Below are 144,179 nucleotides of genomic sequence, written 5' to 3'. Positions count from 1 at the left end.
CTCGGAGGCAACTTTGCGATAATAGCTCCGACTTGAAAGGATTCAGGAAGATCAATTTTTATGGCTTTTATTTTATTTACAATAAGTTGTAGTTCTTGAATTTGGGCAAGCAGTGGTAGATTGTCTACTATCGTGAAGTCAAAATACCTGGTAGTTAGAAATTTCTGTGTACCTTCCTCTTTAGCTTTGTATTTGTATTCCAGCGCGCTCCAAATTTCTTTTGCTGATGTGGTCCCCGTATAATTTTGGTCAACAATGGGACTGCGGTTAACTTGTTGCCATTAAGAATGACAGCTACATTGGGAAAAACTCCGACCGATTTAATTCCATTAGAAGTGACCGTTAGTAATTTCGTCGGCCATGTCACGAACACCCATGGTATCTTACATGTCGACCTGTGTAACATCCTGGATTTTCACTGTTTTGGATTTTCAAAAATCCATTAATTTTTAATTTTTATTTTTATTTAATTAACCTAAATATTACTTAATAACCATTAGCACTCAATGTCAGTTTATACAGGGTGTACCAGTGAAGAACCGCACAAGTCCGGTTAATCATGTAATGTCCCGTCCAACCAGAACAGTGTACTGAGGCGTCCTCGTAGGATTTGTCGCAGGACCGTTCGTTTAAACTACTCATGGTTTGGTGCCATAACTAAATTAAGTTAGGATTAGCCTATTAGAGTAGACCAGTCGGGTTGGGCCCAGTGCGGGCCGTCAAGCCAAATGGCCATTTACACTTGGCGGCTCGTGCGGGCTATACCGCGACATGGGAAGGTCGAAAATTATAAAAATTGAGGGGAGCATAGATCTCACCGGGCTTGGGGACCATCGTGGACCACAGACCCAGTGGACAGTGGAATCTCGCACTTGCCAGATGCGCCCACCAATACCAAAATTGGAATCTGGCACGTGAAATAAAATCGAAATGTAAGACATTTCAGCCATCGATTTCTTCTACATTTACGGTGAAGGTCTAATGTATTTTTCTACGCCTATGTACAAACTTTGAGACCCGATCGTGGAACGGTGACCTTTGATCGCAAATCGGACCCGCACAATCAAACCTCATATCCGATCGTTCCCAAATTTTGCATAGCCCCTCATCGGGCCATGGAGCACCTATCCTATAAGTTTCATGGTCGGAGGGCCACCAAAACTGCCCCGGTTATCCAAACAAGCTCTAGACCGCTCGTTGGTGGACCACTAGTTCCAAAACTATAGAATAATGTCCGTCTCATTGAGCTTGACGTCCATCGCGGGAATCGGACCTGGGTAGTATCCAGAACCGCTCAACTTGAGTTGAAGGACAAGTGCATGAGAAGTGCAAATACCTTAAAAGAAGAAGCTAGAACTTAAGTGAATTGGGTCGTCCACTCTTATGCGAAGTTGAGAGTTTTGGATCGTCGATTTGTGACCAAACTTCACACATAGAGTAAGGATATTTTCCTGCTCATATCCGTATATCCGCAGCCCCGATCGACCATCAGTGACCGTTGAACAGATTTCTAATCATATCTGTCGATTGGCGCATCCAAATGGCGGGCCGATCGTATCCATACGTAGATCACCATTAGGGCTAACTATCCTACGGTGTATATTGACTTGTACACCCCACGGTGGGCCCTAGAGCTTAGAAAGACCCTCTCATAGGTCTAAGATAGTAAAAATCCAACACTTGGGGCCATTGTCACCAAATCGGCATTATAAAAGGGCCTCATTTGGGGCACCCCTCTCTTATACGAATTTGCCCTAAGGAACAAAGGGAGAGAGGAGAGAAAAAGGAGGAGAAAGAGAGAGGAAGAAGAAAGGAAAAGAGTATGTGGTAGGAGGTGGGGCCCAAGGAAGCTCAAACTTGCAAACTCTCTACCCATTCTCCAAGAAAACCTCCACCAAACCCACCCATGCCAAGAAGAGGAGGTAAGAATGGTATATTTCCCTTCAATAGAGCAACTTAATGTAGATATATAGGCATTAATGTTGTCCTCTTGATTTTGATTTAGGGAATGGTGGTTTTACCCAAATCCCCAAACCCTAAGATCTCAAAGAATGGAAATCTTCTCTTAAGGTGCGGACTATTACTCTTAGGTGACTTAGCACCAATTTTAATACGAGATTAATGATTTTGATTGCTTGGATGTATTTTTTGAAAGCCTAGGAAATCCTAGGAATTGTATGTTGGTTGATATGATATGGATTTATATATTTTGACTCTCCCTGTCATGATGTCGTTTATGTTTCTCACATGATTTGATGTATGGATGATCATATGCTCATGCCGTGTTGATTTTTATATGTTGTTGCTTCATATTTCGTATGATTTCATTACTCTTGTGTATATGATTCCTCAACATGGAGGAAGTGTTAACTTCCTCAATAACCCACACCACACACATACACTTTATTTATAATATTAATGATTTGCTTGTAGGAAAATTTGAATTGTATGTTGAGTAACATGAGATCAAGGTGTTGAATATGCTTGATGGGGCATTGGTAGTTGGCATGCTATAAGTCACTATTTCTACCCTTGGGTTGGTCAGAAACATGAGGAGAGCGAAGTTGGTTCCGTTGGTAGGACCACCTTGAGGCTAAACCCATGGGTTTGGGCGGGTACGTGTGGGCGGCAGTAGTTAGGCTATATGGGTCGCTTGTACCCGATGTCGTTCCGCCACATACTTGCCTGGAGCTCATGCGGTTTAGTCCACCGGCTGACCCACCTAGTTGTTAACCTTGTTTGCTCACATATGTATGGAAACCGAAACACCCCACCACCGTTGTAGCCCATCAATACCGGATGGAATATTGATCCACGGTCTCGTGAGCCGGGCATGGTAGAATGGGACACTATGTCCGAGCTATCGGCCTACGCTCGGGGTGACGCGCCTCCCCGTAGTGATCACGAGCGACCCCACATTCAGCACCCCCATGTGCTTGAAGTCGGGATGGGGAAACCCGATGGGGTCAAGGATCGCGGTCTCGGCCTCACACATTGGGGGTCTTGGCCTCGCAACTAGTTCAGGCATTTGATACGTGGGGTGTATCGATTCCCCATTCTGGATGAATGGACTTAACTAAGAACCCGGTTAACATCATCATTGCATGGCATTAGCTAGGTTGGCGACTCGGCAGTCGAGGTCGCACTGAGGGAGTGTTGGCATTGGCGATCGTTAGATGTTGTCGCATGAGGGAGCGTTGTGGTGAGGGCATACATCATATCATCCTGCATCCATGCACATTAACAAGACTAGATAGATGTTTATGATTGATTGCTTTTCATTAAATTCTTATTATAATTGATGCTTGTTGCAACTTAAGGCTAATAGCACCCACTAAGTTGATCACTCACTCCCACTCTGGGACGGTGTTTTAAAACACCAACTAGACCCGTTCATAGATGCAGGTGATACAGATTTCATGGAGCCTGGCGATGCGAACCTCGAGGAGGAGGACGAGTTCCCTTACTTCCAGTTGATGAGCAGGACCCCGTCGGATCAGTAGATGGGTCGTTGGATCGCTGCGCAGAGGGCTCAGCTTTATTCCTTTTTGACATATTATTCTTTTGTGATTTTGTTGGGTGACACCATGTGTGACCCTTTATATTTTTCTTGGTCATGTATATGTGTGTATATATATATATGCATGCTAGTTCTCTTTCATTTCAGTCGACAGGTGCATTTTTGCTTCATGTTCCAAGAACTCCAGGCTGCGCATTTAAACATAGATTAATCGATGTCTTTTGCTTCAGGCAGAGGTTAGAGAGTTGGGTCCAGGATGTATAAGATCTTTAAAGCAGTTAACAGGAATTTCAGTTTGTCCTGTCATCTAGTAAAATTTGAACCATCGAATTGGTCTAATTGGATCAAATCTTGGTTCATCAGTTTGACTGATGCAACACTTTTAGTGTCCATGGAATCACGTTTTAAGATTGTTGGGAATTTATAATTGGATACATCGAAAATATAAAAATAAATCAAAAATAAACTATTTCACTAGGCTGAATCACGTATAAAATACACTATCCTTAAAGCGTGATTCGCCTCCTTATCAATTGCTGATGGGTTACAAGGGAATTGCTTCTAGGATAAGATAAGCCTTAATCTAGATCCAGTGTGCAGCAATCACAATACGTCTACTATGGAACAGTTGTAACGTAGCAGATCTCTTCTGGCAGACTCAGACGGTAGAGATTTTCAGAGTATTCTATAAGGGAGATTTGGATTGGGTTGTATCTAATTTATTGGGAGAATTGGTGTGTTGAGGTGATGAAATCGGACTGGAATGGTCCAGTTTATATAGGCATCAGGTAGTGGACCGTTGCTAGACTATTATCAATGGTTTAGAATATTTGGATTACGTTTTTGACTGTTGATCATTAACTCCAGCCGTTTCTGGTCGTCGAATCAAAGGATCTGACCGTTGGATCATCATGGTCCATCTGTTTTTGGACTGTTTGGCTTTCAAGGCAAAGAGTTGTTTTCAGAAACTGTTGAACGTTTCGGATTTATGATCCAACCGTTCTCAGTATTCTATAAACTCAGACCATTTCAGACCCCACTGCACACAGGCACAAACCAGACCCATTGCATCGTCTCGCACTGTCGCTCCACTCTGCGACACGATGCGCACGTGCGAAGTGCAAAGTGCGCCATCTAGCGGCACTACAACCACACTGCCTCACTGCCCATGCCCACGCCAGTGCCCGAGCTCGAGCCCAAGCGCGTTCGCACGTGTGTGTTCCAGTGCTACGCACTAGAACACGGAACCCGAGTATCACCTCCTCCAAAAAACTCTAGGTAAGAATACTCTTCACAACATCTCATATAAACCATAAAAAGATTTCAACCATTTCCGATGTGGGACGAAGTGCACACTGCACTTTTTTAATTCAAAATTTTCAAAAAGCGTTTTGGGGGGAAAATCTTGAAATATTGAAAAATTTAAATTTTCAATTTTTTTAATTTGAAAAACCATTGATTTTCAACAATTGCCTTCTTGGACCTTTCACTAAGTCTAATCCACTGTTTGTAGGCTGCCTTGAAAAATCATAGAGATTGGATGATCTAAAATGACCTGTCAGTGGTAAGAAAAATGGATGGACATGATCTTTTGTAGAATATAGGTCTAGTCGCAGATGTGTTGGGTCACCTGATTGCTAAGAATTTTTTCACAGTGATGGAAGAAGTGTGAACTGAACGTAATGGATGGTCCATGTAGATGATGTGAATGACAAGTCCAAACTACGATCATTTGCATGGAGAGGTCTCAGGGGACTAGATCGTTTCTGATCCATTGATTTATGCATCAACAATGAAAAATGGTAAATTTTATATTTCAATGTGTTTTCCAAAAAGTCTTTTAATACGCTACCACATTAATTTAAGCAATTATCATTAGAGTACCTTCAACAAGATTGGTGGCCAAGGTTGGCCCTACAAGCAAATGGGTTGGGAGCTTAGGTGGGCCCACCATAATATTTATGTGAAATACACCCTATCTTAGGCTCAGGGCTCAAAACTCAGCTCCATTTGTAATTAAGGTGGACCACATAATTGGAAACAATGTATTAGGCAATACTTACCTTCCAAACTATTTCCCAAGGTGTGGCCCACCCGAATCACAGATGGTTATGATTTTTGGGCACATGCCTAGATTTTGGCGTGGAATATAATGGTTGGAGTGAATTAATTTCTTATAATCATAATGGTGGGCTCTATAAAAATTAAGGGTGGATGTTTTTCTCCCAATTGTTTCCTTAGGCGTGGCTCACCTAAATCATAGGTAAGCCTGATCTTTAGTCCTTGACCCTAACATAGGACACATCTAATGGTTGAAGTGGATTTCACGTACCTATCACAGTGGGCCCAGTAAAAAATCAAGGGTGAATGTCTCTCTCCTAACTGTTCCAAAAATAAAAATAAGAGAATAAAGATTTACACTAATATATTTAAAAAAAATAATGGGACACAGACCCTTGATTTTTAATAGGGCCACCATGATGTCTATGTAAGATCTACTCTAACCATTAGATGTGTAATACTATGTTAGGGCTGGGGCTAAAAATCAAGTTGACATGTGATTTGGTGAGCCACACCAAAGAAACAATTGGGAGAGAGATGCCCATGCTTGATTTTTACAGGGCATATAGTGATAATTATATGAAATCCACTCCAACCATTACATGACATACAAAAATTTAGGCCCAGGGCCCAAAAATTAGGCTCATCCAGGATTCATCTAGGCCACATCAAGGGAGACATTTTGGAGAGTGAATGTTGCCCTATACATTGTTTCTAATCATGTTGTTTACGTAAATCATGAATGGGGCTGGTTTTGGTCCCTACATCTAACATGGAGTAACTCACCTATTGATCGGGGTGGATTTCACAAAAACATCACGGTGGGGCCTATCAAAGCTGCTAACATCTTTCTTACAGCTAACCTCTTTCTTGCATCCTCCAACCTAAACCACTCTTGATAATTACTTAAATTAACGAGGTAGCTTATTGAAAATATTTTCAAAAAAGTATAGTAAGGTAAATTCTATATGAAATAGATAGTTTTTTAGTAAACTTCTCTTTATCTCTCAAACTTTCATGGTATCTTATATATGTTGTCAGACTTAAAGCCTTCAACATTCTGGTGCTGCTCAACCGGTCGAGAGCCTGGCTCGACTGGTCGAGTGGGCCGCTCGATTAGTCGAGGCATGCTCGACTCAAAGTCTAGCGAGATCAAGTTTTGGGTGTCCGGGATGCTCGACCGGTCAAGGGGGTCTCTTGACCAGTCGAGGCCTCGGCTCGACTAGTCGAGGTTACACAGATTCGGGTCTGGATCTTGTGCGGACTGCGGAAATTTGAGGCGGTTTCGCAAGGATGCGAAAGTGAAGTTTCCTAAACTATAAATAGGGGTCTCTAGGGCTATTCTAAGGTATTCTAAAGACTTCCTAAAAGTATTTTAAAGGGTTCTAGGGTTATCAAAGGGTGTAGCAAGGATGAGATTCGAGGTTGTTCGAATCGGGTAAGTCCTCTCTCTTTGTAATTGATGCTTTCATAGTGGAATTCTGTCGCTTTGTGCCGTGGTTTTTTCTTGTAAGGGTTTTCCACATTAAATCTGCATGTTCTCTTGTGTGTTTGGTGCCATTGGATTGCTATCCTAGATCTAGATCTGTGTGATTCCGCAAGTACAAATCCCCAACAAGTGGTATCAAAGCAATCGTTGGGGCACAGATCTGAATATGCACGATTAGTAATAATGGGAAACGAGAAGTTTGATATTGAGAAGTACTCAGGGAAAAATAATTTTGAGTTATGGAAGGTTAAGATGATTAGCCTGTTAACCAAGCAAGGCGAGATTAAGGCTCTTGAGGAGCAGAAATCTACCATGAAAGATGATGAATGGGAAAACCTTGATAGTAATGTTTTAGCCTCTATCCGTTTATGTCTCACGGATGAGGTTCTCTATAATGTTTGGAGGGAGAAAACTACGGCTAGTTTGTAGGCGAAGTTAGAGAATATCTATGCAAAGAAGTCCTCTGAAAATTGCCTACGCTTAAAGCTACAGTATTATACCTTCAAGATGGCAGATGGTGGAGATTTAAAAGCACATCTCAGCAACTTTAATAAATTGATATGCAAATTATTGGATATGGAGGAAGTGGTCAAAGATGAGGAACAGACATGTATATTGTTGAATTCTCTTCCTGCATCATATAAGTCTTTCAGAGACATGATGTGCACTGCAAATAAACCATAAGTGTTGACACCCTTATCTCAGCCCTTCAAGGGAAGGCTATGAGAAAGCTAAACGGCGACATGGGGGCATCTTCCAATGCACAATTTATAAGGGGTAGGAATTTTGAACAAGGTACAGGTTCCTCAGGTTCTAGATCCAAATTCAAGGGCAAGGGCAAAGGAAAGGTAAAGTACTGGAATTGTGGAAAGAAAGGACATGTGAAGAAGGATTGTGAAAATCCTAAATCGAAGAGAGAAGATTCCGAGACTTCATATAGGGAGGCTAATGCTGCCACATCTGATGGATCGAGTAAATGTGATGGTAATGTTTTGTCTGTGTCTACGATCAGACGGCCATACGATGATCGTAAGGGCGAGTGGATTCTAGACACAGGGGCATCTTTTCACATGACTCCTCATCGGAGTTGGTTCACCAGCTACAGGGAGTGCGATGGTGGACAGGTATTTATGGGCAATGATATTGCCTGTAATGTTATGGCTGTTGGTTTGGTGTGCATCAAGATGTTTGACGGGGTGGAGCGTACCTTGACTGATGTCAGGCACGTTCCTGATTTGAAGCAGAATTTGATTTTTCTTGGTGTACATAAGGCAAAAGGATGCAAGTACATAGGTATTGATGGTGCTCTTAAGGTATCTAAGGGGGCATGGGTAATCATGAAAGCGCAACACTCGGTAACTTGTATAGCTTGATCGAGAGCACTTCAAAAGGTGGAGCTGCAGTGGATGTAGTAGATTCCACCTCTGCATGTGTGTGGCATGCTGGGCATGGCCACATGAGTGGGTAGGGCAGGAAGGCTGAGACGCACGTACATAAATACAGAGCAGGTGGAGCAACTACCTGTGAGAAGAATCACATAGTATGATCGCAGGATATCGACAAGGTACATAAATTACTCCGATATCACAGGAGATTCATCTTCTATTCAGATGGCTCTAGGTGAGCCTGGTGCTGAGAAGTGAAAGGTGACTATGGGCGATGTGATAGATTCCTTGTACCAAACCGACATATGGGAGCGGTTAGAGCTTCTAGTGGGCCAGAGACGGTTAGATGTAGGTGGATCTTTAGGAGAATACAGTATGGATACAGGGCGAGGTTGGTAGCGAAGGGTTATGCTTAGAGAGAAGGGATCGACTTCTCAAAGATATTCGCACCGACGGTATAGCAGGTGTCTATTAGATCCATGATTGGCGCTGGTTGGCTAATGTGATCTTAAGTTGGAAGGATGGATGTGGAGTCTACACTTCTACAAGGGAAAGTAAAGAGCTGATCTACATGAAGCAACCAGAGCAATTCAAAGTTAAAGGGGCTAAGAAAAAAGTTTATAGGAGGTTGTGCTACGACCTGTCGCCTAGGCAATGGTTTGATTCCTTCATGGTGGGTCAGTTACTGTATGTTGATGACATGTAGATCGCCAATTATGACATGTTTGAAATCAATGCACTAAAGACTCGGTTAAGTAGGACATTCAGGATGAAGGATCGGGGGGCTGCAAAGATGGTTCTCGGCGTTGAGACTGAAAGAGGAGTAGGCTTTGGTTATCTCAGGTAGAATACCTTGGGTAGGTATTGATCAAGGAGGTGATGGACCATGTAAAGCCGGAGAGCGTCCCCTATGCGTCTCTCCTCAAGTTTTCCTTAGGACATGTCCCAAAACAGATGAGGAAAAGCAGGATATCTCATGAGCCTTATTCGAATGCGGTTGGCAGTGTATGCCATGGTCTGGATTAGACCGGTTATTTCACAGGCTATCAGTGTTGTGAGCAAGTACCCCAGCAAGCAATATTGGGTAGCAGTGAGATGATAAGAAGACTATGTCTTTACTTTTGGGAAGACAGGAATAAAGTTGGTTGGGTATGCAGATTCAAATTCGGCAGACATGCTCACCAAGATCGTTCCTTAAGAGAAGTTCAAGTTCTGTGCAACTTCTTTGGGCTTGGCGATGACATAAAAGAATGACGGAGTGTGCACGAGAAGCTATGATGTGATGCAGAGATAAGAGAAGAGGTCAAGAAGCTACACGGTTGAATGTTGAAGACTTGGTGGAGATTGTTGTTAGACTTAAAGCCTTCAACATTCTGGCGCTGCTCGACTGGTCGAGAGCCTGACTCGACCAGTCAAGTGGGCCGCTCGACTAGTCGAGGCATGCTCGACTCAAAGTCCAACGAGCTCATGTTTTGGGTATCTGGGATGCTCGACCAGTCTCGACTAGTCGAGGTTACGCAGATTCGAGTCCAGATCTTGTGCGGACTACGGAAATCTGAGGCGGTTTCGCAAGGGTGCGAAAGTGAAGTTTCCTAAACTATAAATAGGGGTCCCTAGGGCTATTCCAAGGTATTCTAAAGGCTTCCTAAAGGTATTCTAAAGGGTTCTAGGGTTATAAAAGGGTGTAGCAAGGGTGAGATTCGAGGTTGTTTGAATTGGGTAAGTCTTCTCTCTTTGTAATTGATGCTTTCATAGTGGAATTCCGTCGTTTTGTGCCGTGGTTTTTTCTCGCAAGGGTTTTCCACATTAAATCTATGTGTTCTCTTGTATGCTTAGTGCCATTGGATTGCTATCATATATCTAGATCTGTGTGATTCCGCAGGTACAAATCCCCAACAATATAAAAATGAGAAAGCATTTTATAAATGTAGGGAGATTTCATACCAGCTGTGATAGTTATATTATTTAAAGTATCTTGGTTTCACTTTAATAGCATATCTTCCTCCCATGCTTTATTTTTAATAAATATCATCCGATGTATCTACTAGATTATTATAACTGTAGATAAGTATACGACTGTATGGGCAGTGGTACATAAACATATTTTTGTTGCTAATATTCCATATAAATACCATTACCTCTTTTAACGAAAGATATCACAACTTTTTAAAATTTAATCCCTAATTCTATCATCGTTCTTTTCTTTTGAAATTGAATAGATAGAGCTTTGTTCATCTACAGTGGGTTAGGGCCCATTGAGATAATGGACTATGTCAGAAAGATATGCTCCTATTGGCCAACTGATCATTATGGTATGGCCACATTATTGTAGCTCTTCTTTTCTAACACAAGTGAGAAACTGGTAGGAAAGAAAGCATCCTTAGGTGATTCATGTGTACGGTGTTTTGTTTGAACATAATTTCATTATACTCTAATAATCTGTTGCAATGTTTGTTTTTAGAAATGATACATGTCGCGTCACTATTTTGGCCATCTACATTGCATGGTACATTGTGAATAAAGACCGTACACCTGATGGACCTGCAATGGATGGCACATGGGTAAAATGTAAGGATTACCTTACTCATAAGTGGTAAAATATAAAGGGATTTTACTGCAAGTATACTTACTGTTTCAAGGGAGTGCCATAATAGCATGGCTTTTCAAAATATTAGAGGGCATTGTTTGCCTTTTTCTTGGATAAAAATGCCCATAATTATATTTTTTAATTTTCTATGCACTTGTACGTTTTTTTTTTGTTTTTATTTTTTTATTTTTTTATTTTTTTATTACTCTTTAATAGAAAAAGAACTGGATTTGTTGGGAAAGAAAATGAGAGGAAATTAAATGGAAAAATTATAATATCCCACTTTTGAAAGATAGCTTTTTTTTTAATTATTATTATTATTAAGATTTCGCTTAGATATGTCTTTTGCTTAGAAATAGATAGAAGTGAAGAAAAGAAATTAAAAAAAAAAAACTCAACTTTTTAAAAAATGTATTCTTCTTTTTTCTAGAAAGATTATGTTCAGATGGGTTTGCTTAAGAAGAAACTAATATTAAAAAAATGAGTGATAAAAAACTACACTTTTAAAAGATGGATTCTTTTTCTTTCTTCAAAAGATTAGGCTTACATTGGTCTTTTGCCAAGAGCTAAACTATGGGCCAACATTTGAAAAGTCAAAGTATGTTCAAATGATATGATTTTAAAGTCATTCCAACGTTTGTCAAATTATATTTCCAATGAGCCCAAGATCACCTCGATTCAACCTGTAACGAGAAAGTTATAGCATTTTCATGGAATCGCGTAGTGCATTACTAAAACCCCAATTGTCACTTTGGGCCTTTTTGAGAGGTCAAATGGTCTCTAAATGAGATGATTCCAAAGTTATTTAAAAGATAATCAAATTATATTTCTAACAAGTATAAGTTCACCCTTATCTGACTTGTAACAAGTGAGTTATGATTGTTTCTATGAGAGCATGCGATGCATAGTCCAAATTGCAATATGGGCATTGTCCAAATTATGAGTAGGAGTTTGGGCCCACTTTTGAAAGGTCAAATAATTTCCAAATGAGTTAATTATAAATTCATTTGAAAGTTTATTAAATTATCTTTTCAATTAATGAGCATATGATCACTCAAATCTGACATATAATGAGAGAGTTATGATTGTTTTTATGGGACCGAACAATGCATTGTTCAAAGCGCAATAGAAGTTTTATCCAAATTATAATATGAACATTGGACCCACTTTTTATAGGTCAAACAATCTCCAAATGAGTTTATTCCCAAGTCATTCGAAAGTTCAAATTGCATTTTGAAATTTGGGCCCACTTTTGATAAGTCAAACAGCCTTCAAACGTACTGACTCAAAAGTCATTTGAAAGTTCGTCAAATTATCTTTTAAATGAGTATAAGATCACTCCGATTCGACCTGTAACGAGGGAGTTGTGACCATTTTTATGGGACTGCGCCATGATGAAAAAAGATTTATTGTAATTTTCTACGATCATGATTCGGACGATCACGGAAAATTGCGAGTGTTGTTTTTCTACTATAGTGTAGTCCCACAAAAACGGTCACAACTTCCTTGTTATAGGTTAGATCAGGGTAATTTTATACTTGTTCAAAAGATAACTTGACAAACTTTCAAGCGGCTTTAGAATCATTTCATTTGAATACGATTTTACCTTTCGAAAGTGCGTCTAAAATTTAAATTATAATTTGGATAAAATAACAATCACAATTTGGACAACATATCTCATGATCCTACGAAAATAATCACAACTCCCTTGTTATATGTCGAATCGGGGTGATTTATGCTCATTGGAAAGATAATTCGACAAACTTTCAAATGGTTTTATAATCACCTCATTTGGACACCATTCGGCCTTCCAAAAGTAGACCCAAAGTCCGGACTATAATTTAAATAAAAAAACAATCACAATTTGGATACTATATTGCGCGGTCCCATGAAAATGGTATTAATTCTCTCATTACATGTCGGATCAAGTGATCTTATGCTTGCTCGAAAGATAATTCAACAAACTTTTAAATGACTTTAGAATTAGCTCATTTAGAGACCACTTGACATTACAAAAATAGCTCAAAAGTTCAAATCATAATTTATACAACACCTTGATCATGGTTTGAACTATGCATGACGTGGACTCATGGGAATAATCATAACTCCCTTGTTACTAGTTGGATCGGGGTGATCTTCTATTTGTTGAAAAGGTAATTCGATGATCTTTCAAATAACTTTAAAACCATTTCATTTAGAGATAATTTATTATTTCAAAAGTGGACCCAAAACAGTGATCGTGGTTTGAACAATGCATCATGTGATCCCACTAAAACACTCATAACTCTTTCGTTATAGGTCGGATCGTGGCAATATTGAGTTCATTGAAAAGATAATTTTACAAACTTCTAAATAGCTTTAGAACCTTCTCATTTTGATACCTTTTAACCTTTCAAAAGTTTGCCCAAAGTCCATCTCATGGCAAAAGACTAGTCTAAGCCTAATTTTTTTAATGAAAGAAGAATAACCTATTTTTTAAAAATAAAGTTTTTTACATATGTCCTCTCCTTATATCAGTTTTTTCCTAAGCAAGCCAGTTTAAGGATAATCTTTATAAAAAAAGAAAAGAAAAGAAGAACCTATGTTCTAAAAGTAATTTTTATTATTATTTTTTTTATCATCTCTCTTTTTTCCTTATATCTGTTTCTAAGCAAAAGACCCATCTAAACAAAATCCAAAAAAATGAAAAAGAATATATCTTTTAAAAGTATAATATTTATACTTTTTTCATCTAAGTTCCTCTCACTTACTCCCAAATAAGCTTAGTTTAACATAATAGGTAAAAAGAAGAAGAACCCATTTCCTAAGGTGAGAGTTTCTGCTAGATAGTAATGACTAAAAAAAGGTAAAGGTGCATAAAAATTTGAAAAAAAATGTGATTATGGGAATTTTCTTCAGAGAAAAATGCCAAATAGTACCTAGAAATTTAGAAAAATAATGTTTTAAAAGGTGATGCTTTGTCAGTGCTTCTACGAAACAGTAGGTGTACTTCGGGTAAAAAACCAAACACAAAAATAATTAACACTTGCAACTCTTAGTGAGAAGTGAGAGAAACTGGTGGCTAGGATTGTACAATTAGTTATTATTATTTTTTTAATATGGGCCATGACATGCTTGATCCACCATGTGTTTACACCTGACCTATCACAACCAGATCCAATAAGTAGGATGTCGCTATGTGTCAACACATTTGTACAAAGGTTTAAAAAAAATGTTTTGACAGAGTATGGAAGAGAGATCATGAGGATCTTAAATAGATCTCTATAGAAGACACATGTCACACCAAGAAGGCGTACATACAAGAAAAATCCTAACAACAATCATCCTCTTGATGAGTAAGCAAGTATAGGCTATATATACGCAAAGCGCTCAAAAAGCATGCAAAACATAGTGCAAGGCGAAGGTGGTGATATTTAATGATACATGGTTGGATTTAATTGGCCACATATAACTGTATACTCTTAAGTAATGCGCTAAGATAGAAGCATACTAAGCCAAGGCTGCTAAGAGGAGAAAGCTGTCTAAAAACAGAAACACAATGACACATGACAACGTAATGGTTAATTGGTCCTATCTTAAGATAGAAGCATACTAGGCCAAGGCCGCTAACTGATCTGAACATTGATCCGGAAAGCCAATGAACCATACGCAAGGCCACTCCTAACCCAAGTCTATAAAAGTAGCACAAAATAAAAGGATATAAAAGTAGCATAAAATAAAAAACTCTAGACCCTCGCCAATCTAATCAAATAATTACTTTTTTTTAGCTTAATACTGCTTATCAAACTTTTGGCCTCATAAAGATGCTGATCTTATCTTAGTAGTTAGTTTAGCCTCTTTACTTCTATCCAACACCACACTGCTGTAAGTTTGGATCGATTATCATAGCTTACTTTTGTTCACCAGTTCCGTCCAACACATCGCTATAGCAAGTTGGATTTAATTTAATTAATATCCACGACCCCATTATCGAAGCTCCCAAATCTCCATTCTTACTCAGCGATTCCTTGGTCACAATTTGCTGACCAAATCACAATCATTTTATGATTGTCCAAGTTTTAACGATCGTCTTATAACTATTCAAGTCTATAAGACTGCCATCGTCCATAGTCTTCTCATCCGCTTGAACTACCCAGTAGTTTATTTTGCTATATTTTATTTTTCTACTAATTATATTACATATACATTTATATTAATAAAATTAGCACTTAACCTTTAATTTCTCGTTCTCTTTTTTTTTTTAATAATTACTTTGTCGATAAACATTGCCATTTGCCAAGCTATCACCGTTGTGTTAGAAGTCATTGTATTCAAGGTAAAAATAACTCATCCAAAGGACTAACTCTCCCTTTCATAAATTATCTATTTCTTGTCAATTGTAGCTAAATAGTCAGGCCAATCTTAACGTATCTAGTCTTAATTCGACTATTTCAATGCTTGGACAAGGTGTTCTATTCGAATCAAGTCAAATACGATTCCGAAATGTCCGACATATATATACTCATACACACATAATAATAATAAAGGCCATTCACTACACATGTGGTCATGTGTATGAATTGAATACCAACAACACCATGTCCCTTCCCTATTGGACCATGAAAGGTGGCTCTATCATATCATTTCCCTTTTTTAATTAAAAAGAGCCGATTCTAAGATAGTGGTGTGAACACGTAATGCATCTTCTACTTTTGTACAGAGGTTTGCCCAATCCATCTCAACATGTTCACAGGTTAGACTTTAGCTTTTGAATCCTTATCCTCTCACAATTTGATACGTCAGACTTTATGATGTAGAGTGGGTCGCGGACAGTTTCATGGCCAAGATGGATCAGAAAAGGTCCGGTCGACGACAGAAGTGATCCGGACCGTCGGACCTTAGATTGGGCGTATCTCACAATCCAGAATGAGTTATCGGGCATAAAATATATGATTTTGGGGTAGAACGAGCTACTTTAGCCAACCAACGTCGCTATGCCGGGTTACGCAGCCCAGAATTGTAAAAACCCCCTGGATCGACAGTCGTTTCCCTGTTTTAATTTCGTTTTTACTATAAATAATAAGTTTGATTATAACTCTTCATCCATCGGGCTTTAGGAGTTGCGCCCAATGTGAAAAGAGCTTAGAATAATTAGGAGAACGGTTTGGTGAAGCCAAATAGGACACTTACTATTTTTGGCCGAAAACCTGGCACACTAGTAGACATCACGACCGTCTATAAATAGTAAGTTTACTATTTATAGTAAGTCATGGATTCTAGGAGTTTTAGTTGTAGTTTGATTCTGATTTCTTTCACATTGCTTGGTATCCCTATTTAAAGGGATGTGAACTTGTTTTTAGAAATCAATTAATCAATTTTGAATTTATTAGAATTTATTTCTATTTTCTGCTTTCTTTCCTCGTGGATTCGAGAAGTCTCTGTGAGGAGTTCAGAGAAGCTCCGTGGATTCGGAGTAGTTATCCTCATCACGTTCATCCCTACGTCACTTTACCCTTTGAATTTATATCACCTCACTCTAATCCAAACCATTTATTTAATAAGTCTCAACTTGTATATATAGTGGATATATAACACATAAAATATTATAAATTCCATTATTTCAACCATTTGAAATTTAGCACTTCTGATTTGAAGTGGACGGTCACCAAAACCTTTGAAATATTCAATCTACAAGAATTTCCACCATCCCCATCTAATGGAATCCCTATCATATAAAGCCGTTTGGGTCATTAAAAAAAAGAAGAAAAAAAGATCAAAACTAATTCGAATGATAAAGTGCCAACGTATCATATTTCAATAAGTGCAAATCCCTTTAGTCTTGACAAGTCTATCACTTTAACAAAGAGATCATCAGCATAAATCATTTTCGATATTATCTTCAAGAAGGATTTTATGCTGAGTGCTCTTAATTAAAAGCTTCAAAAATCTTTAGAATTATTTTATTTCATGCATTAGACATCTACAGAACGCCGTGCTTCATGTCTTGGATTTTTGGGACTTAAAAGAGGAAAACAATAAGATAATTCCTTTGAGCTTCTGTTGGACCTAAATGCAAATCAGGTGCATTGCCCCATGTTCTTGGCACGTCTCCAAAATGATCCCAAACCCAGGTAGGACACACCACAAAAGCATTATAAAATCGTGATGGAAACCTCTAAATTCATCTGGCGTAGCTCATTTGAGTTATGGGTTGGCCTGATTTTCTTTTTTGAGGATGTACCATCATGCATGCGAGGCATGTTTGGTGAATGATTTGGAATGGCATTTAATAGATAAGACGTTGAGTCCTACATAAAATCCTGGGCCGTGTATTCCAAGGGAAAAGAAAAAAAAAGGTGGTGATGTTTTTACTTTATAATATGTGTGGTCCAAGGGAAAATAAAAAATAGTAATTATTTCTATGAGCATAATTAAAATATAAATTTTATTTTTAAGAATTTTGTTTGTGTGGTTAGTGAAAATTTTATATTTGCGAAATAATGTTTTAGTATATATTTTATATACGCAACATTTGGTTGTGAAAAAGTACAATGATTACTTTGTAAAATCTTCTCTTTCCTTTGTTATCCAAAATTTCAAACTAATACATAAATGGAAAATCCTTCTTAATCTTTTTTTTCTTTTGTTTTTTTGGAGTTAGCTTGTTAATACACACACCACTATCAGTACGCACTCCATTGTTACTCACCCCAGCTAGGGAATCAATAACATGACCTTAGTGTTGAAACAAGGTTATCTTTATGACTAGTGTAGAATTGGTAATATTTAAACTGGCCCTTTATAAATCTACCAGGGCATACCTCTCAATGGCGTGGCTTACTTGAATTTATTTATTTATTTTAACATATCCTGGGCTCAAAAAATTTGGGTTCATTTAGTGGCAGTTTGAATGGCACAAAAACTTCTTGATTGGCCCCACATAGCTCAGCTTCAATAACTTAAAGTTTCATCTTATGTGCTCACCTCCAGGACTTACCCAGAGACAAACGGTCCTGTAAAGGGCTCCGTGGGGCCCACCAGACCTGGATGAAGGGAAAATAAATATATTAGCTTGATCTAAAACTTTTGCAGCCTCAAGACATTTTCTGTAGGTGTTCAACCCCCACCGCTTTCTATGGTGTGGTCTACTTAAGACTTAGATCTACATCCTTTTTGGGTTCATCCTAAAATGATCTTTCAAAAACGATGGACGGCATGGATAGAACAAAAACATCACAGTGGGCCCCACAAATCCCCTGACCCGACCGTCCATCTCCAGCTAGTTCCTGGTGGGGGTAGTACCCGATCCGCGTACTGATCATTTCTCTTATCGGATTCCTTTAAAAGGCAAGGTAGGAGTGATGTTTGCTCACATGGAGGACCATAGATTGGGGATCTAAACTATTATTTTGCAAGTTCCCCTCCATGAATGTATTACTTGAAATTGTTCAACGTTGAGTAAGAACCATTTGACTAATGCTCGTAATTGATGATTAAGGAGAAAAAGTGATAATTGTTCATATTCAATGAAAATAAATCCAACTCAATGTGAGGCCCATCAGATGAGTGGCATTGATCAATCAAACTATTGTATCGAATTCATAGAATCTTTCAAGATAAACGATTGAGGCCGGATTTGCTATAAAGCTAGGTAGGTTAAACTTACCTGCAATGTGATGTGTGGGGCCCACCGTGATGTGAATGGCATCTAATATGGTAATCTTGTGCACCTCATCATGTTTTCCTAGGCACCCAAAAATCAGGCACTTCCAAAAACTCATTGGGTCCCACCACAGGGAACAGTTGGGATGGGGACAACCATCACTCTTAAAATCCTCTCTAACTTTTCTACATCCTCTCCATTGACAAGATGCTTCCCACTAGGATGAATGAACACCCCAAAATCAAGGACATCCCAAAATTTAGGTGGGCCATACCATGTGGTTTTAGATATTTTAGGCCTGATTTTAAATGGTGTGGCCCACCTGAGTTTTGGATTGATCTGATTGCGCTGTAAAGCTACTGCAAATTAAATGTCTTGACCTTTTGGTGTTCACAGAGAAGAGAAGCAATGTTAAGATGCGTCTGATTGCAGTAGATATCATGAAATATCAAGACATTTCATGATGTTTGGTACAACCAAACGCATCCTTAACAACTCCAGAGGGAACATGCATGATGATACCATGCACCTAACTATTATTGAATGAGGATTTATAGGGTGCTAATGTATTAGGTGTAGTGTCTTGGTGCACCAATATTCACAGGTGGGGCCCACAGTTTTGTAATCCAAACCGTTGATCTGATGGGCTGCACTATAGATCCCGGAAGTTCCAAACATCTCCTAGTTTTGAAGTCCCACCTTTGATCACTGGCCTGTAGATGGTTAGGAAATGCATCAACCATTTTGAGAAAAAAGGCTTACCGTTCGATGTAAAACTCACCCAAGGAGTAAAATGGTCTAATATCAGGACAAAAGATCCGTCAGGACCAGATGGATGGCTCAGATCTTGCAAATGTGTCACATATTGACACTTGCGCTTGCTTGCGGGCTTCAATTTGGACCATCCATTTGCTCTCGGACCCAATCAGATATATATATATATATATATATATATATATATATATATATATCGGCTAGATCACTGCACGGTAGGCTGATGATTTGACTGTCCATTTTCTGTGGAATCCATCAGATAAATGGTTCAGATTTGAACGTATGATCCTGTCCATTCATTCTGGGACCTATCAGACAAATGGTCTAGATCATCGAATCTTGTGCTCGCAATTGGACCGTCCATTCACCATGGCGCCTATCAGACATAGATCACTAAACCATAGGCCTGTCCTTTCGTTATGGAACCAATTAGATAGACGGTCTAGATGGGCTAATGATTTGGGACTGTCTATTCATTGTGGGACCCGGTTACAAGCCCGATGGGTAACTTGAATAGGGCGCGGATTGGGTCCTATCTCCACCAGGACCAAGCTAGAGACGGATAATCCTCTCAGGGGCTCTGTGGGGCCCACCGTGATGTATATGTATCATCTACGCCGTCCATCCACTTTGACTGATCATTTAAGGGCATCATGCCAAAAGGGAGGCAGTTTGAATACTCAAGTGGACCACACCACAGGAAGTAGTGGGAATTGAAAGCTTACGGTTAAAAACTTCCAGTGGGGCACAGAATTTTTGGATCATATTTATTTTTTTCCCTTCATACAGGTCTACGTGACCTTATGAACAGGTTGGATGGCAAATAAACATCACAGTATGCCCACCCTAGGAAGTTTTCAATGGTAGGAATTCAAATCTCACTACTTCCTGTGGTGTGGTCAACTTGAGAATTTAATCTAGTTTCTTTTTATACTCATTAACTGAAATGATCTGTAAAAATAGATGAACAGCATGGATAAATCATACACATCACGGTGGGCCCCACAGATCCCGTCACAGGACTATCCGTCTCTAGCTAGGCATGGTTGGGGACTTCGGGTAGTACCCAATCCACGCCCAATAAGGTGCAGAGACCTGAACTTGAATCCCTTGGTCAGATATGGCTGTTGACAGCCCTAACTCCACCATATGTAACAAAACAATCAATCAGCTGGGCCCCATTGAGAATGGACCACCTATAAAAATCAACCCAAGTGAACTATCCACTTGCCAATCATGTCTTAAAAGACTTGGTGGCTCGGACAGACTTGTCCGGTCATGAGTCAGGTCAGGACTTAGTCGAGTATGAGGTGACTCATGGAGTCGAACCGTATCGGTCCCACCTAGTCAGATCCAACCGAAGCCAGATCAGTGAGAGTCTGCACCATGGACCATTTTGATGGGCGGTCAGGATGAACAGTTTCTATCACGTTGGGTGGGACCTATTTAGGCTGGAGCACCTAGGAAGTATGATAATCATGTATGCTTCGTGCTGAAAGAATCTCTCAGATTGGAAGATCCTGTATATTATGCGTCTTTGGCCTTTTGTTTTTTGGTTGAATATTGTGGATTGTTGTTGCATTTTGTTTCTTAATAATTAGGATTTTACTTCCACTTGAGAGATTTTATTGTGCATGGGCCATTCAAAGTAGGCCCAAGTACCACACCAGCAGCTTGGATGATTGAACCATGGGTCCCCCATTTGCACAAACTGCAAATCTGAGCTCTTGGACCCAAGCATTGCTTATCACTTAAAAATAATAGCATACAATATATAAAAGCATAGTTTACATGGATTTTACCAGAAAATTCCTAAAGGAATTAGATTTTACTAAATATTAATCCAGAAAGTAATATTCCCTAAGGGCCTGTTTGGGAGCGTGGATTTGGAACCCCATGCCCCAGGATTGGAAACCCCCTGGATTAGCAATCCTCCAGGTGTATTTGGCACCCTGGAGTGTGAATCAACTTTAATTCAAACATACCTATGCATGGTATATTCACAGGGGTTTGAATTTAATTACTAAATCAACTTTAATATCCCTAATTAGTGAGATATATAATTTTTGACACTATGATTGTGATAAACCCGCTGAAATATATGTTTTGCCTGAAAATGATGGACTGCAAGTAGAAGATCATGTCTGAGTGACTAACCAACGATTTTTAATCGCAGATTAATATGGACAATGTTTGGATGGTGTTGATCATCAATTGTGGGCCATGTGCTCAATAGAATGATAGTGTACAGTGACACACATTTTACACCTGCAACAATTGAAATGATTTCAAGTATAATCTAAGCTCTCATCGTGGATTGCAAACCCCCTCACAATGGGGATTAGAAACCCCCTGGATTTGAAACCCCCATTTACTTTATGCTGCCAAACAAGCAAGGGGATTTGAAACCCCCTCCAATCCACGGTGACAAACAACCCTTAGTAGTGTTTTAAGAGGTGAAACTATATTGCCATCCTCTGAATTTTCTTTTAAACAAAGTGGAAAATTGAAAGTTATGAGACCAAATGGTATGTGTTTCTGACGCAGGGGAGGACGTGAGGTCGAGCACCGTCTTCCTCAAGAGGATAACTATTCCGAATCCACGGAACTTCTCTAGACTCCTCACAGAGACTTCTCGAATCCACGAGGAAAGAAAGCATAAAATAGAAATAAATTCTAATAAATTCGAAATTGATTGATGAATTATTAAAATCGAGTTCACAACCCTTTAAATAAGGGTATCAAGCAATGGGAAAGAAATCATAATCAAACTACAACTCAAACTCCTAGAATCCGCAACTTACTATAAATAGTAAACTTACTATTTATAGACGGTCGTGATGTCTACTAGTGCGCAAGGTTTTCGGCCAAAAATAGTAAGTGTCCTATTTGGCTTCACCAAACCGTTCCCCTAATTATTCTAAGCTCTTTTCACGTTGGGCGCAACTCCTAAAGCCCAACGGATGAAGAGTTATAATCAAACTAAAACTTACTATTTATAGTAAAAACGAAATTAAAACAGGGAAACGACCGTCAATCAAGGAGTTTTTCGCAATTCCGGGCGGCGCAACCCTGCGTAGCGGGGTTGGTTGGCTAAAGTAGCTCGTTCTACCCCAAAATCATATATTTTACGTCAGCTAACTCATTCCGGATTGCGAGATACGCCCGATCTAAGGTCCGATGGTCCGGATCACTTCTGTCGTCGACCGGGCCTTTTCTAATCCATCTTGGCCATGAAACTGTCCGCGACCCGCTCTACATCAGTCCCCTCCACTTCAAAAGAACTCGTCCTCGAGTTCGCATCATGCGCTGGTTCATGATACTCGAACAAGTCCGCGACGTTGAAAGTCCGTGAGATCGCCATGTCATCTGGAAGATCAACAACATAAGCATTGTCATTGATCTTTCGGATGATTGGTACCGGTCCAATCTTTTTATTCTTCAACTTGTTGTACGTTCCGGTCGGAAATCGTTCTTTGCACAGATGGACCATTACTTGGTCACCCACCTCGAATACTTTTTGTCGCCGATGCTTGTCGGCTTGCTCCTTGTATTTTTCCTTCGAGGCATGTAACTTGGTTTGTACTTCCGCATGAATGCCCATGATCTTGTCAGCCATATGTTCCGCTGCAATGCTCATGCCTGGGAGCTTGGGCAGAGGGACCAAGTCTAGTGTGTGGCGAGGGACTCGTCCATAAATAACTTGGAACGGGGATTTTCCCGTCGAGCGGTTCACCATGTTATTGAATGCAAACTCCGCTTGAGACAAAGCCAAATCCCACTGCTTAGGTTTTTCTCCTGAAATACATCGAAGGAGGTTTCCCAACGTGCGATTCACAACCTCAGTTTGACCGTCAGTCTGTGGGTGGTGCTGCTGAACTGAAGTCGTGTATCGAATCGAGTCCACAAAGTCCGCCAAAAGTGGCTTATGAACTTCGTGTCACGGTCAGAAGTAATAGTCTTAGGAACCCCATGTAGCCGCACAATTTCTCTGAAGAATAGATTCGCCACGTGTGTTGCATCGAGAGTCTTCTTGCATGGAATAAAGTGTGCCATCTTGGAGAAACGATCTACTACCACGAACACCGAATCCATACCGCGTTGTGTTCGTGGGAGACCAAGCACGAAGTCCATAGATAAATCCTCCCAAGGGCCGTCAGGCACGGGTAACGGAGTGTAAAGGCCTGTATTATGAGATTGCCCCTTAGAGGTCTGACAAATATAACAACGTTGGACTGTCTTTCCCACATCACGTACCAATTGTGGCCAGTAATACCGCTCTTCCACAAGAGCTCGCGTCTTGTCTCGCCCAAGGTGTCCACTGAGGCCACCTACATGTAGCTAGTGGATTATCTGTTCCCTTAGCGAACTGTTTGGGATGCACAATCGATTTCCCTTGAAAAGGAACCCGTCTTGCATATGTAAGTCATCGGGGTGACCTTCTTGGCATCTAACCCATGCGTCCTTGAAGTTGTCGTCATCGGCATATATGTCTTTGAGGCGCTCGAACCCGACAACCTCATTGCTCATGGTGACTAACAAAGTTGCGCGGCGACTCAGTGCATCAGCTACCTTGTTCTGTTGCCCTGACTTATGTTTTAGTACGAACGTGAATTCCTGCAAAAACGAGATCCACCTAGCATGCACACGGTTAATGTTAGCTTGACTATTAACGAATTTGAGAGCTTGATGGTCCGTGTAAAGTATGAATTCCCTTTGAATCAAATAATGTCGCCAGTGCCGCAGTGCCTGGACCACCGCGTATAACTCGATCTCATATGTAGACCACTTCTTACGTGCATCGCTAAGTTTCTCGCTGTAGAAGGCTACCGGCTTACCTTCTTGAGACAAAACTCCCTCAATTCCGACATATGAGGCATCACATTCGACTTCAAACAGTTTGTCGAAGTTGGGAAGTACAAGAACTGGGGTCGTGGATAGTCTGCACTTGATTTCGGCAAAGCTCCTGTCGGCTTCGTTCATCGCCCTTTCTTCATGCAATCTGTGATTGGTGACACAATGGTACTGAAATTTTTCACGAACCGACGATAGAATGTCGCCAGTCCATGAAAACTTCGCACTTCGTGAATATTTGTAGGAACCGGCCATTCTCTGATTGCCTTCACCTTTTCCTCATCCACCCGAATGCCCGTGGATGTGACGACAAAACCCAGAAACAATAGGCTATCAGTCATGAAGCTGCACTTTTTTAAATTGAGGTACAGTTTATTTTTAGTGAGCACTTGAAGGACCTTCTTGAGGTGTTCCATATGGGTGGTTTCGTCTTGACTATATATCAAAATATCATCGAAGTAAACCACAACGAACCGCCCAATGAAAGGTTTCAGAACTTGGTTCATCAATCTCATAAATGTGCTAGGCGCATTCGAAAGCCCGAAGGGCATGACCATCCATTCGTATAATCCTTCCTTGGTTTTAAAGGCTGTTTTCCACTCATCACCCGACCGTATTCGAATCTGATGGTAGCCGCTCCTTAAGTCCAATTTAGAGAATATTTTTGCACCCTCTAGCATGTCCAGCATATCGTCCAACCGTGGTATAGGAAACCTGTATTTTATGGTGATTTTGTTGATGGCTCGGCTGTCAACACACATGCGCCAACTCCCATCTTTTTTTGGAGTTAATAGAGCTGGTACAGCACATGGACTCATGCTCTCCGAATAAGACCCTTACGGATCAACTCCTCTACTTGTCCCTGCAGAATCTCGCACTCATTCGGACTCATTCGATAATGGGGACGATTCAGTAAACTGGACCCAGGGACAAAGTCGATATGGTGTTGGATATCCCGCATGGGGGGTAACCCATCGGGAAGGTCATCGGGCCAGATTTCTTTGAATTCATGTAGCAGGGGCCTTAGTATTTCAGGGATGTTGGTAGGCTCGAGTTCTTCCCCTTTTACAATTAATGCATAAGTCTGTCCTGTTTCCTTTGATTCTTCCACGAAGTCCCGTATGGTTAAGAGAAAACGGCCCTCCACTTTAGAAGTTTCAGGTGGTCCCTCTGGATCCATAGGGGCCAATATGGTCTTTCGGCCGTCCTTGACGAAGATATATATATTATCTCGCCCTTTATGAGTGGCATCACGGTCAGATTGTCAGGGCCGACCGAGTAGTATGTGACATGCTTCCATGTCGACCACATCGCATACTACTTCATCCTTATAATGTTTGCCAATTGAAAAGGATATGGTGCACCGTTCAGTTACCTTTGTTTCGCTGACCTTCTTGATCCAACCGATTGTATATGGAGAGGGATGACGCCCCATTTTCAATTGTAATTTTTCCACCATGACCTTGGAGACGATGTTCTCGCTACTCCCACTATCAATGATCACGTCGTAAACCTTTCGATTCACCGTACACCTAGTGCGGAAGATGTTGTGCCGCTGTGGATGCACTTCTTTTCTTGGCGCATATAATAGTCGCCTCACAACAAGCGACTCGCCGTGATCTTGCTGAATCCAACCTGAATCATCTGCCTCGTCCTCAGTGGTATGCTCCTGTTCTTCAATATCTGGATCTTCATAAGCGTTATCAGCACTACCATCATTGATGGCGAGGTTTGCCACTTTTCGCTGGGGACAAGTATTTGATAGGTGGCCCGGTTGGCCACAACGATAGCAGTTATCGGGCCTTGGCCGAGCATAGGGGTTCGGGATTCTACTTGGACCAGCAGCAGTCGATACGCCCCTTTGGGGTCTAGCTTGCCCACTTCCCTGATCTCGGTTCTCAAACGTAGGAGGTTGAGTGCGTGCTCCTACGGGCTCCTTCCCCTTAGGCTGTGCAGTTCCCTGGGGCAGCCCTGCCACAGGAATCCTTGCAGTAGGATAGGTCCGTGTGTTAGGACGTTCAAGTTGCACTTCTGCACGAGTAGCCAACTTGATCGCATCATTCATCGTCCAGACGGACTGCATCTGGACCCGATCCTGGATAGCCATACGCAATCCACCGTTGAATCGGGCGACTTGCTGCGATTCAGTCTCGACCAAATCGTTACGCGCCGCCAGGCGGTAAAATTCTTCTGCGTATTCTCTCACCGACCGACTACCCCGTCAACAATTTTGGTATTGTTGGAATAATACCTGATCGTAATCGCTAGGGAGGAATCGAGCACGTAGTAGCTGCTTCATCCGCTGCCAGGTGCGGATTGGTGCTTTCGTCTGCCTAGTTCGCACGAGTTGCAGTTGTTCCCACCAAGCTAAAGCTCCTCCTTTCAACTTGTAGGCCACAAGCTTGACCTTCTTTACTTCAGGGATGTCCATATAGTCAAAAAATCGCTCAACTTCAGAAAGCCAATCGAGGAAATCCTCAATGTGTAATTGGCCATTGAAGCTAGGAATATCAACTCTCATCTTGAATTCTCGATCCGTTCGATCTACTCAATCGCCGCCATGTCTGGGGTGTTGGAAGAGTATGTCGTCGATTTCCTCCTCACTGGAGCCCCCTTCCTCAGGAATGACCCTTGGATGCACTGTCGGTACTATCCTGCGATCAGGGCGATTAATTGGGGGTGGAGGATTGACACCAGGAACACGGAGTTGCCTTAGGTTTTCCACCAAGAGATCCGCTATGCGGTCGATGGAAGCCTGCAGCCCTTGCATGGCTTGCTGATTCTCTCGTTGCGCTACTTCGAAAGCTGCCGCCGTTAAAGGTAAATTCCCTGTAGCACCGCCCATGGGATTGTTGCTCGACCCGTCGTTAGAAGCCATCAATCCGAGGAGAAACCTCGCTTTGATACCAAACTGACGCAGGGGAGGACGTGAGGTCGAGCACCGTCTTCCTCAAGAGGATAACTATTCCGAATCCACGGAACTTCTCTGGACTCCTCACAGAGACTTCTCGAATCCACGAGGAAAGAAAGCAGAAAATAGAAATAAATTCTAATAAATTCGAAATTGATTGATGAATTATTAAAATCGAGTTCACAACCCTTTAAATAAGGGTATCAAGCAATAGGAAAGAAATCATAATCAAACTACAACTCAAACTCCTAGAATCCGCGACTTACTATAAATAGTAAACTTACTATTTATAGACGGTCGTGATGTCTACTAGTGCGCAAGGTTTTCGGCCAAAAATAGTAAGTGTCCTATTTGGCTTCACCAAACCGTTCCCCTAATTATTCTAAGCTCTTTTCACGTTGGGCGCAACTCCTAAAGCCCAACGGATGAAGAGTTATAATCAAACTAAAACTTACTATTTATAGTAAAAACGAAATTAAAACAGGGAAACGACCGTCAATCAAGGGGTTTTTCGCAATTCCGGGTGGCGCAACCCGGCGTAGCGGGTTGGTTGGCTAAAGTAGCTCGTTCTACCCCAAAATCATATATTTTACGTCAGCTAACTCATTCCGGATTGCGAGATACGCCCGATCTAAGGTCCGATGGTCCGGATCACTTCTGTCGTCGACCGGGCCTTTTCTGATCCATCTTGGCCATGAAACTGTCCGCGACCCGCTCTACATCAGTTTCACATCCAAACCGTCCAATAAATGCACACCAATATTATTATTAGACGAACAAAAAACATTACAGATCCATCATAAAGTGGGCTATTCTATTTTTTTTTTAAAAAAAAAGAGTACACCATTCAAACAATCCGAATTCAAGTGTAACCCATATGATGAAATGATTGACCTGAAGTTTTGATCGCATTATCACCATCGTGTAGTGCATATGTTTAACACGGTTAGATGTTATACACATACCACGTGGGTCCCACAAGTCATGAGCTTCACTACATTTTACATGAAAATAAAATATAAATGAAGGCATTTTTGTAATTTTGTCCCTCAAAAATCGCCTCCATTTCTAAGCCCAGAGGCCATATCAAGTTGACTCGAATCCATGGGAGAAAAAAATCAATCAAGTCATGACTCAATCAAAAGCTTGAGATTTATTTTTATTTTTTTTTAAATGATAAAACATGAAAACTTGATTCAAGGCGGCAGAACTAGAAATCATTTATATATCATGTATATTTTTTAATATTAAATAATACCGGGAAAACTTAGAAACGCTCGCATGTGTTTTTGAGAAACTCGCCCGAGTTTTCGAGACTGGGTTATGAATTGAGTTGAGGTTTCATGTTCCGAAGAATTCATTATTTCACATGCATGCTCGCGTGTAGACGCATATTCATACATGTCTTGTATCAATGGGTAATATCCCAACATTAAAAAATTATTGGAAAGACAAAAACAACTCTATATCTGGTAAAGGCATTGTCAAATAACATCATTGTGATAAGTTTTTGTCATATAACATCATCATGAGTGGAGAATAAAATCAGTTTGTCTCCAATTAATTAATCCTACTTATTACAATCCAAACACTATAATAATAAATGTCAAAGTCCTGATTGAGAGAGAGAGAGAGAGAGAGAGAGAGAGAGAGAGAGAGAGAGAGGCGATGTGGGTGTGAGCAGAAAGATGACCTTACTCCTAACCATGGTTTGAAGAAATGTTAGAGGAAGTGAACCAAAGAGTCCAAAAAACATCTCCCTAGGCTCACCTCCATGGTTTGATTGGATATCACTAGGATAAAGGAGGGGAAGCTTAAGGAGGGAATGAAAGAAAATTTTCCTATGGATGGATAGAACTCCAAAACCATCATGGAGTTCTAATGTTAGAGAGAGAGAGAGAGAGAGAGAGAGAGAGAGAGAGAGAGAGCTAAAGTGCTAAAAACAAACATTTGCTCTCCTTTTATATGTGTATTAATCAAGGCTAAAACTCCCAAAGCTTAGCCATCATGAGTGTGTACAAAAACTAATAAGAAATGGGTTTAGTTGGAAATATCTTCCCTTTGCCTAAGGAAAGATGTGGGAGTCACACCAATATAACATGAGTGTGTTAGGTGAGGTTGGTGAATTGATTAAAGAGCACATGTGGGTCACAAAAGGTCATGAGTTATTAACCACATGTTGGGCTAGCGTTAGGACTAGAACATACCATGCCCTAGTTTTTGCCACAAACACCCCTACCTTTGGAGGTGCTTGGCTAGAGTTGGAGGGGGTGGGCCATTCAAATGGCCCAGGTTAGAAGTGAGTTTTACTTATTTTCAAGCCCATGTTAGGATATTGTTCTTTGATTTAGCCCTTCCAAGGCTAAAGTTAGGTTTCTTTGGAACTTAGGTCATGTGATATGGCTAAGTTGGTCACAGGTGTAGGTTTTCGTTTTCTTTTTTCTTTTGAAGAAACCCCACAAACATGAGGGTTGATGCTGTATAGCCCGGCTTGAGCTAAAATGCAAGAGAACTACCCATTTTGCTAATGCATGCACTAATGGAATTTGGAGGACTCTCCTCCAAATTTAGAGGTTGGGTTTAGCCCCTAGGAGCTAAAGTTGGAGGGAAGACCCTTGGGTCTACTCGTGTGTGTGTGTGCATGAAAGAGAGAGAGAGAGAGAGAGAGAGAGAGAGAGAGAGAGAGAGAGACCACCATGGTTAGGCCGAGGGTTGTTCTGGTGCAGCTGGAGTGAAGAGATTTGGAATGTGCCTGTGATGGATCGAAGACATGTTCATACCTGTTTTATAGTAAAACACACTGTCAAAGATATCAGTACCATTGTTTTTAAAAGAGCTATAGTTATCAACATATATTATTTAAAAGCCATTTTGATAGAATAAGTGCATCTACTTGCATGCTCCACATTACTATCTACATTTTTTCACCATTTCTCAGCTGTGGTTCATCTACACTAACCATGGTATACATGGAATCATTTCCCCCATTGCAGTTGGAACAATTCCCATAATTGCACTTTTTAGATGATCTTCACTGTCTAAACAGTACCCATCAGATGGATAGTTATAAAAAAGAAAGCCAACATCCAATGGTTGTCTATTGTTTAGACGGTTCGGATCAACTTACATCTGTATAGATAGAGAGATTAAGCATCATGAGATTATGATGACAAAAGCAAGGACATGATGATGTATGGATGGTGACCCTTCAAACGAACACATGGCATGGTCAAGGCAATTGAGATCGTCCGTATTGTGGACCCACCATGGATGGAGCATAATCAAAACATTGCACTGAGAAGATAATGCCAAATGAGATTTCCCTTCAAATTTGGACCACTCACTATTTTACTCTTAAGCATACATTTGATAGTGATTACTTACTTAGTATTACTTGATTAATCTAATTTTAGAGACCTGCTCCATCCACGATGGGACCCACAACTTGGATGGCCTAGATAACCGTTCATCAGTGCCACATGAAAGAGGATGAATTGTCACCATTTCTTAAATGGTGCAAAACCAACACTAGAAAAAAAGAAGAAGACAGAATTTGTTTTTAAAAGTAACTTTTACATATTACTACCTCACTAATTTCATATTTACATTCTAGTACCTAATTAAATAAACTTTTCAGTAAGCTACCTCCCGTCCCTTAATTTTCTCTTCCTTCCGTTAGACAAGTAACATTTTTTCCCTAAATCATGCCGAAAATGCCCCATGTATAAAATCACGACAGAACCCTCTTCTTTTGTAAATATACATGAAATGATTGCTTTGAGAAGTTATTCTCATCTTAGTAGATAGGTAGAGATCATCTCACGGCCACCTATTTATTAAAAAAGACATGTCATTTCATATAGTAGATCTGAAGGCCCATCTATTCTAAATGCTTATATATGAATTAGTTGCCAAGCACTCTGGATGTTGCACACATGTAATGTATCAGGACTGTTCATCTAGTGTACTTTTATTATATAAACGTTGATCATTGTAGGAACTCTTGTTGACTTTTCGTATGTAATCTTCAACTGATCTTTGATTGGTGGGTAGGGCTGGCAGATGAAAGGTCGATCTGGATCTCTTACATGTGCACTATGTACGTAGATATAATTAGAGGTGGGCATCGAGTCGAGTTAGACTGGATTGGGTCTAACTTGACTTGATCTGATTTTTCAAGAATCCGACCCGAACTTGATCCAATCTGGGACCGAGTCCAGCAGGGCTGACTCGATCCGATCCGATCCGAATCCTTACTGGTCTAACCCGAACCGAGTCCGACTCGGTCTAGGAAACCGAATCGAGTCGAATTGAGTTGAGTCTAGGGAGAGAGGGAGAGAGGAGGAGAGAGAAGGAAATATGGGAAACCGGGAGAGAAAGAAGGAGAGAAAGAAGGAGAGGAGGGAAATCGGGAGAGAAAGAAGGAGAGATGGGTGGGTGTGGCGCCTCCTTCGGGTAAAGAAAGAGAAGTTAGGGTTCGTTTGGATTTCAGATCGGATCGGTTCGGATTGACCACAATCCAATGTACGCTCAGATTTGAGTGGTCATACTCAATCCACACTGATCCAAGGCTTCGGTTCGGTTCGGATCGGGTCGAATTCTGCTCACCTCTAGATATAATGAATGCTTGATCACTAATTCAAATAAATATCAATAGCATTAGATCTCCTTTCTTTACGGTATTATGAAAAGTATTGGTATACTCACTCATATGAGATGGTGGATCCCTGACTGTGGGGCCCACCTTGATGTATGTGCTATATATCTAAGCAGTCCATATGTTTTTCCAGATCATTTTAGGGCATAAGCCGAAAATTTAAGCAGATCCAAATATGATATGGACCACGCCACAAGAAATAGTGGTCATTGAACGCCCACCGTTAAAAATTTCTTAGGGCCCATAGTAATGTTTATTTGCCATCCAACGTGTTGATAAGGTTACATGGACCTAGATGAAGGGAAAACATAACTATCAGCTCGTTCCAAAACTTTTGTAGCCCATAGAAAATTTCTAATGATCAATCACCACTATTTCCTGTGGTGTGGTCCACCTGAGATTTGGATCATTTTGAGTTTTGGGCCCATTTCATAAAATGGTCTAACAAAACAGATGAATGGCATTGATATAAAATACATACATCAAGGTAAGCCCCACTGTCAGGAATCCATGGAACCCGCGTCCTGCATAAAGTGAGCCCTCACACCCAACAAACCATGTCTATTCTATCTAGTGGGCCATGCCATTGAAAACCATGCACAACCACCCAAAAACCTTAAAATGCACGTAATGGCCCACATGATGGCTGGAAAGGCGTGATTCATGGCTATCCCACTTCACTAGTAGGGCGATCAAGTTGGACTGTACACACCGTTTTATGTGCAATGGTAGTTTTTGTCATTTACAAAAATAACAAGTCATTAAATAAAGAAGGGCATTTTGTCATTTATGAGAAAGAAAAGCACCTAACTTAAAAAAAATAAAAAAAGTAGTGCAGTGAAGATAAAAATAATGGCATTTTTGTCATGATATTTTGTGTGAAATTAGACTGATTAGTAAAATTTTATGAAATTTCCTGATACTTGGTGCAACCAAAAGCAGCCTCAATGAAAAGCTTATTTAATTAGGTACCAGGATGTAAATATCAAATTAATGGGGGAGTAATATATTAAATTCCTTTTATATATATATAAAAGAAAGAAAAAAAAAAAGGGCGGGGAAGAAATCCATGCAGACGTTAACAGCGAAAATAAAAGAAAAGAAAAGAGTAGTGTAGAAGAGAAGCAAACCTGCTTGTGAAGGAGGGGTTGGTGGTAGAGACACAGGCCCACCATAGTGTTGTGGGAATGCCGTTGAATTCACGGCTGAGTATGGAAAGACATGCTGGTATTGTAGGCCGTACCCGTTACTGTAATGTCCTGGCCCATTACCATGGCCCACCTGGAAATATGGGTAGAATGCAGTGTTGCCTGTTACCACACCAGCTGCCCCTCCGTACATTGGATACTGGGTGTGGGACCCTCCCCCTCCTCCGTACACATTGTAATAACTCTGCATCAAACCATCTTCCCTTGTTAATCTTCCCACTTTTCTACTCCGCTCTACTCTTTCTTTCATACACATGCATGCTTGTATGTATACATATGTCCCCTAATTACACGCCTGTAGGAGCTGTACACATTCACCTTGGCACGTGCCATAATGTGAGGTTTGTATTAGATCTGAGCTTTCCATCAGGTGGGTTATCTTGTTTAGATCTTCTGGCATTAAAAATAGCCCATTTTACTCCTCAGGATCCTCAGACGGAGGATCAAAACAAATGAATGGCTAAAAACCCGTCAAATTATTGTTGTAAACCTAAACTGTGGAATTGTCTAATTTTTTACGTATATTATCTAAGCATTATTGTAAATATTATGGAAAGCTCAGATCTCAAACATGTGCTTTATATTTGTACTTGTGCCGGCGTGTGAATGTGTGCTGCTCCACACGCATGTGGTATTAGCAAAACACGGTGCATTTTTACTGTCTTTCATGTGAGTTTGTAACTGTTTATTAGAGCTTCATGAACACGAGCATATCTGCATGGCCGAATGTCCTAGTTTGGTATGTGTGTGCCGAGACAAGTGTGCCAATCTCCAAACAGTGAAATCTTAACCATTTGATTTTGCATGTTGGATCTGGACAGTGACCATTGCTTTTTAACCATCCAGTTGATGGTAACCAATTGACCTGTTAGGATCATCCGATCACTTCGAATTCGGAGTAGGTTGCATCCACAAATAGCAATCAAGATTTGGACGGTCTGGATTGACGCACATATGACATATTTATGGTGGGTGGTTGCCACCGTTTAATAAACGGGTGGAAAGGTGTTACACCGGATGTCCGTAGAACGTTCAAGGGCCAGAGTTAGTGGTGATCGTTCATCACCATGTCTTAAGTTGTGGTTGGTCATTCACCGTACACAAACGTACATGTAAGGAAATTTGACTGTCCAAATCATGGGCCCACCGTCTATGGAGCATATAAGCTACGTGACATTGATCGAACGATCTTAACCATCTGATTTGGGTGATCGTATTTGGACCCTTGACCAATTTATTTTCAGCCGTTAATTTGGTCATACCATTGGATGGTTAGAATTGCATGATGAGTGTGATATTCTTTCTATGCTCCAACTACAACGAGCTCAACGGTTGAGATTGGCATGCACCCTTTCATGAAATACAAATTTCAACGACGCGGATTTCCTGCAAAATTCTTGCGCAAGGATGCTGGTTGGAGCCCACCGAGATGTTTGTGAGAAATCCACCCCGTACATCCGTTTTTCTAGATCATTTTAGGACGTCCAACCAAGATGTATCGAAACACTCAAGTGGGCCACACGAGAGAAAACAGTGTTCACTCGGTAAACACCGTTGAAGCATTCTTTATGCCGTAAAAGTATTGTATCAGGCTATATTTTTGCGATATTTTTGGTGTTTTCACTTCATCCCATTGGGAATGACCTTATAAACGGTTTGGATAGCATATAAACATCTAGGTGGAGCTCAATAAAGTTTCAACTGTAAGAATTTCTTTCACCAATTTACCCTCCCGTGTCACCCACTTGAGTTGGTCCCACGTCCTAAATTGACCTCTCAAAACGGATTGACGGAATGGATTTCTCACGTACATTGCAGTGAGCCCCACCCAGCATCCTTGCGCAGGAACTTCTTGCGAAAGGCTTTCGCAGGAGTTTGGTCTTTTATCATAAGTGACTTTCCTGTCGTAGGAAGCGCGTGAGGCCCACCACACCATGACGCGTGTCTGACATACACAGACGCGGATTGGTTACTACCCCGCCTGTCCGGATCTCGGCACACGCAGGGCTCCGAAGGGCCGCCGTGATGTACGGGTTTTATCCACACCGTCAAACATTTTGCTGTATCATTTTAAGATTATAGGACCGAAAAAAGCCCGATCCAAGGCTTAAGTGGACCACGCAATGGGAAATAAACGGCTACCGTTGAAAACTTCGGGCAAGGAAAGTTTCAACGGTGGCCGTCATTATCACGGCTGCTTCCTGTGGTGTGGTCCACTTGAGCCTTAGATCTGCCTCTCTTTTTTTTTCCCTGTTCATTCTCTAAAATGATATAGCAAAATGAATGTACGGTGTTGATAAAACCCATACGTCACGGTGGGACCCTCAAAGACTGTGCCGAGCTCCGGACAGGCGTGGAAAGTACCCGATCTGCGTCCGGAAGCCAATTAAGCCGATTGTATACTGAGTAAACTCCGTGGGGTGGGGCCGCCATGATTTATGTCTTTTATCCACGCCGTCCATCCGTCTTACCAGATCATTTTAATGTATTAGATCAAAATTAAAGCATATCCAAACCTCAAGTGGACCACATCACAGGAAACGACATGAATTGAAGGCTTACCGTTGAAAACTTTTTAAGGGCCACAAAAGTTTTGGATCAAGATGATATTTGTTTTTTCCCTTCCTTCCTATCTGTGTGATCTTATTAGCTGGTTGGATGACAAATAAACATCACCGTCGACCCTACGAAGGTTTCTTCAGTGGACATCAGTATTCTCACTGCTTACTGTTGTGTGGTCCACTTGAGCTTTGGATATGATTCGATTTTGGGATCATGCTATAAAATGATCTTAAAAAACAGATGTACGGAGTGGATAAGACACATACATTCATGCTGGGCCCCACAGAGTTTACTCAGTAATGAGTACACAATCCTCTTCCATCCGACATCCACTCCGTCCAATGTAGCACCACTTCATGTTCACCGTACATGACAAAAATGAAGACCCGTCCAAAACTCAGGTGGGCTGGACCACGGTAACAATGTAAAACCACACCCCAATCCTCCAAATTCAATCGGTGTAGCCCACTGAATTTGGGATAAGGCTGGTTTCTGAGATGGGGTTCATCTGATGAACGGCTTAGATGGTATATAAACGACATGGTGGCCCACGAAGACTTCTACGGTGGTCATACCCGTCCACACTGTTTTATGTGGTGTGGCTCACCTGAGTTTTGTATCAGCCTGATTTTTGGCACAGGACCTAACATGAAGTTTTGCAACTGATGGAAAAGAGTGGATCCTAAACACACATCACGGTGGGCCCACAGTGGTACCTAGGTCACTTAAGAAGGCTCCATTAATGTGTTTTTGGTCGGTCACGAAGAAATAGTAACATGACAGCTCAAAAGGAATTGATATCTAACCGACCTTCACTGATTTGCTTAGACCCATATCTCATTTTGGGCATCCAAACGGTACACCTTTGCGCTATTTTAAATCCCAAAAATAGAAAATTGGGTGTAAGCGATTCATTAGGGTGGATCTTAGATAGTGAATCCCTAACATCAAAGAGAAAATATTTAATACTCTGGCAGAGTGTGACGAATGATGCATAGGCACTTAGGAATTGCAAAAGTGGCATGCAAGTAAGCCAAACCAAACCGTCCAAATTATAATTCCCAGTTCATCTTTATCACAAACCAAAACTTACTATTATTTGATTATGTAAGACTGTCAGAACGGTGGATATTAAATGGTTAAAAGCTTAAAATAATGAAAATATCCAATGGTCTTATTTCAAAAAACAAGTGTCCACGAATCAAAGGTCAGGATTTCTCAACACTGTGTGACTTAGCTGGGACAGTGGTTTCCACAATTTGGTCGGTTTTGATTTGAATTAATGTTTGCTTGCCACGTGTACAAATTTCAAGTGCCTGCGTATCAAGATCTATACGATAACTTAATGAGCCCGAGTATATAATACAAACCGTAGGATATGTGTAATCCGGAGAATATTGAGAGTACCTGAGGATTTAAACAGAAAAAAAAAAGAAGAAAGAAAAGCCATTAGAATGTGTGTGTATACGTACGCCAAAAAGCAACGAGATGCATGCATGAATGCCCGCAATTGGTGGCTAATGCTCTCGTTTTTTGCCATCTGTGCACATGGATGTACATGATGTCCATGCAGACACGAGCGACCATGCATGTGAGGCAGATGTGCGTGTCAGATAGCAAGTACGTGCACTTGTCTACACATGTGGGGACAAGCATCTCCATCCAAGGGATAGATGGGACACGTGCATGTATGATTGCAGCATGGCCAGGTGTGTTGTGGATACTCACATGCACTTTTAAGGAGGAAATGCAGGTGGACTGGCAAGGCACGTGCCAGTTGCTATATAGAAAGGCATGAAAAGCTTACCCATATACATTATAAGGAATGCCTGGTTGGATGGCATAATGAGGGAAGGTGGCAGCTGAAGGAAAAGCTGATCCCACTCCACCTTGATGCCCTGTATTATAGGAATTCATCACCCTCAAGTTCCTGGCCCCTCCTATTATTAAAAAATATATATATATATAAATGAAAAACAAATAAAATAACTGAGTTATGCAGCCAAATCAAAAGTGTTGAATGCTCAATCAAATACTACTTAGGTTGGATTAAGTTAAGTTGGATTAAACCTAGTAGAGTTTAGTTAAGGTTTTGATAATTTACATTACCCACTACTATAGGTCTTGATCTAACCTTATATATGTTTAATCCTAAGTGATGATATCATGAAATGTTCACATTCTAGATTCTATACAACACATAGTGAGAAATGTTTGTATGAAAATTAATATAAAACATTGAAAAGAAATATTTTTAATTGCTCATATTCAAATCTAAGATTCAAGTGTCAGGATCAACAACATAAGCATGATTATGATGCCATAACTTCTATGTGGTAGTATGTGGTAGTAATGAAATTAGCAAACCAACTCATGATCCTATATTGGGGCACACTAGCAAGCGAGTGGGGCGGATCTTTGCACAAGGTGATTCTCATTGTCGACTAAATATAGAGGTCCCATGCATACGGTAAATTGGAAGTTATATGCCTAGTGGGCCATAACTTACTGTCCAACTAGTTGGACCTTCGACTTTCTCATTGTACACTAACACCTTGTTCCCAAGTACAATTATACATGTAGATATATTATTCAAAAGGGGTCTGGGGGTTGAATTGGGTTGCCAAAGGCCTCAATTCAACCCAACTCAGATAGTGGGAGCGACGATTTCGAACACAAGCCCAACCCAAACTCAACCTGACTTGACCTGGCCTTTTCTTTTAACTTTTTTTTATTATTATTATTTTAGCGAACCTCAGACCCCTCTGGTCGAGTGAGTATGATTGCGTGTTAAAAGTTCCAGTTCAAGCTGAGCCCACCCATACTAAGAGGTCCATAACATAAGATTACTTTATGTTTTAATCTAATTTCAAATCAAAACTTTATCATTCTTTGTTTAATTCACAAGTACTAACAATTAGGAATGACAAACATTCGAAACCTAAGTTCTTCCATCTATTAATAAAACAAAGGCTTGGATTTTGAGATCATTGGCTCTATTTTTTATACATTCCTGGCCCTGTATTGGTGATGTCTCCAGTTAAGTTGGATGGTACACCCAAAAATGATAATGAAAATAATACCAACCTAACTTGGTTTTCCTTCTTATTTCTCTTAATTGGGGTTTACAGAAACTAACTATTACTTCATTTTATTTCATTTTCTTGCATTAGAGGAACTATTTTTTTGCTAATCCCACATTAATGTTTTTTGATATACCATAAAATCATGCATAAGTTTCATATAATGAGGTAGGTTAAATACATATGTATGTTAACAAAAGGATGTTAATCACATAAAAATTATACAAACCACTATTTAAACCCACCTATATTGACAAGCACACCATTAGTCTCCACTTTTAGTAACATAATAATACAAAGTGTACCCTTAATTTCAAAAGTAGAAAAGAAAAAGGTGTGACTTCAATCAAGGTGGGTTTAGATATCAATTGCTAGATCTAATGCTTGGTAAAGAGACACTGTAAAAACTTTCATAATACAGTTCATTTATCTAATAAAATAAAACCTAAAATTGAATAAAGATCAAATAAATAAATGTAAGAAAAGGTATAACCATGTTTGGGTGTTGAAGGTCTGGATCTCTGAACACCTAGAGAGGCAAGGTTGCAATTAGTCCTCCTTCCATCAATAACAGGAGATGCATCCACACAAGCTTTCGTGGCGGCCTCCGGATCGCGAAAAGTTACCTAAAATGAAAGTACAAAGTAATAAAAAAAATTAAATTTTGAATAATTATTGATAAGAATGTTAAAATAAAATGAAATAAGTATATCCTGATACTTTTATATATATAATTGTAGATCTTGATTCTTTTTGAGAAATACCCACATCTAGATATTGAAAAAAAATTAAAAATTCTTAGATTTTTTTATATCAAGATCGAGTAAAAACATAGGTTTGGTAATACTAATACCCAAATAAATAAAACCCTAAAAGGAAAAAACATATATGTATTTATCTATGTACATAGAAGAAATATATGTAAATTGTTATAATTATATATAAAAGTTAGAAAAGAAGAACTTACAACTCCATAGCCTCTAGATCTTGAAAATATTTTTAAAAAATATATATTTTTTTTTAAAATAACAAAGATAGAGAAAGATAGGTATAGTTGATCAATTCCAAAATAAATAAATAAATAACTCTAAAAAAAATAAAAATACATACATATATGGTCGATAGGAAAAGAAGGGAGAGAGGACTTACAAAACCATAGCCTTTGGATTTTCCAGTGTTCTTGTCAGTGATCACAACAGCCTCCAAAATCTCACCAAACTGCTCAAAGTATTTCCTCATGGTTTCTCTTTGAGTCTCCCAAGCTAGACCCCCAACAAACACCTTTGTGTATGTGGTGTCTCCAAACTGCCCTGCCAAATTAGCTGGAGTCATCTCTTCCCTTCTAAAAACCTCCTATTTCTCTTCTTCCTTTATCTCCTCCTCCTCTTCCTCCAAAGTTAGAAGCTCTTGAACAAATGCCTAGGTACTATGTGTGGTGAGAGAAAGAAAACCCCACTAGATTTAGAGGATCTCCTCTAAGTTTAGAGGTGTGTTAGGAAGGGATTCAAGATCAGCCAGCTGGGTTCGGAAAGAAGGACGAGAAAAGGTAAGAAAAGGAAAGGCCTTTGGACCCTACATTTTCATGTATTATATACTCCTTGCGTTATTATTATTATTATTATTAATTATGATGATAGTCACCAATCCGACCATTGAATATAAAAAATGTAGGAAAATGATATGGTGGAGCTTGGAACTACCACAATATAGTAGATCCATCTTTCTGTAGTAAACATGCCACGTTCATGTTTTCAATCTGAACGGTCCAAATAATCAATCTAGCTACAGATGATCTGTATTTTGAAAATCACACCAATAATACCAGTAAGTAGTTCTATTTTGAGATGTTGACTTGAAGCGTATTTATCAGATGGATAGGATCATCTGATCCGTGTATATTTGTAATTGTTTGATATCTATTGTATGACCGATTAGATGAAAGGTTCTGATTTATAGGTCAACCTTCCACGTGTACTCTGTATAGAGTGATGTACCATACTCGGTTCCACCAGCTCCACCGTATCATCCGCCTAAAACGGCATCTACGGGATAGGTTGAGTTACAGGAATAAGCTTGGAAGATGGAGAAATTACAAAAGTGCCTGGGTAACAGTTGGAGAAATATCAACGGCGGGAGAGTGGCAAAAACGGTACGGGAGTTTGTTAGGGCGGGACTGTAATCGCGGGAACGTTAATTTCTTGAAGTTAAAAAGTGTATTATTGTGTAAATTAAGAGAAATGATCTTGTTCTTCCAGAGCACTATAAGTTATAGTGCTCCTGGTTGCATCGGTTCAGATGGAAAGTACAATCGATTGATCTGAACTGTCCATTAAGTTTTAGAACAAATTTCATGGCCCACCATTCAGAAATTGCAATGATCAGATGACCCAGTCCATTGTTGATTTAGACTTATTTTTATAGCCATTCTTCTTTCCCATGCAATGGATGGGATGGTTACGATTAACTAAGAAGTGTGATTTTTCACAATCACAAGTATTCCATGATGGACCAAATGGTTGATTGGACTTTTTTTAGAAATGATCTTAACCGTCAGTATCAAAGGCCATTGATCGAATGGTTAATATTTGTCAAACCGTGTGATGTTTGCAGGGTATCCGTACCCAATGCAACCAGGAGCACTAAAACTTATAGCGCTACGAGAGCACTGAGCATTTCTCAAAAAATATTATTGATGGTTCGCCAGCCCCACACGTACCTTTGCACTCCCACGTGTGCCAACCTGGTTGGTGTGTGGGACATCAGAGAGGTGAATAAGATGGACAGTGATGATGGTGTCCCAGAAAAGTCGGTCCAGTCCACTTATAAGGTGGGCCACCCCTATACAAAAACCATGGACAGTTTATAATGACCTGACAGTGGTCCACATGACTGGGCTGGCTTGTTCTTGCCCTAGGTCATCTTCAACGTGGGGCCCACCTCATGCTCAGCTCAGATTTCCCATGCACGTATCAGGTTCGCATGCGTGCTGCGTGTGGAAATTGAGTGGGACCTTTTTTTATTGTTGATGTTCTAGTGGTTGTGGCAATAATAAAATAGGTATTTTGATTTGATACCCCACATATAAAAACACGTACCAGTTGCACCATACAACGTCAGCGACTTATCACCCTCTCTGTTGCATGCATGTAGATCTGGACCGTCCAAAACGTGGGCCTAGTGTGGATGGAGCGTGGGCCAAAAAATCACATTGATTCGAACGATGCTAAGGGTCTAACTGGTGACCATCAAACGAATTGTTCATAAAATGGTTACCGGTCCAAATTTAAATGGAAAAATCAGATGGTTTACACCGTCCATTCCGAGAAATTTTCTGGATACGTACTTATCCACTTCAGGCTTACAATCTGGATGCCACGTGTACGGTGGATCAGCTCCACCTACGTTTGGTGCAAACGGCCTCACATCGCCGGGACCCACTTACTCTTTTGGACTGCGTACTGAGTAACTCAGTACGCTAGAGTGTACTGAGACCGTCCATCCGTTTTATCAGCTAATTTTAGGGCATTAGCCCATGATTGAAGCATATTCAAAGCTCAGGTGGGCCACATGCGTCCACCGTTGAAACAATTGTAGGGACCACAGTAATGTTTATTTGTCATCTAACCTGTTCATAAGTTCACATGTCTAGACGAAGGAAAAACATAAGTTTCAGCTCGATCTCTTGTGGAGCACAAGATGTTTTCAACGGTAGGTTTTCAATTCCCAATATTTCCTGTGGTGTGGTCCACCTGAGCTTTGGATATGCTTTAATTTTGAGCTCGTCACCTAAAATGAGCTCAAAAAATGGATGGACGGCTTTGATAAGATACATACATCACTGTGGGCCCCACAGAGTTTACTCGCTACGCAATCCGGCTCCTGGGATTAGATGTCCAAAATCCAAATAAATCAGCAATTTTGTTTTTCTTTTCTCTTGATGATGAAAGCCGCATCTTAAAATAGATTTAAAATGGATTGGGGAATAAGAAAAACTTAAATACTCTGGCAGAGAGTGAAGTTGATAGGCGTGCACTAAAAAATTGGATGGAACTTCAATTACTGAACTGTGGGCTTCACTTTAGATTAACCTTAAACAGAAATTATTGTGAAACAACATTCTAAGTAGCAGGTCTGCTGGCATCGAATGGACGGTGAGAATGAGCATAGATGAAGGTCTGGATTCAACAAGGATATGCATTAAATCAATGTTAGATCATCTGATAATGTGATTATGACCTAGATATAGGTGGACCAACGGTTTGATTTGAGTTAATCTATGTGAAATTAATGTTTCTCAATGCATGCGTATGAACATAACGCTCTTCCAGAGTATCAAACTAGTAATAAGTTCGGTGTTGCCCCTATCGGGACCGTGGCGGCAGTTTGGTGGGAATGTTGACATCTTTGGCGCAACCAGGGTATTTTTGTCATTTTCACATGTAGGGGTGGTTCAGTCATTTGCTAAAGGTCAAAATAGTCTTTTGAAAAAGTTAGGGTAAGGTTTAAGCCTTTCCGGCGTGTTTCCATAGACGGTAAATTAATGCTAATTGCACTCGCTCGTGTGTACTTTAATTGTACACTCGCCCACACGTGTGGAAATATCACATGTGTGTAAGATCAGTATGGCCCATCTATCCATATTTACTGTTTAGATTAACCTTGTCAAATTTCAGACAAATACGATCATCATGTGGGGCCCAGTTCTACACTTAATGTGAACCATCGGTTTCATTCTCTTGATCGTTCCTCTGTTTTGGATGGTTGTGGTCCACATCTTATTTATATGGGCTTGATTTTTTATATGAAGAATCTGCGTTCTTGAGATCAACTGGCGAACGGCTTGGATCTCTCACACCTATCCTTCTTTTCCAAGTGTGAGGCGAGTGCAATGAAAGGCCGATTTACGCGATTAGGGATGATGATGCCACGCCAAACCGACGTGGCTCGTTTAGCGCGAGATCAGGGCCGTTCATCGTGTGGGACCCGTTACGATTGAAGAAAATTAGACAGCGTTAAAGTCCACTCATCCAAAGGGGTACAGTTGTAAGTGGAATATATGCACATGTAGCCAGCTAATGGGTGACTGGCCAGGCTTCTGGGACAAGGAAATTTCATCGTGGCGTCCACTTAATAAATGGCCCAGATCTCACACACGTAAGGTAAGTTGGCACGTATAACAAGTCTCCTCTTGAATCTGGCTTGCGTGAGTCGTCTTGGCATTTATCGAAAGAGCAGGGAACTGTTTTGGATAATCATTACAAGAAACCTTTCCCTTTCTGAATTGTCTCCTCAAGAAATTGGGCGGCTTAAGCCTCACCATCAAATGTGGGGCCCAAAAATGAAAGGTCAGGATCATGCTGACGTCACTTGATGGACCCATCAACCGCCTATCATAGCATATATTATTATAGGGGTATGTAGGCCTGGACACCAACCACGCGACATCGAAAGCTTGGCTCCGATTAGTATGAAAAAGTTCAGCTTGAATTGATTCAGATGGAAGTTCAAGCCAAATCAATCTTCGGATTCGAGCTCTTTTAAAAAACCAAACCAATCTCAAATAGCTTAAACCAGGATAGAACCAGCTTGGTCCGGTTTTATTCTTCGTAGATTATATGCACCGTTTCCTATGGTGTGATCCACTTGAGCTTTAGATATATATGATTTAATTTTGTAGGCGGCGTCTTAAAATGATAGATAAAGAGGGATGGATGGCATGAATAATACATATGCATGACTACGTAGATGATACATATACACGTGCATAACACATATACATGATGACGTGGATAATGCATTCCTATGGTTTGGTCCATTTGGGATTTGGATATGATTCAGTTTTTGATCAAGTCTTAAATGATATGTAAAAATAAATGGACAAGATGGATAATATATATACATGACGGTGGGCCCACAAAGTTTACCTAGTATGGTGAAGAGAGATTCAAGTTGACTAGTTATGATTTTGAGGAGAATGGGACAAGCACAAGGGCTAAGGTGAGACTGGGTTTGCAAGGTCTTTTGTTTTTTTTAAACCCGCACTGCGATGTTTCTTTCATGTATGACTTCTATGACTGGGAACTTCGATACTTATATATACTTGTGTTTTAAGTCGTGACTTTTTGTTCGTTATTATTCTCCTATGTAGGATATTAAATTTTATGTTATTTTTTAGTATCGTTATATATATATATATATATATAAAATGTATGCTACTTATTTATCAAAAAACAAAAAAGGAACAAACCAAACCAAGCTCAAACAATAGGGATAGGCTCGAAGCTTAGTTGGTGTAAAGCTCAAGAAGGGGGTATCACATAAACAAGTCAAACTAAACTTCGGTCAAACTTAGTTCAGCTTAGCTCGTATACATGGGCCCAAACCTAGCCTAATTAGTTATTAGGCTTTAAACCTGGAGTAGTGTGGAGGGAATATAAGACTCGAACAAGTCACATGAGACTCGTCCTAGTCAACCAAACTCAGTCAAACATGATCCAATTCTAGACCCCAGTCACCTTTGGCTCTGGCAAGTCATGAATCGACTCAGGACCGACACATTCGCTTCTCCATTTTCCTAGTGAGGACCATCTTCATCCACCATACACAAATGCGCCATGTGGACTAATGTGGCTCTTGTGGATAAGATCCAGATCATTCATTAGACTGTCCATCACTGTGTCCTATTGTAGAAGTAAAAGAAAATCAAGCTAGTTCAATTATCAAGCGAGCGACACATACATGTTGAATGTGGAATATTAGTCATTGTTCTATTCACATGTGTCAGACCTGATAAATAGACCTACTGATGCTATTCAATTAAACACGCTATTACACATGTTAACGAATAACATGTATTTAGTCATACGTGTGCCATTAGGATAGTACTGGCTTGTCATAGTCATACTCAATTCGAGTTTGATTGAACATTTGCAACTCTAGGCACCAAATTAGTCATAAGATCACGCTTATGACTCCAGGCACCAAATCAATCATTGGATCAGACCTCTAAAGGTTTACATGATTGTCCAACCACAACTGTTATAGCGATCAAGTGATTTAGAAGGGGAGGGTTAATCCTTTTAAATAACTCTTTTTTCCTTGAATGATGGACTTTTCTTTCAATAGTAATTGTAGGCCTTGTGTCTCTTAATAATTAAGTAATTGATAAAAAGAATTAAAAACCAAGGGCAAAATCGTCAATTTTATTTATTTACGATTGAAGCCCAATACAAGTAGAGAGAAAATAAAAATAAATAAATAATTAATTAAAAGAATAAATACCCGTGATCGCTTGTAAGGGATAAATAATCACAATGGATGGTGAGCAGGATGTGATCGGAGTATGATCTTCCAAGTAAGGACTTGCTTGATTGGGTATCCAATGACGACAGGTCATGGATATTTATGCTACTTCTAAGTGAACTCTAGAGATGGTGTTCGACAATAGTGATTTAAGCTATCCTAAATTCCGGACGTTTTGCAATGGGGCTAGATAGAAGTGGAGGATTCTAAAGCTAAACTAAGATAAGCAATATTATGTTGGGTAGAAAGATTATGTTTGGCGAGGGCCCCAAGCTCTTCATCATGTGCTACTTATATAGCTTGGGAGGTGGCAACCCTTGATAGGTTTCCGTGCTGGTTTGGGATCCTTAAAGGTTATTGATTCAAACTCTTTTCAGATCTCCTTACCAACATGGCTACAGAGATCCATGAATGCTACAAGATCAGTCTAGCTGGATGTTGATTCCTCTTCGTTTTCTTTGATTTCCTTCCATATTGAAAGGAGTCGACTTCTCGCAATTCCATAATCACCATGAAAACATTTATTGTCTTTGGCAAGTCCTTCCATTTGGTAGGATCGTATGAGACAGCGTTGCCCAGCAAATTTGTATTGCGATTGTATCCCTATTTCGATGGGTCTTTATAATAAGCTTGTCGAGTGTGTTGCTTCAACTACATGTGCGACTCCTGTAAAAGCTACGTGTCCCTTGTCACGGTGTTTTTCTATCGACATTCATATAACTCTAAGTGGTTCTATTTTTTACATGCATGTGACGTGTTATTAAACTATATGTTAATCCGAAAGATATCCTTGAAGTGCGAATAAGATACCGTTCATTGTTACATAGGTCAGTGCTTTATTAGTTCGCATGAATACACCAAGACAATTATAAACACCTACCAGATATTTGGGCCAAAGAATATAAACATTCACAGTGAAAATCGACCTATGAACGTCAAGGATCCTACAAACGTGTGCCAGAGGGTGCATTTTTGTTGGGAGCTTGAAGATGGGCCCATCTCATATTAGCTTTCCCATTTCGTCGATATTCTAACGTGAGCATGGTTCACACCCAAATGGAATCGAGTGCTTGACTCTGCGAGCTATTTGATTGGAATTATTTTTTGAAATTTTGATTTGTGTAGCGGCTATGCAGCAGAATTCAATATATCATATGGTAATGCGCACGATAAGATTGTAAACCTCCATGCACACATTAAAAACTTATATTTATCCACGAATGTACTCAGGAGGTACAATGGTTCGGTGATCCAGAGCATTGATATGTATAGGATACAGGGGACTTTTTTCGGAGACCGTCCATCTTGGTGTAGTACAATAGAACAATGGTCTGGATCACTCGGCCAACCCGAGTATCCTGTGCATATGATCGGACCGTGGATGATCCTACATCGGAGAGATGGTAAGTTATATCTTATACAGCCTTCACATCCCGTCCGTTAAACTAATGGGTCCCTTCTCAAATGGACCATGCTCCAAATATCAACCCGGTTAAAAGATCTGATCTATCAAATTTTAGGCCTTTATCCTAAGAATCTACACCATTCCATATCCTCGATTGCGGATGATATAATTCCGCGTTATTAAAACCCTGACGACGGTCCATCAAAAATAGGACGTTTATGACTGGTATTGATGGCTATATCAAGTGTGTGATTTAAGCAATTTCCTATGTCAGATCATCATCGCCACGTACGGTGGTCCCTTGGGATAGGGTGGCCCACCCTCCCATTGGCTACTGTCATACAGCTCACATGAAAGGATCTCCAGCCGAGCACGACTTGGCTGCGACCCAGGAAACACCGATGTGGGTGTGACCCTGACCGTAGGGCCCACCTCGGTGCATGAATTGTATATCCACGCTGCCCATCTGTTTTTTCTAGATTATTTTAGGACTTCCGCACAAAAAATGGAGATAAAAATTTCTTGTGCACCACACCACAAGAAACCGTGGTTATTGACCATTAAAAATATTATGGGCCACAAAAGTTATAGATCAAACTAATATTTGTTTCTCCCTTTCATCCATGTCTGTTTGACTTTATCAACAGGTTGGATGGTCAAAAAACATTGCAGTGGACCCTAAAAAGTTTTTAATGGTGGACGTTCAAGGAATACTGTTTCCTGTGGTGTGGTCAATCTAAAATTTTTATAATCATTATGTCTGGGATTACGCCCCAAAATAATCTGAAAAAACATATGGACAAAGTTGATATAAAGTGTATTTATCGAGTTGGGCCCTATGGTTAGGGCCACACCCACATTACTGGTTCCGCGGTCGCGGCCACGTTGCGCTCTGTCCAGCCTGGCGGCAGGCTATGAGGGACGCGGATTTCCTGCGAAAGCCTTTCGCAGGAAGTTCCTGCGCTGGGAACTCAGGTGGGGCCCACTGTGATGTTTTTCAGGAATCCCCTCCCTCCATCCGTTTTGTGAGCTCATTTTAACAGAAAAGACCAAAATTGAGCAGGATCCAAGACTCAAGTAGGCCGTACTAAAGGAAAAGGTGTTTTGGGAAATTCCTACCGTTGAAACTTCCCTGGGTTCGACGGTGATGTTTACATGCCATCCATACCGTTAATAATGTCATTCCTATTGGGATGAACTGAAAACACAAATATTAGCATGATTCAAAACTTCTATTGGCCCACGAATATTTCAACTGTGGACGTTCAATTACCCCGTTTTCGGCCCACTTGAGTATTGGATACGGGTCATTTTTGGCCTCGTACGCTAAAAAACACTCAAAAAAAGGATGGACGGGGAGGATTTCTCACAAACATCACAGTGGACCCCACGTGGATTCCCAGCGCAGGAACTTCCTGCGAAAGGCTTTCGCAGGAAATCCGCGTCCGGCTATGAGGTGGGCTTCGCACATATGGCCCCAAAGCAAACTCTGCGAGAGTAAGTTGGATGATATACTAGCACTTGCATTTGTGCACATCTCATGCCCATAACTCAAACTAAATTGTCCAAATTATGGAACCCTATGTGAATAGGTTATACAGCAATAACATAATATTAATTGTGTTGTATTCTTTTTTTTCCTTTTCTTTTTCTTTTTGTAGTGGAAGAGCTAATTAAGAAATGACACATGTCATTGTACAAAAAATAAATAGTGTGTGTAAGATCTGTGATATATTTGGAGCACAAAATCAGTGAGGATATTTGGAGCGTATTTTGTGGAAATGATAACTAGCGTTGGTTGGGTAATACAGGTTATTCGAAGATAGAACGTAGTCCAACATTCGAAGACGGAACACGGTTAAGAAGCAGTTACCAGGACAGGTGTCAAGAATGGAAAGAAGAATCTAAAAGGCCACGGTGGTACTGATGCAGTTGCTATAACTGTTAGGGTTGAAAGTCGGGCGGGTTCAACCCGACCGACCCATGACCGACCCCGACATTGGGATGGGCTCGGGCAGGATTTATTGGGTTTGGTCTCGGGCTTGGGTTATATAAACACCGACCTAATAAAACTTGGGTTGGGCTTGGGTTGAGGTCTTGAGTTGCCCTACCCAATCCGAACCCGATCGATATATAATTGAGTGTGGATCGTCTGTGTTGAAGGCATGGGAAATTCCAGTGCCGTTGGGTCTTATAAGTCCACATTATTTCCGATGACCCAAGCTAACAAGATATGCCGAATTTCTCTCTCCCGAATAGATTGCGTGTTACACAACATGACTTTTAAAGGAGTGGTTGTCCTATATTTTAGCTTGTTTATTTAGAAAATATGAAGTTCTTTATGATAAATAATTACATATATAATTAATAAAATCAAAGGTACAAAAAATAAGATGTGTATAGAAATATAATAGACTGATGTAATAACGAAAATATTAACACGTATCCGCCCAACCAACCCAACCAACCCGGCCGAGACCACTTGAGTTGGGCTTGGGTTGAGAATTCCCAACCCGAAGTTGGGGTTGGGTTGGGTTAGGGTTGAGGTATAGGAACCTTGGGTTGGGCTAGGATTGAGCACCAACCTGCCCAACTTTCGGCCCTAATAACTGTTGGACATATGAAGATGCATACAAATGGTTATTTTCAAGAAGTCTATAAATAGCGAAGAAAGATGCATCCAGATGGTTATTTTTAAGAAGTTTATAAATAGCGAAGAAAGATGCATCCAACCCAATAAAACAAACTAATTAAATCAAATCTATCCCGGCATAGTTTTATCAATCGTCCTTTATGTTTCTTAGCATAATTTGTTTTTTACTTTCCCTAGCATAACCAATGGCCTAATTCTACATTAGGAGTAACAGTGATTTAGTAGTTGTACTCCTTAGCAGTAATCCAAGTCTACGCTCATACGAGCGGTTCTTCTTTAAGAAAGGTGGTTTGTAATTATTTTCCACAATCGAATGTAAGTGTTTTTTTTATCCGTAAGTCTAAAAATCCTTCATACGAAAGGCGAGGTGCAACCCATTTTTTTAGGACGAACCCTACCCTTCGATAATTGCCTAATTATCTTAAATAGTTTACAAGTGACTTAATAGGGAGCCGATCTCCTCATATCTCGGTCATATACGATTGAGTTTGATGTATCAACCTATCTTGACGCTTGGGTTCAAAGTTGTTCGGTTAGAATTGAGCCACACAGTCAGTTTTGGAATCCCCGCACATATCATACGTGACCGAATTTGAAACTAAGAGGCAACAATTTTTGACATGCCCGGTGAGACACCTGATTTGGTACACATATCGATGTGACATTATTTTAAGTAATTAATCCAACTATGAAAATATGAGTCGAAGGGTTATCCAAAACTCTTCTGGGGCTAATGAGCCCACAACACCTTCCTCACCACCTTCACTTGGAGACATACAAGTGCATCCAACACCTAAACTCATGGGTTCACCACCAAACCTAATGCTCAATCCTCTAAATCAAGATGGGGCATCCTCATCTTAGAGCGAACCTCTTGGGGTGATATCAGGTGGGCTTCGTGATATGCAAATGGGGATTCAACATACTGTGGAGCAAGGGAGGACTCAAGCAAAGCAATCGTAAATTCAAGCTGACACCTTCAACAAGAGGATGGCCAACTAGACTGAGAACTTAAACCGAATAGTGGCTATCCTTGTCGATAAGACACCTAATTCACCTCAGTAAAATGTTGATGCTAGTTTCTTTTGGAAACTTGGTGCCAATACCGCTAATACCTTACCCACAACGAAATACGCATCCTACTTCAATGTAGGATATGCGAAATGTTCCTCCGCCTACAGAATTCAAGCGACCTAAGCTAGAGGTCAAAAACTCCATTCCTGAAATTAGAAATCATGGAATGCCTGGGGTTTATCATTTCCCTAGGAATTCACCTTACAACAAGGGACAATACCTGGTAGGTCTAGATCCATCACCAATGGTTGAACCTCAACATCTATATCGTGATTAGGTTGTGCAATTGGTCCACAAAGTGGCAGGCCAAGTTCTCAGCCGCGCCACTACCCCAATATACCACAAGCCTTATCCTGAATAGATCGATGGGTAGTATCCGTTGCTTAGGAATTATCGACCAAACTTTGTGCTTTTTACAGGTGACATTAGTCAATCGACCATAGAGCACATATGTCGATTTACTATGCAATGTGTTGAATTGGCTAACAATGATTATTATAAGTTATAATTGTTTGGCCTTTCCTTAACTACAATAGACTTTACTTGTAATTCTAATTTGTTGCCAAACTCCATTCAAACCTAGTAAGAGATGAATGAGAATTCCATGCTCAATTCTTCTACAAGGACAGAAAAACTTATATGGTCAACATCACACATTTCCGACAATTGCTTAGTGAATTGTGCAAACTTTATTGCACAATTCAAGAGAGCAAAAAACTGATGCAAGGTAGTCACGACTGAGGCTGAGTTCATACAATTTGCCCAAGATGATTTGGAATACAAACTTCATAAAAAGTTTATTGGGACAGGGTTTGTGTATTTATACAATTTAACAAGAAAAGTATCTCGATATGAAGCCCTATTTTAAGAAGGAGTAATACAAAAGAACTCATCATCTAGGACATACTACTATGGTCATAACTATGAAGTGATTGCGGCCAAGGTAGTGGCCAAGAAGCCATTTGTGTGTTTGAAGTTGATTAGAATGGAAGCAATTGTGTCAACCATACAGAAAGCTCATAGGGCATATACGTTCGATATTACCCGGGCTAACGAGATCTTCGAGATAATGTTGGCCGAAAAATTCATTATAGTTTCCATTAACTATAAAATACCCACGGTCAAGGAATTAAAAAAGATCGGACGATGAACCCTACCCTCCAACAATCGCATGATTATATTAAACAGCATATGAGTGGCTAAATGAGCAGTCTATCTCCTCACATCTCGGTCACATGCGGTCCAGTTTGACGTATCAGCCTATCTTGGCACGCTTGAGGTCAAAGTTGTTCAGTTGGAATTGAGCCGCACAGTTGGTTCTGGCATGTCCGCATATATCACACGTGATCAAATTTGAAGTCAACAAGCAACAAATTGAATAATATCTACCCCAGTTTATGAAAATTTCATTCCCTAAATCCAGACCGTTGATTACTTTTCATGTTGACCGTCATTAGATATCAACTAATCGACCAGCGAAATGATCACTTCAGTATAATTGTTCTTTTATAAATTATCTATGGTGGGCCCCACTATCTACTACCATATGCTATATGTTTATTATCTATCTTCAAGTATCTCACGTGTGCCTGCCATGACTAAAGATGAATTTTTCTTTACAGAACGGCATATTTAATGTACATTTGGATACTAAGTAACTTAAAATAAGTTACTTATGCCCTGAATAGCTTATCATGGTTTCTACTTATTAGGCAGAAAAATATATTCGGTAAACAACATATGTATCAACTGCTTCTCTCTTTCATCTCTATTAATTCTCTCTTGAGCAATTTAAGAAAAGTAGAAAAGCTAAAGTGATTGAGTAACTTTAAGTAATAAAGTTAACTATAACTAATAAGTTATATATATATAGCTGAAGTGATTAACTTTAAGTAATAAAGTTAACTATAACTAATCATAAACCAAATTTACTTATATGAAATAAGTTACTTATCCACTAATGTAAGTAGAAAAAGAAAGAATAACTTATTTGATGGTATTCAAACAGGTCCTAAAAGAGAAAAGTCTGGATCATTTGCTTGTCACAAACGTGAATTTCTTGTTTATTTTAATGTGATTGGGCCATATTATCAAAGACTATATTTAATGCAGCAATGCCAATAACGTTAGTGATAATGTGGACTAGTCACAACTCATAATGCAATGCAAGAAACAAAAATTTTCGGTTGGTGACAAGCTGAGGATCTTAGATTCTAAAGACATGCTAAGATTTTAAGAAAATCTGCTTGGAAAACAAAGACAAACAAAGAAAGAGTGTTTTCTTACCCAGTTTTGTGGGAGTGGAGACATCATTTGGCAGTACGCATGGCAAGTAGGAGTATAAATCGGGACCGTCCAGCTAGCAGATCCTATTATTTGTGGCCTATGATTCTAAAATCATACCGATTAGAAAATCCTAGTTGCCACTGTGCTTCAATTCCATGCATAGAATGTGACCGTTAACTATTTTTGTTTCCTACCATAGCTCAGAAGGCCACTAACAAGATAGTTAAGATCACATTCGTAGAAGGGGAAACTAGATGGACGTTCCAGATTGATAACTCGATCTGCGAGAGATTGGTGTATCATAACCTGGTTCTACCGACTCCACTGCATCGTCTCATCACTTTCAAAACAGTTGGCAACTGGCAAGATGTATGTCGTACATGAACTCACCCACAAAAAGGTGCATGTGCAGTAAATCATTTTCGCGTACACGCCCACCGTACACAAAGCGCGCATGCTCATCATCCCCGAACATCCAATATATGGGTCCCACTGTTGTTGGACGGCCGAAAATCACTGGTTGGATGATCGTAAACTTCCGATTGGTGGCAAATCAATGGATGATTGCAAAAGAAATTGCTCAACATTTAAAAATGGACGGTTTACAATCACCCGACCATCCACCACTGTTTCCTCTGGCATGGCCCACATGAATTTGGATCTTTCTCATTTTAGACTTGCTTCCTAACATGAGTTGGTGAAACTTATGGACGGAGTAGATGTCACACATACATCACGGTGGGACCACTTCTGTTTTTCCACACGGGTTCCTCGTAACGAGGTCCGTTATTCTACAACTTTAAATAAAGTTTCATTCTAGAATGGTGCGTGGGCCATCGTCCATCCGTTAGGTGCACCATCCAATCAGTCCATAAGAATGCGGCCTTTCAAGTTCACCTCGTATACCATAAGTCAACACGGTCCAAATAACAGGTGGGCCACACGACGTGAACAGCTAGGGTGGGAATGCCCACCATTAAAACCTTCTAGTTCAAGTGTAGGCCTGCTGTCTTTGGTCTATACCATCTAATCCATTCAGAAGATGGGCCCACTGGGATGACTGAACATACCAAAATTTAGGCCATTTAAAAGCTCAGCTGGGCCACACTACATGATTTTAAAAGTTTATGCGTGATTTTACATGCGGTGGCCAACTTTGAGTTTTGGATTGGCCTGATTTTACGTATCCAAGGCAAACATGAGAGGGCACACATGATGAACGGATTTGATGTCATTCACACACCCCAGCAGGCTCCACACAACGTTGTAGAATAAGCTTATTCTACAAACGTCGCACGAACCGTAATCCCCTTTTAAAACACGTTTTACGTGCTTAAAACACCAAAGCTCTTTGGGCCTGCCGTATCGATTCAGTCGATCATGTAAGCTCGATGCAAGGGCCAGGGGCCAAATATCAGCTAGATCCAAAACTCAGGTGGGCCGCACCACAACAGTAGAGATGAGGGAAACGTATTGGCTAGTGACGCTGCAAGCAGCCAGGTGGGTAGTGGTCGGTGCTCTGTGGGCCCCACCATGATGTATGTGTTTTACCCACGCCGTCCATCCATTTTGAAAGATAATTTTATGGCTTGATCCCAAAATTGAGGTATATCTAAATCTCAAGTGCACCACACCATGGGAAAACAGTAGTGATTGAATGTCCACCATTAAAAACCTCCTAGGTCCCACTGTAACGATTATTTGACATCTAACCTGTTGATTAGGTCATACAGACATGGATGAAGGGAAAAATTAAATAAAATATATCAGTTTGATCCAAAACTTTCGTGGCCCCCAAGACGTTTTTAATGGTGAGCATTCAATCAACACTGTGCAGTCCACTTGAGATTTGGATCAACCTCATTTTTGGGCTCATACCATAAAATGATATGGAAGAATGAGTGGACGGCATGGATGAAACACATACATCATGGTGGGCCCACAGAGCACCGACCACTAGCCATTGGCTAGTGACAGGGTGAGTAGCCAATCCGTTTCCAGAGACGAGGCACTAATCATAGGTTGTGCGTGGGCCACCATGATGTGCATCTTTCATCAAAACCCTGTGAGCCACGTGTGAACTCAAAGAGGTTTTAGGCACAATTCTACATCATTCACATTGACATGGCCATCTGATTTTATATTTTTTCTTTCATCAAGCTGATTATTTACCGTGAACGTATGGATTAAAACATGATGAACGGAGTAGATTTCACAGATTGTATATGGTGGGCCCGAAAGGTCGCATAAAACATGTGTTGTACACGATTCCAGACCCTTTTTCTTCTGTGGGAGCAGAAACCAACTGGCTTTTGACCAGAGAAAGCAAAATCAACCAACTGTAGCTACTAACATGGGATTCTGAGCTGCCAACTGTTTGTGGGCCCCTTCCAACCTGTTATTACGCATCGGGCATCACTACAAAATGTATTGGGAGTCTTTGGCCGAAAAGACAGATGGCCCTCCTCAAATGACCCCCCACTACCTCATTTTTATAGGAATCCAAGTCTGCAGAAAAGGATAATTTGGTCATTCTACTGAATATGATGTCCCCACTTCCCACCAGCATGGGGTGGGATCGGATCGGGTCGGGTTCGATCTTGGAATTAAACATGCTTTTTTCAATAAAACACTAAGAAAAACAATTCTTCTGAGGATAATTTTAAAAATAGAGATTGGTGATTGACAACCATTGATAGAATTGAGTCTTACCGGATTACCTGGAGGAGGAAAGATTTTATAGAAACAATGAAGGCCATTCAACTATGCAACATGATTCATACATATAGGAATTTTAATTATTTTAATTAAAGATTTCTATTATAACCATATATGCGATTGCCAACCATTGATAGAATTGAGTCTTACTGGATTGCTCAAAGATACGAGGATTACCTGGACGAGGAAAGACTTTATATAAACAAAGAACGCCATTCAACTATACATCATGATTCATACATATAGATTTGTAATTATTTTAATTAAAGATTTCTATTATATATATATATATATAGAGAGAGAGAGAGAGAGAGAGAGAGAGAGGAATGCTCACCTGCGCACCAGTTCTCACGGGAACTCGTGAGAACTTTTTCACTACTCATCACGCATGATGTGGGCCCAAAAATCTGAACCGTCCATGTGATGCAGCACCCCACGAAACCCACGGGGCCCAACTTTCACTCTGATCCAAAACTTTGGTGGGCCATGAAGAAAGGAACTGTTTTCTCCCTTGATTTCTCTCTCTTTTGCCATGGCCCACCAAAGTTTTGGATAAGGGTAAAAGTCAAGCCCCAGGGGTTGCATAGGGTGCTGCATCACATGAACGGTTCAGATTTTGGGCCCACATCACGCGTGATGAGTCATTAAAAAGTTCTCACGAGTTCTCGTGACACACACACACACACACACACACACACACACACACACACACACAGATGGATTTCGAATTGTCATTTTTTATGGATGAATTTTCAGCAGTAATTTTCACTGCCTACACTAAATGATACTCAAAACTTCAAGAAGACTATTGCTGTATGCCAAATTTCTGGGTCAAATCTATTTTTGGGTGGTCAAAATTCTATCCAGTTAAAAAGTGAGGTCCTGGGCAGATAGGGTTGGATAGACTTTGAGAGGTTCTGGTCCCGACCTGCGACCCTTTCGATAATCAGGACAGTATTTGGACCCAAACATGGATGGATCACAGTGTTGACAGGTGGCATGAGTGGGGAGCAGGCATGGTTACAAACTACACTTACAATTGCAACAAAATCAAGCCAATGACAGAGGCAATCTTGTATTTAGCAGAGTTTAGCAGGTAGATTTGCAGCCTGTGGCCATCTAAAATCTAATGTAATCTAATTTACAATATAACCTATTTAATATACTAACACATTCTATTCTTTTAGGAGAAAAACTCCAGAAGTTGTGATGGTTCATACTCATGCACTCAGCAATTGAAAACACGGCATAACAGTAACTCAAGAATAAAACATCCAAATTGCTTCATCTTTCAAAAAAATAAAAAAATCAAAATCAATATCATGGGCCACACTCTAGATGGCTCATGTACCAACAGCATGCCAAGCTAATGTCCCAACTTTGGTGGACATCTAATGGAAGGTCAAAATGCACAATAATTAACAGTCTTAAGTTCGAAAAATAGATGTCCATTGATCAGTGGTTAGGACCAGCTAATCAATCTAATTTTAGAGTTATGACCCACCTCAGTTAAAAATAAAATTCTAGGAATTTTGGATAGAGACAGATGCAACACCAGTAATCACTAAATGTAAGTAACTTTTGACAAGGAGCTTTTTTTCCTGCAATATTTCTAAGACTACTTGCAGATTTACTTAAAGCCCATCGCGGAATTTGGTTGCAGAGAGACGAGATACAGTGAGTCCCACAAATTGAACAGTTCAATTTGTGTTTAATCCATACCATGTCATTAATCTGTTGGGCCATAAGTCGAAGAAAGAAACACCGGTCAATGATCCTAGCTGCTGAATCCTCATCGTCGATAGGAAATCCTGACCTGTCCAATGAGTGTATATGATCATACAAGCACTGTGGTTTTTTTAGGAAACCACACCTACCATAGGGCCCAACAGATGAATTTCTGCAGAACTGTGCATGCACCCTTAAACGCGCAAGCAGCCATGGGAAACCCTAACTTAATTGTTTGCATTGAGCATTGGATGCTTTCTGCATAGAGAGGATGATGGATCTGACAAGAAGTACAATAATACCCAGAGCATATATTGGATTTCCAAATTGCTTTTCAAAGAAACAAGGCATCCAAAGCTTCAAATTTTAACACGCGTTCCAAACAAATGATATGCACTTGCAGACGTGTTTACTAAAAGCTTTCCAGTCCTGAGCAAGCTGAGAAGTGCGATTAACGAACCCTGCTAAGTGACTTCTACTACATGTATAAAATCAGGCCAATGAGCTCCATCTTGTGGACCACACGTGTTAGAAAAGGGCCAGTTGAAAGGAATTGAATGGTCCAGATTCAGCATGCTGTTGGCCCACCAAATGAGCAGACTGACATTGCTTTTCATTGTTTCGAGTAGTAGTGATCAGGCCAACAGTGATGTGAACGGGGAAGCATGGAATTGAATCAAGGCTCACATACAACCTTTAAACCTAACATGACATGGAAACATCAACAAAAGATATCCAACACAGAGTTCTGGATCCTTGGATTCCATCAGGACTGATGTTGAATCAAGGAAAAAAACAATTTCTTTCTAGGGTTCAAGCCCGTAGCTCTATTGCAGACAGCATGCTCTTCAACAATGAGGTCTTGGGTTCGTTTCCAGCTTACCTATCATTTTGGCGAGTGAGAAAAACTTCACTTTTGGTGTTGAATCTATAAAAAGCATGCTTTGAGCACCTGATGCAAGACAATTAACCACTTGCTCTAAAAGCTCGAACTGTTAGAGTATGGCGAATTAATCCCTTTATCTCATAGCCCAAGCCCCACATCTCATGGGTTTTTAGGACCTCAGCTGAACCCCCTTCGTGGGCCCCAAATCACATAGGCCACCCACCCCGAGTGTGTCCCACATCCCATGGGCTACCCCACTCGAGCCCGGTGTTAAATGCGCATTAATCACCCCTGGTCAGGAGTCTCGAACACAAGACCTCCTCCGGGGGCCGCACCCACCCTGAGTGTGCCCTTGCATCCCACAAGCGACCCCACTCGAGCCCAGTGTGAAAATGCCCCTGCATTAGCACCGAATCAAGAACTTGAGCTACTCCCACCAAACCTCGACACAATCAAGACAAGTGGAGTTAATACGGGCTAACTAAGTGGTCTAAAAAGTCGACAAAGTACTGAACGGATTTAACGAGTGAATCAGGCTCAGTCCCCATCAAGTTGTTTTCAATTGTCGAGTTTACCTGAGCTTGTCCAAATGGAATTATCTATAGCATACATAATGCATGCAGCAGGGAACAATTCCACCCCCACAATTAGTTTTCCTGAAATGTCGGACTTTGGATTTTCAAGGAGATGCGAAGTCATTTTAAATAAAACTAGAGGTATTTCAGGAATATGAAGGTTGGCTGCTTACCAACATACAGCTCAGACCTTACTCGTAAAAAGCCAACGACGGCTTCGATTTTACCCACAAAAATCCTCGTGCAGACTTCTAGCCTGCACCATGTCTCTCTCTCTCTCCCTGTGTAGCCTGCCCGCACCCTTCCTTCCAAATGATCTCTCTCCCATCTCTCCCTCTCCCTTCTTCTCTCCACATGCATTTCATGTGTCAAACCCCTAGGTTACATATATGTATGCAACAAGCATACATAAAGCATCAGGGTCTTGTATACATTAGCCAAGCTGAAGTCTCAAGGCATCTTTACTATTCTTGGTTCAAATAAGGCAATTCATAGATATTGTCGAAAAGTAGTATCTTGATTAATCAAGAAATTCAACCATATTCAACACCAAAATTAAGTTTGTCCTCCTTAAATAATATGTATGGGTGTAAATACAAAGATTGATGCCATGCCAAGTTCACATGCAAAAAATGGGATACTGATGTTCAATTCCATGGATGGCATTTGTGATAAGATAAGATTAAACAAGAAAGCCAAAATTGCATACCATGGAAACCGTTTGTTTCTACATCATGTCTTCATGATAAAGATGAAGCCCAAGCCCAAGACGTGCGCAAGCTCGACGGAATGCCATAGCTTCAGCCTTTTGTACTGGATCGGCATAACCCGTGTCGTCAACAGAAGCAGTCCCACTTGATTCCCTGTAAATCTAAGCACTCCAAGCCACATGAGTCAGAAATATTCTTGTTTTTGTTTAATAAGTGAAAAGGGAAACAAGTTACATTTGCTCCTATGCGTATTATGCAGTTCTTAGTCTGGTGGACTGACTGGGTTAAGTCAATTTCTTTTTCTTTTCTATGATTTTTTATCAGTAGACTGATTTTATTAACAGCAAAAAGGCACAGAACACAGCAACTATGGCCAAAGCCAAACCAATTAAGTTTACCCACTTAAGTCAGAAAAAGTCCACCAACTCGATTTGTAAATTTACTTTAATTCTCTTGAGAAAAAAAGGGTACAAAAATGAAATAAAGGAAGAATGATAAATCAATGCATTTCCTTCTTGTTAAAAATCTGTCAAGGCAACTTTCCAAAAGAATGGTGTGTGCTTGTTACAACAGCCCACAAGTAAGTTTCACATAATTATCATCCCTCCTAGCATATGTGAATGTGTATGCTGTTTTTCATTTTGCTAAACATGTCAAATTTCAATTTCTGGAGCAAGTTAAAGTGAGAATGCTACCTCTGCATCAGTCCCATAGAGCGTCACACGGTAAACAACAGATACGGACTTGCCATCAGCAGAATAAGTGATGCTTCGAATCTCGCCAGACCATTCTATATCAAAGAGAAGCAGGAATGTTTTAAAATTCCAAGATATCATTGTCAACGGCTAATTAAACAGAGAAATATAAAAGCTGCAAGGGGAAGCCCAAAAGGACGTGGATGGAGGTAGTAAGAAAAGATTTGATGACCTGTGGTCTAACTGAAAGTATGAATGGCAGAACAGGATTCATGTAGCCAATCCTAATTAGTCGGGATAAGGCTTAGATGATAATGATCAAGTTAATTATCAGACTACTCAAATATGAAAGAGGGAGTCATCTAACAGACCAGGGGCATGCAAGTTCATGATCCGATTAACGATATGCCTGCAGAGTACAGAACAGATGATGGTGAGAAATTGTAAATATAGAACAGTATGTAGCATTGTTTAGAAGAAAAGGATGAAAACCCAAAACTGTCAGAAAGCTCCCCTTCCCAAGAGCCATAAAGCAGAGCCGAATTGGTAAAAGTAACAAAATTCCTCTCAACTGGCATCTCTGATTTGTATTGAGGTTCTGTGAAGCTCCATCTTAAATGAAATCCATCACAAAAGGCTGCAAGGCATGAAGTGAATCCAAATGCAGATGCTTAATAACAAAGGGCATGCATAGGGGTAGTGGCTTGGGTGCATGCGTAACAGTACAATATAAAATTGAAAAGAAGTTACAAAATAAATCATAAAAAAGAGAAATGGTGTCTCGAAAGCAAAACCAAGGCGCACCTTCCTGTTAGAAGCGTAGCATTCATCATAGCCAAAATAACACCTCACATCCATATTGCAATATGATAAATGAACCTGTGACTTGTAAGTTTTTCATAAGTTTATACCTCCCCCTTAACTGTAGTTGTTGCGTTGTGAAAAAATGCATCTTTGATGCCCCTTTGCGAGGGAAAAATTCAAAATAGTATGAGAAGCTTACAGCATTCAGAAGGCAGACAATGATGTTTACAGACTATATCCTATCAACATGCAGTCAAAAGAGTAGTAACTTTCCTGTTGCAGTGCAAAGGATTGTTATGAGGAGATGAAGAACATGAGCGACGTAGGTGGTTAAAAAATAGCCAAACATGTATATGAAACAGGAAAAAGAAAAAGGACCAACCAATGCCAGAATTGTTGAGAAGAGAATTTTGGTAAATCACCAATACATGGTGGGGCCTGCCAAATGAATGGATAGGGATTAAGATAACTGAAATATGAGTGCCAACTATGATAGCTGGCTGTTGTGCATCAATGGAAGGGCGGTTTGTGCCTTACCTTATTCAAACCATTGGAAATCTACCATTAACACCGGAGGTTGAGCTTTGCTGGAAAAGAGGATTGCATGACTGGATCTTCCCTCTCTCTCTCTCACGTCTACCAATGAAATTCCATGAAAACAACCGTGAGGAGAGTTCAAGAACTGGGCATCGTATATAGAGAGTTGGATGTCGATCAACAGTGAGTCCTACCCATCACTGGACTCCCCCTGAACCCTTCGCTCACACAACTCACTCCCTTACAAGAGAGAGAACCATAGCTATCTTCAAATACATCTCTAATATGGTACCTTATGGGTATGGCATTGTATATGCGCCACACAATTGTGGGCCCACCTAGAACTCATTCTGATGATCAAAACTATTCATATCCACACACGATTGCCGGATACCATATGTGGCCCATAATTTACAATATTCTCCCACTTGAGCTATTCATGTCATTGGCAAATGCATATGCAATATATTAGGTATATCTAGTATAACTTTACAAGCTCGAAACCTTACCAGATACTTATTATAGATCATGAATAATACCCTGAATAATCCGATCCACCAAGGCTACTGCTATAAGACCATGATAGTTGTCATTGCATTTATCTCAATGGGACTAGGCATGCTCATAGACAACAGTGCTCCCAACAACATCGATTCTAGTAACTAGAGAGCATGGTATGAAAATTTTATATCTAGTGTGGCCATCCATGCGAATTTTCATGGATAATCATTCGCATGAAAAACTTTACCTTAAGAAACAAAAACCATAATGCCATAAAACTGAACTATCTATTGTACTGAATAAAATCAAAATGTGCACATAACCAAGGTGTTCTGTAACGGTAACGGTGACCGTTACCTTTACGATTCGGGTCGTAACGGCTGTTACAGCCCCCATAACGGCCATTACGGTCTCTTTTTTATTGAAAAAAATCCTGAGAAACTTGTATTTGCCCCGTAATATTGATTAAAAAGTATGGAAAACTTGTATCTGCCCCATAACTGACAATTACGGGGCTGTTATGGCCTTTATAGGGGACGTAACGTGCCATTAACGGCAATTACGAGTCATTTTTTTCCATAATGGCTGTTACGGCCGTTACAACCTCGTAACGTGTAACGGTTGCCACCGTTACCTTTACGTAATGGCCTTTACGACCCTATAACGGCCTTTACAACACACCATGCACATAATTGGAGTATTTGCATCTCCTAATAATTAAATACATTTTTTATGCTAATCAATCCCATATCATTCGCTACCTTCTCGAATGCATTGGGAAGTAAGCCATTAGTTAGTAGGGCCACCAACTATCAGCTTCATGCAAATGTGCCCTACAAACATTGGAATAGAGCTGGGCACAACATGACTTGACTCGGCATACTTGTCTTGTCCGACTCGTTTAGACTCTATCTGTCCGCCAGGGATCTCTCTGGTACCCGCGACGCCTACGACGTCCGGAACTCAACGTCGCTCATCATTGCCAGGGGAGATGGCGGATTCGACATGGGGCGGAGATCATCCGCCCCGCCATCAAAGCCTAAGATCCCCTCCATAAAACTCAAAGTTTCCGGCATGGCAGTTAGCCTAGTAATGTCGGAAAATTGTTGTACAGAAAAGAATATGAAGTGAAGGGAGGGGAGATTGAGAAGGAAGCTCACCGGAGATGGGAGGTCACCGAGAGCCTGATGCAGCACAATCGCCGAAAATCGCCTACAACTGAGAACGGAGCGAGTCGAAGAAAGAAAAAGGGGAAAGGAGCTTGTAACGAGATTAGGTATCGGTATCGGTATCGGTTGGCGTAACGGTCCCCTCCGATACCGATACGGATATGGGGATGTAACGGCAATACAGGGGCGTAATGGCCCATAATGGTGCAAACTTTTTTTTTTTTGCCAAAAAAATATGAAAAAATATGGATTAAATACGGAATATTCTAAGCATTCCAAATATGCATTCATTTATAAATTAGAACATGTTTATGGTAGTGTAACGGTCCACTCTTTGGTGAGAAGTTGTATCGGACTGTCTGATGAATTTATGAACCAGATAACCTGAATTTGACTACAAAATTCATATATTTAATTTTCTAAATATATAATTTATATACTTAACAATTTGATATCATTTCTCCCAATAGTTCTTTACAAAAATGAAATTAAATTCAGGTAGATGGCGTTGCCAATTTGGGGCTGACTTGGAGGACCAATCCATGCACCAAATCAACCTCAAATTCATGCAATTTATTGGCATTATCCCACTTATGAATTGGTGGACATTTATTGGATAGTGAATCATGAAAAAAATCAAAAGGCCCTATTTTAAAAGATAAGTGTCCACAAATTAACAATTAAAACTATCCAAACAATTTGATTTTGGCATTGTCAGTTAGCAACTACAGTTCATAATTTAATTGGTAAATTTTAAGTTAATACATGTCTCGTGTACAATTTTTTAAGGGCCCGAATTAGGCGGGACTCGTATTGTGAAGTATAGCACACAAGTGTCAAAGTTTTTTGAGCCCCACCGTGATGAATGTGTTATATCCACACCGTCCATCCATTTTGCCAAATAATTTTAGGGCATGAGCCCAAAAATGAGGCAGATCCAAAGCTCGAATTAGGCGGGACTCGGATTGTGAAGTGTAGCACACAAGTGTCAAAGTTTTTTGGGCCCCACCATGATAAATGTGTTATATCCACATCGTCAGTGGGCCAGGTGGGCCACATCGATGTATTTGTATGTCAATGCCATTAATCTGTTTTGCCAACTCATTTTAAGGCATGGTCCAAAAATTCAGGTAGATCTAAATCTTCGGTGGACCACTAGTGAGTATTCCTTTAAAAGTGGGGCCTACCTCAATGCATTTGTTGTATATCTATGTGGGCCATCCTTTTTGCCAACTTATTTTAGGGCCTGGTCCAAAAAACGAGTCTGATCCAAATCTTAGGTGAACCACAAAATAAGGATTTAATTCCCACCATTAAAAATTTCTTAAGACATTTTTTTTTATTTTTTGATCAGGCTACTATTTGTGTTATCCCTTCATCAAGGTCAAAGTTATGTGACCTTATCAACAGGTTCGATGGAAAATAAACATTATAGTGGACGGCATGGATATACTACACATAAATTGAGGCGGGCCCATGTAACAAAACTGTGGGGTCCTAACTCTTAATCCGGTGGTAGACTCTTAGGAGTTTCAACACCTGGTTGAGGGTTCAAGTACCCATAGGTGGTGAAATTCCACTACGGCATGAGTGTGTGGTGGTGTGTGTGCGTGTGTAAAAAAAAAAAAAACTGTGCAAGTGCACTATTCAACGTGCACCGCATAACACGTTAAAAAACAGATTTAAAGTGTGTGGCTATAAAACAGCCACACAGTCCACTCTGTTTTCGATACCAAAATGAAAAGGAAGAGAGAGAGGGAAACCGAAAAGAAAGAGGGAAAGGAGAGAGAGAAGAAGAAGAAGAAGAAGAAGAATGGCCGTAGCCGCAGCCGCAGCAGTCCGAGACAAAGAAGAAGAAGAAGAAGAAAGAAAAAAAATAAGGTATGTTTTTTTTCCTTTTTTTTTTTTCTTTTTTCCTATTTTCTTTAGGACCGTAACCGTTATGGTCACAGAATCGGGGGGTGCCCGTTTCGACCCCATATTGAGTAATGGTGTCGGCTGTTACTGTTACGTATTGGCTAATACAGCTGTATCGTAACGGATACGGGACACCCTGAGGTCACATGTACGGGCATTCAATGCCCCTCATTAATGCGAAGCCATACGGCGCCTCCTCGGCTCCCCCGTCTCGACACGTGGTGCATCCTCACTCACTGCGTGCCTCCACTACCCAAGACAGGTCACGCGTCGCCTTCTCATTGGTCTGGCACCGAAAAGGAGATCTGACAAATCACGTGTCCTTGAGCCACGACACGCCACCTTGACAGTGTCGTATCGTGATTACTGATACGTCTTGATTCTTGTGCCTGCCGCCTTATTTGGCATTAATGGCAAAACGACCCGACCTAACTGCGACTGACCTACTTTCCAAGCCTGTTTCACAGACTTGAAAGTAGGGGGGCTTACTATTATGGGTAAAATGGACTGACTTATAAAAGCAGGGCAAGTCGAGACCTGGCACGCCTCGAGGTGCGAAACAAGGCAAGAAATCCAACCGCCTGATGGAGTAAGGTCGGCCTAAAGGTCGGCACAACCCAAAATGACCTCTCCAAGGGATAATCTAAAGAGGCTATTAGGACCCATGAAGAAGTTGAAAGCTACAGAAATTGGACATCACAAAGACCTTCCTAACGAAAGGTCTGGTCGGCAAACAAGGACGAGCTTCCTTACGTTCCCAAAGCTCGGCCGACACACCTTGGACGCATCGTTAAGCCCATTGCCTGACCTTATTCAAATGTTGGGCAGACGCATCTCAGTTCCCGACCAACGAGACCAACCTTACCTGGATCTGCAGTCCGACCTTATCTGAGGGAGCAGTCCGACCTTATCTGAGGGAGCAGTCCGACCTTATCCGAGGGAACGATCCATCCTTATCCAGTGGAACGATCCGTCCGAAGTTCTCTCTGAAGATCGCGGAAGCTAATCCGCGATAAGTTCGAATCCCAAGATCTCCGCCGAGGATCTCGGGAGACCCCATACGTTATGAATCCTAATCTATCTACAACACGTCCCTACTAAATAGGGATGATCCCTCTACGTTACTACCTCTCTTCAACTATAAATTGGAGGTATCTTCAATGGTGAAAGGTACGCACACGATCACTACCCTTGAACCTCTTCTACCAGACCCAGATTCCTGACTTTGTCATCAGAGGGTCCCCTGCATTAGCCAGAGTCTTCCTTGTTTGCTCTTTGTGCAGGTACCCAAGGGTCAAAGAAGGGTTAGCCAGATTTTTGCATCAACACATATCTTGGTAGACTTCTTGCTGACAAGGCATTCAACAAAGTTCGAGTCGTATATCCAATTGGCTCCAACCAATCAATCTGTTTGTATGTGAGCATGAAATCTTTCATCCTTTGCAAGTACCACATCATTTTCTTTGGAAATTTCCAATGATCCATTCCTGAATTCGACATGTATCTCCCAAGCATTTCGACCATAAAAGATATATCAGGTCAAGTGCAAACCTGCACATACATAATGCTTTCACTGCAGATGTATATGGGATATCTTATATTCATTTCCTTTCAAGATCATTCTTGAAACATTGTGAGAGGTTAAGCTTGTCGCTCTTGACGACAAGAGCTTCTTACGGTGCACAACTCTACATGCCATATCTGTTAAGTATATCCTTTTAGCGTAAGTTTTTTAGGATAATCCCAAGATACATCTGTCACGATATATTTCTATACTCGAGACAAATGATGCGGCTCCAAGCTCCTTCATTTCTAAGTTCTGTGATAGAAACGCCTTGATATCGCACATCATCCGTTTATCGTTGCTTGTTAGCAGAATATCACTGACATACAACACTAAGAACACAAACTTACTCGCACTGACATTTATGTGTATATACACTAATCAGCAACGTTTTCCTTAAAACCATATGAAAAAATCACCTCATGAAATTTCAAGTGTCACTGATGTGATGCTTGCATTAAACCATGGATGGACTTCTTGAGCTTACATACAGGATGTTTGAATCTATGAAATACGAAACCTTCCCACTGTAGCATATACACGTTCTCCTTCAATTCCCCATTGAGAAGCACAGTCATTATGTCCATCTGTTGTAGGTTGTATCTCAAGATCATATTGAACCACAATGTCATAATAATCCTGAATTAGTCTTTTTCAAAGACTCCTGAGAAAGTCTATTTAAAATCAATGCATTTCTTTTAGGTGAACCCCTAAGCAACTAACCGGGTTTTTTATCTTTCAATCTTCACTTTGGCGTCGCGCTTGGCTTTATAAACCCATTCACAACCAATCGGTACAGCCCCTTTGGGTCGAGAGACTAAATCCCAAATGTTGTTGTCTTTCAAAGACTTTAGTTTATCTTCCATAACATCAATCAATTAGCACTGTGTTTGGCTTGTTTGTAAGATTTAGAACCATCTTCCACATTTATGTCAAACTCATACTCCCAAAGATGCATAACGTAATCGTCGAGTATCATTGAATTCCTCTCCCTATAAGATCTCCAACTCATTAGGTTTTTTTTTTGTGGGAGTGTCTTGTGGAGCCTGTGATCTATTTCCCATTAAATCGTCATTTGCAAACTAAGGAACAAGTTGATCCTCTCCTGTAATTGATACTGGATCAGTCACCATTTGCTCCTCAAAGACAAAGCACCTAAGTATCCTTAGGGGATGAGAGAGACAACAAGGCGTGAATCCCTTCGACCTTTCAAGATAGCCAATAAAATAACCACTGATGGTCCTTGAGTCCAATTTTATTTCTTGTGGGTTGCACATCCTTACTTCAACAACATAACCCCATACGTGGAGGTAAATGATACTCGGGTTCCTTCCCGTTCACATTTTATATGGAGTTTTAATGACAACCTTAGTCAGAACACCATTAAGGGTGTAAATTGTTGTCTTTAATGCATCAACCCACAGTGATTCCGAAAAGGTTGAATTACTTATCATGGACCTGACCATGTCCTTTATAGGTCCTATTTCGTCTCTCAGCTACACCATTTTGTTCTAGAGTACTAGACATGATATACTGAACGACGATACCGTGTTCTTTTTAGGAATCTAGCGAATGGCCCTGGACTCATTCCTGATTTGTCATATTTGTCATAGTACTCACCATGATGATCAGATCTGACTGTGAGGAGAGTTGGAGAGAGTATATATATAGAGAGAACATGATTCATAGCAATAGTTCTAGTGGACTAAATTATTCAAAGTATTAATCGTGATTCATAATAAATATCTAGTAAGGTTTTAAGCTCGTAAAGTTGTATTGCATATACATAAGTCAATGTTATGAATGGCCCAAGTGGGAGAATGTTGAAAATTACAAGCCATATATGGCATCCAACAACCAGCCATGAACGTAGACAGCTTGGATCATCAAAATGAGTTCCAAGTGGGGCGAACAATCATATAGCATGTGTATAGTGCCATATGCCACAAAGTACTATACAAAAGATGTATTTGAAGATGGTCGAGGTTCTCTCTCCCGTAAGGGAGAGAATCGTGTGGGAGAAGGGGTCGGCGGGAGTCCGACAATGGGTAGGACTTACGGACAACTAACATCCAACTTTATATATACGATGCCCTAGTCCCTAGCTCTCCTCATAGTCAGATCTAATGACTTTAATCCTTTTGTCAAGTTGATTCTTTACCTTAGCCTAAAAACTTTAAACATATCCAGGGCATCTGATTTATTAAATATTAAGTATATGTATCCATAACGAGAATAATCATCTATAAAAGTGAGAAAATACTTTTGTTAATTCCAAGGTATAGGGAACGAATCACAAATATCTATATGTATCACCTCTAAGAGACTGGTACTCCTAGTGACACCTAACTTCCTTATTCTTGTCTGTTTTCCCTTTATGCAATTTACACAAATTGTAAAGTCTGTGAAATCCAATGCAGCTACAATTCCTTTTTTAACAAGTCTTTCAATTCTCTCACGAATCACGAGAAATGTGACCAAGTCGCTTATGCTATAACATTGAGTAATTCTCCTTAATCAATTTTCTTTTTATGCCAATATTCATGTTCTCACTCTCATACACAAATCTTGATTGGATGTACAAATTATCTAGGTCTAATGGATATAGGTTATTCAATAATGAGCCAAGACCAACAATATTTGAACCACCTGACAACACAAATTTTCCATTTTCAAAAGAAAATGTTATCCATTAGCATCAAGACATGACTTGGAAACTAGATTGCATCGTAGAGACAGCATGTAAAAAGTGGTCTGGGTTCAAATAATGTCTTGACTTCAACTTTAACCTATAGACCCCTACAGCCTAAACCTCTGCTTAAGCGTCATCATCCATGAGAACATAACATTCTCTATCAATTGGCCAACGACTTCTAATAAACTCATGCATGAAATTAAAAACATGAGTCGTAAAGCCTAAATCAATCCACAATGAATTTTCAGGTGCATCAATTAAATTTGATTCTAAGCAAACAAGAATTTTTTGTAATTGATTCGCTAATAGTTCTTTTTCATGTTGGTAACCTTAAAGACTGCTCTAAAAGTGAATTAGACTAAGATCTCAATGGAACCAGGACCTAAATTATTTCCAGAGATAGCATGCATGTCTGTTTACAAGACAAATTCAAAACTCACATTAGAAAACATCCTATGTTTAAAACTCCATCCAATCGATGGGGCGGTCAATCATATTATCCAAGATGATGGTCCTAAACGTCAATCATGGATGTGAAACCCAGTGCATCATTGCGGTCCCTCCTTTGGGTTGAGAGCGCAACATGCGAGTGGTTCTCACAACATGAAACTGGGTGAGTGTCAATAATGTGGGCCCAAATGGTCTGATATCTTTGTGTCAATATGACCAATTTGATCTGACAATATTAACATCATCCACCCCATCCCATTTGGTTCTCACCAGACTATGAACTCCTTTGGGTTGAAGGCAGTGTTTGGAGACAAATGCCACCCAAAAAATCATATTCTAATGCACAGCGTACGCCACGCCCTTGATTCTAAGAACCGATTGGCATCTCTAGTCATTGCCACTTGAGTGGAACAGACAACTAGATACACTTACCAATCCCTAGAAACTACAATCCCACCTAATTCATTACCCCAAATGTATATCCTCAAAGTCCACCAGCCAAGAGCTGGATAACCGGGTCATGCTGGTCACAAATCTGTAATTTGGACTAGTCTTTATTAATCTTGGACATTTTGTAATCTGGACAGGTATAAAACCCATATTCAAATCAAAGACCACAAGCTAGGATGAGAAATAGACCTAGCGACCACCATGACTTGGATAATATTATTTGGTAACAAATATTCATGTAATCTGATCGGAACATTGTTTATCTAGGTGCAAAAGTAAATATGTAAACCAATGTAATATAAACAATGATTGAGAAAGCAATATAATAAATAAACAACAACACTTGAGAAAGATTGCATTCTAATACGAAACAGGCCATGGCAAGAACCAACATTGCACTTGTACATCTAGGGCCAAGCCCAACTTAGCGGGCCCATCCATAGGACTTCCATGAAGCTCTTCCCTGATATGATTAGCCTTTCTCTAATTGAACTGATTCAAAAGGCAAATTTCAGAACAAACATGGAAGGATGACATACTTGGATGTTTGGTTCCCACCAACTGCTAGAACCCCACGTGATAGGCCACATCCATGGGCTTAGAACTAAATCTCCATATATGTGAATGATTAATAACAAATTCACATGATCGGATGCATGATAGGAAAACAGGGCTATCAGATGTGCATATCTTAATGTTCTACACGTAAGTTATCAAGCACTAATTTGCCACCGTTCATGCAATCTCACCAGCTCCATAGATTAACGATCTGGATCTTGTACAAGTGCACTGATATAAACAATATCTGACACACAAGTGGGGCCCATAATGACATGTTCGCTGCATGAGTGGATCACCCCACTTCTCACGTTGGCATGTATGCTCATACCTCTAGATCCAAACCAGAGGTATACTAGTAATTTCAAAACGAAGAGAAATGCAGCCATGCTTCTCTCTTTGTTTTCTTCTTCCTGCCAGCGGCAACCCTGGTTGCAGATGCTGATTGTCCTTTTTTTCACAACATCTGGAATCCAATGTGCATCCAACCGTCAACTGCAACGGGCCATCACCACTGCCACTGCTTGTGAAAACGAAGAAAGAGAAAAGAAGAACGTATTGTTGTCCGGTTGCCCGTCGGCATCATTGGTGAAAACCCGTCCCCATGGGTATCAATGGCGCAAATTGGACAGCGTAGAGGAAACATATCGTCCATTGATGCATAAACAAAGGTGAGCATTGAAACCACATAATAGCTAGTTGTTGTGCATTAATGGAAGGGAGTTTCAAGCCTGACCTGATTTGAATTGTCAGAAATCCACAATTAACGCCGAAGGCGGATCTTGCCGAAGAATGGGATTGCAGTACCGATGGCACCAGATGATTGGATGAGATCTCACACAAGAGTTCCATATTTGTATAAGCAGAAGCATATCATAAAAAATGCCAATTTACAATTTTTTAAGAACAAAATTACCTCAAATATGAAACCACGGTAGTCCTCTTTATTGTATGAAAATGCACAAAAATGAAAGAACGTCCACAAGAAATGTTGATTCTCAACCACAAGGGAAGAGAACACTATATACACTCTAGGATCTCTAGATTTGATGAGCTAGGGTTTCTTCGAGAGAATGGATTTCTCTAGGTTAGGGCTTGAAAGAAGAGTGAGAGAGAGAGAGAGATGTCTCAAACCAAGACCTACATCTATATTTATAAACATCCATCTTGAAGAAATCCCAATTAGAGACAAACTCCAATATGTCTTATATAATGATGATAGTAAGGTGTACCCAATTATCACGCTCCCTTCTAAATCCTAATAAGAAACCCAATCTACACCCTCCAAATCAGGTGGATCCAATGTAGGGATGACACCAAATCTACAAGTGGACCAAAAAATAACTCATCTCAATCTCCAAACGCTTGTCAAAAACCATTAATTTGATCACATTCAATCAAACACGTTTGATTTCATATGTGCATGCACACAAAACCCAACGCTACGATAGGGACACACTTGTCTACTTTTGAGGCCAAACAAATTGTACTTTTACCAATTTGATCAATTAAAACCCATTGAAAATATTAATATAATAATATGTAAATATATTTTTTTAATAGTTTTCAATAAAATCCAACTGTCAATTATATCCAATGCCTTAGATAAGTCTCACGTGCATCATTATCATCGTGTGACCATCTACGATCTTCCTCTATCCCATCTCAGTGACCCGATCTTGATCTGGCCGCTTTCCCAGCATGCTTCTAACTTAACCGAATATGCACAAATGGCCTTAAGAATGCACACCAAAGTAGCACTACACCATTGCGACCTTGCCATGTAGCATAGAGTAATAAGGCCATGAGTCACTTACAGGACTTGCATACTCACTCAACTAGTGGATGGAAATTAATCCGTCACTCATTAACTGGCCTCGCAGCATGTGTGGCTCAATTCATACATTGTGAATGATCAAGCATTTGCCGTCTACGCAAACCCAAAGTAGATCATGTCAATATGTATGAGATCTCATCCCGATCATCTCATAAATCGGGAAGGAGGTAAATCTCATATGGACATGCATCACTCCTGTTGTGCATACCTACACAATGGTCTACATGGCGCGAGAAGTGGACCAAGCCTTTGACCGATGACTATTGGTCACACCTTATTGTGAAGGCCAGTCCGTATGCATAGATTATTATAGAACGATCACACCCGTACATATAAATTCAAACATTGGAAAATCTCATTATAACTCAAACGAATACGTATGTAAACATGTCAATAACGGCCTAATGAACCACACAAAGTCTAACAATTTGCACGTGTGTGTGGTTCAATCCCTCCTAGCGTGGACCAAACAGCAGCATTACTGTTTCTTAAAAGGTAATGACTCATCGTTCCTATAGGTGACGCACATGTACACCGATCCAAACCATCCAATCGAGGGCCACATTGGAATTACATTGGAATAACCATAAATACCCAATTCGCAGCTATCAAAAGGTAGTTAAGGAAAGAGAAAGGAGAGAGAGAGAGAGAGAGAGAGAGAGAGAGATCAGCAATTCAAATCCGACAGCCAATTTCAAATGTTTGATCATGCAATCAGCGTGATTCTCGGGCTATACCCCATCCAAAATGTGGCCTAAGATATGAACGATCTGGATTGACATGCATGTATACAGCGCATTCAGTAGACAAGTCACCACTGTTTAGGAGATGATGGAAAACGGCCATAAAATACTACCCCTTTCATTGGGGTGTTTGAGAATGATAGATTTTGTAGCAAATACGCAGTAAGAGAGCTAGGAAAATGAGATTAGGTTTCCAATGAAAAAGGAAAAAGCCCTTACCAAGGGACGTATTTCATAGAAAAGCCATCTTCTACACGGACTTTGATAAAGGCATCTGGAACTTTCCTATTGAGTTCTTTGAGAATTTCGGATAGAGGGCGACTGATTCCAGAAGTGGGGATTTCGGAGGCTTCTGATGCTGATTCTGAGAAATTCTCTTTCTCCACCTCTTTCTCTTTCGAAACCGAGGATCTCGCGTAAGAACGAGAAATGGAGTAGCAGACCCTTGAACTTAGAGCAGAGAGAGAGGAGGAGCTTTTGAAGAAGGGTTTCAGAGGCGCCATGAGAAAGAGGTTTTGGAAGGTTTTTGTACTGAGAGAGAGAGAGAGAGAGAGAGAGAGAGAGAGATGGGGGGAGGGAGGGAGAGAGGTTTTAGAGGGGTTTTTGCGCTGTGGAGAAAAGAAGGGTCGGAGAGAGTGAGAGGGAAATGGAAGACAGGGCCACAGAAGCCTTTTTTTTTTAAGAGAAATTTACGACTGTGGACTCTACCTTTTATCCCGTGATTTTTACGAAACAATACAAACTTAATATACGAACTTAGACTTTTATGTACGGCTAGAGCATTTGAAGACGAAAATACCCCTGCCTTGCGGATTGGCTGGCGTGAAGAGACGAGCGCCGACGGACGTCCCTGCGCTGGGAACTCAAGTGGGGCCCACTGTGATGTTTGTGAGAAATCCTCCCCTTCTAATGGTCACAAAGACCTAAATAAATGAAAAGGAAAAATAAATTTCATAATGATCCAAAACTTCTAACCCCTAAGAGGGTTTCAATGGTAAACGCTCAATTGCCCACTACCTTTTATAGTGTGGTCCACTTGATAGTTAGATCTGTCTTATTTTTCGTCTTAAGCCTTAAGATGAGCTCGCCAAATAGATGGACAGTTTAGATATAACACAGACCTTATGATGGGACCCACAAAAGCAGCACATTAAAAAGAAAAAAATTCACATACTACCGCGATAGCAGTCTCGCAAAAAAAAAAAAATTTATTAAGGAGAATATTTTCCCCTTTATATTTTTCAGTCTACCCCGCTCAATATCTAGTTTGCCCCACTCAATTTCCAATTTACGCCTCTCAATTTCCAGTTTGCTCTGCTTAATTTCCAGCTTGCCCCGCTCAATTTTCAGTTTGCCCCGCTCAATTTCTAATTTACCCCGCTCAATTTTCAATTTACCCCGCTCAATTTCTAATTTGCCCAGCTCAATTTCTAGTTTGCCCCCCTCAATTTTTAGTTTGCCCCACTCATTTTTCGGTTTGCCCTGCTCATTTTTAGTTTGCCCCGCTCATTTTTCAGTTTGCCCCACTCAATTTCTGGTTTTCCCCGCTCAATTTCAGTTTATCTCGCTCAATTTCTAGTTTGCCCCGCTCAATTTCTGGTTTACCCTGCTCAATTTTTAGTTTGACCGTGAATTGATTGAAAATGTACGCGAAGAGAGTGAAATAGATTTTTGACTATCGACCCGATGAAATCTTGGAAAATAACTACGTTGGTTGGCTAAATTAGCTTCTCCTACCCCAAAATCATATGTGGTACGTTAAGTAACTCATTTTAGTTTAGGATATATGCTTGTTAAATAAAAAGACAAATAAATGAATTAAAAGATAGAAATATATTTTTATACACTTATATATACATATTTACATCATTATCTCTAATATGTAAGGGGGGAAAAGTTCTCCCTGTAAATAAAAATAAATAAATAAATAAATCTGCGAGACAATGCTGCCGTACCGGCGGTAGTGCCGCGGCCGTATGTATGTGTGTGTGTGTGTTTTTTTTTATTTGTTGTGTTGCTTTTGTGGGTCTCATCATGGGGTCTGTGTTATATCCAAACTATCCATCTATTTAGCAAGTTCATATTAAGGCTTGAGACGAAAAATAAGATAGATCTAACTATCAAGTGGACCACAATGTAAAAGGCAGTGGGGAATTGAATGTCTACCATTGAAACCCTTTTAGGGGTTACAAAAGTTTAGGATCATTATAAAATTTGTTTTTCCTCTTCATCCAGGTCTTTGTGACCCTATGAATGAACTTAGACGGGAAGGATTTCTCACAAACATCATAGTGGTTCCTACCTGAGTTCCCATCACAGGACCGTCCGTCAGCACTCGTGTCTGCACGTCAGCCAGAGAAATTTACCACAAAGGAAACGGATTGGCTACTCCCCCTGCCACCAGCCAATGGCTGGTGGTCGGTGGTCTATGAGCCCCACCATGATGTATGTGTTTCATCCATTCCATTCATCCAGTTTTACAGTTCTTTTCAAGGCTTGTCCCAAAAAATGAGAGGATATAAATCTCAGGTGGACCACACCATAGGAAAATAATATTGATTGGATATTGACAATTAAAATTCTCCTAAGGCCCAATGAACTGCTTATTTGACATCTAATCTGCTGATTAGGTCATATAGGCCCAGATGAAGGGAAAAACCAAAAATAAGTTTCATTTAAAACTTCCATGGCCCCTAAAGGTTTCTAATGGTTGACGCTCATTCAACACTATTTCCAATAATGCGGTACACTTGAGATTTGGATATACCTTATTTTTGGTCTCATACCATAAAATGATCTAGAAAAATATATGGACGGAATGGATGAAAAGCATACATCATGGTAGGGCCCACAGGCCACCGACCATCTGCCATTGGCCGGCAGCAGGGGAGTACCAAATCCGTTTCCGTGAAAGGAGGGATATTTTCGTCCTCGAACTCGGTGTCCGTACGACGAGGTCTAAGTTCGTATACTAAGTTTGCATTATTTCATAAAAACCACTGGATAAAAGGTGAGGTCCACAGTCGCCAATTTCTCTTCTTTTTTTTTATAAGGAAAGGGGAGTTTTTTTTATACTCCTGCAGAGTACGAAGCTTTGATACACAGGACATTATGAAAATGTATTGTTGCATACATTCACTCAATTAAACCGATTAGATTCCGTAAAACACTACGGTAACTGATGTTCTCAAAGAAAAATATTTTTAAAAATAATTCTAACCCTTGATTAGTGGACAATTGTTTTTTAAAATAAAACCATTGGATTTTTATCTTTTTAACCATCCAATAAATATCCACCAATCCAATATTCAAATGATCAAATAAGCATAGGTTTTAGTATATCTAAATTGGTACACGTAATATGAACAATTTGTTTTGAATTAATTTGTTCCACATTTCCAATTTCTAAGTGCATGAGTATCATCCCTCACTCTCTCCCAGAGTAACAAGGCTTTCTGTAATCTGTCGGAAGGGAAGCGGATTTCCTACTAAAGCCATTTGCATGAAGTTCCTGTGTAAGGATTCTGGATGGGACCCACTGAAATGTATGTGAGAAATCCATTCTGTCCATCCGTTTTGAGAGCGCATTTTAGGACGTTAGACCAAAAACAAGATGGATAAAATACTCAAGTGGGTCACACGAGAGGGAAAATTGGGGAAAGAAATTACTAACGTTGAAACCTTTCCAGGCTCCACCTTGATGTTTAGGTGCTGTACAAACCTTTTAAAAGGTCATTCTCAATGGGATGAAGTAAAAAACCAAAAAATATAACATGATGCAAAACTGTCATGGCAATAAGAATGCTTCAACGGTGCTCATTGAATGCTCACTAGTTCCTCTCGTGTGGCCCACTTGAGTTTTGGATACACCTATTTTTTAGTAGCACGTCCTAAAATGATCTTTCAAAACAGATGAACGGTGTGAATTTCTCACTAACACCTCGGTGGGCCCCACCCAGCATCATCGCGCAGGAACTGAAATCCGCGTCCTGTCGGAAGGAACTGGGTGGGCAAACTGGGGTCTGATGAGCATTATTTGAGACTGCTGCGGCACCCAGAATTAGTGCACGTGATGTATAAGAAACTCAAATCTAACCGTTCACATTGTAGGTTACTCGTTGATAGGTCCAACAAACGATATTGGATTGAAATAACACTTATAGACTCTGATACATGGACATTTGTTTGAGGAACTTGATGTTCTCTTCATTTTACCGTCCATTACATATCTTCCAATTGGGTAGATCGATCATCATATTTTATCAGAAATCTAAAGTTTTCCCACTAGATAGATGGATTGATTTAAGTTAAGGTATTTCACGTACATACTTAGTAGATGAATGAGTATGAATAGTTATACTCTGCCAGAGCATCAAAGCTTTCCCAGGTGTTTCCCGTAAATTCCACCATTTCAGTTTCCCGGTCGTTTTTTTGCACGTCGATTGCCTTCCCGTAGTCGGAAGCTAGGTGGGGCATACAGAGATTTATGTGAGAAATCCACTCCGTCCATCAGTTTTACAATACCATAATAACAAGTTAAATTAAAAATCAGTTTGATCCAAAACTCAAGTGATCCACACAAGACAAAACAGTGGGAACGGAAATGTCCACTGTTGAAACCTTCCTGGAGCCGACCATGATGTTTATATACCATCTAAACCGTTCATGGGGTTATTAACACTCAGATAAACTGTAAGCATGGATATCATCCTGCTAAAAAAATCTTGCATGGCCAGCACAGTTTTTAATCGTGGGCGTTCAATCAAAATTATTTTTGGCCCCATGAGTTTTGGGTCGGCCTGATATTTAAATTCATGTACTGCTGTGTTCGTGAAAACCTGGAGGGAAATTGACGACTGTGAACCCTAGTTTTTACCCAGCATCTTTTCTAAACACTGCCAAACTTACTTACTAAGACTAAACTACCAACTTTTTTTGGGATGAAAATATCCCTACTTTTAAAACCCATTTGCTGTAACCAGTTTCCCTCGCTCCACTTCCGTATCACTCTATTTTTTGGACGAAATACAGTGCCTTGGTCGCACCATCCTCTCCACTTATGCAAAACCAGATTTTTTGGATTATTCTCTTCTCTTTTAGTTTTTCTAGATGAAAATGATGTCTTCATCGAAGAAAGTATGCACTATAGGTATATTTTAATAAATTATCCTAAATTGAGTAAATTTTTTGTGGTCCAATGAAGTTTTGGATCAAGCTTGTATCTAGGTTTTTGGTTCATCCATATGTACCTCATCCTATGAACATGATGGATGACAAATAAAACATCACTGTGGGGCCTAGCAAGGTTTCAACGGTGGAATCCCCACTATTTCCCGTGGTATGATCCACTTAATATTTGGATATGCAATGATTTTAGGCTCAAACCCTTGAATTAGATGGAAAAACAGATGGAAGTTGTGGATAGTCCACGTACATTCAAGGTAGGCCCAACTCGGTTAACTGAGTACGATAAAAGCATACTAAGCAATCTAATTTCCAATTTGCGAGAGTTCTCGGTCCATTTGACCTACTTCTCGGCAATTTGCTCGAGTCGTCGGTGAAATTGCCGGTGCATGATTGGTGAAATTGCCCAAGCGATTCATGAAATTGACAGAGAAATCATAAAAATATGACCGGGAACTTTCACAAGTTAATGTAATGTAATGCTCAGTCAACTTCACCGAAGTACTCGTTGTATTTCATATGAAGCTCACTCATTTACATGTTAGGGTCGTTCAATTTCATTTGAAGTTCATTTAATTTCAAGTTTGTCTCGCTCAATTTTAAGTTAGCCTCGCTCAATTTCATTATAGGCTCATTCAATTTCATGTTAGGGTGGTTCAATTTCATTTGAAGCTCGCTCAATTTGATGTTAGCCTAACTAAATTTCAAATTAGGGCTGTTCAATTTCATGTTAGGTTCGTTCTATTTCCCTTGAAGCTCACTTAATTTCATGTTTGCCTTGCTCAATTTCAAGTTAGGGTCGTTCAATTTCATGTTCGCCTTGCTCAATTTCCTTTGAGGCTTGTTGAATTTCATGTTTTCCTCGCTCGATTTCCTTTGAGGGTTGTTGAATTTCATGTTCGCCTCGTTGAATTTCATATTCGTCTCGCTGAATGTCATATTTGCCTCGCTCAATTTCATGTTTGTCTCACTCAATTTCCTATTTGCATCGCTCAATTTCCTTTGATGCTCTTCGAATTGCACGTTTGCCTCGTTGAATTTCATGTTTGCCTCCCTCAATTTCCAGTTTGCCTCGCTCAATTTTCAGTTTGCCTCGCTCAATTTTCAATTGTCCTCACTCAATTTTCAGTTTGTTTCGTTCAATTTCCAGTTTGCCTCGCTCAACTCTCTGTTTTCCTTGCTCAATTTCCAGTTTCCAGTTCGCCTCACTCAATTTCCAGTTTGTCTCGCTCAATTTCCTATGAGACTCATTAAGTTTCAACCCCAACCAAACACAATGACTACACAACTCGATCCAGACTGATGTTGGGTCAGTAGGGTTCGGGTCAAACTGAACCCAAGTTGCAGCCATATTTCTTGAAAATTCAATGAATCCGCAAGAGTATCACGGCTAGTGTTAAGACATTCAAATCGAATCCGCTGCTCACATCGTACTGTGCCCTTTAGTCAATAAGCTATGTTCGAAAAATAACAAGTACACAATGGATTGACAAATAACATGTATCAAGGCAACACCAGATTGAGAACAAATGTGGGTCCAACGAAGTTCCACATCAGACCAAGTCTGCCAGGTTACCAAGATGAACTGACCATTGATGGTACCATTGACAGAACTTGACCTAGACTGATGTTGGCTCAGTAGGGTTCGGGTCAAACTAAACCCAAGTTGCAGCCCTATTTCCTACAAGTTAAGACGAACACATGAGGCTCGTTTAATTCCATTTGAAGTTCATTCAATTTCATGTTAGCCTCACTCAATTTCTTTTGATGCTCGTTGAATTTCATGTTTGCCTCATTGAATTTCATGTTTGCCTTGCTGAATATCATGTTAGCCTCACTAAATTTCATGCTAGCCTCATTGAATTTCATGTTTGCCTCGCTGACATTTCATGGTTGCCTCACTAAACTTCATGTTTGCCTTACTTAATTTCATGTTTGCCTCGGTGAAATTCCAATTTGCCTTGCTTAATTTTCAGTTTGCCTCGCTCAATTTCCTTTGATGCTCATTGAATTGCATGTTTGCCTCGCTTAATTTCCTTTGATCCTCACTGAATTTTATGTTTGCCTTGCTCAATTTCAAGTTAGCCTTTCTCAAATCCCATTGGAGAATGTACAAGCTCAGCTATGGAAGAGGTGAAATCTTGTCATGGGATTTCATGCATTCAATAAACTTGTATTTTCCTATTGTATAAAATGTATATAGGCTACTGTTAAAGTGCCTAGACGACAAGTGTAAGTGTGACCTAATCTAAACTTTACTAGGTGGTCCACATTCACACTCTAGTTTACCAGCCTATATTTTTTATGGGACATGTCTATATGTCACGCCCCGAAATTTGGTACCCGAGTTGGCCAGACCCGACTCCAAATCTCAGGTCATGATTCAATTTTAAACATTAACAACCACACTTAATTAAAACTCATTACAATAAACAACATTCATCAAATACAATCTTTAACTATTACAGCCTAAACTCACTTCTAAGTTCCTGCTATACAATTTATTATTATTATTTAAAAAAAAAAATACAAATACAGATATGGCTACCACTAAGCCGATGGTTAGATCCTCACTCTGCTTCGCCTCGACTAAACTCCAAGACCTGAAACACTGTTATTTTGGGTATGAGCACAACCGCTCGTGGGATCTTATCCAACAAAATATGAAATTTCTAGATTTATATCAAACGAATAAATAATAAAAGTACTTCCTTGAATTTCAAAACATGAATCAAAATATTAAATATTACATATGACATGAATGCGATGCTGGAATCATAAAGACGTACTGAATGCCACACTATCATGAATTCAATAATAAAATTAAATAATCATCACATCTTACAACACCGTACCTAGGTGTATGGCCATGTTGCATTAATGCCCACACATCGGTACCTCATGGTGAGGGACTCATTTATACGTTAGCTAGTCAGACTACTGCTCCAGTTGTACCTCTGACGTATGTCCGCGCACACAATTGTACTCATACGCCGTACACAAAGGAGACTCCGAAGGATCCAACGGGTTCTAGGGTCTTTCACCCAAGGGACACGATTGCCCTACTTGCTAGCTTTAGGGTCTCTCACCCAAGGGACACGATTGCCCTACTTACTGGTTTTAGGGTCTTTCACCCAAGGGACACGATTGCCCTACTTGTTAATACCACAATCATTTCCTCATTTTCTTTCTTTTTCTATAATTCCGTAATCAGTAGAGATGAATGCATGCCATGAATTATTCCAAAATCAGTAGCGAAATAATTTAATTATTTAAATCCCGATACAACAATGCAAGTTCTATACAAATGTGCAAAAATTCGTTGCCGTAAAAAAATTCAATTCCTAAAATTTACTGAAACATCAAGTTATTTTCTTTGCCCCTTTTTTTTTAAAAAAAAAGGAAACCAAAATTTAGAATCAAATTATTAATATTATTTTAAACCAATTAATTTAAATCAATTACTTTAACACAGAATTAAGGTCTAAATCTTAACACCAAATTTCAGAAATAAAAGTTAAATTAAAATCTAACTCTACAAGTTAATCAGATTCAGTACATGTTAAAATTTAGAAAAGTAGATACTAGGTATAAAGGAATTTGACAATATTAATTTGAAGTCATTATGTCAAATAAATAAATAAATATTCTAAAATACATAAAATCAAAAAGTTCATAAATGGAGGAGAATCACCCACCTGACCTCTGGACTAAATGCATGCCTCTCACGTAGCATTCCACGCTGGACTGTCTCTACAATGTCACAACTTCCTTCCTTTCATGCCTAAAAGTTTATAGAGAATCCCATCACCACTTCTATGCATGCTCAATACATGTGAAACAGGTACAACGCATACATTCCCAGACAGAGAAGGAACCCTTTAATGCATGGCACGTTGATGGCATTCTTCCTTGTTGATTCCTGGCCTTCCTAACATGAGTGAAAGATTGGGTTCCCAAATAATATTCATGAGATGAGGATTTTTATTTTTTATTTCCGTTCTAAGAGATCAGTGAAGTTTTCAGGATTAATGGTCACGGTTTTTAGATTTTCAAGAAGTGTTTCCGGATGGTGGTTTCATTGTTGATCTTCCACTATCCGAAGATGACGGGTCGTGCGTGCTCCACGGATTCAGTTTGGTAGCTAAGTATTTTGTATTGGATAGAACACTTTCAAAGGATGGAAATCGGATGGTTAAGATTGGTCCTAGACGGATTACAGATTTAGGAGGGAAAGAAAAAGAAAGAGATGAGAATGGAGAGGTGAGACAACGTGTGGGCGTGGATTACCTTTAGAAGCCTAGGATCATGGAACTATATGGAGTCCACCGTGACAGATGGTTTGGATTAAAGGTGGTCCCAATGAGCTGGTTGGTGGTGGGTTCCGATACCCACGCAACCCTTCAACGTGTTGGAGGAAAGGAGAAGAAAGAGGAGATATGGTTTCCATTATTCCAGCCACGTAAGGTGCTGCCTTCAGTAACGTGCATTGGTGAAATTCTTCTTCTTCTTTGTTAGTTCACCGTCCATCTCTCTCACGCATGCACTAGGTGGCCCACACACACTTAAAGGTTGGACTATCCTGATGGATGGATTGGATTGATGGAATGGGCAGATGGATAATTGAATCTTATGGAATTTATACATAAGTTTTTTTTTTTTTGATAGATGGTTCTCGTCAATGAATGTGGGATGGATGGCCCAAGAAAAACAGTCAAGATTCATGGTGTGGTTTGATATGGTGGATTACGTGATCGGGTCCCTTGTCATAATTGGATTTGACTACGTCATTACCGAGCACATCTTCTAGTTAGAGGATATGTAGGAGCAAATTCACAATATGCTACATCAAACAAGCATCTGGTTAGTTTTATTAATTTATTTATTATTATTATTATTTTTTTCAATGTGGTCGTGTACGCGTGTAATATCATCAAATAGTTGAGGTACACCGTACATCTCATTACATTCCTCGTGGTCTCATTAATGAATGGTCTGGATCTCCTGAAAACATATCTTTGACTAATGTTTCAATGAGTGGTTGCGATTGAAAGTTAAGTATTTTCTACGGATAAAAAGTTAGTAGTAACGGTTAGGATGGATGGAAATAAGTGTTTAGACATATGGTTTAGATTAGCTCACGAATTCCAGTGTATTCTATATAGACGTGTGGGTCCCACATGTGTCTGGGTTAGAGGGATGCATGCATTCAGGTAGTATAATAGGTGGACTGTTGAGAGAGACGTCAGGCTCTAGGACTCTTATCTCTCTCTCTCTCTCTCTCTTTTTTTCTTTTTTCTTTTTTTTAAACAATATAAAATCATGTGTAGTTCAACATTGGACCGTCCAATTGGGGTACAACTTGATGCCCCACCTCAGAATGTTGTGCTCTATCTAATGAGCACAATTTTGATCTATGATCCTTGACGGTGGTCAGAAATAATTTTAATGGTTTCCTCTCTTCTACGGTCCCATGTGACGTGTACAGGTATCTCATATGGAAACCAACCGTTGGATTAAAATTTCACCCTGAGAGTTATGGAAATGATGGTTTACTTTGGTAATTAGGTGATCTAGTTGGATAATATAAGTGTTATGTATTGTTAGATGATTGGATGTATGTAAAATAATCAGACAATTAGAACCCAATTAGAACAATCATTTTTTATGAATGAATCAATACAAATTGAGTGGAGATGGATTGATCTAATGGTCCATTGAATAAATGACTTAGATTGATGATTAGATAAATGTGTCTACCTACTAATTTGAATGGACAACCAAGTCAGCATTCATATACTGTAATCACATAAACAGTCAATGATCCAGTGAGCTTGATGCGTGACTAATGGTTAGGATTGGGCAAATATATGAATGAACAATTGATTTTGTATGCATTAGTGATGAGAGTGCAAGTATATATATACATATAAATACACACACGCATAAAATCACACAATTAATAATCATGTAAGTCAATGTTCACCTTAATTAGATATATTATACATATCCACGGTCACGAGTTTCATAGAATGATGGATGTATATATGCATGGATGTATGGATGTATGCATGGACCTATGCGTGTATGCTTCGATGAATGCAGGTGTACAAATATGCACGTGTATACTTACGCACCAAATCTTGGGTCATTACACTATATGATTTAGAATAGACCACCCATGTTAAGTATGGATATGAGATTACTGATCTAAAATATAGCTGTTATTGCTCAGGTTGGATATGTCTCATAAGTCATTGGTCACTTAGGCCTTATTTATCAAGACTATTTATTGCTCAAGTCACTCGCTCAATTTCATGTTTACCTCGTTGAATTTTCAGTTTGCCTCGCTCAATTTCATGTCTGCCTCGCTCAATTTCAGTTTGCCTTGCTCATTTTCTAGTTTGCTTCGCTCAATTTCCTCTTTGCCTCGCTCAATTTCATGTTTGCCTTGCTGAATTTTTAATTTGCCTTGCTCAATTTTCAGTTTGCCTCGCTCAATTTTCAGTTTGCCCCATTCAATTTCCTCTTTGCCTCGCTCAATTTTCAGTTTGCCTCGCTTAATTTCATGTTTACCTCGCTCAATTTTCAGTTTGCCCCATTCAATTTCCTCTTTGCCTCGCTCAATTTCCAGTTTGCCTCACTCAATTTCATGTTTGCCTCGCTTAATTTTCAGTTTGCCTCGCTCAATTTTCAATCTACCTCGCTCAATTTCAAGTTAGTCTTGCTTAATTTCCAGTTCGCCTTGTTGAATTTTCAGTTTCCCTTGCTCAATTTCATGTTTGCCTCACTCAATTTTCAGTTTACCTAACTCAATTTCCGGTTTACCTCGCTTAATTTCCTCTTTGCCTCGCTCAATTTCCTCTTTGCCTCCCTCAATTTTAGGTTTACCTCAATTTCCAGTTTGCCTCGCTTAATTTCAAGTAAGCCTTGCTCAATTTTCAGTTTGCCTCCCTGAATTCTAGCTCTATGGATTTAGAGTAGTTATCCCCTTGTGGCATGTTTGGTTCATGGATTTGAATGGTATTGATTTGTATTAGATGGGATTAACAACATTATTGCACAATGATTGAATGTCTAGAAATACTATGGTATTGTAGCCATCCAATCCCATGTTTGGGATAAAAATTTTGCTACTGGAAAACATCGGATTAAGTAAAATCATGTTTAGTGGAATTGTAATCAATGGACTAAATTCACAACGGATGTCGTTCACTTGTATACATATATAACTAAAATGTCACATGTAAACACTATATACGGATGAACGACATAGATAAACACATGCATTAATGTGGGGCCCCACATGTATAATGGAATTCGAAATCCATGGAAATCCTACATGGACCAAATGTAACTCCATGGGACTAAATGTAATTCCATCCCAACTAATCCCAACATTTCCCATCCTCTCCAAATGTTGGATGGAATTACATGGGACCAAATTCAATTCGATCCCACTTAATCCCATCTAATACCCTGCACCAAACACCCCCTTGAGGAAGATGGGTTTATGGAATGAGGGGTTTTGAGGGAATTGAGTTTGAAAAGAATTTTAGTAAATAGAGGGCCTAAAGATGAGAGAATTTAGGGAAATAGGGTTTGGTGGGGAGGATTGGATGCAGGGAACGAGCTTAGAGGGAGGTTTTTGGGTTTCGAGGGATAGGGATTAGGGAAATTTCAAAATGTGGATGTTTGGGGGCTAAAAAAAGGGCTAAAAGAGTAAAAGGGGGCCCCACAAGTGTGTAGAGGGCCCCATAGAACTTAGACCCTGGTGGGGTCGTGCTAAACTGGAGGTGGCCCTGCCTGACTCTGTTTGGATCGGCGGGGTTGTGCCGAATTGGCGGTGGCCCCGCTGCCCCCGATGGCTACGCCACTTATAGCTACGGTTATAATCTGTAGCCATGAGTCTACGAATGTGATCTCACCTAAAAATAGGGTATTCATGCATTATGGTTTTATTTTAGAAAGTATAGTTTGGAAGCGTTTGGATAAGACATTGGGTAGAAGATGGGGTTTACAGTTGTCAATTTCTTGAAACTAGAGCATGGAGAAACAGATTGGTTACTCTCATGCCATTAGAGCTGGGCATATCCGACCCGATCCGATGGATCCAACCCAATCTGACTTGATTTGAACCGAACCGATGACTTGGATCAGTGCGGTTCGAGTAGGGTCAGGCTGATTTGACTGTTCATCGGATCGAGTTCGAATCAATGCCAATCCGGACCGATCCGATCAGATCCAGTCATATAGTATGAAGTTAAAATAGAGCCATTGGATGTTTGCATCTTTAATTGTTGAGAAATAAAGACCCAAGGTTAAAATCGAGCCATTAGATGCTTGCATCATCAGTACTTCTACTTTTTTCGATGGTATGGTCCACTTGAGCTTTGGATATGCAAAATTTTGGGTTCTACCCCTAAAATGATATGGAAAAATGAATGGACGGTGTGGATCAACCACATGCATTCACGGTGGACCCACGTGCATTAAAGCTCTATCACACGCCAACTATACTGGCGTGTGTGGCGGGATAAACTTCAAATTGATGGCTTGTATCACACGCAAGCTACTTGTTGACAAGTGATGGGTTTAGTAGCCAGCGAGACTACATACTGAAGTGACGTCAACGGGTTCTGTGGGACCCACCGTGATGTATGTGTTGTATCCACACTGTCCATCAATTTTTAGAGATCATTTTAGGCCATGAGACAAGGAATGAGTCAGATCTAGATTTGGAGTGGACCCCACCACAGAAAACAGTGGGAAGAGTGACTCCTACCGTTGAAACCTTCCTAAGGTTCACTACGAAGTTTATCTAAGATCCAACATGTTCACAAGTTAAGACAGACATGAAAGAAGGGAAAACACAAATTTCAGTTTGATTGGGCCTTAGAAAATTTTAATTGTGGGCGTCACTCTCTCCACTGTTTTCTGTGGTAGGGTCCATTTGAGCTTTGGATCTAACTCATTCTTTGGCTCCTGCCCTAAATTGATATCTCCAAATGAATGGACAGTGCGGATACAACATATATATCATGGCGGGTCCCACAGAACTTGGTCACGTCACTTTAGTAGGGAGTCTGGCTACTCAACCTGTCAGTAGCTAATCCGCATCCCACGCAAGCTACACATGAGTCCATGACAGGCCGTTGTAGATGCGTGTCATGCGAAGATGAGGGCGTATGCGCCTCAAGCTCCGATGAACGGCTCAAATGAGATCAAAGTTACACGGGCCCCACCATAACGTTTATTTTCCATCTAATCTGTTACTAATGTTAAAAATACATGGATGAAGTGGAAAAACAAATTTCATGTTGATCCGAAACTTGTGTGATCTAAAAAAGGGTTTCAATGGTAAACGATCAATCCCCCACTGTTTTTTACAGTGTGGTCCAATTGATCTTTAGATCAATCTTATTTTTCAGCTCAAGCCTTAAGATAAGCTCTCCAAATGGATGGACGGTTTGGATATAACACATAACTCATAGTTTGACCCAAATAACTTGCTGACGTCGACACACCACCAGCCCATCAGCTTCCGGTTTGTATCACCACTTCTTTCTTCCGATTCGAACAATACCCAACCCGATCCGATTCGGTTTTGCTGGCCGAGTCGGACTCGGTTCGGGTCAGGCTATTAGTGCATCGGATCGGATTGAGTCAGATGACCCGGACTCAGTCCCCGGATTGGATTGAGTTTGGATCAGGCCATGTAGAATCCGGACCGAGTTGAGTTGGACCTAATTCGATCCGACTGGTCCAATGCCCAACTCTACCTGCCACCGACCCCGTGGCTGTTGGTCGGTGCTCTATGGGCCCCACCATGATGTATGTGTTTCATCCATTCCGTTCATCAATTTTTACGGATCATTTTAAGGCGTACTCCCAAAAATTAGAGGGATATAAATATCATATAGACCACACCACAGGAAAACAATAGTAATTGATATCCACCATTAAAAATCCTCCTAAGGCTTGTTGTACTGTTTATTTGACATCTAATCTGTTGATTGGGTCATACAGATCCAGATGAAGGGAAAAAACAAAGATCATCTTGATCCAAAAATTTTATGTCCCACAAAAAGGTTTTAATGGTCTACGAACATTCAAAACTGTTTCCTTTAATGTGGTCCATTTGAGATTGGTATATATCTCTTTTTTGGTATCATAATATAAAATTATCTATAAAAATAGATAGACGGCATGTTGTGGCCCACGGAGCACCAACCATCAGTCATTGGCTGTGGCAGGGGGAGCAGCTAATCCGTTTCTGTGCCCGGGGTGGATTTTTCATGTACCCGGAAACTCCCGGGTATAGAGATACTCTTGTGCCTCGGGCTACGTGGTGCCCAACGAGATTTCCATGACAAATCCACACCATTCACTCAAAATTCTGATTTTTCAGGCCTGAGCCTGGCCCATTGACACCCCTACTCCCACTGGACTAGAGTGACTCCAGCGAGCACGATTTTTTGGCACTCACCCATCCATAGCACGTGCCGTTAGGTGGGAATCGGATAGATCCAAGCCGTTAATCATGTCAACCGCGTTGTTTAGTTCTCTTCCTAAAAAATTGTGTCCATATGGTTGTAGGGTTTGCGTGTACAAAAATAAATATATGAGAAGAATAAACCGATGTATCCTAATTTATTTCATGTATGTGGCCCATCAGATGATCGAATCAACCTATTTTATGAAGAAAAATATATACCCAGCAAGATCTTACTTGCGGACGGCTGGGATCTGACAAAAATATGTCACGTTACTCACTTAAAACAACGGAGTATCAACTTGTTGCAAGCGCGACCTCTTTGAGACTCGACTCGTTCGGTCCTGAGTTAAGTTGAACTGGGTGAGTCGACTCATCCAAACATGAGCTCTTCTAATTGTGTGGTGTGGCCTTTTTATGAAAGTTGAAATCAAATGATTATGGACTTTTGTTATTTATAAGAAGAAAGCTTTTGGAGTTAATCTAACCCTATTTTCATGCATTTGTTAGGGTTTTTCAGTATGTCACATGGCATTTTAGATAATCTAAATACGTAAGCATGAATAAACATGTATTTTTAAAGTATTACATAAATCTATACAAATTTATGTGGACCGTTCCAATGTGTAATAATCTTCTCTCATCATCAAAATTTTTTATTTTTATAAATTTTTTTCTTCTTTAGTCATTTTTTTAAATCTAAAAAAATAGGTAAAAAATTTGAGGGTGCAAATTACGAATAGTAAAAAAAGCCCACATTTGATGTAGAGCGGGTCGCGGACAGTTTCATGGCCAAGATGGATCAGAAAAGGCCCGGTCGACGGCAGAAGTGATCCGGACCATCGAACCTTAGATCAGGCATATTTCGCAATCCGGAATGAGTTATCTGACGTAAAATATATGATTTTGGGGTAGAATGAGCTACTTTAGCCAACCAACTCACACCGGGTTGCGCAGCCCGAAATTGCAGAAAACCCCTGAATCGACGGTCGTTTCCCTGTTTTAATTTCGTTTTTACTATAAATAGTAAGTTTTAGTTTGATTATAACTCTTCATCCGTCGGGCTTTAGGAGTTGCGCCCAACGTGAAAAGAGCTTAGAATAATTAGGAGAACGGTTTGGTGAAGCCAAATAGGACACTTACTATTTTTGGCCGAAAACCTTCCGCACTAGTAGACATCACGACCGTCTACAAATAGTAAGTTTACTATTTATAGTAAGTCGCGGATTCTAGGAGTTTGAGTTGTAGTTTGATTCTGATTTCTTTCCCATTGCTTGGTACCCCTATTTAAAGGGTTGTGAACTCGTTTTTATTCATCAATTAATCAATTTTGAATTTATTAGAATTTATTTATATTTTCTGCTTTCTTTTCTCGTGGATTCGAGAAGTCTCAGTGAGGAGTCCAGAGAAGCTTCGTGGATTCGGAGTAGTTATCCTCATCACGTTCATCTCCGCGTCAACATTTCTTATGTTTATGGGAATAGGCTTGTTTGACCATGAATACAAATCTGTTGTAATTCTCTTTCAAACTTATTTAAACACTAATAAAATACAAATATCAACTTAAAAATAAGTTGTACCTTATTTATAATTGTTCTTGAAATAACAAATCAAGGAATGATAGATGTCATTATGGAAGGAGGATATATCATGTAAAAATATTTTCATAGATATTTGAAGCACTTTTGACTGAATGAAAGATAGCGCTGAGTTGGATAGTACACGTTATCTTATGACGAAACATAGCCAAGATAAATATGATTGAGAAAAGAGAAACGGTTATAGAGACGTGTTGAGAAGAAACAAAAGGATATGAAAGACCAAAACATGACAATAGTTCAACTACCGTAATCGTTGAAACAAAGAATGAATAGTATGGAGGGCACATAAAAAATCTATAATTAACAAAAGAATCAATAAAGCAAGACGTCTCATCCTAATCCAACAAACTAAGTAAATTTATCTTATATTTCTTTATCATAGTTTAGCTATATCTTAGGAGTAGCGGTAATCTTTGGTTGTAATCCAATTATATGCTCTTATTAGAGCTGGGCATGATCCGATTCGACTCGCCTAACTCAACCTGTCCAATTCGTTCGGACTCGACTCAACCCGAACTGAATGGGCGAGTTGGTCTGAATCGAGTAGGCTTCGCCCAATCTGAACTCAAACCAAGTCAAGTTTGAGTTACCTAGTAAATTGACCCGACTTGACCCGAAACTCAATCCGTTACGTATGTGTGTGTGTGTGTTTTTTTTTTTTCTTTTTGCTGTGTTGCTTTTATAGGTCTCATCATGAGGTCTATGTTATATCCAAACCGTCCATCTATTTGGCAAGTTCATATTAAGGCTTGAGACGAAAAATAAGATAGATCTAACTATCAAGTGGACCACAATGTAAAAGGTAGTGGGGAATTGAATGTCTACCATTGAAACCCTTTTAGGGGTTACAGAAGTTTTGGATCATTATGAAATTTGTTTTCCTCTTCATCCAGGTCTTTGTGACCTTATGAATGAACTTAGACGGGAATGATTTCTCACAAACATCACAGTTTATTCGTTGAGGGAGTGAAAGCAATGGAGTGAAGGAAGGAGTAAAATATAAGCCATTGAAAGGAAACGGATTGGCTACTCCCCCTGCCACCAGCCAATGGCTGGTGGTCGGTGGTCTGTGAGCCCCACCATGATGTATGTGTTTCATCCATTCCGTTCATCCATTTTTACAGTTCATTTTAGGGCTTGTCCCAAAAAATGAGAGGATATAAATCTCGGGTGGACCACACCACAGGAAAATAATATTGATTGGGTATTGACAATTAAAATTCTCCTAAGGCCCAATGAACTGCTTATTTGACATCTAATCTGTTGATTAGGTCATACAGGCCCGGATGAAGGGAAAAACCAAAAATCAGTTTCATTTAAAACTTCTATGGCCCCTAAAGGTTTCAAATGGTTGACGCTCATTCAACATTGTTTTCAATAACGTGGTACACTTGAGATTTGGATATACCTCATTTTTGGTCTCATACCATAAAATGATCTGGAAAAATATATGGACGGAATGGATGAAAAGCATACATCATGGTAGGGCCCACAGACCACCGACCATCTGCCATTGGTTGGTAGCAAGGAGAGTACCGAATCCGTTTCACGGAAATGAGGGATATTTTCGTCCTGGAACTCGGTGTCCGTACGAGGAGGTCTAGGTTCGTATACTAAGTTTGCATTATTTTGTAAAAACCACTGGATAAAAGGTGAGGTCCACAGTCGTAAATTTCTCCTTTTTTTTTATAAGGAAAGGGGAGTTTTTTTTATACTCCTGCAGAGTACGAAGCTTTGATACACAGGACATTATGAAAATGTATTGTTGCATACATTCACTCAATTAAACCGATTAGATTCCGTAAACCACTACGGTAATTGATGGTCTCAAAGAAAAATATTTTTTAAAATAATTCTAACCCTTGATTATTGGACAATCGTTTTTTAAAATAAAACCATCGGATTTTTATCTTTTTAACCATCCAATAAATATCCACCAATCCAATATTCAAATGATCAAATAAGCATAGGTTTTAGTATATCTAAATTGGTACACGTAATATGAACAATTTGTTTTGAATTAATTTGTTCCACATTTCCAATTTCTAAGTGCATGAGTATCATCCTTCACACTCTCCCAGAGTAACAAGGCTTTCTGTAATCTGTCGGAAGGGAAGCGGATTTCCTACTAAACGCGAAATTCCTGTGTATGGATTCTGGATGGGGTCAACTGAAATGTATGTGAGAAATCCATTCCGTTCATCCGTTTTGAGAGCGCATTTTAGGACGTTAGACCAAAAACAAGATGGATAAAATACTCAAGTGGGTTACACGAGAGCGAAAATTGGGGAAAGAAATTACTAACGTTTAAACCTTTCCGGGCTCCACCTTGATGTTTAGGTGCTGTACAAACCTTTTAAAAGGTCATTCTCAATGGGATGAAGTAAAAAACCAAAAAATATAGCCTGATGCAAAACTGTCATGGCAATAAGAATGCTTCAACGGTGCTCATTGAATGCTCACTAGTTCCTCTCGTGTGGCCCACTTGAGTCTTGGATACACCTATTTTTTAGTAGCACGTCCTAAAATGATCTTTCAAAACATATGGACGGTGTGAATTTCTCACTAACACCTCAGTGGGCCCCACCCAGCATCCTCGCGTAGGAACTGAAATCCGCGTCCTGTCGGAAGGACCTGGGTGGGCCAACTGGGGTCTGATGAGAATTATTTGAGACTGCTGCGGCACCCAGAATTAGTGGACGTGATGTATAAGAAACTCAAATCTAACCGTTCACATTGTAGGTTACTCGGTTGATAGGTCCAAAAAACGATATTGGATTGAAATAACACTTATAGACTCTGATACATGGACGTTTGTTTGAGGAACTTGATGTTCTCTTCATTTTACCGTCCATTACATATCTTCCAATTGGGTAGATCGATCATCATATTTTATCAGAAATCTAAAGTTTTCCCACTAGATGGATGGATTGATTTAAGTTAAAAGTATTTCACGTACATACTTAGTAGATGAATGAGTATGAATAGTCATACTCTGCCAGAGCATCAAAGCTCTCCCACGTGTTTCCCATGAATTCCACCATTCCAGTTTCCCGGTCTTTTTTTGCACGTGAATTTCCTTCCTGTAGTCGGAAGCTAGGTGGGGCATACAGAGATTTATGTGAGAAATCCACTCCGTCCATCAGTTTTACAATACTATAATAACGAATAAAACTAAAAATCAGTTTGATCCAAAACTCAAGTGATCCACACAAGACAAAACAGTGGGAACGGAAATGTCCACTGTCGAAACCTTCCTGGAGCCGACCATGATGTTTATATAATAAGCACACATATCATCCTGCTAAAAAAATCTTGCATGGCCAACACAGTTTTTAACGGTGGGCGTTCAATCTCAATTATTTTTGGCCCCATGAGTTTTGGGTCGGCCTGATATTTACATTCATGTACTGCTGTGTTCTTGAAATACTGGAGGGAAATTGACGACTGTGAACCCCAGTTTTCACCCAGCATCTTTTCTGAACACTGCGAAACTTACTTCCTAAGACTAAACTATTAACTTTTTTGGGGATGAAAATACCCCTACTTTTAAAACCCATTTGTTGTAACTAGTCTCCCTCGCTCCACTTCCGTAGAACTCTTTTTTTTGGACGAAAATACAGTGCCTTGGTCGCACCATCCTCTCCACTTATGCAAAACCAGATTTTCTGGATTATTATTCTCTCCTCTTGTAGTTTTTCTAGATGAAAATGATACCTCCATCGAAGAAAGCTTTCACTACGGGTATATTTTAATAAATTGTCCTAAACTGAGTAAATTTTTTGTGGTCCAACGAAGTTTTGGATCAAGCTTGTATCTAGGTTTTTGGTTCATCCATGTCTACATCATCCTATGAACATGATAGATGACAAATAAAACATCACCGTGGGGCCTAGCAAGGTTTCAACGGTGGAATCCCCACTATTTCCTGTGGTATGATCCACTTGATATTTGGATATGCAACAATTTTCAGCTTAAACCTTTGAATTAGATGGAAAAACGGATGGACGTCGTGGATAGTTCACATACATTCAAGGTAGGCCCAACTCAATTAACTGAGTACGATAAAAGCGTACTAAGCAATCTGATTTCCAATTTGCGAGAGTTCTTAGTCCATTTGACCTACTTCTAGGCAATTTGGTCGAGTTGTCGGTGAAATTGCTGGTGCATGATTGATGAAATTGCTCGAGCAATTCGTGAAATTGACAGAGAAATCATAAAAATATGACCGGGAACTTCCACAAGTTAATGTAATGTAATGTTCGATCAACTTCACCGAAGTACTCGTTGTATTTCATGTGAAGCTCACTCAATTACATGTTAGGGTGGTTCAATTTCATTTGAAGTTCATTCAATTTCAAGTTTGCCTCGCTCAATTTCATTATAGGCTTGTTCAATTTCATGTTAGGGTGGTTCAATTTCATTTGAAGCTCGCTCAATTTCAAATTAGGGCTGTTCAATTTCATGTTAGGCTCGTTCTATTTCCTTTGAAGCTCGCTCAATTTCAAGTTAGGGTCGTTCAATTTCATGTTCGCCTTGCTCAATTTCCTTTGAGGCTCGTTGAATTTCATATTTGCCTCGCTCGATTTCCTTTCAAGGTCATTGAATTTCATGCTTGCCTCGTTGAATTTCATATTTGTCTCGCTAAATGTCATATTTGCCTCGCTCAATTTCATGTTTGTCTCCCTCAATATCCCGTTTGCATCGCTCAATTTCCTTTGATGCTCTTTAAATTGCATGTTTGCCTTGTTGAATTTCATGTTTGCCTTGCTGAATTTCCAGTTTGCTTGCTCAATTTCCAGTTTGCCTCGCTCAATTTCTAGTTTGCCTCACTCAATTTTCAATTGTCCTCACTCAATTTCCAGTTTGTTTTGCTGAATTTCCAGTTTGCGTCGCTCAACTCTCTGTTTACCTTGCTCAATTTCCAGTTTCCAGTTCGCCTCGCTCAATTTCTAGTTTGTCTTGCTCAATTTCCTGTGAGACTCATTAAGTTTCAACCCTAACTGAACATAATGACTACACAACTCGGTCCAGACTGATGTTGGATCAGTAGGGTTCGGGTCAAACTGAACCCAAGTTGCAGCCCTATTTCGTGAAAATTCAACAAATCCACTAGGGTATCATGGCTAGTGTTAAGACATTCAAACCGAATCCGCTGCTCACATTGTACTGTGCCCTTCAGTCAATAAGCTATGTTCGAAAAATAACAAGTACATAATGGATTGGCAAACAACATGTATCAAGGCAACACCAGATTGAGAACAAATGTGGGTCCAACAAAGTTCCACATCAGACCAAGTCTGCCAGGTTACCAAGATGAATTGACCATTGATAGTACCATTGACAGAACTTAACCTAGACTGATGTTGGCTTAGTAGGGTTCGGGTCAAACTAAACCCAAGTTGCAGCCCTATTTCCTACAAGTTAAGACAAACACATGAGGCTCGTTTAATTCCATTCGAAGTTCATTCAATTTTATGTTACCCTCGTTCAATTTCCTTTGATGCTTGTTGAATTTCATGTTTGCCTCATTGAATTTCATGTTTACCTCGTTGAATATCATGTTAGCCTCACTGAATTTCATGCTAGCCTCGCTGAATTTCATGTTTACCTTGCTGACATTTCATGGTTGCCTCGCTAAATTTCATGTTTGCCTTAATTTCCAGTTTGCCTCGCTCAATTTCCTTTGATCCTCACTGAATTTTATGTTTGCCTCACTAAATTTCAAGTTAGCCTTGCTCAATTCCCATTGGAGAGTGTACAAGCTTAGCTATGGAAGAGGTGAAATCTCGTCATGGGATTTCATGCATTCAATACACTCATTTTTTCCTATTGTATGAAATGTATATAGGCTACTGTTATAGTGCCTAGACTACAAGTGTAAGTGTGACCTAATCTAAACTTTATTGGGTGGTCCACATTCACACTCTAGTTTACCAACCTATATTTTTTATGGGACATGTCTATATGATTTAGAATAGACCACCCATGTTAAGTATGGATATGAGATTACTCATCTAAAATATAGTTGTTATTGCTCAGGTTGGATATGTCTCATAAGTCATTGGTCACTTAGACCTTATTTATCAAGACTATTATTACTCGGGTCACTCGCTCAATTTCATGTTTGCCTCGTTGAATTTTTAGTTTGCCTCGCTCAATTTCATGTCCGCCTCGCTGAATATCAGTTTGCCTCACTCATTTTCCACTTTGCTTCGCTTAATTTCCTCTTTGCCTCGCTCAATTTCTAGTTTGTCTCACTCAATTTCATGTTTGCCTTTCTGAATTTTCAATTTGCCTTGCTCAATTTCCTGTTTGGCTCGCTCAAATTTCAGTTTGCCTCGCTTAATCTCATGTTTACCTTCCTCAATTTCCAATTTCCCCGTTCAATTTCCTCTTTGCCTCGCTCAATTTCCAGTTTGCCTTGCTTAATTTCATGTTTTCCTTGCTCAATTTTCAATCTGCCTCACTCAATTTCAAGTTAGTCTTGCTTAATTTCCAGTTCGCCTTGCTGAATTTCCAGTTTGCCTTGCTCAATTTCATGTTTGCCTCGCTCAATTTTCAGTTTGCCTGACTCAATTTCCAGTTTACCTCGCTTAATTTCCTATTTACCTCGCTCAATTTCCAATTTGCCTCGCTCAATTTCAAGTTAGCCTCGCTCAATTCTCAGTTTGCCTCGTTGAATTTCTAGCTCCATGGATTTGGAGTAGTTATCCCCTTGGGGCATGTTTGGTCCATGGATTTGAATGGTATTGATTTGTATTAGATAGGATTAACACCATTATTGCACAATGGTTGCATGTCTAGAAATACTATGGTATTATAGCCATCCAATCCCATGTTTGGGATAAAAATTTTGCTACTGGAAAACATTGAATTAAGTAAAATCATGTTTGGTGGAATTGTAATCAATGGACCAAATTCACAACGGATGTCATTCACTTGTATACATATATAACTAAAATGTCACATGTAAACACTGTATACGGATGAATGACATAGATAAACACATGCATTAATGTGGGGCCCACATGTGTAATGGATTTTGAAATCCATGAAAATCCTACATGGACCAAATGCAACTCCATGGGACTAAATGTAATTCCATCCCAACTAATCCCAACCTTTCCTATCCTCTCTAAATGATGGATGGAATTACACGAGACCAAATTCAATTCTATCCCACTTAATCTCATCTAATACCCTACACCAAACGCTCCCTTGAGGAAGATGGGTTTAGGGAATGAGGGGTTTTGAGGGAAATGAGTTTGAAAGGAAGAATTTTAGAAAATAGAGGGCCTAAAGATGAGAGAATTTAGGGAAATAGGATTTGGTGGGGAGGATTGAATGCAGGGAACGAGCTTAGAAGGAGCTTTTTGGGTTTCGAGGGATAGGGATTAGGGAAATTTCAAAATGTGGGTGTTTGGGGGCTAAAATAGCTAAAAGGGGGGGCCCTACAAGTGTGTAGAGGGCCCCATAGAACTCAGGTCCTAGTGGGGTCGCGCTGAACTGGAGGTGGCCTTGCCTGGCTCTGTTTAGATCGGTGGGGTTGTGCTGAACTGGTGGTGGCCCCGCTGCCCCCGATGGCTACACCACTTATAGCTATGGTTATAATCCATAGCCATGAGTTTACGAATGTGATCTCACCTAAAAATAGTGTATTCATGCATTGTGGTTTAATTTTAGAAAGTAAAGTTCGAAAGCGTTTGGATAAGACGCTGGGTAGAAGATGGGGTTTATAGTTGTTAATTTCTCGAAACTGGAGCATGGGGAAACAGATTGGTTACTCCCTTGCCACTAGAGCTTGGCATATCTGACCCGATCTGGTGGATCCGCGATCTGACCAGATTCGACCTGATTCGAACTGAACCGATGGCCTGGATCGGTGCGGTTCGAGTAGGGTTAGGCTGATCCGATCGTTCATTGGATCAAGTTCGAATCAATGCCAATCCGGACCGATCCGATCTGGAATCCGATTCGATCAGATCCAGTCATATAGTATGAAGTTAAAATAGAGCCATTGGATGTTTGCATCTTTAACTGTTGATAAATAAAGGCCTAAGGTTAAAATAGAGCCATTCGATGTTTGCATCATTAGTACTTCTACTTTTTCTGATGGTATGGTCCACTTGAGCTTTGGATATGCATAAATTTTGGGTTCAACCACTAAAATGATATGGAAAAACAAATGGACGATGTGGATCAATCACGTGCATTCACGGTGGGCCCACGTGCATTCAAGCTCTATCACACACCAACTATACTGGGCATGTGTGGCGGGATAAACTTCAAATTGATGGCTTGTATCACACGCAAGCTACTTGTTGACAAGTGACGGGTTGAGTAGCCAGCGAGACTACATACTGAAGTGACGTCACCAGGTTCTGTGGGACCCACCATGATGTATATGTTGTATCCACACCGTCCATCAATTTTTTGAGATCATTTTAGGCCATGAGACAAAGAATGAGTCAGATCTAGATTTGGAGTGGACCCCACCACAGAAAACAGTGGGAAGAGTGACTCCTACCGTTGAAACCTTCCTAAGGTCCACTATGATGTTTATCTGAGATCAAACATGTTCACAGGTTAAGACAGACATGAAAGAAGGGAAAACACAAATTTCAGTTTGATCGAAAACTTTTGTGGGCCTTAGAAAATTTTAATGGTGGGCGTCACTCTCTCCACTATTTTCTGTGGTGGGGTCCATTTGAGCTTTGGATCTGACTCATTCTTTGGCTCCTGCCCTAAATTGATATCTCCAAATGAATGGACAGTGCGGATACAACACATATCATGGTGGGTCCCACAGAACTTGGTCACGTCACTTTAGTAGGGAGTCTAGCTACTCAACCTGTCAGTAGCTAATCTGCGTCCCACGCAAGCTACACATGAGTCCATGACAGGCTGTTGCAGATGCATGTCGTGCGAAGATGAGCCCGTATGCGCCTCGAGCTCTGAGTTGTATGAACGACTCAAATGAGATCAAAGTTACACAAGCTCCACCATAACGTTTATTTTCCATCTAATCTGTTACTAATGTTAAAAATACATGGATGAAGTGGAAAACAAATTTCATGTTGATCCGAAACTTGTGTGATATAAAAAAGGGTTTCAATGGTAAACGATCAATCCCCTACTGTTTTTTGCAGTGTGGTCCAACTGATCTTTAGATCAGTCTTATTTTTCGGCTCAAGCCTTTAGATAAGCTCTCCAAATGGATGGACGGTTTGGATATAACACATAACTCATAGTTTGACCCAAAGAACTTGCCGGCGTCGATACACCACTAGCCCATCGGCTTCCGGTTTGTATCACCACTTGTCTCTTCCGATCCGAACAATATCCAACCCGATCCGATTCGGTTTTCCTGGCCGAGTCAGACTCGATTCGGGTCAGGCTATCAGTGCATCGGATCAGATCGAGTCAGATGAACCAAACTCGGTCCCGGATTGGATCGAGTTCGGATCAGGCCATGTAGAATCCAGACTGAGTCAAGTTGGACCTAATCCGATCCGACTCGGTCCAATGCCCAACTTTACTTGCCACCGACCCGGTGGCTGATGGTCGGTGCTCTGTGGGCCCCACCATGATGTATGTGTTTCATCCATTCCTATCATCAATTTCTACAGATCATTGTAAGGTGTACTCCAAAAAATTAGAGGGATATAAATATCATGTGGACCATAGGAAAACAATAGTAATTGGATATCCACCATTAAAAATCCTCCTAAGGCTCGCTTTACTGTTTATTTGACATGTAATCTGTTGATTGGGTCACACAGATCCAGATGAAGGGAAAAAACAAAGATCGTTTTGATCCAAAAATTTTATGTCCCCCACAAAAGGTTTTAATGGTCTACGAACATTCAAAACTATTTCCTTTAATGTGGTCCATTTGAGATTGGTATATATTTCTTTTTTGGTCTTATAATATAAATTTATCCATAAAAATAGATGGACGGCATGGATGAAACACATACATCATGTTGGGGCCCACAGAGCACCAACCATCAGTCATTGGCTGTGGCAGGGGGAGCAGCCAATCCGTTTCCGTGCATGGGGTGGATTTTTCATGTACGCGAAAACTCCCCGGGTATAGAGATACTCTTGTGCCTCGGGCTACGTGGGGCCCAACGAGATTTCCATGACAAATCCACTCCATTCACTCAAAATTCTGAATTTTCAGGCCCGAGCCTGCCCCATTCACACCCCTACTCCCACTGGACTAGGGTGACTCCAGCGAGCACGATTTTTTGGCACTCACCCATCCATAGCACGTGCCGTTAGGTGGGAATCGGATAGATCCAAGCCGTTAATCATGTCAACCGCGTTGTTTAGTTCTCTTCCTAAAAAATTGTGTCCATATGGTTGTAGGGTTTGCGTGTACACAAATAAATATATGAGAAGAATAAACCGATGGATCCTAATTTATTTCATGCATGTGGCCCATCAGATGATCGAATCAACCTATTTTATGAAGAAAAAATATATACCCAGCAAGATCTTACTTGTGGACGGCTGGGATCTGACAAAAATATGTCACGTTACTCACTTAAAACAAGGGAGTATCAACTTGTTGCAAGCGCGACCTCTTTGAGACTCGACTCGTTCGGTCCTGAGTTAAGTTGAACTGGGTGAGTTGACTAATCCAAACATGAGCTCTTCTAATTGTGTGGGGTGGCCTTTATATGAAAGTTGAAATCAAATGATGATGGACTTTTGTTATTTATAAGGAGAAAGCTTTTGGAGTTAATCTAACCCTATTTTCATGCATTTGTTAGGGTTTTTCAGTATGTCACATGGCATTTTAGATTATCTAAATACGTAAGCATGAATAAACATGTATTTTTAAAGTATCACATAAATCTATACAAATTTATGTGGACCGTTCCAATGTATAATAATCTTCTCTCATCATCAATTTTTATTTTATTTTATTTTATTATTTTCTTCTTTAGTCATTTTTTTAAATCTAAAAAAATAGGTAAAAAATTTGAGGGTGCAAATTACGAATAGTAAAAAAAGCCCACATTTGATGTAGAGCGGGTCGCAGACAGTTTCATGGCCAAGGTGGATCAGAAAAGGCCCGGTCGAAGACAGAAGTGATCCGGATTGTCGGACCTTAGATCGGGCGTATTTTGCAATCCGGAATGAGTTATCTGACGTAAAATATATGATTTTGGGGTAGAACAAGCTACTTTAGCCAACCAACTCACACCGGGTTGCGCAGCCCGGAATTGCGAAAAATCCCTGGATCGACGGTTGTTTCCCTATTTTAATTTTGTTTTTACTATAAATAGTAAGTTTTAGTTTGATTATAACTCTTCATCCGACGGGCTTTAGAATTTGCGCCCAACGTGAAAAGAGCTTAGAATAATTAGGAGAACAGTTTGGTGAAGCCAAATAGGATATTTACTATTTTTGGCCGAAAACCTTGCGCACTAGTAGACATTCATGACTGTCTATAGAAAGTAAGTTTACTATTTATAGTAAGTCGCGGATTCTAGGAGTTTGAGTTGTAGTTTGATTCTGATTTCTTTTCCCTTGCTTGGTACCCCTATTTAAAGGGTTGTGGACTCGTTTTTATTCATCAATTAATCAATTTTGAATTTATTAGAATTTATTTCTATTTTCTACTTTCTTTCCTTGTGGATTCAAGGAGTCTCAGTGAGGAGTCCAGAGAAGCTTCGTGGATTCGAAGTAGTTATCCTCATCATGTTCATCCCTGCGTCAACATTTCTTATGTTTATGGGAATAGGCTTGTTTGACCATGAATACAAATCTGTTGTAATTCTCTTTCAAACTTATTTAAACACTAATAAAATACAAATAGCAACTTAAAAATAACTTGTACCTTATTTATGATCGTTCTTGAAATAACAAATCAAGGAATGATAGATGTCATTATACAAGGAGGATATATCATGTAAAAAGATTTTCATAGATATTTGAAGCACTTTTGACTGAATGAAAGATAGCGCTGAGTTGGATAGTACACGTTATCTTATGACGAAACATAGCCAAGATAAATATGATTGAGAAAAGAGAAATGGTTATAGAGACGTGTCGAGAAGAAACAAAAGGATATGAAAGACCAAAACATGACAATAATTCAACTACTGTAATCGTTGAAGTAAAGAATGAATAGTATGGAGGGCACATAAAAAACCTATAATTAACAAAAGAATCAACAAAGCAAGACGTCTCATCCTAATCCAACAAACTAAGTAAATTTATCTTATATTTCTTTATCATAGTTTAGCTATATCTTATGAGTAGCGGTAATCTTTGGTTGTGATCCAATTATATGCTCTTATTAGAGCTGGGCATGATCCGATTCGACTCGCCTAACTCGACCCGTCCAATTCGTTCGGACCCGACTCAACTCGAACTGAATGGGTGAGTTGGTCTGAATCGAGTAGGCTTCGCCCAATCTGAACTCAAACCAAGTCAAGTTCGAGTTACCCAGTAACTTGACCTGACTTGACCCGAAACTCAATCCGTTAGGCTCGACTTGATCCGAAACTCGACTTGACTCGGGTTGTTGGGCATAGTATATATATTTAGAAAAAAAAAATCTTAATTTCTAATCCTCTACTACACCTGCCACACGCCCCGATCCGAAAAACCCAACCCATTCCCGTCCGGCACCCATCGGCACAACCCTCCGGCCTTCCTCCTCCTCCTCCCCTCTCTCTCTCTCTCTCTCTCTCTCTCTCTCTCTCTCTCTCTCCTCTCACATCCAGCAAGCGGTAGCCAGCGGCCCATCAGGTGCATGTCTGATTTTAAAATTTAAATTTAAATTTTTAATTTTTTTTAAATTTAATATTAAGAGGATGGACGACATACAGGATTGAAATGGTAGAGACGGAAGGAAGTGGGTTGCATACTGAGTAATCTCTACAAGGTCCACCATGATTTATGTATTTTATCCCCTCCGTCCATCCATTTTATCTCCTCCTTCTAGCCCGATGACCTGATCTGAATTGGTGCCAACTCGATTCGACTCGGTATTTCTGACTGGGTTAGACTCGGTTCGGATCAGCCCAACCCAGACTCAGACTCGGATCGAGTCAGGCATGCTAGACTCGGTACTGAGTTGGATTGAGTTCGGGTCAAGCATTTTTCAAAAACGGATCGAGTCGGGTTGGGCCTCACTCGGTCCAACTAGACTCGATGCCCACCTCTAGCTCTTATACCCAAATATTTTCATTTTCTTTACAAGTAGTTTTTTTAGGAAAGCTTTTCTACCGTTGCTCTATGTGATCCATTGTAATTATTTCTTTTTGCCTGATTATTTCCGATTACCCGGCTGTAATAAGAAGTCATTTCGTTTGGAAGTCGAGGTGCAACCCATCTTCAGAGTAAGAACCTTGTATCATGACAATCGGTCATCTTATTTACAAGAATTCTATGTGAGTGGCTGTATAGGCGACCGATATTAAATCTCATATATATATACCAATGGTGGGCATTCAATCACCTTATTTTCTATTGTGCGGTCCACCTGAGATTTAGATCTGCTTCATTTACTGCTCATTTCTTAAAATGAACGAGCAAAAAACTGGATAGACAATGTGCATGTGGAATACACACACGAAGGTGGGCCCCGTGGCAAGTGCCGCACCATCTCGGGTGAGGCCAGGCCGTACCCAATCCGCTCCCATCCGAACCTCCTCTCTCCTGCTGCATTGGCAAAGCTTGTAGAGACGCATGTGGCTGAGTAAACGTGCAATATTGATTGCAAACCTCCATGTAAACCTCATTTTTAACAAGGTTTTAAGAATCTTAAAGAGCCACGTCTGTATCATTAATCTTAAAGAGCCACGTCTGTATCATTTAATACGTACTGATTCTGATACAGCCCAATGAGTTGGGCGAGTTGGACAGAGTCACCCCTTTTGTGGGGCCCACAGTTCCATGTATATGAAATCTACCCCGTTCATCATGTGTGTCTCACCATGTTTGCTGCGGAGCCCAAAAACCAAGACAAATACAAGACCTTGATTTGCCACAAAATACAGAACAATGCCATATATGCATAGGTCCTATTAAGAGGTTGGTGGAGACTCAGATGCATACACTTGCATATGTACATACATAAGAAAGGGCGAAATCCATGGCTATATGAGTGCCATCTGTTGGACATTGATTGGATAACAATCAGACGGTGGGCCAGTGAAAGCTCTCTGAGCAAGGATTGCATTCGCAGCTTCTGTTGGATGGAAGGCATCCCAGAAGATGTACTCGTTCCTGTTTCCGCAGGGGATTGATTGGGGTAGGCAGGTTATCTGCCCTTGGTTCCTTCCGACCCCACAACATGACTCATCCGTGACGTTGAATCCTGCCACGTCAGCACAAATCTCAACCATCCATTCACTAATTCTGTATACATCTTGCTAATAGGGGTGACAATGGGCCGGGTAACCCAATGGGTAGCTGAACCCAGCCCAAAACGAGCTAGCTATGGGTGTAACTTAGGGCTGTACATCGAGCCGAGTCGAGTCGAGTTGAGGTGGGCCAAGCTTGGCTTGACTTGTTCGTGCTCTCCTTGAGTTCGAGCTCGAGCTCAAGCTTGGCCTCGATCTTACCATTGGAGCTTGGCTTGTTTTTCAAAATATTGGAGGCGAGCTAGTCGATTGAGCTGAGGCGAGCTTACCTCGAGTTGAGTCAAGCCTTCTCTCAACCTGAACCAACTCGCACTCGACTTAATCCAGCAACCCAACTCAATAGACACCGACCCAACTCCCAAATCAAATATTCAATATATATATATATATATATATATATATATATATATTCGAGTCGAGTCGAGATCCGTTATGATCGAACCCAGCTTGTTTTCAAAACAAGCTAGGTCATTTAAAGCTCAGCTTGCCTCATGTCGTTGTTTGAGTCGAGACAAGTAGAGTTAGAACCAGCCGATTGAGCTTTTCAAGCTAACTTGGCTAGCGTACAGCCCTGGTGTAACTTGACAGGTGGGTGTGTATGAGAGTCCGTTTCAGGCCCGACTTAGATATATGTGCAAGTAGATTCAATCAAGTCGGGTCCTGACTGAGTTTGGTCAAATAGTGACCGTGGGGCCCACCTTGATGTGTATGCTGCATATCCACACCGTCCATCTAATTTTTCAGATCATTTTAAGATGTGGGCTCGAAACTGAAGCAGATCCAAAGGGCTGGAATGAGCCAATGCATCAAGAGCTGGGATTGACTTTGTAATGGCCCACGCGCCCATTTTATGCCCTAACTGTATTAAATCTATGCTAATTGTAACTCACCATAAGTATCAGGACCGTTGAGAATGTCACCGAAGGCCCCGTAAGTGTTGCCGTAGACGAAGATTGCACCAGGGTGGTTGCTGTTCAGTAGATCCACGAGCGATCTGAGTCCTTCATTGAATGGGCCAACGATCTCGTTTACGTAATTGGCGCATCGGCCTGGTGGGACCTGATAGATTGCTAATTGGTTTGGGCTGCAGCCAAGTGGGCCCACTCCTGCCAAGAAGAACTTCCGTAGGCCCACACTGTGAAGTGCCTGCAATGTTTGATAAATGGATATTGAGAACTCTTTCTTTACTCTATGGAGTGGTTAAGGTCCACAGATTGTGAATTTTTCTGATCATGTGTTGTACAATGCTTGGGCCGAATGGGTGTACGGTACACTGGGTGGGCCATCATTCAGTGGTCCGAGCAGTGAATATTGTGAGCCCCATGATTGCCCATGGCCCAAAATCCTGAACTAAAAGAAACTAGGGGTGCACACGGTTGGGTTTGGTTTTGAGGTGAAATCCGAACCGAATCATTCCTAACGGTTCCAGGAAAATCGGAATTGGAATCAGACCGTTTGCACCCTAGAACCGAATCGAAACCAGATCGTAAAAATCGGTTTGGTTACAATTCAGTTCTGCAGTTTTGGGCTTTTTATAATTAAGTCCAATTGAATGTTTTTTAAAAAAAAAAAAAAATTATAATTCAGCCCATTTCCATTCATGTTGTAATCTATTTAATGAATTGGTTTAGTTATTGTGTAAGGTATGCAAAAAGACATTTATGGAAACAATCAAAGGGCACATTGTAAATCATAAATCATGAGTTAAATAGACAACTAAAATACATTGTAAACTCAATTCAAGTCAAAGTTCAATTTTACAATCTAGTTTCAGGTTTGGCTCCAAAGTCCAGTTCTACGGTCTACTTTGGTTCTACGGAACCCTAAACCGAAAACTGAATTACACTAACTGGTTCTTTAATTTTTGAAACTGGAACGGAACTGATGCACTTCAGAACGGGATGGTTACTATCCAGTTTACCGGTTCTACCAGTTCCATGTGTACCCCTAAAAAACACATAATAGGCAGCGAAACGAAGAGGTGGTAGAGAGAAACTATAGCCAGGCTAATTCACATTAACTAAGAAAAGGCCTGTTAGTCGTACGGCCAGGGATCTTCCAATCTGAGGTTGTTTTGGTGTGTGGGTCATTACGGTGAGGCCTGTCATCAAAGGTGTGGATCATTTAACGATGGGCCCCACTTAAAAAGTGAAAGTTTGGAAGTATTATGCAGAAGAGAAATTGCGTCCTGCCCTCACCTGGATGGAAATCAGTCCAGGGAGGGGCTATGTGGGGCCCACTGACATTTATGGTTTTATCCGCACCGTTTATCCATTTTTCAGATAATTTTATTGCGTGAACTTAAAAGCGAGGCAGATCCAAGGATCACGTGGACCACACCACAGGAAGCAGTGGTGATGCCCACCGTTGAAACCTTCATAGGGCCCACCGTGATGTTTATTTTCCATCTAACATATTCATAAGGTCATATGGACCTGTATGAAGGTAAAAATAAAAAATTCAGCTTGATCCAAAACTCCTGACGCTCACAAGAAGTTTTTAATGGTGGGCGTTCAATCCCACAGTGTGGTCCACTTGAGCCTTGGATATGCCTATTTTTGGGTTCACACCTTAAAATAAATTTTCAAAAATGAATAAACGGAGTGGATAAAACCCATACATCAAGGCAGGCCCCACAGAGCCCAGCCTGGACCAATTAACATTCAGGGCAGAGTCCGGTTCCGTATTCAAATACCTTTCAAGCCCAACCTATCTATAAATAGGTAACCCATATGCTACCCACCTAACCTATCTTATTAAAATTTTATAAAAAATAAATTAAAAACAAAATTAATGTCATTTTATTAAAAAATATAAAAATAACAAATACTCATTAAAAACTCTTAACTAATATAAAATTAAATTCATATAAGGTTTTAAAACTTACATTATATCATAACACACAATACATATACATAGTTAACATTTATCATAGAGGCTAAGGTACGGACCATGACTCCAAAGGTCCTGAATTCAATCCGTATGAGAAATGGGTCAACCCAAACCCTAACTTTCCAGGTTGGGCCTGAGTCGAGTTGGCTGTTTGTGGGCGCCATGCAACAAACAAATGTAATAGACCTATTGGTGCCATAACTATTAATGGTGTCGTACCAGGCTATTGTGTAGGGGACCACATGATGTGTTAATCAAATCTAACCTATCCATTGGGTTCATCATATATGCAGCATGCATACATGCATGGGAGCGGAATAACACATTTCAGAAGTTGCTTAAGATAAGCTACCTATTCGATAAGTAGCTTATGTTATTCAATAAGTAGCTTATCTTAGTTTCTACTTATTAAGAAGATAACTATATTTAGCAAACAATGTATTTATCAACCTCTCCTATCTTTCGTCTCTCCTTATACCTCTCTTCAGTAACTCATGAAAAGTAGAACAGCTAAATTTTTTTTAACTGAAGTGATTATATACTTTTAAGTAAAAATGTTACTTATAACTAATCATAAATCAAACTTACCTATGTGAAATAAATTACTTATCTACTGCTGTAAGTAGAAAAAGTAATTTATTTGGTGGTATTCAAACGAGCCTTAAATGTTAATAATTTCCGATATCTATATGCATTCTTTTAGGTCCATGCATTTTGTGTATGCATGTAACAAACATGCATGAGTATACATGTATGGATTTTGCGCATGCATGCATGTGTGTATATAAGTACATGTGTGCATGTATTACCAATATCTGGCGGGCATAGTGGTTGAGGAGAAGGTCAGCATAGTCCTTAGGGTTATAGATATAACTTGAATTGTACAAAGATGGCAGAAGATAGTTGTTGATGTAGTCGTTGCTGCCGAAGACCATGACTGTGATGGATGTAGCCAGGTATTTGGTTAGGTTCTTTGGGCCCATCTGATTCCTCAAATCATTCAAGTTGCTTTCGAAATTAAGCACCTGTTGGCTTAAGCTAAAACGCTCGCCCTGTCCCATTAATGAAATATCAGATCATATCAAATGTCAATGAAAAATAAAATATATTAAATAAAATTATTATTTATTATTATTATTATTGCATTTATCATATTTATTATTTAATAAATAATTAGTCGTTGAACTTTTGCCAAACAATTATAGAATTGACCCCAAATAGTTAGGATTGCTGTTATAATGGCATTGATGACAAAAATTAAGGAAGCTTCAATAACTACTAAACATTTGAGCTGTGTGGGGCCCAGTATGATATATGATTGCCATCTAATCCATCCATTAGATGGGCCCATCCTCCTTGTTAGACCTAGATTTGAAACCAGCCAAATCGATATCTCAATCAGGCCACACTGTATGTAACAATGGGGGACATTGGGGAGAGGGACATGATTTTCATGCCTATGGGTTTACCAAGGAATAGAGCTGGGCACAACATGACTTGACTCGGCATACTTGTCTTGTCCGACTCGTTCAGACTCTATCTGTCCAGCCGAGTAGACTTAGTCCAATCTGAACTCAAACCAAGTTAAGTTTAGGTCACCTAGTAACTCGACTCGACTCGATTTGAAATCTGACTCGGTATTGACTCGACTCATATCCAAAACCTGACTCGTACATAGAAAAATAATAATAATCAGATTTGATGTTTCAAATCTGAGATGCCTTATGGCTGATAGAGAGGCTGCAATTCCGGCATGTGCAGCTAGGTTATAAGTTGTGATTTCAGCCTGCGGATACCCGCCGCACCCGATCGGACTCAGTGCTGACTCGACCCAACTCGATACCTGTGACTGGGTCGAACTCAGTCCCGGTTAGTTCAGGCCAGACCCAGACCCAGATCAGGTTAGGAATGCTGGACTCAGTCCGGTCAACTTAGGGTCAGGTCTATTTTTAAATTGGGTCGAATTGGATTAACCCTAACTTGGTCCGGCTCGACTCAATGCCCAACTCCACCTAGGACCTAAATTTCAAGCCCAGCAAATAAAATGCTAGCCTCCGTTCGATTTGGGCCGTCCAAAACCAGCCCATCCATGACAACAATACATTTTAAGGACATGAAAGTAAAAATAAAATTACAAGCCATTTTCTCTTTATGAAGGATAATTATGAAAAAAAATTGTTAAGTGGGCCCAAGTGGGAAATAAATACTAATTGTTGGCCAGTCTCATCAAGGATGCCTCCGGCCGCTGAGGCATAATTAACGCCACTAATTATTCTTTTTCTAGGGTTAGGATCTGCATGGGCTGGCAGATAAGGGAGCTTCAACATTTCACCTGAAAAATTTCAAATGATTGTGAGTCAGAATTTTTCAATGTGGAAAGAGCTAAAATATTTTATTTATTTTTCACAATTATTTATTTATTTTATTTATTTTTCAGAATTAACATTTTTTTTGTTTCATAAATTATATTGCGAGATGATAGATTTCAATCTTTGCAGTTCCTGCTGCCATGGTTTAAAAACATGAAAAATAGTCTTGAGTTGAAACCCAGTCAAGCCGAGTTGACTCGAAAACTCAAAGCAAGTTTTTCCAATTTCTTCTGTAATATTTAGTATTTTAAATATATAAATTATGTTGAGAAGCGCCAAGTCAGGTGAGTTTCCCTGAGTTTTTTCGGGTTCTGATTGAGTCACGGCAAAATTGAGTTTTTTCGAGTCTCGGTAAAATCTGGTCAAGTTGAGTCGACTCGGGTAAGCTGAGTCAAGTTCTAAATTACACGTTGCGCTTCAATATGAGCGAATGTTCATTGTTAGTGGGGCCAAGCGTGCGAATCGTTGATTACACGCATATTAAAATAGTTAAAATAATGAAAATGAGTAAAGATATATTGTAGGAGGTGTATCCAGCCCCTGACTGTGGGGCCCACTGTGAGGTATGTGCACTACATCACTCCGTTCATCCATTTTGAAAGTTCATTTTATGATTTGATCCCAAAAATGAAGCAAAAATCCAAATCTTAGCTGGACCATACCACGGGAAACAGTGGGGTTAAATACCCACCATTAAAAACTTCTTGGGGCCACAAGAATGTTTATTTTCCATCCAATCTGTTGATAAGGTCATGAATACACCCTGAATGTTTATTTTCCATCCAATCTATTGATAATGTCACAAATACCTGAATGAAAGGAGCACACAAATATCATCTTGATCCAAAACTTTCATGGCCCATAAGCGGTTTTTAACGGTCGATCACCACCATTTCCTGTGGCGTGGTCCACTTGAAATTTAGATCTACTTAATTATTGGGATCATGCCCTAAAATGAACTTTCAAAACAGATGGACAGCGTGGATGTAAGGAACATCCATCAAGACAGGCGCCACAGCCATGAATCCACCGACCTCGGGATCCACACGAATCCGGGCCAGTAATATGCCTGACCCAAAGCCTATGCAACAAAATAAAAACTGTAACCTAAAAAATTAAGAAATAATTGAAGATTATGTAGTTAAAACTATCATAAAAAAGAGTTGCTGGTGTTGTAAAAATCAGCAACTTAAAATAAAAATGCCCAAAAATAAAAGGGTTAGGATGATTCCATTAATGTGACTGTTTTTGCATCATGGCCTGGCTATAGTCGTAGGGAATAAATGGACAGTCTAGACACAGATTTTTAACTGTCCACCTTGTCATTTAAAAGCTTCGGAATGTTGTTACTGTCCAAATGAAGGTGGACAGTCAAAATCATTGGTTCGAAACAGTACAAAAATTAAAGTTCCAACGTGCAAAAATCAGACGATAGAGACATAGAAGCAGAAAAATAAAGGTCCAATGTGCAAAAATCAGACGATTGAGATGTAGAAGTGGAAAAATAAAAGTCCAATGTGCAAAAATCAGACGATGGAGACATGGAAGAGTAAAAATAAAGGTACAATCAGCGAAAAATCAGAGGATGGGGATGTAGAAGCTTACATAGCATATCTGCTGTTGTTCTTCCATTGCAGAATCTCCCAGAAGGGCCTTGATAGAAATCAATACCATATGGGAGGTAATTAGACTTTGCTAAGGAGATTAGGTTGTTGTTGTTTCCATTATCAACTAAGGAATCTCCAAACACAAACATGGCTGGAACTTGAACTGAACCAACTACCCCAAATGAGTTGTAGATGAACATGCAGACTGTGAAAAACCAGTAGGAAAATGCAATGGTTGTGGGACTTGAGCTTGGTGTTGCCATTTAAAAAAAAAAAAAAATTCAGAAAAAAAACTTGAATTGATTGAAGGCAAAGATCATGTGATGTTTGGCAGTGAATATAAAGGGGGTGGAAGTTGAAAAAAGATGGACTGTTTTGAAACGGCAAGGATGGAATCAGTCCATGAATTCTTGCTTTTCAATGGCCCTTTTTTGCTTATTTTCTTGCAGGTTTTGGGTGGCTTTGTTACTTCTTTTTTGTTTCTTCTTTGGTGCAATACATACCATAGTTTGCAAACCAGGACTCGTTGGGTGACTCGGTCAGTCACCAGGTGAGTTCACCAGGCCAGTACTGAGTTGACCGTGTGAGTTATTTTTAATTATTTTATGCATATTTATATACATTGGGTGAATAGGATCTAATCTTCCTCCTTTTTCTCTTGTTTCTCATTTTCTTCTTGATCCTCTTCTCTAATCTAAATAAATAAATAAATGACATTTTCTAACTCAGCTGACTCGCTGAATGGGTCGATTCAATTGAGTCCTAATTAGTTAACCCAGAAAACAAGGTTCGAGCTGAGGGTTACCTGGTTTTGTCAAAGCCTATGACTAGAGTTGGGCAGAATCCGACCCGACCCGATCCGATCCGAACCGTAGGCTAGGATCGGGTCGGTTTGAGTAGGCCCACTTAGATCCGAACATACATCGAGTAAAGTTCGGATCAGTGGCCAATCCAGACCGATCCGATTTGATCCGATTCGGTTGGATACTATATAATTAATATTTACTTTTTTATTTTCATTTTTTTACTACCTGCTTCACTAGAACGATGCCCTAATCCCTTCATTCTCTTTTTCTACCCGAACGAGGGGCGCCGCACCCACCCATCTCTCGTCCTTTCTCTCCCTCTTTCTCTCCCGATTTCCTTCATCTTCTTCTTTCTCTCCTCATTTCTCTCCCTCTTTCTCTCCCGATCTTGATTCAGCCCAGTCCGAATCGACTAGATAGACTCAAGTCGAACACACTCGATTCAGTTTCTTAGACCGAGTCGGACTTGGTTCAGGTCAGGCCAGTAAGGATTCAGATCTGATCGAGTCAACCCTGTTGGACTTGGTCACGAATCGGATCGAGTTTGTGTTAGGTTCTTAAAAAATTGGATCGAGTCGAGTTGGACCCAATCCGGTCCGATTCGACTAGATGCCCACCTCTACCTATGACCAGGTGGGTTGTACCAATCTAACATGGGCTCTGTGGGGCCCACCATGATCTATGGATTTTATCCGTGCCGTCCATCCATTTTGAGAAATTATTTTAAGACATCAGCCCAAAAATGAGGTAGATCTAAGGTTCATGTGGACCACGCATTAAGGATTGAACGCCCACCATCTTGCTATTAATGTGACGTCACCAAGTTTTGTGGCCCCCCATGATGTGTGTGTTGTATCCACACTGTCCATCCATTTGGAGATGTCATTTTAGGGCTTGAGACTGTAATGAGGCAGATCCAAAGCTCAAGTGGACCCACCACATAAAACAGTGGAGATTGAATGCCTACTATTTCAAACTTTTGGGAAGCGAAAGAAGTTTTTGATCAAGTTCATATTTTTGAGTTTTCTCTGTGTTCATGTCTGTTTGGACTTATCAACAGGTTGGGTCTCAAATAAACATCATGATGGGTCGTAGGAAGGTTTTGATGGTGGGCATAACTGTTCCACTGTTTTTTTTAAAATTTTTTTTTAATGGGGTCCACTTGAACTTTGAATCTGCTTCATATTTGGGCTCTTGCCCTAAAATGATATCTACGAATGGATGGACGGTGTGGATACAACACTAAATCATGGTGGGCCCACAGAACTTGGTGACGTCACTTCAGCAGGGCGATAGACAGTGAAGCGGTCGGTACGGGCAGAGGCTTTGAGTGGCCACTCTGATAAATGGGTTTTATCCACACCGTCCATCCATTTTTCCATATCATTTTAGGATGCAAGCACAAAAATTAGACAGATCCATGGCTCAAGTGGATCACACAGTGGAGATTAAACGCCCACCATTGAAAACTTCTTGGAAGCCACGGAAGTTTTGGATCAAGCTGATATTTGTGTTTTCCCATGTATATGTGACCTTATTAACAGGTCAGATGGCAAATAAGCATCACGGAAGGCCCTGGGAAAGTTTCAACAGTAGGCGTCATTATCACCAATTTTTCCTCTGGTGTGGTTCAATTGATCCTTGGATCTGCCCCGTTTTTGGCATTAGTCCCTAAAATAATATGTCAAAAATGGATGGACGGTGTGGATAAAACCCATACATCACGGTGGACAATCAGAGCCCCTGCCCTCGGGAGGGTTAGAACTGAACAGGCCGGGCTAATGGATGTTGGAGGCCCAGATGAAATCTTTGGCCCACCCTATTAAAAAATTTCCATCTGTTAGGCCCAGGCCGGCCAATAGTCAGCCATATTTGAATGTAGAGGTTTGCTAAGCTCACACGTGTGTATAAGAAGGCCCATGTACCAGGGGTCCCAATGGTCAGGTCGGGTCCGATCCATTTACAAAATGCCCAAGAAATGTGGCCTAAACCAGCCCATAACCCATTACCAATTGGCCCAGGCCAACTTGCTTAAAATCATCAAGCCCAAGCACGACCTAACCCAACCCATCTAATTGAAATCAATCAGGCTCGACCAACCAGACCAGATGTATCATGGCCCAATTCATGTTTAAGGAGGAAATAGAAGAAAAAAGGCATTCCCAACCCGGTCCAGTTAGTGGATGTATCACTATATGCATGCATTATGTCTTTACGCTCTACACTTCTTCTGGTTTCTTTCAGCTTTTGGACTGGGTCAGGCCTGGGTCTATATGAGTGGGTAGGGTGGAGCTGCACCCAACCTCGACCCACGTACTTGAATGGCCCACATTGTTTAGCCCAAGCACGACCTGCTACCCATTTAACTAGGCCTGAGCCCGCCTCAGGCCAACCCCACCACTGCCATCTCTAAAATCAACACCCTTGTGCCTATATCTTACTTGTTCATTTTCATCGAATGGTTGACAGAGGCCCACTTTAAACTCTCTCTCTCTCTCTCTCTCTCTCTCTCTCTATATATATATATATATACATATAGAGTCATGCTCCCCTGCGCACCTACGCACGTGCGCACCTTTCCACACGTGCCATAGATGTCTAATCTGAACGGTCCATGTGATGCGGAATCCCATAAAACCTCATGTGACAAATTTTCACGCCGATCTAATATTCTGGTGGGCCATAGCAAAGAGAAATGCAAATCAAGGGAGGAAACTGTTTTCATTTTTCATGGGCCATCAAAGTTTTAGATCAAAGTAAACTTGGACTTGGGGGGTTTCAGGAGGTGGTGCTTCACATGAACGGTTCAGATTTTGGATCCACATCACATATGATGGGTTCCCAAAAAAGTTCGTACGTGGTACGTGCGAACTGGTTCGCAGGTGAGCGTTTCCCATATAGGTACCATGCGCTCGACCTCACAAGACTGTCCCATGAGGTTGAGTTGTGTGGGCCCTACCGTGATGCGTTTCGAACATCTATCCCATTAGTCAGATGCATCATTCTATCGTGGACCTAGGTCTCAAAAATCAAGTCAATCTGTGATTTTTTTGGGCCACACCACATACAGAAGTGGGGAGGGGCCGTGCACCATTAAAACATTCATAATCATTTGTTGGGGCCACCGAGATGTGGTTTGCAAATCCAGCCCATCCATTATGTGTGTCACACTTGGATGAGGGTTCAGACCAAGTTTCAGCAGCATTCAAAACTCAGGTGAGCCCCACCAAGTGCTTTTGTATGTTTTTGGCATGTCTTCACATGATTTTAGATGGTATGGCCCACCTGAGTTCCGTATACGGCTGATTTTTGGGATATCCCATAATTTAGAGGGGACCCATCAAATTCATGGTGTTGATGGTCGACACGCATCACGGTGGGGCCCACACAGTTCAACCTCATAGGAGCTTATTGTGAGGTCGAGCGCTATATATATATATATATATATACCATGAGGTCGACCTCATGGGGTCAAGTTGTGTGGGCCCCGCCGTGATGTGTGTTGAACATCAACACTGTGCATTTGATGGGTCCTCTTTAGTTTATGGGATATCACAGAAATTGGCTGTATATGGAACTTAGGTGGGTCATACAATTTAAAACAAACTGAAGACATGCCTAAAGTATATAAAAGCACTTGGTGGGGCCCACCTGAGTTTTGGATGCAGCTGAAACTTGCTCTGACCCCTCGTCTAAGTGGGACACACACAATGGATGTACTGGATTTTCGAACCACATTTCATTAGGCCCAATAAATGGGAGGTAAACCCTCTCAACTGGTGTATGTGGTGTGGCCCACCCCACTCATGGATTGAATTGATTCTTAAGCCCGTGTCCCACCATAAAATAGTGCATCTGACTGATGGGGTAAATGTCGGACACACACACACACATATATATTAGAGATGCATGACACAAGTTGGATCAGAGAGGCCCAGGTTAGATTATTTGGGCTTTTATATCTTGGCCCAAGCATGTCCTATGGGCCCAAATACCTGCCCAGCCAAAAGCCCATGGGCTGGCTCATTCTAGTGACAGCCCTACACCTTATGAACCGGTTAGACATGTATACATATTCCAGGTTGGCACATATTGTCGAGTGTACATTTATGGGGTTGACCAAAATAGATTCTGCACCATCCAAAGTTAGGCCAGTTATTTGAATGGTTTAGATTGCCAAAACTACGCCATGCACGCACTTGTAATAGCATACACGGTATGCCCTTGCTTTTATTGGGCCTGAATATGGATATGCTAGGCCACACCAAACAATATATTAATATAGTGGATTATTGGGTGGACCATATGCTTGGTTGATGAATAATTTTAATTGAAACAAGTGTCACATAGAGAAACTATAATTCTCAGAAGTTACTAAACAAACGCTCACCTATTGTACCTTTTATATATATATATATATAGAGAGCATATTTGTAACTTATCTTTAACGTATAAGGTGAGTACCCTAACCAAGTTGTCAGGCACCTTTAACTTATTAGGGCATGAAATGGGCTTAAGGGCCTAATCAGGGCCAACCTTAGCGCAGCCTATCGCCAACCCTAAGATCACTTTTAAGATTTTTTTTTATTCTTTCTAAAAAGTATAACCTTTTTTGTGACTCAGCCTTGCTGGTTGTATTCTGTCTTGTTCAGGTAGGTTATTGTCCATCTCATGATGTGGCCCAATCACATTGCAACAAACATGAACTACTGCACTTGTGCCAAGCAAATGATCTGGATTTTACTTTCTTAGGATGTGATGGTACGAGTATTCATTCACGTGGATGGAAGACTTCTTTTAGATGAGTTCCACTAGTCCATAGGTGCGCCATCCTGTTTTTGTGTTGGGTCCCAAAAATAAAGGTGGTTAGAAACTCATGTGAGCTATACCATGGGGAGCAATTGATATGGGAAATCCCACCATTAGAATGGTCCAAATCATGTATGGAGTGGTGTATATATACCGCCCAATCCACTAATTTGATCTGATGTGCCACGTCATGATGTTGACTATTTTATTGGACTGATTTTTAAGATCCATGGTGAAAATATGGTGGAGCACGTGATGGACAGAGCAGATCCGATGCATGTTGTTTTGCCACCTGGTGCATGGTTAGTTATACATATGGTCTCGGAGCATGCAGAATCTAGCCACCCAAGTCCATTCTATCCAACATTATTAAAGTCTCTTGATATACATTGACACACCATTTTTTAATGACTCAAGCTTTTAAAGAAATTGATTTTTTACCTGATATTAGAGCTTTGAATATTGAAAACAATAGCATATATTTCTCTAATATATTCTCTCACACATAGAGGTGTACCGAGTCGAGTTATGCCATAGCTCGAACTTGACTCGGCTTGGTCCTTGAGCTTGATTGGCCAGCTCGGCTTGATTCAGTCAGCAACTAGGGCTAGTTCAAGTTGACTTCGAGTCAAGATCAAGCCTCCGCAGTATTTTCTTAAACACATGGAGTGCACATTTAATTTCTTACGGAATGTAAAATAACAGCATTGGTTTATAGGTATTTCATCAAACACTCGGTAGGCAACATAAAAATCAAGATACATGGGTATTTGTTTCATATCCATGCCCTCCTTGCCACCAGCTAACACTTTGTTGAGTCATTTCGTCAAACATTTGCTGAGCAACATCTATCAAAATAACCAAGCCAATAAACTACTTTGATCCAAGTTTGATTCGAGTTGGGGTTCAATCCGAGTTGAGTTGAGCTTGAGCAAGCTTAGCTCGAAATTTTTTCAAGCTCGAAAAATCAGCTAAATTTAGCTCAAAATTAGTTTCAAACAAAGTTAAATCGAGGTTTTGCAAGTCAAGTTGAGTGAGCGAACCGAGCTAACTCGGTTAATGTACAACTCTACTCGCATGGTGTTTATGGTGTGAATTGTGATATACATTGATGCACCATCCTCTAAAGGCGGGCACCCAAATGCCACTTATGCATGATATCTACCCAATAGGCCCCACCATAAAGATCACTTGCAATAAAAATTAGGCTAGCTTGTTCATCCGGGCGGGCCAGGCCGGTCCAATGCCAACCGTACACTTACCGAGTCGTATTGTCACCGTAGATAAGAATGTAGAGTAACGTCCTCTTACAATGGATGTTTCAACCGCTGAGATGTCGTTATTCCAAACCCTTGTGTCCCATCCAACTTGCAACTGGGGGTTTAGAGCCTAGCCCTCTCCTATAAAATGTCAACGTAGGTCTCTCGTTCCAATCATCCATGACCAGACATGACTCTCCCTCACTCCCCTCAGGCATGTGGCTGGGCTTTAAAGATTCTTCCTATCATTTCCAACTAGCCTACCTCTAGTATTAGGTATTTGTCATGGACGGCTGAGATGACTCCATTCTCAAATGATGTGATGCACCTGTCCCATTTCAGATGATTGATGCACTTCACCAATGCCTTCTATGATTGCACACTTGCATATAAAGTTAGTACTGTACATTTGTACTCAAAATGAAATGAGGTAAAAAACCCATAGTTTCTGTTTATTAACAGATGATCCAAACCGTCCATTTATTTGATGTAAGAGATGGACCTTTCATTATGGATTCTCCCAAGCAGCCCATTACAAAACCCTATTGTTGAATTGGCCCTACCAGAAAGGAATCTCGATAATTGTATGGCTGGCTGTTCTCTTTCTCCAGTGTGTGAAATTAGGATAGAGGGTGCGTTTGGTACCATCTACCAAGAATTATGAACTCGTGATTGGTATGACTTCTGTGAGGGATCCAAACCGTTCAATCTGTAGACCATCTGCAGCCAGAAGATTGCTCTGACTGGAATTTCACTACCACCCAATCCACCATCCACTTTTGGATGATCACGAAAAATTGATAGCAACAGTCCAGACAAACTAGTATAAAGGTCCGACGTTTAATTTGAAACAGAGAATGTTACCATATTGAGTTGGGTCCATCCATGAGAAGATGGCCCATCAATTGGTGAGTTTGGATCTTGTCAATCTCATCAGCAATGCACACTCATCTCAGCCTCATGTTGTGATCTAGTGCTGAATCATGTAAAACAGGGAAAGGCATGGCCCTCAACAGAACATCCACCCTAAGTTGGGGAATTTAGGAAAGGTGTGAATGGCTGAGGATAAATGTCTTAAAGTCGAGATGAAAATCAACCGATGTCCACATAAAAAAAACTCCGCACATACAATGTATATGGCCACAAGTGGGCCACACCACATGTGACACAAGTAGCACTTTTGTGTTGGGTCTTCTCAATGGAAATATGTGATAAGGACTGGCTAGAGTGGTGCATTTTAGAATCCATCACATCCTCTATTACAGTGGGCCGCTTCGCGTAGCGGCAACGAGTGGTTCTAACGATCTCAACCCTATTTGGGCCTAACTTGATTGGATTTCTATGATGGAACTTTACGATTGAAATGTGGTCAATGCGACTTGTCGTGCGGTGCCACCGGCACGCAATGACGGTATTTGATGGGGCCCACCTTGTTGGTTTGGTGCAATGTCTATTCCAATGATCTTTGATGTTAATAATCTCAATGGGCTGAGGTGGCCCATTGATTCATTGGGCCCACCCTTATCTAATCCAATTGGGCTTCTATATCAGGTTCATGGTTTAGGCCTGAATTTGGGAATAAAGCAATGATGGGGTGAAACCATTTGCTCTTGTGTGAAGATCACCTAGACTAGTTGAGCCTTTGGGTGGGCCACACTATTCAAAATCAATGGACAGTGAAAATTGAAACATGAACTGAGTAATGTGGTGATTAATCCTACATCCTTGCCTTAATTAGGCTAGTCCACCCATTTATTTTGTGAACTATAGCACATTTGATTTCCAGACTGGCCTATTTTTTTGGGTTAAGGTCATACATACAGTTGTATATTCTTAAATAGATAGATGATATGATAGAGCAGATTACCTGTTAAGATCCATCTTGTCTTTTGTACATCTGATTTTCTTAATGTAACAAGCACACAAAGTGGGTCCCATTTGATGGATGGCTTGAATCTCCTGTGATGCAGGGATGAACGTGATGAGATCAATCACTGACCCACCGTCTTCCTTAAGGATAACTACTCCAAATCCACGGAACTTTTTTGGACTCTTCACAAAGGCTTCTCGAATCCATGATGAAAAAGTAAGAAAAATAGAAATAAATTTTATAAAATTTGTAATTTGATTGATGAATGAAATAAACAAGTTCACAACCTTTTAAATAGAGATACTAACCAATGAAAGAGATTTCAAAATCAAACTACAACTAAAACACCTAGAATTCGCAAGTTACTATAATTAGTAAACTTACTATTTATAAACGGTTATGATTTCCACTAGTGCGCAAGGTTTTTGGTCAAAAATAGTAAGTGTCCTATTTGGCTTCACCATGCTGTTCTCCTAATTATTCTAAGCACTTTTCATGTTGGGCGCAATTTCGAAAGCCCAACGGATGAAGAGTCATAATCAAACTAAAACTTACTATTCATAATAAAAATATAATTAACATAGGGAAATAACCATTGATCTAATGGTATTTTGTAAATGCGGCTTGCATAACCCAACGTAGCGGGGTTGGGTGGCTAAAGTAGGTCATTCTACCCCAAAATCATACAATTACGTCTAATAACTCATTCCAGATTGTGAGATATGCCCGATTTAAAGTATGACAGTCTGCATCACTTCTATTGCCGACTGGCCCTTTTCTGATCCATCTTGGCCATGAAACTGTCCACAACCCGCTCTACATCATCGTGGATGTGTGCCATGTTGTCACATGGGTTGGTGTGTAGACGGGATGCCTTCAACACAACATGTCCATTAAGCTAAGATCTTCAGCTCTAATCTCTTTGAAATCAAGTTGGAAATGTATATATGTAGTAATTAAGTAGCAAGTGTCGTGCGAGGATAGCAGAGTTTTGTGGGTCGAAATTGAAAAAGAAATGCTAAATCTGTGATTTATGAATTTCAGAAATTTTAAAATTCTTGATTTGATTGACGCTACTTTCCACGCCGAAAGATGAGAGTTGATGCATAGCTTTAACAATGTACGAAAGAAAGGGTCACATATATTCGATTATTGGGTTGTTAATAATTTCTAAAATGGTGGTTTTGATGGTTGAGATGGCATCTATTCAAGTCCTATGCGGCACCATGTCAACATGACATTGAATGTTGGTTGAATGCTACGCATTATAGCGCACCATGGCATGCTCTTCTTTAACATCATCATCATCATCCATGTCACATCTTCTTTTCTCTGTGGAAATCCTTGCCCTCGGCCAAAGGCCAAGGAATTTGACAGTAAGTACATGATGCAAGCATTTTCGTAGCGTCGACAGAAAAAATAAAAGTGAAGTACTTTGACCAAATGTCTTTTCTAAGTATCAATGTAGTCATCAATCAACATTTCAAGAATTGCGTATTTAAATAGAAAAAGAAAATACACACATTGGATTGTGATTTAATGATTTACTTAGGGCTTGTTTGGTTGCCACCTAAAAATGAATCAATCTCACTTCATTTAATTGATAATTATATATTAGAGACTCCTTTTTTTTTTTTTGTTTCCTTTTCTTTTTTTACTTTTTGGATACAGATTGAGGTCTCTAAGGGCTTGTTTGGCCGGGTGGTTTGAAAGGGATTGAATAGTATTAGGGTGGATGGCATGGATTTCTAGGTAATGATGGTGTTGCCGGTGGATTGTGTTGAGATCCATGGGATTGCTATATCCCTATATCCAGTCTATTTGGCACACCCGGCCAATCCCGGGATTAAGCCTTCCCATCTTTCCAATCCCTCGAACAAACACGTCTCAGGCAAATTTGAATGGATTAAGGTGGATTGGATGAGATTTAAAGGTAATAATAGTGTTGTCAGTGGATTGTCTTAAAACCCATGGGATTAGGATCAGATCACCGACTTTGTTTGGCACGCCGGGCCAATCCCAGGATTTAACTTCCAATCCCTTCCAATACCATCCAATCCCCCTAATAAACCTAGTTGGACAATAAGTTACCATCCATCTAGGGGACAACTTCTAACAATATCATATCCAAAGATCGCCTATATTTTGTTATTTATTAGTGAATCCATAGTATAGACTATGGTGTGGCACAATTTTATTTATTTATTTTTAACACAAGCTCATGCACTAATAATACAATGGGTACTTGAACCCATGTTCTTGTGAGTTTATCACTGAGGCATGAGTTATGATGAGGATGAATTTTATAAATGATAATTCTGATAATGGAGCCAACTAATTACAAGAGTTGGATATATGTTACACTCAAATAGTAGATTGGAAGTCATTTAATGGATGGACGGTAAGTTATGGTCCAAGAGGTTGCACTTCAGACAAAAGACCATAAGATTCACTTAATTAGGGATAACTTCCAACTTATTAAGTGCATGCAACATCTAACTCATCCAATATAGCTTGACTCCGCCATGAGGATTACCTTGTGCAAAAATCAGCCATATTCAATCATTTAGTTGTCCACACTTTAATTTTCTATTTATTAATGGCTTACACATTGTTTTCTAAAGTGTGGCCCACTTGATGAGTGTATAGATCTTCTTTTTCTATTAGTTCATCCTCATGTCTGAGTGATTAATTCACTGTTGCATGCTTGTAACATCACAAGTTGGGTGGACGACTTGTGTCCATATATGGATATTTCATTTGAAAAAGACATACATGTAGGGAGACAATATCCAATATTTTTCAATATTTTCCAACCTTTGAAAAACCATACCGACAAACCCCAATAAGTATCTACTATCGATCTAACCGTCCATTAGGTCCAGCCCACTCTCCATACACCACTCTGGTAAAACTAAACCATTGGATGTGGTTCGACCCTTTAGCTGACATAAGATCAAACCTTTGATCTCAAAAGAACAATTCACGTGAGTTCCTACCATAAATGCTCCATTAAACGTGCATGCACATGCACCCACATTCAAAACCCACCTTATGCACATGTATTGAGTGTGGTTGTCTGCACATGTACATTGAATGTGGACCGTCTACAAATTTTTTTAAACCGTCCATTGACGGTGGTGGCTCGCTTTTTATGTTAAATCAACTTCATGGTGGACCCCACCTTATTGACCGGTCGGATTAGTACATGCCTCACCCACCTCCAGATAAGTGATTGACTGGTCCCTGCTATATATTTCAAAAAGTCACCAAAATGAAACTAACACTCATTTCTTTTCAAACGAGACTTGAATAAAGCATGTGTGATGTGCCGTCTCTTTCTGTTGTCGACACATGTTTTCACACGTGTCAATATGGAACACGTGTGTTTGAACAGATCTTTCCATTAGAATTGCTACATTGTTTAGATCTTCTAGCCTTACAATCAGGACATTTCACATGTCGGGTGGGCCACAGCAGGAAGAATAAATGAACGGCCAAAAAATGTTTTAATTGTCAGTTTACGTTGTGCTATCTGGCTTACCTGATGAGAGAAATTGCCCGTTTTGAAGATCTAATCATTTTCTTGAACAGGATGGAAGGTGTGGATCTTGCACATGTGATCCATATTGGCACGTATGGATGCTCAAGGCTCACACGGATGTAGAATTAGGTAACCCAACATTACATATATTTTTCCTTGTGTGGACGCACATGTAGCTCCAAATAGTCCAAGTTCCGGCCACTTTCCTCTTATCTTTCGTGAACTTCTGTTTACCATCTTATAACAATTTACACGGTTTTTTTTTGACAAGTGGGCCCACGGTTCAGTAATCTAGACCGTTGATCTATTGTGTCTCTCCATGGATGGATCATGGACCAAAAGAACTCTTTAGTAGAGCAATCTTAACTTTTCCAGTTGTAGCTTACACATAGATGGTTAAGAAGAGCAAACTTTCATATTCAACTGAAATGGTCTAAGAATGATATCTGGATCTTCATGTCTTAGATATTCATGTGGCATTTTCCATTGAAAGTTGAAAGTGGGACACAGCAGATCAATGGTTCTGGATTATGGAACCATTTGGGTCATGTGGCCTGCCACGAAATTGGATTGCGTACGGAGTAACTCAGTAAGCTTTTATCGTACTGAGTAAACTGTTTTGGGCTCACTGTGAATGCATGTGGTCTATCCACGCCGTCCATCCGTTTTTCCATATCATTTTAGCAGTAGAGCCCAAACTTAAAATATATCCAAAGCTCAAGTGGACCACACCAGAGGAAACGGTGGGAAAAATGATTTCCACCGTTGAAACCTTCCTATGGCGCATAGTGTTGTTTATTTGTTATCCAACCTATTCATATGATCACACAGCCATGGAGGAAGAGAAAACACAAATATCCGCCTGGCGAACCCTAAAGAGGCTTTCAACTGTAGACGTTCAATGCACACTCTTTCCTGTAGTGTGGTCCACTTGAGCTTTAGATATGCTTCGTTTTGGATCTTGTAAAATTAATGGACTGGGTGGATAAAATACATAAATAACGGCGGGTCCCACGGAGTTTATCTTAGCGCACTGAGTTACTGAGTAGGCAATCTGCTACCTCATGCCACATGAGTCATGACCCATGGGCCATAGCTGATCAGGTGGCATGGCTAAAACGCTACTGGTAGTAGTTACCGGGCCCGGCTCGATCAAGAGTCGTTGATCACGCCCATCAAACATGTATTGCTAAATGAGATCACATAGATGCATGTTTTACCGTAAAATTCCTCAAGAATTCTAATTTTAAAAGTGGAGTCTAAGCATTGTGGGGCCCATGTGGTGCACGTGTCTGACATCCAAACCTTCCAACTGGTGGACCACACCGTGTTGATCAGATGAACAAAAATAAAATAAAAATAAAAATCAGGCCAATACTATAAAAAAACAATATAAAATTCATGTGGGACCTACCGAGACATTATTTTTGGTTTGAACCCCAAGATGGTTCGGCGTATCTGTTGGACGGGATGGATGTCATGCGCATACCATATGGCCCACACAATAGTCGACTCCACTACCATCCAGTAAAAAATACATACGGCACTTTCGGTTAGAGAAATTTGGGACTGTGGACCCCACCTTTTATCCAGCAGGTTTTATGAAGCAATACAAACTTCGTTTGGGAACTTAGACCTGCTCGTACGGACAGCGAATTTGAGGACGAAAATACCCCTCCTTTCACGGAAACGGATTGGGTACTCCCCTGCCACCGGCCAATGGCGAATGGTCTGTGGGCCCCACCATGATGTATGATTTTCATCCATGCCGTCCATATATTTTTTCACATCATTTTATGGTATGAGACCAAAAATGAGGTATATCCAAATCTCAAGTTTACCACATTACAGGAAAAAGTGTTGAACGAGTGTCGACTATTAAAAACTTTTTGGGGGCATAAAACTTTTTGGTGGCCCACTGTAATGTTTGTGAGAAATTCTCCCCATCTAAGTTCATTCATAGGGTCACAAAGACCTGGATGAAGAGGAAAAACAAATTTCATAATGATCCAAAACTTCTATAACCCCTGAAAGGGTTTCAATGGTAGACGTTCAATTCCCCATTGCCTTTTACAGTGTGGTCTCCTTGATAGTTAGATCTATCCTTTTTTTTGTCTCAAGCCTTAATATGAGCTCGCCAAATATATGGACGGTTTGGATATAACACAAACCTCATGATGGGACCCACAAAAGAAATGCAATTTCGGATAGCTAGGTTTCCCTATTGCTACGGATTATAACCGTAGCTATAACCATAGCCCCTGCTTTTTTGATATGTCCTTCGATATATATCGAAGGTATTTCGATATGTACTTCGGTATATCGAAGGTCTTTCGATATTATCGAAAAAAGTCCAGAATTGTACAACGAGTTTGCCTCAAAAATCCTGCAATTTTTGATAAAAGTTGATTTTAGCTATAGCTACGGATTATAACCGTAGCCATAACTAGTCCATGCAAATTTTATTTTATTTTTTACATGGAGAAATTTATTCTACCTACAATTTTCTCTAATACATATTTATATAAATATGTATATATAAGCATATAAAATTTTCTTTCTCTCTCTCTTTTTTTTTTTTTTTTTTCATTTCTTTCTTTATTCATTTAACAAGAATATCTTCTAAACCAAAATTAGTTACTTGACGTACCTATATAATTTTGGGGTAGGAGAAGCTACTTTAGCCAACCAACCTGGTTATTTTTCAAGATTCCATTAGGTCGATGGTTGAAAATTAGCGGGGCAAACTAGAAATTGAGTAGGGCAAACATGAAATTGAGCGGGGCCAACGAGAAATTTAGTGGGGCAAACGTGAAATTGAGTAGGGCAAACATGAAATTGAGTGGGGCAAACTAGAAATTGAGCAGGGCAAACATGAATTTCAGTGGGGCAAACATGAAATTGAGCGGGGCAAACATGAAATTGAGTGGGGCAAACATGAGGTCTGTGTTAGGGACCGAATGCATTTTATATAGGAGAGTGGCTATGGGAGAGAGTTCCGTGGGTCTTATCACGGGGTATGTGTTATATCCAGATCGTACATCCATTTGGGGAGCTTGTCTTAAGGGTTGAGATGAAAAATAAGACAGATCTAACTATCAAGTGGACCACACTGTAAAAACTAGTAGAGGATTGAACATCTACCATTGAAACCCTTTTTGAGGTCACAAAAGTTTTGGATCAATATGAAATTTGTTTTTACTTTTCATTCAGGTGTTTGTGACCTTATGAAAAGATTAGATGTAAAATAAACATTACGGTGGGACCTACAAATTGTTTAACGGTGAAAATCATTATTGTTGCTACTATTTATGGTGTGGTCTAGATGATCTTTGGATATGATTCAGTTTTTGGATAATGCTCTAAAATAATCTAGATATAATAAATACATCACTGTGTGGCTATGTAACTTTGATCTCCTTTGAACCGTTCATGCAACTTGGAGATCGAGGAGCGTTAGTGCTCCTCTTCCAACGAAACGTACCTACAACAGCTGTACACTAGCCAATCAGTTTTCCTCTCTGGCACAACACGTGTTCATTTGAGGCGCTGACATATTAAGAAAGCCTAACGGGGGATTAGGTACTACCCTGCTAGTTCTGAGCTCCAGACAGACTAGTGCTCCTAGGCCTAACATGTTTATTTGCTATCTAACTGGTTCATAAGGTCTCTTAAACATTAATGAAGGGAAAAGACAAATATATTTTGTTTCCCGCCGTTTGCTCCGCTCAATTTCATGTTTGCCCCGTTGAATTTCATGTTTGCCCCACTCAATTTCTGGTTTGCCCCGTTGAATTTCATGTTTGCCTTGCTGAATTTTGTGTTTGCCCTGCTCAATTTCATATTTGCCCCACTGAAATTCATGTTTCCCCCGCTGAATTTATAGTTTGTCCCGCTCAATTTCATATTTGCCTTTTAAATTTCTAGTTTGTCCCTCTCGATTTCATGTTTGCCCCGCTGAATTTCTCATTGGCCCTGTTCAATTTCATGTTTACCCCGCTCAATTTCATGTTTGCCCTACTGAATTTCATGTTTGCGTCGCTCAATTTCATGTTTGCCTTGCTGAATTTTTAATTTGCCTCGCTGAATTTCGTGTTTGCCCCGCTCAATTTCATGTTTGCCCCACTGAAATTCATGTTTGCCCCGCTGAATTTCTAGTTTACCCCCACTCAAATTCATGTTTGCCCTGCTGAATTTCTCGTTGACCCCGCTGAATTTCATGTTTGCCCCGCTGAATTTCATTTTTGCCCTGCTGAATTTCCAATTTGACCGCGAAGTGATTGAAATTGACCATGAAGTGAATGAAATGGATTTTCGACCATCGACCCGATGAAATCTTGGAAAATAACTAGGTTTGTTAGCTAAATTAGCTTCTCCTACCCCAAAATCACATGTGGTACGTTAAGTAAATCATTCTAGTTTAGGAGATATGCTTGTTGAATAAATAGACAAAGAGATGAATTAAAAGAGAGAAAAAAGAATTTTATATGCTTATATATATATATATATATTTATATAAATATGTATTAGAGAAAAATGTAGGTAGAATAAAGTTCTCCATGTAAAAAAAAAATTTAATAGATTGTAACGGATTACAGTTATGGCTACGGTTATAATTCATAGCTATAGGAAAAACTGCAGGATTTTTGATACAAACTCGTTAGACAGCTCTAAACCTTTTTCGATATATCGAAAGACCTTCGATGCGTATCGAAAAAGCGGTGGCTACGGCTATGGCTACGGTTATAATTCGTAGCTATAGAAAACATCATAGCCACAGGTTCCCAGTATTTTTTTATTTTATTTTTTGCAATTGTAATCCACATCGCCTTTTGTGGGTCGGTCTTTGCTATATCCAAACCGTCCATCTATTTGGCGAGCTCATTTTAAGCTTAAGACGTAAAATAAGACAAATCTAACTATCAAGTGGACCACACTGTAAAAGGCAGTGGGGAATTGAATGTCTACCATTGAAACCCTTTTAGGGGTTATAGAAGTTTTGGATCATTATGATTTTTTTTTCCTCTTCATCCAGGCCTTTGTGACCTTATGAATAGATTGGATGGAAAATAACCGTTATGGTGGGCCCTACAAAATTTTTAACAGTGAAAATCAGTTTTCCCGCTGCTCTTTGTGGTGTGGTCCAGTTGATCTTTGGATATGATTTTTTTTTTTTGGATAATGCTCCGAAATGATCTCGAAATATGGATGAACGTTGTGGATATAATAAATACATAGCTGTGGGGCCATGTAACTTTGATCTATTTTGAGCTGTTCGTACAACTCTCTGTTGGAGGAGGGGCCATTTAACTTTGTTCTCTTTTGAGCCGTGCGTACAACTCTGGGTTGGAAGGGAGGAGTATTTTCGTCCTCAAATTCGCTGTCCGTACGAGCAGGTCTAAGTTACGAAACTAAGTTTGTATTGTTTCGTAAAAACAGCTGGATAAAAGGTGGGGTCCACAGTCCCAAATTTCTCTTTCGTTTATTTCAGCTCTTAAAAAAAGCATGTTCTGGTGCTAGAATATTCTATGGTAAAAGCACATTGTTTGAGGAATGCTGCCTAAAAAGTCAGGCCCGGCCCAACAGGCCTAGTATATACGTTCGAGCCCAAACCTCTCCGGAATAGCGAGTGAAATCAACGGACGTTTTATGTTAGTATCGGCTGGATAATGAATCAACCGGGTCCGTCCATCTTGTTACTTGGTACGCTGGCCCACAACATAAACGTATCTTATCCGTTCCGTCCATCCATTTTATCAGCTCATTCTAGTGTAGCAGCCCAAACTTGAGTCATATCCAAAGCTCAAGTGGGCCACACCACATGAAATAATGAGAATTGAATAACTATGTTGAAAACTTCCTGGGGTCACAGAAGTTTTGAATAGTTAAATGCCCAGACATTTATCAAGGGGAATTGGAGATGTAACGGTCAGGATTGTCTGATTGGTGTGATTTTTAAAAGATGAGCCATCCATGAGAGAGCCCACTAGACTGACGGCCTATACATCTCCCTCCCACGTGTTCTCGGGAGAGATTGCTCCACCGTATTTTGGTTCTTCGGGCTCTAACGTATCATCTTCCATCCTGAGGCTGAGCATAGTATCCCAAGTTTTCTGTCTGTACATGTGGGGCCCAAGGTTTTGTAATCTGGACCGCTGGTACTATGGACAGTACTGCAAATGAACCACACTAGCATAACTTGCATACGTATAGCGGTAGATCCATCCCTTTCATCAGCTTCATTGCCTCATGCTCACCTCGGAATCCAGAAATCGCTACAATCCAATATTCAGATGGGCCACACCAAGGGGAATAGTTGGGATAGGCACGCCCACCATTAGTAGTATGTAGGACCTACCATGGTGTTTTTAGTCAATCCAATCCAATCATCTGACACATCTCACTAGATTAAAGAATTTCCAAAAATCACATATTTCAAAATTCAAGTGGACCACCACCTGAATAACTTTATACCGTACACCATCGGGTCCACTTTGATCAACCTGATTTCTTGGATCGAGGCTAAACAGGATGAAGACGGTGCACATAAATTCGTTCTCCATGTTAGCCGCAGGCATTCACGCGAGTTGCGGATTGCCTGCTACCCCCACCTGCAGTCTGTCGTGGGAAGCTAGATGGGGCCCACCGTAATGTTTGTGTGAAATCCTCCCCGTCCGTCCGTTTTTCCAGCTCATGTTAGGAAGCCCCAAAATTCGGCAGATCCAAAAATCAAAAGTGTGCCACACGGCAAGAAACAGTGGGGATTGAACGGTGGACCCGGAAAGGTTTCAATGGTAGGCATTTCCCTCCCGAATTTTCCCGTGGTGTGGTCCATTTGAGTTTATAATCTATCTCATTTTTGGGCCCATGTCTTAACATGAGCTGAAAAAACGGATGGATGGGATGGATTTCTTATAAACAATACGGTGGGCCCCACATAAGCTTCCGACCGCAGGCAATCTGCGTCCTTTCTTTAAACATATATTTGTAGGCTGACGTTCTGATGATTAGGAAAACAACGGTCATCATGTTTCCTGCATTGTCGATCCATGCTGGAGCTCATCAAATCAACGGTCTGTAAAACTAAGCGGTGGGCCCCACATGATCCCAACAATCCGTCGGCAGAATCCTCTGGAATGACGTGGCGGTCGGGGACCGAGGAGGTTTCGTCAAACATAGGGAAGCTGACGGCGGCAACGGCGCCAATAGCGCTCAATTTAGATGCACCCCGCCAAAAGATCGGTTTTGACAATTCCTCCAACACCCAAGTAGTGGGCCGCTCACCCAAATCGGATGAATGCTAGTGCGACACGTGTACTGCACTGATGACGTATGGTCTTTGCCCACGACACGTGGACAATGACAGGCCTCGCCACATCTCCTTTCGGCACATCGTCCACAAAGAAAGATGAAATGATGTCCTCCCAAAAGGTCAAAAGGCTCCCAAAAGTCCTCTTTGTTGGAAGGCAGGAAAATGGTAAATAAAATAATATTAAATGGTCCACAGCTCTTTTTTTTTTTTTTTTGTGCACAACGACCAACTAAACTTAGTCATTTTTATTTTATTATTTTTAGTGAAAACGCTGTGGAAGGTGTTGGTCGGTTGAATGTATTATTTCCCAGGTATACTTTTTTTTTTTTGGTTGAATGTGGATGGAGATGATTGTGTCTGGGTGGATTTTCAAAAACACTACTGTGGTCATCCAATCCAAGCTTGGGTTGACTTTGATGGCTAAATATGTAATGATGGTTCCCTTGCCGGCACGCAAAAATTTTAAAATAAAAATAAAAATAGAGAGATTGATTGAGTATGGTGAGACGTACACCGTACCATATGAGTGCAATTTGAGCCGGTCCAGTTGGGTTGGGTTAAGGGCTAACCTGAGCTCGACTCAACCCACAACTCAACCTCACCTGACTCAAATTTCAAATTGGATTATTTTATGCTCCTATTGGAATCAGCCTATCTTGACCTAATACCATCCAACTTGACCCAACCTTGTATGAATTTGTTCAACTTGAACCCAACCTGATCTTGATTGGTTTGGAGTTTTCTAACTCTAACTCTACCCAAGTTCTCTACAACCCACCAACTTGACTGGAACCAGCTTCAATTGGGTCAGGTTGACTTGAACCAAAGTTACAATCATACCATATGGTGATTGGCTAACCGACCCAACCTAATATGAATTTTCTCAATTTAAACCCAACCCAATCTTGATCGGTTAGGAGTTTTCTAACTCAAACTCAATCCAAGGACCTTACAACCTACTAACTTGACCGGAACCCAACTTGGGTCAATTGGGTTAGGTCGACTTGAACCAAAGTTACGATCCTACTATATAGTGATTAGGTAACCTGACCCAACCTAACATGAATTTGCTCAACTTGAACCCAACCCAATCTTAATTGGTATGGAGTTTTCTAAGGCAAGCTTGACTCAAGGACCTTGCAGCCCACTTTACCAGAGCCATCTTGGGTCAATTGGGTCAGGTTGACTCGAACCAAAGTTGCAATCCTACTATATAATGAATATTGGATAATCCAATCCAACCTAATATGAATTTGCTCAACTTGAACCCAACTTGATGTTGATTAGTTTGGAGTTTTCTTACCCTTGACCCAAGGACCTTACAACTCACCAACTTGACCAGAACCATCTTGGGTCAATTGGGTCAGGTTGAGTGGAACCAAAGTTGATATCCTACTATATAGTGATTGGCTTCCACCCTTTCGCTTGCATCCTTACAATGATGCAAATGTACTTGTTTTCATTACTCCACCATTGAAGCTATGATCTCATAATCATGCTTCATTGATGGGCCAAACTTTCGTATCTTGGATTAGAATAATTATAGTAATCCAAGTTCTATTCTAACTTACTGGAGTTGTCGACATGTATGCTATTCCACCATTTCACTCCATCAAGCTTACATGAATATTTAATGGTTTATATTTAAATTCAAGATCAATGATGAAGCTTGTATTTAAATATGAACCATTAAATATTCATCTTTATACACAATCACCCGTTCAATAAATGCTTCTTTAGAGTTGCCTTGGGTAGCATTGCATTTAAAACATGAATAATCCAAATCAATGTTTAAATATTGTCCAAAACCATTAGGTATCATCCATACCGTATAGCCTTAGTGATGGGCCCCATGAATGATACGACCTTAGTGGGGGCTTAGGTAGTGACAATACGATACTCATGCAATGATTTAATACCTTAGTTCAAATCATCATTTAAGATGCACTTGCGGGTTTGAAACTTGCCCCACATCAAATGGTGGTAAGGTGGCATTGGACTCCATCTAAAGTCAACATTGAATGAAATTGATATCTACACCCACCCTAGTTTGGGTGCACCATTTTCTTGAACTCGGGTTTGGTGGTCTCCTCCAGTACCAAGCTCGCTACTGGAAAATCTATGTGCCCCCACCATGATGTATGTATTTTATCCACGCTGCTCATTCATTTTAAGGCACGAGCCCAAAATGAGGTAGATACAAAACTCAAGTAAACCATACCATAGGAAGCGGTGGGGATTGAACACCCACCATTGAAACCTTCTCAAGACTTACTGCGATGTTTATTTGCCACTCAACCTATTCTTAAGGTCACATAGACCTAAATGAAGGAAAAACATAAAAATCAGCTTGATCTAAAACTTCCATTGCTCATAAGAAGTTTTTAACTGTAGGCACTCAATCCTCACTATTTTCAATGGTGTGGTCCACTTAAGATTTGGATCCGTCTCCTTTTTAGGACTATGCATTAAAATGAACTATTCTATCGGGAGCTCTCTCTCTCTCTCTCTCCCCCCCTTTTTTTTTCTTTTCTTTTTGGAAATTTGGTGTAATGCAATCAACCTAGTGCTTGTGTGCCAATAATGGCTGCTGTTCTATGTCCTCTTTATATTAAAGGGAGTTATCTTTCGGGTCGCACATGATTCTTGATATGCATGCATCCAGTAATTACAAACAAGATGTATGCTAACTTATATTAAATTGACTAAATAGCCGGACTTGCTGTTGTTATGTCCGGTTTATCCGAGATTGATTTGTGGACACCTAGCACAGTTTGATATTTCATTTTTAATATTCAATAAATGTCCAGATGGTCAGCTAATCAGATAATCATAACTTTTGTTCATGATACATCTGAACCGGGACCCACCATCCCGATAGTTTAATTGTAATTGCTTGTATTCAGTTTCTAAGTTATTTATTAGTGCCATATCATCCATTACATTCTGCAGAGTATTCAAAGCTTCTCTTCTTCATGAAATCCACCCTTTCGCTTACATCCGTACAATGATGCAAATGTACTTGTTTTCATTACTACACCATTGAAGCTATGATCTCATAATCATGCTTCATTGATGGGCCACACTTTCGTATCTTGAATTAGAATAATTATAATAATCCAAGTTCTATTCTAACTTATTGGAGTTGTCGACATGTATGCTATTCCACCATTTCACTCCATCAAGCTTACATGAATATTTAATGGTTTATATTAAAATTCAAGATCAATGATGAAGCTTGTATTTAAATATGAACCATTAAATATTCATCTTTATACACAATCACCCGTTCAATAAGTGCTTCTTTAGAGTTGCCTTGGGTAGCATTGCATTTAAAACATGAATAATCCAAATCAATGTTTAAATATTGTCCAAAACCATTAGGTATCATCCATACCGTATAGCCTTAGTGATGGGCCCCATGAATGATACGACCTTAGTGGGGGCTTAGGTGGTGACAATACAATACTCATGCAATGATTTAAAACCTTGGTTCAAATCATCATTTAAGATGCACTTGCGGGTTTGAAACTTGCCCCACATCAAATGGTGGTAAGGTGGCATTGGACTCCATCTAAAGTCCACATTGAATGAAATTGATATCTACACCCACCCAAGTTTGGGTGCACCATTTTCCTGAACTCGGATTTGGTGGTCTCCTCCAGTACCAAGCTCGCTATTGGAAAATCTATGTGCCCTCACCATGATGCATGTATTCTATCTACGCTGCTCATTCATTTTAAGGCACGAGCCCAAAATGAGGTAGATACAAAACTCGAGTAAACCATACCATAGGAAGCAGTGGGGATTGAACACCCACCATTGAAACCTTCTCAAGACTTACTGCGATGTTTGCCACTCAACCTATTCATAAGGTCACATAGACCTAAATGAAGGAAAAACATAAAAATCAGCTTGATCTAAAACTTCCATTGCTCATAAGAAGTTTTTGACTTAGGCGCTCAATCCTCACTATTTTCAGTGGTGTGGTCCACTTAAGATTTGGATCTGTCTCCTTTTTAGGACTATGCATTAAAATGAACTATTCTATGGGGAGCTCTCTCTCTCTCTCTCTCTCTCTCTCTCTCTCTCTGGAAATTTGGTGTAATGCTATCAACCTAGTACTTGTGTGCCAATAATGGCTGCTGTTCTATGTCCTCTTTATATTAAAGGGAGTTATCTCTCCGGTCGCACATGATTCTTGATATGCATGCATCCAGTAATTACAAACAAGATGTATGCTAACTTATATTAAACTGACTAAATAGCCGGACTTGCTGTTGTTATGTCCGGTTTATCCAACATTGATTTGTGGACACCTAGCACAGTTTGATATTTCATTTTTAATATTCAATAAATGTCCAGATGGTCAGCTAATCAGATAATCATAACTTTTGTTCATGATACATCTGAACCGGGACCCACCATCGCGATAGTTTAATTGTAATTGCTTGTATTCAATTTCTAAGTTATTTATTAGTGCCATATCATCCATTACATTCTGCAGAGTATTCAAAGCTTCTCTCTTCTTCATGAAATCCAATGAAGTGATGTGTATAGGCCGCCCCGCCGCACCCCCCGGGCTTTTTTTAATACTTATAAACCATTGTTGAATGTCCATCCACAGTACTTGTTTTTCATTGGCGTGGTTCACGTGATGAGTCTACTGGCCTAGCTCATTTGCTCTACAGTGATAGTTTATTCTCTCTCTCATCTTTCTGGGAAAGTGGTGTATGCAAATGCTCATTTTTTATTCATTTATATTCTTAATACCAAATTCCATTTTTTTTTTACACCACCTTGAGTATGTAAGAATTCTATAAGGTGGGACTTATTGATCAACCGTTTGAATTGCCCTAAGGGTTGGATGGTGTAATTGGGAGTACTCAGTTATGATTCATCTAAAATCATGTAAGGGGTTGTGCGCTATAACTGCGTCACACGCACAATATTCTAGTTGAACCATAATTGACAAATTTATGTGGAGCCTTAGGTCCATGAGTCTCTCTAAATTATATATAGAAACATGATTGGGTCCCCAAGTCCCCAAGTCCACACACACACACACACACACACACACAACTGAAGCTTTTATTTCCATCTCAGTACTTCTCTAAATGGTGTAAGGTGTGGAAGACTATGACATTAAGCATACAGAGACGGCGTCTCGAACAAATATACTATTTAGTTTACTTGATCTCGATAATCGATGCATAGCACGGTCCTTTTCAATTCCGCATGAGCCCATTATAATGTCATTATTTCATCCCATCCAAGTAATTTAAGAGGGTCGATTCAAGATGGAATCCACATGATGTGTGGTCCACCTCAATGCTTAGACCTTTTATAATATACTTAACATGGACCGTTCATTTCTTAAATCACTAATGGAAAAGTTAGGTTCACCTAATCAAAGTAGTTTTAGAGGAATGCTCAATCAAGGGCTAGCACCACATTTTGGACGGTCCCATCATACTAACGTATAAGACCTTGCTAGTATGCTCAATGTGGATTGCCCATTTTCCCGATCACCAATTGGATGGTTAGGCTAATCCAACCAAACTGATTTGAGAAGGATGGATACCAATGCTTAGAGGTTTCTAGTTTAATGGCTAATCAAATGCTTAGGATCATACAATAAAAGTGGCTTGAAGGGACTTGGCATCGATATGGCGGGCCTGCGTGATGTACAATCTGTATAAATGATCAAGCCATCTTTTTTATTTTTATAATCATAGTCAATGTGGATCTTCCATATCCGTATTCATCGATGGACGACAACAAGCACTCGAGCAAAGTTACTTAAGAGGGATGGTCCATATCAATGATCATCAAACCATTTCTAGTACATTCAACATGGATCGTTCATTTTTATAGCCATTGATCAAACCTTCTATCTCCATTTTTTGGACATAGACAATGGATTGCATACATGCTGATGTGTGTAGTAAGTCCTGTTTAATTGTCGTGGGATACATATAGTGGACCCCACATGTTGATAATACAAGCTAAGAATGATATCCTGTCATTTAAGTTAGTATACACATTTTCATAATTGTCTGTAGCATAAACAAACATGTTAAAATAACTTATTTAAAAAGGATATATCAAAATAGCTAACATGTTAAAATACTTATATGTAAATAATATTATTCTACAAATACAAAAGGTGCTGAGTTGGAATCCCATACTAAGGATTCTTGCAGTTCCAGATGGATAGGAGAACCAGAAATAGAGAACTCTTCCCCTTTTTTTGTCTGGTCCCAGTGACTAGGCCCGACTATTTAACAAAAACACAAGTCTCCGCAAAGTTGTAAGGCCATGCATGGGGGTTGACGCCTGCCCAGTGTCAAAATGTTAAGAAAGTTGGTGACCCATGACGGGGGTGCTTGGAATGCATAGGAAAACATGTTACAAGGTAATTAATCATTTGCATTCTTCATACCACAATAACTAAAATGAAAAACAAAAAAGATAAAAAAACAGAAAAAGAAATCATTTGCATTCGCAAGTGATGCGGAGACAAAAGCTGTGGTAGAAGATTGGATCTAAATGGGAATTCTATCAAATGATCTCTTAACCTTAGAAATAAAACTTCGAAGAAAAATTTATGAAAAATTATGAAGAGACCCTTAAAAATAATATTAGAATATAAAACCTCAGGATCTAATTTCTCATCCCAAGAAACGCCTTCTATCTAAATATTTCTTATTAAAAAAGATTTTTTTACTGCAAAATTCCTATGAAATTATGATTTTATCAAATAATGCTTTTACCAAATGAAATGTGGGAAAGTGCTTTTTGAGTAGAGATATTACCATAATACTCATCTATGCTTTTCCCCGTAGAAGGTAGAATTTGAAAAATTGTGAGGCCCATGTGGTATTTTTATGGTATTTAACCTGTTTAAAAACTGTAATCCACCATAAAGTTCAAAATAAATGGAAATTTAACCAATTTAAATATAAGATAAGTTGTACAATAAAAAATAATATACACCACTTAAAATTATCAAAATTCATATGCAGCCCAATGGATGATTGATAAAAACGAATTTTAGTTTGCGTGATCATGCATGAGTGTATATGCTTGACAAGTTGAATGTTCTACTGATACCATGTGGTCCTCAATATTTTCTACCTCATTACTTTTTAAATAAAGGCAATACAATAAATAGCTTCTTGAAATGGAGGAAATTTCCCATAAAATCCCTCAAAAGAAATAAATTGACTAAGGAGAGACTGAGAAGCCATGCCTAACACATGGAAACTAAGCATGCATATATACAAGATCATATCTCTCAAAAGAAATAAATTGACCAAGGCGAGACTGAGAAATCAGGCCAATACAATGATTATGGAGGAGGACGTGTGCAAATAAATGAGCAATTAAGAGGAGTTGGTTTATTAAATGACGTAGAGCAGGTCACAAACACTTTTATGGCAAAGATGGACTGAAGAAGGCCTAATCGGAGGCAGAAATGATATAGACTGTCATATCCTTAAAATGGTCATATCTTGCAAACTGGAATGAGTTTTTCGACATATTATACATGATTTTGGGTAAGAGAACCTACTTAAGCCAACCAACCATGCTACGTACGCCGGGTTGGCCATGACGGATTTGCGAGATTTCATCATATTGACGGTTAATAATCTCATTTAATTTCGTTTTTACTATAAATAATAAGTTTTAATTTGAGTATAACTTTTGATCCTTTTGAGTGGTAGAAGTCATGCCGAACATGAAAATGGCTTAGAAAAATTAGAAGAATAACGTGATTGGGCCAAATGAGACACTTACTATTTTTAGCTAAAAACCATAGAGTTTAGTAGAAATAGAAGTATTTTATAAATAGTAATTTTACTATTTATAGTATCTCACATTTTTAGGATGATTGAGTTAGAGTCCAAGCTAGTTGGTGTCAAAGCTCTGTGGGCCCATCATGATGTTTGTGTTTTATCCACACAATCCATCCATTTTTTTCAGCTCATTTTAGGGCATGATCTGAAAAATGAGACAGATCCATAGCTCAAGTGGACCACACCACAGGAAACATTGGGAAGAATGATGTCCATTGTTGAAACCTTCTTAGGGCGTGTTTGGCCGGGCAGATTGGAAGGGATTGAATGGTATTAGGGTGGATGACATCAGTTTCAAGGTAATGATGGCTGTGTCAGTGGATTGGTGCAAGATCTATGGGATTGCTATATCCTGAGATTAGATCACCGAGTTTGTTTGGCATGCCCGGCCAATCCCCGGATTGCACCTTCCAAGCCCTTCCAATCCGTCGAACCAAACACGTCCCAAGCAAAATTGAACGGGATTAGGATTGGATTGGATGGATTTTAAGATAATGATGGTGATGTCAGTGGATTGCTGGCAATCCCATGGGACTGCTATATCCTGGGATCAGATCACCGAGTCTGTTTGGCATGCCCGGCCAATCCTGGGATTTACCTTCCAATCCCTTCCAATCCGCCTGGCCAAACAGGCCCTTCGGGCTTATGGTGACGTTTATTTGTCATCCAACCTTTTCATAAGGTTACACAAACCTAGATGAAGGTAAAAAATATCAACTTGATAAGAAAATTTTGCAACCTCGAGAAGATTTCAACAGTAAGCATTCAATTCCCACTATTTCTTGTTGTGTAGCCCACATGAAATTTATATCTTTCATTTTTGGGCTCGTGCCATAAAATGATTTGAAAAATGGATAGACTGCATGGATAAAACACATACATCATGGTGGGCCAGAGAGCTTGGACATTAGCTAAGGGCCCGTTTGGCCAAGCGGATTGGAAGGGATTGGATGGTATTGGAAGGGATTGGAAGTTAAATCCCGGGATTGGCCGGGCGTGCCAAACAGACTGGGTGATCTGATCCCGGGATATAGCAATCCCATGGATCTTAAGACAATCCACTGACAACACCATCATTACCTTTAAATCCCATCCAATCCACCCTAATCCGTTCAAATTTGCCTGGAACGTGTTTGGTTCGAGGGATTGGAAGGGATGGGAAGGTTTAATCCCGGGATTGGCCGGGCGTGCCAAACAGACTCGATATAGCAATCCTGAGATATAACAATCCCATGGATCCTAAGACAATCCACTGACAACACCATCATTGCCTTGAAATCCATGCCATCCACCTTAATACCATTCAATCCCTTCCAAACCACCCGTCCAAACGGGCCCTAAGTGGCTGGTGTTGGGGTCAGCAGCCAAATATTTTCCGACTGCAAAGCATTCTTTCTTTACCATGGACAACCCGAGCGGATTAGCTCTTACCCGGGTGTGACCCTCACCGGGGGGCCCACCTTAATGATGTGTCATATATCCACGCCGTCCATCCGTTTTTCGAGCCCAGTTTAGAACGTTTTCCAAAAAATTAAGCAAATCCAAATCTCAAGTTGATTACACCAAAGTAAACCCTAGTGACTGGATTGGTTTGATAAGGTCAACATAGTAATGCCCCACCCTAATATTTCTTTTACATTCAACCCGTTGATAAGGTCAACAAGACCTGGATGAAGTAAAAAAAATATAAAGATTGGTTTGATACAAAACTTCTGTGGCCCACAAAAAGCTTTTAATGGCCATTCACTACTGTTTCTAGTGGTGTTGTCCACCTGAGATTTGGATCTGCTTAGGCTTGGGATCGTGTCCTAAAATGGTACGGGAAAACGGATGAACAGCACGGATATACAAAAATTTCATGAAGGTGGCCCCCACACGGTTAGGGTAACACCCACTGACGTGTTACCCGGTAACACCTAATCGGCACCCATGGACAACACCTTGTGGTGGCAGTTCAACACCATGCTATAAATGGGAAACAGATTGGCTACTCCCCGCCACCAACCCGATGGCTGATGGTCGGTGCTCTGTGGGCCCCACCATAATGTATGTATTTCATCCATGCCGTTCATCCATTTTTACAGATCATTTTATGGCTTTATTGCAAAAATTAGAGGGATATAAATCTCAGGTGGACCACACCACAGGAAAACAATAGTGATTGGATATCCACCATTAAAATCCTCCTAAGGCCCACTGTATTGTTTATTTGACATCCAATCTGTTGATTAGGTCATACAGACCCAGATGAAGGGAAAAAACAAAGATAATCTTGATCCAAAACTTTTATGGCCCCAAAAAGTTTTTAATGGTCGATGTTCATTCAACACTGTTTCCTGTAATGTGGTCTACTTGAGATTGGGATATAACTAATTTTTGGTCACGTACGCTAAAATGATCTCGAAAAATATATGGACGGCATGGATGAAACACATACAACATGGTGGGGCCCACCGAGCACCGACCACCAGCCATTGGCGGGTGGCGGTGGGAGTAGCCAATCCGTTTCCTTATAAATGGTGGTGAGTCATCCACCCACCGGACACGTGGCATGCATACTGAACAATCTGGGACGCCCTCAGAGGCTTGCTGTGAATGGAAGATATTCCTAAAATGATAGTGATTGAAGGACCTAACCATTTAGTTAGTGGCTATACATTGGACGATTAAATGGCAAAGCTTGAATTCAAAGAGAGAAATAAGACAAAACTTTGATACTCTGGGGGAGTATGATGGTTGATACGCAAGCACTAACAATTTGTATACATGATATACACACATACAAATTTCATATATACAAATAATGCCCCCAATTTAGATGTATCATAATCCAAAACGCACATTGAAAATTTCCCTAACCGGCTGCTTAGAGGACACTTAATGGATGGTTAAAATGAAAAATAGCCAACGGTCTGGATTCAACAAGCGAATGTTCAGAAATCAGAGTGGACTTTGCATGATTCCAACTATAGCGTGTCTCGATTGGACAGTTTATTTTGAGTCAGCGTATGCGGAGCGTACAATTTCCTAGTTTCTGTGCATCAACCATCACACCATGCTAGAGTATCAAATAATTTCCCTATAATGGTTTAAGACATTTCTTATCCACAACGGGACCCACACAAATTGATTGGTCCAAATTCTCTACGAGTAGATGCCACATCTATGGTGGATCACTCACCACCATTTGGAAAATAATGGTAAACCACCCCTTAGTATAGCTCCCACAATAAATCCGATCCACACATTTTCTCCGTACAAATGGAATAGCTCACACCACCATTTTCTTAATGTCCATTTTCAAGCTCCAAGCACAAGTGGTTGTACCAGATAACTGTCCACCACATGTGCAGATCACAGCGGATGTGTGTTGATCTGGAATTTTCATTACATGGGCCCCGCAATGGATGTCTTCTACAGTAAAAACTAGACCGGCCCACTCATCAGATGAGTGTCTCATGCACACTAGAGTAGTCAACCGCTGGTTAAATTTTTTCAACCGTCCATTTGTTTCTACATGTGTAGCCTCCCTTGTTGGCCATGTAACAATTTTTTATCGGTGAAATTTTTGGCATGTGGACCATAGATGTTGGGGCCTTCCAGATGGATGGTATGGATCATCACGTGAGGGGGAGCTGGAGGGGCCAGTAGCATGGATGAACATGAGTAGCAAAGCTCATCAGGTCTTTCTATTTCCACTCACCAACGGTCATACGTGCAAGCTGTTGAAAGATAGATCGCATTTGTATCCACAAAAGATGTGGATTTGATTTGTTTGGAGAGGTTGGATTAAGGTGATGGTTCACCACCATTTTCAAATTCGTGGTGACGAATCTGCTGTTTTATTTATTTATTTATTTATTTTTATCGCAATTGATTGGTTCAAGTCCAAGTTCAATTACGGCAAGGACAATGTCTTAACCATCTGATCTTTTTCTCAGTAGCCACCGATTAAATGGCTAGGATCATCCAACATTACCACCCTTGTTCCATCCCGAATGAGACATAATTCAATTGTGGCACGTGTACACCACACGATGTATGGATTACCACCATGCAAGTCATGTCCTTGGACAAACGTTTACGTGGGGTTTCTTGGAATGGAAATAAGATCGTTCCCTATCATAGTATTATGTTTTGAGGTTTTCTCAAATGAAACTGGATGAATTATAAATTTACAATAAGA

General features: G+C 40.1%; 3 protein-coding genes across 6 annotated transcripts; all 3 read right to left on the bottom strand.

Annotated features, from left to right (window-relative positions):
* Nucleotides 1–28,698: 28,698 nt before the first annotated feature.
* Nucleotides 28,699–40,302, bottom strand: LOC131242731 (uncharacterized). Of its 3 annotated transcripts, none has more exons than XM_058241563.1 (6): nt 39,883–40,302; nt 39,227–39,359; nt 37,458–37,548; nt 37,021–37,057; nt 33,011–33,272; nt 28,699–30,003 (listed from the first exon to the last, which is right to left on the bottom strand). In XM_058241563.1, exons 1-6 carry the CDS (start codon nt 40,063–40,065, stop codon nt 29,924–29,926), a joined length of 786 nt encoding a protein of 261 aa, XP_058097546.1. In that variant the 5' UTR covers nt 40,066–40,302; the 3' UTR covers nt 28,699–29,923. The 3 variants fall into 3 exon arrangements, with proteins under 3 accessions (XP_058097546.1, XP_058097547.1, XP_058097545.1); XM_058241564.1 differs by having other exon boundaries at nt 28,699–30,023; nt 37,458–37,590; nt 39,883–40,301; XM_058241562.1 differs by having other exon boundaries at nt 37,458–37,590; nt 39,883–40,301.
* Nucleotides 40,303–59,902: 19,600 nt separating this feature from the next.
* Nucleotides 59,903–74,629, bottom strand: LOC131242730 (DNA repair RAD52-like protein 1, mitochondrial). Of its 2 annotated transcripts, none has more exons than XM_058241560.1 (4): nt 74,210–74,629; nt 61,137–61,174; nt 60,766–60,860; nt 59,903–60,231 (listed from the first exon to the last, which is right to left on the bottom strand). In XM_058241560.1, exons 1-4 carry the CDS (start codon nt 74,491–74,493, stop codon nt 60,088–60,090), a joined length of 561 nt encoding a protein of 186 aa, XP_058097543.1. In that variant the 5' UTR covers nt 74,494–74,629; the 3' UTR covers nt 59,903–60,087. The 2 variants fall into 2 exon arrangements, with proteins under 2 accessions (XP_058097543.1, XP_058097544.1); XM_058241561.1 differs by lacking the exon at nt 74,210–74,629 and adding an exon at nt 72,147–72,603.
* Nucleotides 74,630–105,094: 30,465 nt separating this feature from the next.
* LOC131244402 (GDSL esterase/lipase At1g71250-like) lies at nt 105,095–112,838 on the bottom strand. Its single transcript, XM_058244013.1, has 5 exons — nt 112,530–112,838; nt 110,763–110,887; nt 109,365–109,607; nt 106,554–106,809; nt 105,095–105,617 (listed from the first exon to the last, which is right to left on the bottom strand). Exons 1-5 carry the CDS (start codon nt 112,792–112,794, stop codon nt 105,397–105,399), a joined length of 1,110 nt encoding a protein of 369 aa, XP_058099996.1. The 5' UTR covers nt 112,795–112,838; the 3' UTR covers nt 105,095–105,396.
* Between the last annotated feature and the right edge of the window lie 31,341 nt (nt 112,839–144,179).

Source organism: Magnolia sinica, chromosome 4, assembly GCF_029962835.1.
Source record: "Magnolia sinica isolate HGM2019 chromosome 4, MsV1, whole genome shotgun sequence".
Classification (NCBI taxonomy): domain Eukaryota; kingdom Viridiplantae; phylum Streptophyta; class Magnoliopsida; order Magnoliales; family Magnoliaceae; genus Magnolia; species Magnolia sinica.
The sequence above is the reverse complement of the archived record's forward strand: the minus strand, read 5'-3'. Positions and strand labels throughout refer to the sequence as shown.

Excerpts from the sequence above, each read along its gene's own strand:
- LOC131242730 (XM_058241560.1), bottom strand. The coding sequence starts at position 74,493 with ATGGCGCCTCTGAAACCCTTCTTCAAAAGCTCCTCCTCTCTCTCTGCT. Across the intron at positions 61,175-74,209 it reads TCTATGAAATACGTCCCTTG|GCATATCGTTAATCGGATCA; the intron begins GTAAGGGCTTTT and ends TGTACTCTGCAG. Across the intron at positions 60,861-61,136 it reads CATGAACTTGCATGCCCCTG|AATGGTCTGGCGAGATTCGA; the intron begins GTCTGTTAGATG and ends TCTTTGATATAG.
- LOC131242731 (XM_058241562.1), bottom strand. The coding sequence starts at position 40,065 with ATGACTCCAGCTAATTTGGCAGGGCAGTTTGGAGACACCACATACACA. Across the intron at positions 37,058-37,457 it reads ATTCCTTATAATGTATATGG|GTACTCTCAATATTCTCCGG; the intron begins GTAAGCTTTTCA and ends TTAAATCCTCAG. Across the intron at positions 33,273-37,020 it reads CGGATTACACATATCCTACG|AGTTATTACAATGTGTACGG; the intron begins GTTTGTATTATA and ends GGTTTGATGCAG.
- LOC131244402 (XM_058244013.1), bottom strand. The coding sequence starts at position 112,794 with ATGGCAACACCAAGCTCAAGTCCCACAACCATTGCATTTTCCTACTGG. Across the intron at positions 106,810-109,364 it reads ACTATGCCCGCCAGATATTG|GCACTTCACAGTGTGGGCCT; the intron begins GTAATACATGCA and ends CAAACATTGCAG. Across the intron at positions 105,618-106,553 it reads CAACGGTCCTGATACTTATG|GATTCAACGTCACGGATGAG; the intron begins GTGAGTTACAAT and ends CTGACGTGGCAG.